Consider the following 144,179-nt stretch of genomic DNA (forward strand, 5'->3'; position numbering starts at 1 on the left):
ATTTCGGACTTATTCAGCCGGATTCGGATGATAATCGGATAGTTATTTTATTGAATAAATTATTCTAAATGGCATGATATGTTGAATACAGTTTTCCCGGTAACATCTTTCCCTTTATTTGTAGTGTTGGTTTCAAATTTAGATTTAAAACTTTGTGTTATTTTAATAAAAAATCTAGAAAATACTCACATATTTCAGTAAAAATTATAAAATAAGAAAACAAATCCAAATAGTAACTTATCGGATAATTTTATCGGCGGATTCCGGATAGGGGGTTCCTCGCATCCTATTGTAATGGGGGGGGGGGGGGCGCCTTCTCGGGGGGGGGGGGGGGTTTGGGGGCGGATTTGTTATCCATTTACACCCCTAATTGGGATGCTCTTGCTTAGAGAGATGAGTTAAAACTCTAGATGTTCTGGGTCTCCCTAATCCTTAGACGTTCCAACCGAGTGGCAAATGAAATATTGGAAATGCTTCTAGTTCCTTTCCTGACTGTGTTGTAGCAAAGATCGTAAGAACTTTTGACCCAAAAGAAAGATTCTTAGAGACTACGGTCATAAAATATGATTGCTTAATGAAGCATTAGACAATAGCCTTAGATAAGAAGAAATATATTAAGAGTGATGAGGTTTATGACTTCGAAGTAGAAGCGTAGAACCAATTGACCTCAAAACTGACAAGGTTGGGTCACGCCCAGTCAGGGTTGGGTTAGGGTTGGAAATTTTTAAATCCTAATAGGGTACGTAGGGCTTGGATTTCTCCTGTTGACACTCCTAGGCTGTGGTCACAAAATATGATTGCTTAACAAAGCATTAGACCATATAATAAGCCCATCTCCAATATATAGAAAATTTCCTGTTCCAAAAAAAAAATGTCTTTTCCCATGTAGATAAGAAGAAAGATATTAAAACTAACGAGGTTTATGACTTCGAAGTAGAACCAATCGACCTCAAAACTGCTGAGCCTGGTGCATCCACCACATCTACATTCCTGCAACATGACTGAACAAGGCAGAAATGTGTCCATCAAAAACAATATCAACTATCATGGCTGATAGCTGTTTTCAGAAGGTATAGAAAAGCATAGCTTGCGTTCTGATGGTTTCATTTTCAGAGGGGGGAGGGGGATGATGTTCCACAATCTTCTAATACAATATCATAGTATTCAGAAATATACAAAAGGTATGAACTATGTGAAAAGGACTGAGATAGGCTCCACCTTCAACTTCTGCGAGCAGCTGGTCCAAATGTTTCAATTGTCAGTTCATTTCGAGATTTCTTTATCTTTAGGTGTCCACCAAGAATAGTAACTTGGAAAGAAAATACATTCAAATGTTTCCTCCATGAAACTGGACTTATCTTCACAGCAGCCATCTCTATCTTGACAACAAATATTAATCTGTACTAAGAACTAGTAATGCACATTTAATGGAGTTAGATACTAGCAAATTGGTCTAGAAAACAGACTGGATAAGAAAATGATCTTAATCACTCCTTGTAGTTACATGCGCACTTGTCCAAATAGACAGCACTCGACTTACATTCTGATCCCTCTCAAAATGGTGAAGAGTAAATTCCAAGTCTGAGAGAGGGAGAGAGGGAGAGAGAGAGGTGCAAGGAAATTACATCTTAAAACAGAACAAGAAAGCATCCCAATTGGAAGTTGGCAATTACACCCTGTCCAGCTCAGTTATATGTTTGTCCAACTGGTCTTTCAACTCCTTCCTCCAACCTAGGATTAATTGTTCATGCTTCTTAATCAGCTCAGTTTTGGTCTTCAACTCTTCTTCCATCAGAGAGATCTCCTTTCTGAGCATTTCTTCCTTGCTTGGTTGATCTTCATGTTGTAAACCGATAAAATACAACTGAAGCTTTTTGGCAGCCTCCATAAAATCTCTAGCATGTCTTTCTACATCGATCTGGTGAGAAGGGTGGGGAGAACGATCTATTGCTTGCAGTTCTCTTGCAGGTAAGCATGGAAGGAGTGCAGCTTCCAATGCTGTTACACAGGCCATAATGTCTTCCTTCGCTGTCTGTGACTGAATCTGCTGCTGCTCCAGTTGATGCTGTTGGTCGAGTGGCTGTCTCTCTGCCATCTTCTTGTTTGCTGCCCAGTCAATTGTATCCAAACAACAGTTATACTCTTTATATGCCTGAAATATAGTAGACCTTAATTTTATTAACTGCTTGAGTTCTGCTCTTGTATTCAACTGTTATACAGAGTATCCAAGTCAATCAATACGAAGCTGGTGCATTTCCCTTCTTTCTAATTCTTCATTTGCAACTGAAACAAAAGAAGACATATAAACAGAAGCAAAACACACAAAAAAGCTAAAGGCAACTGCAGAATCTTAGGTGCACACAGTGTGGAATAGGCATGCAGCAAAACTCTTGAGAAACACAAACATATATGAGAAAATCTTGTTAACACAAAAAATTGTGAAAAAAAAAAATTGCTTACCTTTTTGCTATTCTTTCCTCTTTGGGGGTCCTTTGGTAATGAATTACTTATTCATCCAAAAAGAAGTACAGATAATGAGAATGACAATATGCTAAGTCAGTTTCAACATAGACTAGCAACTTCACGCTTCTCTCTGAAGACGGTATCGTGATTTCAGGCTCTTTTGTAATTTGAAGAATATGGAATTCTCCTTCTTCCCTTCCCCTGTTCTTGTAATTATTAGACACTTGCATCAAAATGTGCTTATTTTGATTCATGGTTCTTCCACAGGTGATACCCTTCTAGTTTTTGTTGGATTTAAATTGCATTAATAGAAATGACAATGCTGATCAAAGTGTACTTATGCCTTTGTAATTGTAATTACTGCAACTTAACTTTTGTGTTTTCTTCCCCATAGATGCTACTGAAACTTTCTGTAATTTGTTCTTTTGAGATAAGAGAAGTGTACATGAATCCTACTTGATCAGTAAAGTTTCAACTCCTAGAGTACTTCAGTTTATGCCTCTGTCACTCCGAAAAATATGAAAGCAAACACCATCTTCTAATGGCGAAAACTAAAATCCTCAAATAACTCAAAACGATCGAAAGGCTGAAAACCAAGTAGCAAAAATGCAAACTTAGTCTTCCTCTTCGATTGCCTAGATTGGAAGACACCTACGTTGAGTAATTTCTTGGTTTTCAATCACCAAACATGGCACATACCCATCACATCTCGGAACTACAGAAACCTAAAAAAAAAACAATACCCCCAAGATCGAGAAACCCGGTAAAATAAAAACCCTTCTTCTTATAAATTCATCAAACCATGTAAGGGTTAATTAGTCCCAAATTTACTCGAACATATGCGTTTTTCCGTTGAAGAAAGAACATACCTTTACTAAGATAGAAGTCGCAAAAGTTGCATTCCACAAAGAGAGGCAGCAAAATGATGCAGGTCGAGAAGGAGCAAGATGCTTGAGACAATTTCGGATCGAGAAAAACTTTGTTTCCAAGCGCAAGAGAGAGAGATCATGAGCGAGAGACAACGTGAGGGTTGAGAATCCTAACTCCCATGAGAAACGAAAGGGAGAAATGGGTATCGTATCGATAATGTATCGGAGATGTTTCGTTTCCAAAGAATTTGGTTAAAATAGGTAATTACACCACAAAAACCCTAATAGTTAGGGCTGCAACACGGTCGGGCTGGGCCAGGTTTTTGCAATTCCAAGCCCAACCCTATATATTTTAATCTAAGCTCGTTCTTGCCTTGGGCTAAGGGTTATTGTCCCTAACCCTAAACCCTACAGGGCCATGCCAAGCTCATTCTCGCTCTGATTGGCTGTATCTCTGACCCTAGTCTTGATTGGCCCTAATTGACCCTATACATGGCATTGGCCCTGATTGACCATATCCTTGTCCATGTTCCTAATTCATTGAGATCAATCATCAATGCCAGGATTATGGTAAAAATCAGGGTTAGAGTCTGTACAAAAAATTAGGGACGAGTCAGGACAAGCTCAGTAGGCCAAAGAGTAATCTCATGCCTCCCTTGGCCGTGGTCAAGACCAAAATATTTTAGCCCTAACCCTCTCTTAGAGCCAAAATCTTGAGCCCAAACCCTATTTGAGTTTATAGTGAATCAGGGCCAAACTTGCAACCCTACCTAATAGACTAACGAAAAAGCACAATAACCTAATTCTAGTCTTATATTAATCTATGAGACCCAATAGAAAATAGAATTGAAGATGAAAAAGAGACTAGGCTTTATTTATTTATTTTTGCACTTTTTAGCTTGCTGACCCCATTATAATCCCTGAACTTTTGTTTGAGAGGTTTAAAAATTAAATAAGACAAAATTATCATGATACTAATAATGAGTTAATGCTTGTCTTTTCTCTTTTAACAAAGAAAAATTAATTAACATCTATGCAAAACCTACACAAAGAATAATTCTCTACCGTGCATATCAAAGCTGCCTGAGGTGGTCTACAGATCCTCCACTCAAAATACTCCACCACTGTTTGTTTATATTCCTCAACGACTTCCCACTTCCACAAATAATGTGAAACCTGACTAACCGCACAAGTGTCCTCCCTTGGTCCCCTCAGCAGCATAGCCTCCCTTCAAAGCTTTCCTTTTCTCTTCCAGAATTGGGTCCTACATCTCCAATTTCCTTTGACTCACTTGACTTGTATTAATTCAACATTTGTCATTACAGTTCAGAAGCACCATTCTAATCTCCCTCTGTTCCAAACAAACAAAGAAAAAAAATCAATGGGAAAAAGTTTCTGAGATTTGCTGCATAAGGAGTACTCATCTATGCCATTTGCTCAGAAAAATAATTCTAGTTTTAGGGTGTAGATCCGCCCATTTGCGACTTGATGCATACATGGTTTTCTCTCTCTATACACGAGCCGTGAAGAAAGGGGCATGTAAGGTTAAATTTCTTTCTTGTAATTAAAATCTCCATTAAGAGGTGGCTGTGGGGGGTTGTGTGTCCCTTTCAGAGATCACTACAAGAATGTGGAGAAGACATAAACAATGACAACTTTCCCACTCTATAAGCTCTAATCACCCGATCAATCCGCCGAATGATGAGATCTTCAATTATATTAGAAAATTGAAATCTGACTAATGGGTCCAGATAAAATTTAGCTCTTCCTGTTTTTTTGGGTATGAGATAAAATGTAGTTCTAAGTGTTGTTAAAACTGAAAGTCCAGTTGGTTGAGCTACTCATATAACTTTCTTTTCTTTTCTCTGCAGGTAGAGAGACTTGATGATCCAGTAAGCCATGGTTTCTGATGATTTCAGCTTTCCAATCACAGAACCCATCCCTTGCTTCTTGGGCTCCCCACCTTTATGGAAGTTTTCTTATGAAGTATTCTCTGCTTCTCCTTCTTCTGGGTATACAGGAGAGAGCTCAGATGAAGAACATCAAAGGAGGAGGAGCTTTCCCATGGCAGAAAGAGACAAGAAGTTAGAAGATGAAGAGAGGATGGACATGTTGTGGGAGAACTTCAATGATGAATTGATGCCTTCATTAGATAAGAACAAAGAGCAGTGGAGGTTCCGAAAAGGCGACAAATTGGATTCGGGTTTGGCTGGAGATAAAGCAGAAGTTTATTGTGTGAAGGCCTGGAAGATGTCTAAACCAAGAAGTTCCACTGCTATTTTCTCTTCTAAGAAACCAAGTATGTTAACAATGATGAAGGTCATGAAGAAGTTGTTCTTGCTACACAATTCTCACTGTCAAAAGAAGAGCATCTGATGACTATATCCATCTGGGTTTCATGTTAGATTCTATATGCTCCATTTTTTAAAATTTGATGACAAGTTTGGAGCAACAAAATCAGTAGAGAAGTCTAATTTGTTGAGTAAACTTAGGAACTGTGACCATGAACATGTATATGATATGATAGCCAAAATGTTTGTATACTGTTTGAAATAGTGTATCAAGAAAAGCAAGGCTGGATTAGTGATTAACTTACAGAACCATCATCACAGAAGTATTAAATTCTGTTGTTTGCCTTACATTTACATCTATTTTCAGCTCTTTCTGTTCATAGTTTGAAGGATTTAGGGGGGAACGCATAGAGGAATTAACAAAATTAAGTTGTTGCCCTTTATGAAGTTATGAAATGATGGACTCACTTTTGGGTGCGTTGGATATATATCCATTAGTTCTTTCTTATATAGTTTGCATAAAGTTTTCTAACACTCATGACACACCTGTGCAGTTGTGAGCGTGAAGTAGAAAAAATAAAATTTCCAGTTTGGAAGTGGGATTTGATAGGAAAGAGTTAACCAACACTGCCTGCGGGTTTTAAGGAAGGTTTTGTTTGTGGGTAATGTAATTCCCAATGAGACCTTTTCAGTTTCCCAAGAAAATTCTTTAGTTTTGGACATTTTGGTAACTGAAAACTTGAAATGAGACTCATCACCAACCTGTAGGCTATGATTGGGTATCAGGAAAAGAGAAGAAAACTTTAAATAAGAGAAAAAAGAATGATTATCTAATATCTAAGCCTATCTTTTCTAAATTCAAAATTTTTTGAAAATTTTCTCTTCTTCGCTATAAACCAAGTCCTTACATAAGCATATGTCATACTTGCTGTCATTGTTGGTTGTGTATGAAAAGACATACATGTGTGGAAGTGAAAAAGGCAAGTGTTTCACCTAATTTAAGGTCACCAAATTTACACTATTTATGAAGAGTCACATGGTAATCTCCATGACTTTTCATTTGCTGATCAAAACCATATAAAACTAACTATGTTGAAATGATAACTCAAGAAGAAATACACTTCTTATGAAGATTACTTCTCCATTTGCCCGGAATTTACTCTCAACATGTTATTGTTGCTTAAACGTATGAATTTCAACCTTCCATGTGTTGCCAAATTTACACTGTTTATTATCATGGAGTCCAATCGATGCCATAAGGCCCAAAGCAAAAGTCGAAAAAAAAGAAGAAGAAGAAGGAATTAGGCACTCAAGGTCAAGACCAAGACAAGCGTGAGAGACAAACTAAGTTTCCTATTTTTCTTCTTTTTCTTAAAAGACTTTGAGCTTAAAAATAAAGTCTTCACATAGAAGGTGAGTTCCAGAATAAGAATAGCAAGAAGGGCACCGAGGTTGGAAGGCTAAGAAGGGAGAGCAAGTAATTTCTGGCTCTTTGGTATCCAAAACTGGGAATATTTTATTCTTTCTTCTAGCCTGTACATCAAACTATCAAAGTCATTACCCTTTCCATGATACAAGATTGTATTTGCATGAATGAATTAGTACAAAGTAGACTCAAAACACTTTTGTTATTCAAGGAAGCAATCACAAGACAACAGGAAAAATATTTGATCAGTTAGGTTAGGAAGGTACATCAAGATCATAAACTATTGAAGTTTTATTTGTCTCTCATAGTTCTCCTCCGAGCCCCCATCACCTTTCCTCATCATTGCAACAAACGCATCCTGTTTAATTACAAGCCAAATAATGCAAATTAGCTTCAAGCAATTCAAGAAAGAAGTGGTGCATATGAAACATTAGGTCATATCCTTTAATAATCTCATCTAGCTAAGCATCACTGAAGCCATACTCCTTGAATACTTGTTGAAGCTTGTCTTTGGTTATGTAACCATTATTATCTTTATAGAAAAACTTAAATGCAGCCATCAAATTTTTATCTGTGTCCAACTGGTTCCAGTGCATGGTTTGCAGCAATGAATTCACCATACTTCAGATTCGAGACGATATTTGTGTCTCTATATCTCAGGTGTATTATAAGAAGCAGTTCCAACTCTTTTAGAAAAAATCTCCCCTGTAGACAGATATGAGATACTGTCAGAAAAAGAAAAAATTTAAAACAAACTTGTTTGAAGAACTTCTTGGGAGTAACTGAACAAGTCTGCTCTATGACCATAATGGTTCTGTTCCAAAGAGAATTCATTCAAAATTCTGGGATTAGACCATTCATTCAAACCCATCAATAGTCATCCAAGAAAAAAAGGCAAATCCTTCTTTTTCCTCAAACAGAAAGCAACTGAGGAGACAACCTATTAGATTTTCCCGTGAAAAATATTTTCCTCAAATATAATTTAAGAGAATAGAAAACACAAACCCATCAACAGTCATCCAAGAAGATGGCAAACCCTTCTTTTTCCTCTAACATAATCTAAGGGGAACCCATGAAGCACGAGAGTCTTACAAAAAAATAAATTTAGAAGCAGGAGAGTCTTATACATAGGGAATGTGGGTAGTATTATATATGCTCGGTAAGTTTGAATCCATAACCACTTCACTAAATGGTACGAGTCCTCATCACTCTATGAACCTTACAAGTTGAAAAAAAAAAAAAAAAACTGCCAACACAGAGTTGTTCTAGTGGTTGAAACCAACATGTGGGTTCGACTCTCGCTGATGCAATATTAATATCCTATCCCCCGTTTTATAAAGCTCCTTTGTATAAAAAAAAAGAAAAACTTAGATTTATATTGAATGAATATTCATATTCATTTAAGAGAATCTTTCTATTAAAAAAAATGACTATTTGAGTATCATTTGGATTAGACTAGATTCATCCAAAAATGTTAAGATATTATACGAATTTGTCCAAATATAGTAAGATAGAAATATATGACGTTGTTCACTATCAAGAATGTAATTTTTTTTTAAAGGTATCCGAGTACATTTCCACATTAATCTTACCATCTTCCATGTCCAAAATTTACACGCGCGTGTTTAGGTTTATTCTTTTTTTTTTTAAACTCTGGGTGACTGTTAGGGTTGAGCAGCCTAACCTTCTTCGTCTGTCGATCGCAGGTTCTTGATACAAGTCCCTTGTTTTGGCATTTCTCTCTCCAAATTCAGGTAAGCTAACTGATTCTTTTTTTTGGTTTTGTTTTGCTTCTACAATGCCACAGAGTGTATTTTCTTATCATAGCTGCTGTTTAAATTCTTTGCGTTCTCCTTAGGCAGTCAATGAGGGGATAAAAGTTGTGTCCTTTTAGTTGCTGATTTTGATCTTTGAGTTTTTCGTTTAGTTGCAAAATTTAATCTGTACATTATAAAGTGCAGAGTTAATGGGTGTGGTTGATTTCTCCTGTGCTTCCTCTCGTTGTATGATTGAAACTCATAATAAGCTTCACGAATTAGTATTGCCTAGACCCATCTGTTCGTTTGGACGAAATCTCAAAGTGGTGGTCCGCAGTATGGCCTCAACGATTCCGGCCGACAATGTTAGTCGGAACCAGGAGCGTTTGACAGGGGATTCTTTCATCCGTACCCATCTCAAGAAATTGTCTCCTTATCAGCCTATTTTTCCCTTCGAGGTAATCAAGTTCAGTATATTTGTAGATTGTGCTTTTCTTCGTTCATGTTTTCTTTGGCTATGTGCTTGATCTCTATACTAAATGTCCTAATTGGCTAGCAAATTGTCATTTCTGAGCAGCCGTCTGCTGGCCAATTGAACCTTTTTATTGATGCGGGTTCCTATCTATAGGTTTTGTCTAGTCGTCTGGGGAGAAAGCCAGAGGAAATCATCAAACTGGATGCGAATGAAAACCCTTATGGTCCACCTCCAGAGGCAAGGTTCATTATTACTTCTTTTTACTTTTATGAAAAATAAGTCATTTTGTTGCTGATTCCGTAGCCATTCTGTAATTTGTTTGCACAATGTTACTATGTTTACAGTTGCAGCTGCTAACATGATTGTTTGAGGCAAACTTCAATTCTGAGTACAGATTTCAGATTTTTGTAGGTAGTTGAAGCTTTGGGAGCATTGAAGTTCCCATATGTTTACCCTGATCCTGAAAGCCGCCGTTTACGTGCTGCACTTGCTGAAGATTCAGGGCTTGAATCGCAATACATTCTTGCAGGATGTGGTGCTGATGAGCTTATTGATTTAATCATGCGGTTAGAAATAAAGATTCTATGGTTACTTGAAATACTTTCAGCATGTATTGTCTTACTAACTTCGGTAAATTCTCTGAACATTTCCCCCTTTCTTATATCATCTACTACTGCAGATGTGTGCTTGATCCTGGTGACAAGATTGTTGACTGTCCTCCAACATTTACAATGTACCAATTTGATGCAGCTGTTAATGGGGCACTTGTAATTAAAGGTAATGATAATTTACTTTCTCCTTTTTTCTTTTTTCCTTCTTTCTCTGTATTGAAGCAATAAGCATTTACAAACGACAATCCTAATCTCATATGGATGGGAAAAGAACCTAACCTTTTTAATTTAGGAAATTTTTGGTGCCAACCCCTGAGTTATCCCCTAAAATTAATGCCACCCCTAGTATTATCCAATTTATCAGTCAGACCTCCTATTACTAACATTCTTAGTCTTCAGTTAGTTTTTATTTCAATGTTACCCCCATAGTGAACCATGTAATGACTAAAATAACCCCCCACCCACACCATCCCCTCACACCCTCCTCACCCTAGGCCATCCACCTTTTTTGGAAAACACACCATTAAAAAAAAAAAAGGTGCTTCGTGAACTTAATTCGTTGATCTCCGTTATGCCAGCTTCTACCGACGATGCTTTTGATGAAGAGGTTACTGACATGGAGTGGTTCCTCATTGTTACGATGACTCAGTTGTATATGAATGGTGTTGGTCTACTAGGAAAGTCGTCTTTTGCTTTGTCGCCAATTTGGCTCGCTAGAAGTGAGAGGCTTGTGAACGAGCATGACAAAGTCAAGTTTTTGGGTTGCAGATGATGGTTTGTATTCCTGCTGCGAATGGAGTGGTTGAATTAGGCTTGATTAGGCTCGACGGTTTTCCAGAGCACGAATCTGATGAACAAAGTTAGGGTTTGTCAAGAGGAAGAGGATGCTTGTCTAATTTTGGTTTAGGGTGTGTCAAGAGGAAGAATATGGGTTTTCAGTATCAGTTTAGGTCTTGTGGAGGAAGATGATAATGTATTTCTCTTACCTATTTTGGTAGGTCGAAGGTGGGGGCGGTGGTGGTTTATTGTTTATTTTTCTTTGTGGTGGGTGGTTTCCTTGCAAGGTGGATGGGGAGGGGTTGGGGTGTGAGGGACTGGTGGGGGGGGGGGTTATTTTAGTCATTACATGGTTCATTGTGGGGGTAATATTGGAAATCTATAAATGAAAACTAACTATAGACTAACATTGTTAGTAATAGGGGCTCGGATTGATAATTTGGATAACTTAGGGGGTGGCATTAATTTTAGGGGATACCTCAGGGGGTGGTGCTGAAAATTTCCCTTATTTATGAGTAGGATAGGGCATCTACTAAACCCATCTTGTTTTATCTCTCACAGCTACTTCAGTAGCTTGTTCTACTGCTCAGTTGGAAATTTTGAGTCTTCTTCTCCTTCCATTGGTACAGCTATTTGCTAATATTACTCTGGTATTGGTTACCATGAGTTCTTGTCTTTTGTATAGCCTCATTTCTGTTCATCACAGATTGCACAACCCATACTGTTCCTCACATCTTTCTTGAATGCAGGATTAGAATTCATCATCATGTCCTAACTTTTTTGCTTCTGTCATCTGTGGTGTGGTTCTTCATCCTGATATTTAGTTGCTTCTTCCTAGATGTCAAATTTACTTGTTAATTCTAAGTTCTGCTTGCAGTTCCTAGAAAAGCAGATTTCAGCTTGGATGTGGACCACATAATAGATGTTGTTGGGAGAGAGAAACCGAAAATCATATTCTTAACTTCTCCAAACAATCCTGATGGAAGGTACAGTCCGAGTTGAACTTGTCTTGATGAATTATTTTTTTCTTTTTTCTTTGTTAATGTGTTATACTCTTGCATTCATAATGTAGCTCACCTTAAACGGGATTATCTTGTCAGTGTAGGGACTTCAGAGTGCTGCATGGCCCAAGGGACCATGGCAGGCCTTTTACTTTATGCTGATGATCTAGCAAAATATATGTAAATAATGAATCTATTGGGACTCTTGGATTCTCGATTCTATGCATTGAAGTGTCTGGGTGATGTATATTTGGTTGTCTCATGACTCTCATCACAAGAGTTATGCAACCAATTTGATCGTTGAAGATTTTATTGGCATCTTTACATGTTTCCTATTGGAGTTTCAGCATCACTTAGGATTCTGAATGATGCTGCTAAGCTCTGTCAAACTTGAATTTAAGATATTATGATTTTTTTGTATGAAGTATTCTTTTTGGGTTCTCTGTGACACAATGTTTTCGGAACTTGCTATCTTGCAGCATTATAAATGAAGTTGATCTGATGAGGATTCTTGATCTGCCAATATTGGTTGTGTTGGATGAAGCATACATTGAATTCTCTGGAGTGGAATCTAGAATGAAATGGGTGAAGAAGCATGAAAACTTAATTGTCCTTCGGACATTTAGCAAACGAGCTGGTAAGTTAAAATCTTTGATTCACTTTTTAAAACTACCAGCTTTTTTCTTTGATTCACTTTTTAAAAGATGAAAATGGATTTCTTTGAACTAATTAGACTATTTCGATTATGATACTCGTGGAGAATGAATTGCAGTAAGTGCCAAGAAGGGACATTTTGTACCCAGATGCAAAGGGCTTCCAGTAAGATTTCTGTATGGCTGGTGTGTGGTATAAGTATATACCTGATGCATTATTTATAAGGTGACAATTTGTCCTCTAAAAGTAAAAATATTACTTGTTCCTCTTCTTTTCAAGGAAGATATTGATCACAGTGAGAATGGAATTTCAACATTGATTTCCAATGTCATGTTGGACGCCAATTTTGGTAGTGCTCAAAAGCATGGTAGAAGATCGCGCTATCGAGCGAGATCTCGGCACCTTGAAAAACTGAGATCTCGGTTGAGATATGCGATTTTTTGGTGTCAACTCGGTGGGTTTTAGGGTCTCAATTGGGCTGAAACTTGGTATTTAGCCTATTTAAGGCCATTTGAACACATTGATAGCCTTGGATTTGTCAAAAAACAACCCTAAGTATGATTTTAAGTCTACCCATAGTGTGAAACTGAAATGTTGTAGGATTAGGAAATGTAAGGTTATACAACTCGTAATATAGAACCTTTGAGGCATATAAATGAAAAGTAAGTGTATCAAATGCATCAAATAATCTAAATGTCATTAAAATTCCATCCATATGAGTATCACAATCTCAATTTTCAAGAATAGAATGATAAAATTATGCAACCATTAGAAGTTCTATATAAGTCATTAAATCATAAGTTCATAAGACAAACAGAGAATGATTGATCTTCCTTTGATGTTATAGATGTGCTAAGAGTAGTTGCAAGTGAAATTCCAACCGGAATCTGCAAAAAAAGGGTGAAAATTGAGAGTTCTAGTGAGATATGACAAGATATGGTGAGATCTCGAGCGATATATCCCAACTATCTTCTCTCGATTTCCATCTCATCTCGCTTATTTGAAAAAGTGAGATATCTTGCGAGATCTCGGCAAGATCTCACGAGATCTCCCACCATGCTCAAAAGTCATAATAGTTATTTCTTGCTCTCATTATAGTTTAAGTGTCGAATCTTAATTTAAATTTAGTACCAGTTTGTATTTGTGAAGTCCGTGTTATTAACACCACGGACAAAATGCTTAGACACTAATATGTTAATCCTTTTATTTTACTTCCAGCGTTTATCCTCTCTCCAATATGCATTTTGTTAATTTTGCAATTTTAATGCCTAATTGTGTCAAGTTATATTTATCTTGAAATAAGTTAGCTGGACTCTTATATTCCTTTTTTGCCATAGGGTGGGAGTGGCTGGTATGGAGCACAATATATTCTTGATTTAGTAACTGTGGACAACTAGTATGTCTTCTGTAGCTTATGTTTGTCAGGTTTTGACTGGTGATAGGTAGTAGAATTTTGTGACAAGAATAATAGAGCTGATCTCAGTGCATGGGATAAGGCTTTCTAGTGAAAACTAAGAGATGTTTAGTTTATGTTGTTAGATTTTGACTGGTGACGTAGTGGAATGGTGTAATAAGAACCATAGACCTGACCCAGAGTTTTTGGGATAAGGCTTTCTAGTGAAAAGTACGACTTGCTTGGCAATTATGGGTTAATCTAGTTTTTGGAATATGGTAAGTTTTGAATCTGAATAGATAATGAAGTTGTTTGATTGGAACTATAGTGCTGGTTCCAAGCGCTAGGCTTTCTTGATTTTGATTTCTCAACCCTAACCAAGAAATTAGCGGCCCTATAAGTCCTAGCTAGGATACTGTTCTAGAGCTAGACTATTCAAACCTTAATGGTGGGCTGAAGTCAGGGGCTATCACCAACATGCATGCTGAATGGAGAGTGTAAAACATAGAAATAAAGTAACAATGTGCGATATAGTCCAACCCAAGGATCAGAACCTCGGTTCTAAGGCCAGTTTCGACCAGCCTCAAAATTGAGATATGGTGGTTTTGACTGAAATTTCGGTGGAAACCTGGAACTTTTCCTAACAAGTTTCGGCTCGCTTTTTTTTTTCTTCTTTCTTCTTCTTCTTACGTACTTCACATTTAAAGAATAATGAACACAATGGAACTGGTATTTTGCTAAAAAAATAATGAAAAATTATCATTCAAGTTTACTAACACAGGAGAGGTCCCGAGAACACTATAAACTTTGTAAAATTGAATAAATTGTATTGCATACATGGATTGTTTGATACAAAAGTACATATACAACAAAATATAATGACCAAAAACAAAGTCCTAGGCTTCAATTCCAAGTTGAGTGCTTGGGTGGAATCGCCATCACATGGTATGCCTAAAATGGGAAGTTTGGAACAAACCTTGCAAAAATCTTCCAAAATCCCCAAAAGAGGAGCAAATTGTGTGATGAAAGGCAAAGGAGTGAATGAAATTGTGTGAAAAATATGTTGAAAGCAAAAAAAAAAGCAAAAGAAGGGTTTGGGGATCATAAAAGCCTTGGCGAAACCAGTCGAAACCTGCAAACTCTGGCATGACTATGAGGGTGAACTTATAACGTGGGTCTCCTGGGGTGGCCTGAAACCAGTTTTCGACTCATCTTGCTTGAAATTTTGACTGAGACAAGTTGAAACCTGGTACTTCTTTTTTCACCATAGGTTTTGTTTCAGTTTTCTAAAGAACCGAGATTTCAAGCAGAAATTCGCGAAATTTAAATTTGTGAAATTTCGGTTGAAATTTGTACCATGGTCCAAGATGTATGTAATCAAAATAACAGGGCATCAATTAGAAACATGAGGTTAGAAAGTATGGGCAACAAAACATAAAATCGAATGCTGAACCTTCGATGTTCAAAAAATGATGTTTGCCTTGTTGATAATTTAACCATTTAACCAACATATGGGATCAGCAAACATTCAATATTAAGAATAAGAAGTCTGGAGTGAAGGCAGTGTACCAATAATTATGATGATTTATGGTAAATAGGCAGGGGAGCATGTGTTAACAGGATTGAAGTAGGAAGCTTAAAGGATAAGAGAGTTAGAGAATAATCGGGAGTTGGATACAGATTTACCTCTTACGCTAAACAAGGAGAAGTAAAGAAGAAAGAGATCTTACAAGTTTGAGACAGGAACAACAACAACCTTCTTTCCAATCAGTCATCCCATTCGTCAGCCTAGGCTTTGGAGAATGCAAGTACCAATCAGTTTTTGTACACAGTGTTTGTGAATTTTAAAAGTAACCGCAAGCGCACGGTATCGTGTAGCTAACGGGTTGATCTCAAGGAGATATACCACTTAGAATTCAACTTCTTAATAGTAATGCGAGAGTGGAATGATTCAATTTTTGTTAACTAATTAACTAAACTAAACGATCCTAATCTATACGTCTAATGCAATCGAATTGAAACGAAAAATAAATTAAACACAATCAATGCATAAATAAAAGACAGGAAAAAAAAATGCGAACAATAAAAATAAAAAGGAAAAAAAATAAAACCAATTAGTATGTTAAAGCAGTCAGTAAAATTTAGTTCATAGCTAAAATGCAGATGCAACACCACCCGTCACCAGAAGCAGAGGCACGACTGTAGGCTTGCTCCGGTTATGTGGTCCGAGATGATGAATGAATAGGAAGAAAGTAAATAACAGAAAGTAAATAACAAAGCAATAAACAAAGCAATAAAAGGAAAAGGAAGCCTTAACCAAAGAGAGGCACGACTGTAGGCATCTTTGATCAAGGATCCAGGGGAAGGGAGAACAATAAATAATGCTGAAAGTAAATCCTAAATTAAGAATATGGAGGGGTAGATAGAAGCGGGAATAGAGGGAGGAGAGAAGATTAATAAAGAAGGTTACTTACTTGCGAATTGAACAAACGATTTGAATCTCAACCAACCCTAACAACCAGATCTAGATCTAGAATGATCTAAATCTGCAATTGCTAGACCCATAGAAAAACGAATCTAAAAAAAATTGAAACTTGAACTTGAAGCTTGAACTTGAATTGCATTACATAAAAAGATTAAACCTAAACATTGAATCTAGAAATTTAAATCTCACTAATGCAAGCAAAGAAAACTAGAGAAAACCTAAATAAACTGAAGAGAGAAGAAAGAATGCTTCTACTAAGCTCTAGAACACGTTCTCCTTTGATGGAGTATGCTCTCCTTTTATAGAGTTTACATGAGATATGAAGCACAGCTGAATTTGAATAAAACTCAGGGTTTCTATCTGACTCAACTAATTAGGGTTTTGACGTAGTAATCGCGCCGACTTAGAGAGATCAGATGCATAATTCCACCGTTGGATTTGAGGTTTAAGTAGTCGTGAAGCTCTCCTCCAAAAATCAGCACGATCGGACATCGGATGATCGTTCGATGAAGGGTTTGATCGAAACTGGACAAAGGCATTCAAAAACGGGATTTTTCCTCTTTTTCTTTCTGAATATAATTCTTTTTCCTCTTTTTCTTTCTTTAATTAAATCCAGGATAGGAGATAAGATATTGAGGTATGCAAGGACTTTTTTCCATTTGGACTCTCTCATTAATATCTCTGTAGATTTGATTTAAAATCGCAGCCGTAGATCAAATTTTCCTTCTTTATCTCTTCAATATTTCGGAGTTGGCCCATAATCACACATCTCTAGCCCATCATGCTCCAGATCAGGCCCATTTTCGCATTTGAGAATTTGAATGGACTTCTTGACGTGTAAAATAGCATGATTCAAGCCCAAAACTCCAAATATTTGCTTAAATCTTGAAGTCCTAAAATCTGCAAAAACAACATAAAACCCAAGGTAGCTCCACTCTAAGTGTATAAAATGCATGCTTTATGCCCTAAGATTTCACACATAAATGTGCTCATCACACAGCAGAAATCGTCTGTGGTTATCGTGTAGCAGAGATAGAAGGCTGCACTGCTGTGGTGCACTATAGAGGGGGCAAGTAAAAGATGGAGGAGAATTCAAAAAGTAGCAAGGAGAAGTTGGTCAATTTGGTACTGGACCTGCTGAACAAAGGCCCAACACACATATCTATCAACCCTAAGTTATTTTCAAAGGGAAATTGGCCAATTTGGTAGTGGACCTGCATCAACTTCAGAGGTGTAAAACAATGACATAACATCATCTTTTATTTATGGGGCCCTTTTTTTGGTTACAGGTGACATGCGATGTTAGGGAAGGTGTTTGTTTGGGTGGAAATACATGGAGTTTTTATGCTGTCTGGGGAGTTGGATTGAGGGCCCTCCTGCTAGTGTTCAATTTGGGGGTGGAGAACGAAGAAGAATGGAACTCAGGAAAGAGAAGTTGATGCAGAATTCAAAAAGTAGCAAAGGGAAATTGGCCAATTTGGTAACGGAGCTGCATCAACATCAGAGGTGTAAACAATGGCATAACATCATTTTTTATTTATGGGGTCTTTGGTTTTTGGGTTTCGGGTGATGTGGGATATGGAAGGTCACTAAGGTGTTTGTCTGGGTGGGAAATACGTGGAGTTTTGAGTGCTCTCTGGGAAGTTGGATTGAGAGGCCTCCTGCAGTCCTGCTAGTCTTCAATTTTCTGGAACAGAAAGGATCTGAGGCAGAAATTAAACCCAGTGGTTTCTTCTTAATGATTGAACAATGAATAAAAAAATTTCAATCCTGACAGCTTCTAAAGGTGTGTTAATGGAGCTGTGTTAGGTGAAGAAGTAGAGGGAAAAGAAAATTTCAACTGTGTTAGTTGGAGAAGGAGGGGGGGGGGGTTGACACAAGGGTAAAATGATCTTTTCAGTTAAGAATTGACGGTTCTAACAGTTTCTGGGACAGTTGATATTTTGAATTCCTGTGGGTTGTCTGTGAATAAAAGCTAAGTTTTGGGGGTGTCTTGTGATTACCTATATTTTTTTTCATTTTAGTCAGAGAACTGTCAATTTCAAGATCTTAATCATCAGTGCAATTTTGTTTCTGTTTGTAATAATGGGATTTCACGGGCAAGTTATTCTTGAAACAGGGTTAGCTGGACTCCGAGTGGGATATGGAGCATTTCCTCTAAGCATTATTGAATACCTTTGGAGGGCAAAGCAACCATATAATGTGTCCGTTGCTGCTGAAGTTGCTGCCTGTGTTGCATTGCAGAATCCCATCTATTTGGAGGTATATTGAACCTGTGACATCAGGATTCTCAGTTGTTCTTTTATATTTTCAGGATCCAGTTATGAATACAAATATTAAGTAATTAGTGTTCATGCTTGATTATTTTATTTCTTATACTCTTAAGAAATTTCTACAGACGGTGAAGGAGGCTTTGGTAAAAGAAAGGGACAGACTTTATAAGCTTCTGTGTGAATTGCCATATCTGAAGCCATATCCAAGCTATGCCAATTTTATTCTTTGTGAGGTTACATCGGGAAAAGATGCTAAGAAGTTGAAGGTGCTTGATTTTTCTTCATGTTGGTGCAATTTTTTATGTTCTACTAAAAATATGGTCTTTTGTGTTAGGTTCATTTCCTTCCCCTGGGCACCCCCCCCCCCAAAAAAAATCCTCTTTTTTTTTTTTTTTTTTTTTTTCAAATTTCTTGTTCTGGTTGTTGTTTTACTGCTGTGCCTCATATTTTCACTCTTTTCATTTTCATTTATTATTGAGGACAAATATGTATAGGGGGCACTGGGGCATAGCTTTTTCAGCCAATTGGCAAATCTGTGCCCCTAATTGGCTGTGGTGCTATTGCACTAGACTAGGTTGATCAATATGATCTCTTATGTAAGCCTAAGGTGCTAGATAGGGAGAGGCCCACAAGGGGCATGCAGCAATCCTACAGAGAGAAAAAACAAATCACAGGTAGTTTATATTACAGGTCTGGGTTTACTTTATTTTGTTTTAGTTTTTACTTTATATTTTTCACTGTAGCGGACTTAATTTGTAAGTCAATGTTTTCATGGTTTTGGGTTTTCAATGGAGCTGGTAGCAGAGTTGAGTTAGAACTGGGTATTTAATAGCAATCTTATTAAATCAAGAAAGTGTGAGTGCATGCCTGTAGTTAGCAGAGTTTTGGGTTAGAATACGGTATTTAACAGCAAGTTTATTAAATCAAGTAAGTTGAGGGTGTAAATAGGAATCCTCGTATAGAAATCCCTATAAATTAAGCCTGATTTGGATTAGAGAATTTTGGGAGTTCAATAAAAAAATTTTGGTGCTGGGGAACTGTGATACAAGATTGATATCCCAGCTATAGTATTCTTCCTCCCAGTTCGCTCTTATCAAGTGTGTTATTGTGTTCTGGATACCATTTAATTATGTTATTGTATCTCTAGTACTTGTTGCCTGTTCTGTCAACCAGTTGAATTTTCCTCTCTAATTTTCATTTCTCCGTCTAGTTCGTCAATTTTGCTGGCTATTACTTTTAATCTGCAAATCCAAGTTTCTGTAATCTAGTAAAGTAACTCTAGATCTGACCTACATGGACATATGGCTCAAAATTTCTTCGACTTGGTTTCATCCATTGTTTGCATCATTTTTTTCTTTCTTTCTCCCCCCCCCCTCCCTCCAAGGTATAATTAATAGACCATCCTTTTGTAGCATGGTTGACCAGGAAAATTAGAGCATTCTGACACTTTTTTTTGGTTTTATTAGCAATCTCCTAATTGACCTGAATTATTGCTAGTCAGGTTTCGTCATACCCAATACTGATCTGATAGACTGGAACTCGGTACCATAATTTATTTCTAGATTCTTTCTAGACCTCCAAACTCTAAACCACATTAAGCCATCCACACCATCTAGTAGTCATGGGTTAATATTTGGTTTTATCTTGCATAGCCACATGTTAGATTGATACTCTGGAATTATTTAAAATACTCAACTCTGTTTGGATAAGATAGAAACCTTGAGACAAGGAGGTAAACCAGGGCCATAAGATTTGATGTAGTCCACTGGACTTCATATGTAGCTTGTCATGGGAATTCCCCTTCTATTCAATTGTTTTAAGGATGAAGTGGAAGTCCACACGGCATCAAATTGGACGCGGTTCGGTTTTGCCTTCTCATATCTGGCTGACATTACAAATTATAAACAGTTAAAATGAAGATGCTGTAATAGGGGCCTACATAGGGATATAGTTGGTCTGACGTTCCAATCTGCACCTGTGCCATTGATATTTTTTTACCAGATTATGGTTGAGAGTTGGAAGTCCAAAACTTCAAGTTCATTGGCATGTTTGTGCCCTATTTCATGAATTTGGCCCTTTTTTAATCATTATATTATTACATGCAATTTTTCTTGGGCGTCTATATCTTTTCTTGATGTTAAACCACTGCCATTTGGAAATTCCAAGTTCAATTGACCTTCTATTCCTTCCCTTTATGTGGGCTCTGTTCTTAGTGCATTGGGAAGCCATGCAGCTTTTGTTGTGTGTGTTTATTTACCCATCCATATTGTCACTGTTTCTGACTGAGGGAGGGCCAAAAAATACATCCAAGGTATTTTCAAACTTTTTTTTCTTTTTCCTGGGGATGGATAGAAGAGGGGGGGGGGGGTTTGGGGTTTGGGGTTTGGGGTTGGGTGTTGTGACAGCCTAGAGGTTAGAGACCTGGTGAGCATGGGCTTAGTGCAGTACAGCCCCACCCACTGCTCTTGGTAGCTGTTGTTACAAATGGGTCTTTCAGCCCTTATAATATGTTATTTTATTCCTTCCTAAGCCATGAAATCTAGTTTAAGCTACGAACATGTCAGTAACTCTTGTCAAAGTCATAAGAAGATCCTTAAAAGTTAGTGCTGCTGTGTCTCAATCTAGTTCTTGGGACTGTAAATCTTCTTGAGCAACTTTTGATAGCACAATAGAATTTCTTCAAATGTTTTCTCATGGTTGCAGTCAAAGCCTAAAATGCTTCTGCAGGTTTAGCTAGCTTATACTTCATGATTTAGAATTCATATTTTGCATGTTTACTTAAGTTTTAAATACCTAGGGCTCAAAATACTACTATCTGGAAGTTTGTATTGTGATCTTAAGTGACCCATAATGTGAAAGTGTACTGGTTTTGTGATTCAAAAACTATTTCAACTGTCAAACCCTTTTATTTTTTCATTCCAACTTTATAGCACTTGTATTTATGGTACAAGTCTGAGGCTAAATCCCTTTGCTTGAACAGTAGTTGATTGATCCTTCACTCTGAAAATTTTGGCTACTAAGTATCATAGTTGACAATATGAAATGATAAAATTCTTGCAGGATGATCTTGCACTAAGAGGTGTGATGATTCGGCACTACAACAACAAAGAACTTAAGGGCTATGTTAGGGTCTCTGTTGGGAAGCCTGAGCACACTGATGCCTTAATGGAGTGTCTCAAACATTTGGGGTAATTCATTTACCCCCCCCCCCATGTTATCAATTTTCAGCAGTCACCTTCAACCTGCTTCAGATCATCTTCAAATGGTTTATTTCTTAGTGCAACAGGATAATGTACTTCAAATTATATTTGAATTTTGTGAACTTTGTTTCTAGTCTTTTTCAGTCGAAAAAAAGTGATATTTTGTATTTGTCTTTCTTATGGTATCTAATTAAGCACACATACGTCATTTAAGAATATGGCACATCAATACTATTTACTTCTTTTTTTTTTTTTTTTTTTCGTTTTTTGAAATTTACATGTATTTCTCTTTTGCTTCTACAGTCAAAACTCGTGGTTTCTTTTTGTCAAATATTTTTACACTATGGATACTGCAATTACTACAACTTTCAAATCCTGTTCATATAACCATTGTGCGAACTTCTACTCGTTTAATTGACACAACATTCGAATTTGAGTCTTTCCCTAAGATCCTAGAAGCATCTGCGGAAAGCTAAACACAATTCGATCCCAGCAAGAAAAAGTTCAAAACAATTAAAAGATAGACGGAGTGTGTTGCACGCGAAAATTGCTTCAGTCATGCGCATGACAGTCAAGCGAAATTTTAGACTGTTGGATCCGAAATTTTGGTCGAGATTTGAATCTTGACTGTTGAATCTCAATGGTCGAGATCGGAATCTAGATAAAATCTCTATCCAAAGGATGGAGATGTGTAGCTTGACCGTCCTGTGCATTTAATGCGCAAGACTATAGCAAGGTCGGTGTCATAGGCTTGGGTATTTTATTCAATTGTATAAAAAGTTGAGAGCAAATGTTGGTGACAAATAGGATTATTTTATCATAAAAATATAAAGAGCAAATAACACGTTATAAAGGGGGCAAAACTCTTGACTACTCGTTATTATCTCTTAAATTACATGGCATCTACACTCAAAATTACAAGTCACCCGCAATTACATTTTCTATAAAGGGGGTAAGACTTTTGATGTGCTATTATCTCTTAAATTACATAGCATTTATACTCAAAATTACAAGTTACCCATAGTTACATTTTCAGTTAAATAGACGTGTAACATGACCAAAATACCCTTGCTTATATTTAAAACATTTAGAATGATCCATCCAACCCCTAGGTGGGTTCTCTCTCAGACTACCATATACGAGCTCAAACAAAACTTTATATGGGATTTCTTTTGAGGGACTCGGTCGAACGCCGGTAATAGCCAACAGTGATTCAGTTGGGTTTGCAACTTGAACTTGATTGTACTTGCAAAATCACAGATGCATCGTAAATAATCCAGATGGACTCTTTTTTTTTAAGGGAAAATTACGTGATTATTACTTTTACGTTTCCCTTTACAAAAGTAGTCATTCAATGTTTTACTTAACAAAACTAGCTAAAACTGAATTTACATTGACAAAACTAATCAAAGTAGTGAATTTTTATCTCTTTGGAAATTTTTACCCCTAAAATTGACCATACAAATATGGGAGTAAAAATGTTCAAAGGGTATGAAAAATTATTGAATTTTTCTTTTTGACAAAATAGTAAAATTTCCTCTTCAAAGTGGTTAGTTTTAGGGATTAAAAATGTCCAAAAAGGTGAAAAATCATAATTTTAGTTAGTTTTGTAACCCCAAACTCTTTTTTAGTTAGTTTTATTAAGTTAAACATCGAGTGATTATTTTGTAAAAGAAAACAGGGAAAAAAAAAAAAGTTCATAAAACATAAAAGAATGTTCAAAAATGGATTTAATTAGACAATGTCGCTGTTCTTCTAGCTGCGTGTGAGTTCATCTCATCACTCCCTCCAAAAATGCCGGAACGGTTAATTTAGGACCAGGGAGTGCCACGCTTCTCTTTTAGAGATGAAGCCGTGTGCTGACGGAGATACAATGCAGTTCGTGTTAGAAGAAAGATCTGAGCTCTTATACGGTAGGCACAGACTGATTGATAGAGGTAGAAGATGGGTGAAGAGAGTCTCCCTTCACCCACCTAAGGGGTTGAGTGACTCGTTCTAAATACTTTAAATATAAGTAAGAATATTTTGATCATTTTATACATTCATTTAAACTGTGGGTAACTTATAATTATAATTTTGAGTGTAAGTGTCATGTAATTTAAAAGGTAATAGCGGGTTGTCAAGAATTTTACCCCTTTCATAGCAAGTGCCGTGTAATTTGCACAAACATAAAATACAATCCATGGAACCTCCCATATCCACGGAACCAACTGCTAACACCACCACCATGCTAGAAAGAATTACAAAAGCCTGGTGGGGAAAAGAAAAAGCCCAAAAAAGAGGTGGAAGGCATAATACATACAAGCATGGTGTCTGAAATCAGGGAATTCAAATGTGACTACGGGTTCCCAATGGTGGTCACAAAAGGTACAAGCCTTTTATAGTCCTTCCTCTGCCCAAGAGCACATGAGTCGAGCACCCGCCCAAGAATCAAACGTGTATTCTGCAAAGCTACCTCCCGAGGAGATGGACCTGAATCAACTGCCCCTCCCTGTGTTGCTGCTGCTGCTGCTGAGCCAACCCCCATGGGGAACTGGAGTTGTCCACTCCTAGCCTTAAAGGAGCTTTGAGGAGCAAGCACCTTCTCCTCAGTGCTGCCAGACCCACTCTCAAATGAACCGGCCTCATGAGCATGCGGCCCTGTCAAGGAGCTACAGCTCTGCAGAAGTGCTTCCAACACACTCAGTGCTTCCCAACAGAGAGTGCTCTCCACCAGCTGTGATACGATTGCATATACATGAGGGCTCTGGGCAGCATCCATAGGCGTGTGCTGAAGCAATGCCTTGAGTATGAGCAATATCACGCGCTGATACTCTACTGGACCTTTCTCCAGTACCCTCAACAAGTGCCCAAATGCCAGAGCTGAGTGCTTTGGGAACCACTCAGCACACAATAGTGGCGAGACACAAGAAAGCAGGTTGTCAGTGGTTAATATTTTGCCTTCAGCATAAGCTATAAATACAGTGGCAAGTGCATCTAATGATTTTGCTCGACACCAAACTGCTAAGTTGGCAGCAACAGAACAAGTCTTCTGGTACTGCTGTTGTAGTGGTGAAGTAGGTGAGTCCTTGGTGAGCTGCAAACAGATCCAGGGAAGCAAACCTGTGATATGCATTAGGAGCCGTGTCTCAGCATCCCCAAATATGGAGTCACACGAATGCACTGTTATTCGAGAGAGCACCTCAATCGAGGACCCATGGCTCACAGTTGAAATAAGACCCTTGAGGACAAGAGGCTGCACCCCTTCAAAGGCTGGAACTTTCCCATTTGTGGGTGGCGGTTCACTGCCTACTCTTGATTCTATCGGTTGAAGATCTGATGTCTCACAGACAACTGTATCAAGCTCATCCCTGGGCATGCTTGAGAGAAGCACGTTCTCTGTTGTGCTGTCCCAGAAGGATAATCTATCAATCACACAAGAAAATAGCTCTAGCACTCGGCAATACACATGCACAAAATCAGTGTGCATCAAAGCCACACACGCCCAGAAGAGTTGGGGATAAAGAATTGCTTTCTCCGGTTCCATATTCTCTACCATCACTTGCAAAGTCAACAAAATCTCCATGATGAAGCCCAGAACTGATGGCACAGGGTTCCCAAGGCACCTGTGAAGGCACCGAAGTAAAGACACACAACTGTCACTTGTGACGCTGGGCCGCAACGCACGATATATTTGATGTGAACGGCATGCAATGTGCTTAGATGTGCACTCCATGGCCCACTTGAGTGCCTCTGCTCCCCAGGTCTCCTGGAGGTCTCCTTGGAAGAAAATAGCATAAACCATGCTTTGCACGAGGGCTGATAGGAGAGCTGCACTTGGGAGTTCAGTCCGAACAACTGAGGGGTCCTCATTCTCCCACATCATACTCCCACGCTTTGACTGCACATACTTTATCAGGCTTACTACCTGCTGTTTGTTCTCACCATCATTGTTCTCAACCTCATACAATTCCAAGTGCCGACCAGCAAGGGAGTATAGCAGATTAACAAGCAACTGCTGGCAGTGCTCCAGCACAATGTCGTCTGAGCTATCCATTGACACAAATATGACATGAAAGAGCAAAGGAAGGTGCTCACGGAAATCCTCATCATTCTCATAAGCTATCTCTGCAAGTAGAATCAATGCAATATCAGCATGGGTTAGTGAATGTTGCTGGTGCCCCTGTAATGCTGATCGAAGCTCTCCAGCACTGACCCCATTCACCACGTTACCAGAATGCAATGCATCGTCACCAGAGTTAGGTGTGTCAATCACATAGTCACCACTGTCACGAGACACATGGCGACTGCGCAAGCTCCCTGTTGAGGTCCGAACCCCCATCAGTGGTCCTGACTTGTTTACCATTGCTGGAAGGAGCTGCCCAGAACGCCCAGAAGCAGCAGGAACTATGTTCATTTCTGGAGGCATTGGACTCAATTGCCCTGAAAAGACTCGACTCGTTAAACCTACCGTGCGCCAGCTCAGGCTCCCACTTGTGTTCCTAAGAGGACCATCAAGTGAACCCCGAACAAGCAGTGGCGACATGTGTGGTTGAATATCCACAACAGAAGCAATTTGAGCTGACGTGGGTCCTTGAGAGAACTCCAGTACAATACTTCCACCTGCATCAGCCTTTGGTCTAACTGGTTCCACATTGTCCTCCAGCATTCTTTGAGCCAATTGGTAAACTAAATGGTCAATTGTGCACTGTGGACATATTCGTGCAAGGTATAAACTCACACGTTTGGCAACCGAGCAGTATGTTGCAAATGCTCCACTTATTTCAGCAGAAGCATTTGAATTCCCTTCTTCAATTCCTTTGGTGATCAAGAAATCAAGGACTGGACTAATGTTCCTGGGCTTGCTGGCGATTGTGCTCCAAAGCTTCTCAATTTCATCAGGGAACTGGTCTCCATGCCGCCATGTCACATAATAAAGACTTTTTAGTAATCTTTCATTCCAGCCTGAATCCTTGAGCTTCCAGAAGTTGAGGTTTTCAATCCATGGAGCCATGCATGTCAATACCTGATGCTGAGCGATTATGTCCACAGCATCAAGCTGCCGCTGCATGATCTCCTCACACAGAAGCTGGCTCAATTCAGGATGATCTTTGGCAAGTGTGCATGAAAGTTTATATTGAAATTGTTGGTAGGAGTCAGGGAGATTACCAACAGCAGCAGCTCGATAGCGTCCTGCACCCTCAGTGCCTTCCTCAGCCCACTCGCGGACAGAAAGTGTCTCAAGCATCTGAAGAGCATCATCACGTATGTGTTTTGAAGGGTCAACTACCTTGTAGAGTATCAGGCTCAAAAGCCTCTGGATTTCACATCTCGGAGTTTCTTCGCGCATGTAGACTTCAGCAAGCACACTGAAGTAACCATCAGCGATTGCAGCATCGGAATAGTAGCACTGATGAAATTGCAACAAATTAGCCCTTCCTAGATATTACATTTCCATTATCAGGGAAAGGAAAAAGACAGATCACGCATATATGAAGACAGTAAGGGAAATATGCAGGTCAAATACCAAGTACAATATGAAAGATGATGCTGGTGCTTCACATCTCATGTTAGTTAGATGAATAGTATGTTCAATAATATTTTGGGATCTTTCTAAGAAATTGCTCATTAGCCGAAAAATGCTAAATGCAAGCTGCAAACTGGCAGCCCACTGTTGAGCTGTGAAGCACCATTGCAGCTGAGGAGAAGAAATACCTGATCAATACAAGCAGGAAAAAGGTCCAAATTTGTCTGTAGAAGATTCTTCAGGGCCATTTTAGCAAGAGAAACACGGTGAGAGCTCCTATGCCGATCACGTCCACCATCACGTCCACCAGCAGTACGTCCTCCTTCTCCAGTATATTTTGCATAGGATGGAGTCCTCGGATCAGCAGGCGAATAGCCAAAAGGTGCCCTCGGTGCTGGCTCAATGAACAGACTGTTAATCCAAGAAATTATGCGGCCACTCATCTTTCGTGCATTATCATCAAAACAAGGCCCATACAACAAAGAAGCCATGGCATTCATGGAGGCCCACTGAATTGCCTCGACTTGCTCACTCATTTCCTTGTCAAATGAAATTTTATCGACAGAATCCTTTGAACGAATGTGCTGAGCTGACTTATAACGTTCAATTTCACGACGGTACTCACTGAAACCATCTTGACCCAACATACTTCCAGTGTCATCACACCAAGAGAGAAGAAGATCAAATAGTCTCTTTCGACTTCTTATATCAAATTTTTCTGATTTTGAGTCCACAAACTCAGGGGCTAGTGATCTTAAAACAGATGCCAATGCAAAGCGGAGAGGTTGCATTTCTTGAAAACTCTCAGTAGGTGCTGTAGCAATCTGCTTAGTTGTTTCCTCAATGAACTTTAAATAGTCATAACAGAAACGTCGTTTTCGACTCAGCATTCCAGGCCAAATATTCTCAGCAACAGTACGATATATATTTGCAATGGGAACACGGAGTTCTTCCCGACGGGCTTTCTGACTCTGCATTAATATAGATAGAAAATTTCATTAACTTGTGGATCTAAACATAAAAACCATGGAATAGAACACAAATACCCCACCTTCACCTGTAGGCACAAAAAGCTAAAACTATACACAGCCAGAAAAGACTTATCTGGGAAAAAATTTTGCACCTTAAATGTTAGGAAGAAAAACAAGTTTAAGATTATCACCCCCCCCCCCCCCCCCCAAAAAAAAAAAAAAAAAAAAAAAAAACTGAAGATTCACCAAGAAAACATGAAAGTTAGCATGTAGGTTGACAAAAAAATTAGCAAATTTATGTAGATAATATGCTTAAGACATGTAGGCCTTTTATTTGGGACATAATAAAAAAAAAATGCATAAGAAAGGGAAAATTTCCCACATGGACTGATTTTGAAAAAGATTTAACCCAATAAGACAGTTTTAAAAAAGTTTTACTCAAATAGATTCTATTTTTGAAAATAACTATCAAATCTCAAATTTTGTGATATTTTTTTGGCCAAACTAATGTTTTACTATGAACTACTCAAATTACCCTCAAAATTTATTCTTTTTAATATTGTACTGTATTATTAATATAGATGAATTTTCAAGAGTACATTATTATATATATATATATCTTGAATGCTAGTAACTAACCCTTAGGAGCAAGTTACTAAAAAATCTCAAACGTGAGATTGTCTAACTATTTTCAAGGAGTTGAATTAGGAAAAATAATATATAAGACTTTACTTTGAGGGTAATTTGGGTAGTTCATAGTATAATATTGGTTGGGCAGAAAAAGATTATAACAAAATTTGGGATTTGGCAATTCTTTTCAAAAATAGAAACCATTTGAATAAAATCTTTTAAAAAACATCTAAGTAGGAAAATCTTTTTCAAAATCATTTCATCTGGGAAATTTCCCCTTAATAAATTAGAAGCAATACTGATGGAATGGATATGCATAGCTTAGGCCTTGTATCTAGCATGGCCTCAAACATAACCGATTGGAAGGCAAGAATCCATGTAGCCGACCCCATTTAGTTGGGACAAGGCTTGTTGTTGCTGTTGTTGTTGTTGAACTAATTGAATTGATTAAAAAATTGTGCAAAGATTTCATCCGCACACTGAATGAAAGAAAATCAGACAAAATGTCCCTGGATTAGACAAGACATCAGATTATGAAAATGTACAGGTGCTGTATTCTGTGAATAAAAGAAATGGATAATGCAATGAAGCCATAAGTGAGGGGAAAAAATTGAAAAATAGAATCAGAACTTGGGGTGATGGTACTATTTTTTTAGAGACAGCAGACAACCCTAAATCACATCTTTCAGGCAAAACATAAAGCCATTTTGAGCATTCAACTCTTATTATACCTTCCACTTTGATTTTCCTTCTGCCTCCAGTGAAACTTCTTCAACAAAAGATGCAAACTCATGAAACATAATCTCACAAACTTCCAGATGAGAGTGTCCAAGAGCCATGGTTGCTGCATGCTACAACAAGAGCAGGAACAGGAAAAATTCAACCACATTTTAAGAGAAAATAAACTATTCAAGCATTCACTTTGACTCAATTCTTTCCAAGATTTTTTAGAAACATATCCTCCTAACTCTTACGATTTTCTATCCAGCTGCCATCATAGAACTGGTCAACCAATTGGTAAGAGATTTAATCCATAAAATTAAGAGAAATCCAACAAATACTGAATATGAGTGTATATGTATATACATATACATATACACATACACACACACATACACATACACATACACATACACATATATATAGAATCATAGAAGGTTCATTTTATATTTTCTTCCCATTTATATGAGCTAAATCATTGTTTTTATTTCATTTTCAGGTCCAAGGCCAGAATTGGAATTATAATGCAAAATCACCTATAGTCAATGGAGAGTTAATTGCGTGACAAGTTTTAACTTTCCTATTTCTTCTCTAACAGCCTAGATTTCTCCTACTTTCTCTAGTAATTTCCTTCTTCACTTCCCATTTTCAGATTTTATCTTCTAGTTTTAGGAAAGCAAGTTGTTAATTCTTTTCTCTTTCCTACTTTCTCCCTTCCCTATTTTCTCTCTTCCTTATTTCATCTCTTGCCTATATCTTTCTTTCCTATATTATTTTAGTTCCTTCTCTTATCAGTCCACCCAATCTCTTTTCTCTCCTTCCTTACTTGTTGGGAACCAATATAGAATTGGGTTGATTTTATTCCTTCTTTTCTATGAAAATACAAGAGAATATGAGTAGTAGTAGATTAGGAAACGTTGGGGAAAAAGGGAAAGCTTATAAAAGGAACCCTGAGGTTTTGGAGGGATATCTTGGTTTTCATATTACTCAAAATCAATCCCCTTCGCTCTCTTTCATAGCTGAAGAAGAAGAACCACGAACCAGTCCCCACCCCTATTCTGTCTTGCAGTGTATTTGGTCCGAAACTAAAGCCTATGCCAGGGTGCTGTCCACGAGCCGTAGCAGTCCCCGCAGAATTTTGTTTGCTCTTACTATTTACTTTATGAGTCTTGTTGTAATGAGCAGCTATTTTCTTTTTCTTTTCTTTGGAATGTAGATGAACCACTGCCTATTTTCATCAATTTGAATGGTTACATGCCTTCTAGTTGAAGCTTCTAATTATGTATGAGTTTGACCAATGATGCCCTATCTTTGCAAGACTATCGTCCTTCGTCGAAGCATGGCACACTTAGTTTGCTTAGTTATAGAGACTCATCAGTCAGATTATACACAATTAGAAGCATCAACTAGAAGGCATATTACCATTCAAATTGATGAAAATAGGCAATGGTTCATCTACATCCAAAAAAAAAAAAAACTAGCTACTCATTACAACAAGACTCATAAAACAAATAATAATAGCAAACGAAACTCTGCAGGGACTGCTACTGCTCGTGGACAAAACCCCATGATTCCATTCTATAAGCTCCTTGTCTCTCCCAACATTTCCTAATCTACCACTCCTCAAATTCTCTCGTATTTTCATAAAAAAAAAAAAGGAAGAAATAAAATAAAATCAACCCAATTCTATATTGGTTCCCAACAAGTAAGAAAAGAGAGAAAAGAGAAAGAGATTGGGTGGATTGATTAGAGAAGGGAATAGGGAAGGGAGAAAATAGGAAAGAGAGAACAAATTAACAACTTGCTTTCCTAAAACTAAAGGATAAAATCTGCAAATGGGAAAATAAAATAAAAAGGAAATTACTAGAGAAAGTAGGAGAAACCTAGGTTGTTAGAGAAGAAATAGGAAAGTCAAAACATGTATGCAATTCACTCTCTCTCCATCGACTCTATAGGTGATTTTGCATTAAATTCCAATTCTGCTAGACCTGAAAATTAAATAAAAACAATGATTTAGCTCATATACATGGGAAGAAAATATCAGATAAATCCTATATCTATATGATCTTATGCACCTGTCAATTACCCCCAAACTTGAGTTTTGCTAGTCCTCTTACAAAATGAAGCCAAAAAAGACAACAAAAGCAATATTGAAAAGAAAAAAAACCTCACTCACTTTCATAGGAATCACGGTTGCACTTAGCATGTGCCACAAGCCTTTAAACCTCTAGGTTACCCTAGTGGACAAGTTGTCTCATAAGTGTTTGTAGAGAATATAAACATAAAATTCTTAAGTGCTCATCTAATTATTTTGGAAAGCCGGATTTTTGTAATTTCATTTCCTAGTCAAATACAGAGAAGGGGCTATCAATAATAAAGCTAGCCATCAACCTAAGTGAAAAGGCTTGGGAAAGGAGTTCTTTCTTTCCTTCTTGCTTTTTCCCTTCTTCTCGGGGCAACAATCGCGACTATAAACAGACTCGCGACTATGGTAGGGCGGTATGCTTTGCTATCTCCCGACCCCTACTCTAATCAAAATACTAAAGGCCCTTATTGAAGATTCAAAAGGCGAGCCATGTTGTACTCGTTGGCAGTTTCTCACATACATTTCTCTAGAAAGAAAGAGCTAATCCAAGTGTAGGGCTCAACTAGCACATACTAAAAAAGTCAATTCTTACTACACGAACACAGATGGAGAAGGTCTTTACTCCACCGAGGAGCGGTAGCCGCTGCTATAGTTTTCTTGCTCATTGCAAGAGTTTGCTTGCTAGCCCTACCTTGCTCCAGCAAACGGAGTTTGCATCTTCACACCCTTGAATTCTTATTCACGAATGAGGGAAAGCCAACATAAAGATTTGATTTTGACTTCGTACAGCCATTGTTGCTGCTTGGTAAGAGTAAAAAGATAGATTCCAAGGCAAAGACACTCCATGAAAGATTGAAGGGAATATAGGTACCCCCACACTTAAGCTCTTTATACCCCCTCTTGAGTCTAGCTCCAGGCATACAATTCAATCAAGAAATCTCTTCTCTTCTCTTCAGACCACCAATTCACCCTCAAATAAAACTAATCTAGGTATCAACCAATACCAAGAACTTAGCATCTAAGCAATATCGACTTTCTTAGACATTCCACTGCTATAAACACATTAATTAAATTATTTCTTTAACGCAAACAATTCTAGTCCGTGCAATGTCCTGCCTCTTAAGCTTTCTAAACAGCCCATGTAGTGAGTGTTGGGTCAGTTGCTCTCAAGCCAGACGGCTTTATGGAACCAGGTGTAGAACATTCCTCGAATTTACTTACTTAGACCCAACTAGGCTATAGGCCAAGAACAGACTAGAGAGACCCCAACTATTTGACACGAGGCTTGATGTTGGTGACATCGATACCCGATTACTAAGGAGGTTTAAACTTCAAACTTTAGCACCAGTTTTTCACCCTTTACTTCAATCCAATTCGCATTTAAATATTCTAAAATCAGTCTCAACTTGTCACCAAGGTAGCTAAACGGTCAAACCATTCGGGCTACCTGGAGTTCTTATTTTTTTATATAACCTAAGTCTCAAAATGTAAAACCCATTACTATTCCCTCAAGAGGGTGCTCATCACATTAGATGGGATTTCTAAAACCCTTAAACTCTCATTTCGTATCCAAGTAAGGAATAAAAACATATATCTTACCAAAGCTAGAAAAAAAAATTAGACACTTTTTTATTTTGTGACAATGCTCTACCAACTATTAACAAGTCTCAGTTGAGTTGACACCCCCAACACTTAAATTATGTAGTGACCTCAATGCATGTACGAAGAAAAAACACAATATAAATAAATAGAGGAAAGAGTGTACCCGATGTCTAAAATTGGGTAACAATTAATGTGAAAACTTTAACTATGAATGGGTGAGGGTCGCTGGGATTTCGAATCCCCACCATGGAAAAAATTTCGGATATTTGCAAAATTTGAAAACGGAACAAAATTTCCAAATTTCCCTAAAGTCAAATGTTTTGGCTGAAATGTACCGAAATTTCGGTAACGATATTTTCGGGTGAAACGTTATTTTGGCAAGTTATAAAATCATAGGTTTTGTGCGAAAGGTCCAGAATTTCAACCTTTTGCAAGTTTCGCCTCTATCACCAATGGAGATTTCGACTAGTTTCGAATTTTTTTTCTTCTTACTTTCATCCCTCATTTCACCTAATTTCTGGAACTCCATTTCATTCAAACACTAGATTTGGTCCTCAATTGGTGAATTTTCTCAAATCTTGCAAGGTGAGTAACCAACTTCCCCATTTTTTTATTTTTGCTTTGTTTATACCTTTAATCTTCTCGGGTTGCTTCCAAATTTAAGTATATTTACTCTAGAGTGTTGATCTATGAATTTGTAGTGTCAAAATTTATTTTTGGTTCTTCGTAGTATTTTTATTTTTTATTTTTCTGTTATTAAATTTTTTTTTGTAAATTAGTATATTGCTAAAAACGTATATCTATCATAGATGTATGAGCTTTAAATTAATGTATGTGAGACACCATTTTGCTGTGATGGTGTTGAATCAAATTTTTGTTTAATTATCTATTTTTATTATTTGAAAGATATTTAAATTATTTAAAAAAATATAAATTAATTCCTGTTTTAAATTGAAAAATAGGAGAGTATTAGTGGAAGCATGTATGTAATTTTTGGAGCATGTTGTAGAACTTTTTAAGATACCTAGTGTGTATTTATTTTATTTAAAATTATTTAGATATTAAAAAATACTAATTAATTTTTGTTTTATAATTAAAAATAGAAGATTATTATAAGAAGCATGTATGTAATTTTTCGAGTACATTGTAGAGCTTTTAAGATACTTAGTTTATATTTCTTGTATCAGGCACTCTCTTTTAAAGATGTCAGACATAGATTGGTAACATGGGAGGCCACTGACAACTGATAGGAAGAAAAGTGAGTGTAATTACCGCAAGAAACAAATAGGAGGAGGTGGGGCCACTAAACTGAAGGTTCATATAGCTGGGAGAGATAAAAATGTCACAGGATGCGCCAAGGTCCCCTCAGATGTGAAGAAGGCAATGGCCTCATACTTGGCGAGGGGAAAGCAAAAAAGAAAAGAGAAGAGATTATATAGGGAGGAGTTCGAGGATGCATGCCTAAATGATCTTCTAGAGTCAGGAGCCAGGCTAATATGGATGTGACCTTGACCCAAAGTCCACATAGATGAGGAGAGTAACGATGATGAGTAGGGAGCAAGCCAGGATCGATGACATGAGGAGGTAATAGAGGGCTATGGGTTGTGGGTCCTCTAGAGAGCCAGCAGATATGGAGGCACACGTAGCTCCCAAGTCCCTATGAAGAGGAGTTAGAGTGTGAGGAAAGAGATTCCTATCCCACAGGCCCTAACAAGGGGTCAAGCTTTATCAGTACATCCTACAGATCCGGATCTTGAGATTCTTCATAATGATTTGGCCCTATTTGGGAGGCCTAAGCAAAAGCAAAGAAAGTTGAAGCACTTATGGGAGAGTGTAAAGGAGAAAGTAAGGCTGGCTTTCTCCAGGTGGGCTATATATCATAGTATTCCAGCACATACAGCTCAAGGGCCCTACTATAAGGATATGATTGATGAGATAGCTAGGGTTGGGAGTGGTGCATAGGGACCCACCCCACATAAGATATATAATGTCTATTTGTCTATGCATAAAGAGGACTTGAATGAGTACATTAATGGATTGAAGCCCATATGGGCTTATCATGGAATAACTATGATGGCTGATGATGGATTGTCTAGTGATGGTTGGACTGGTCCCACTAGACAGTCCATCATCAATTTCATGTTGAATTGTGATGAGAGGACAGTGATCCTCAAGTCAATAAATGCATCCAGTGAGAAGGATACAAAATACATCTACCAATTATTGAAGCAAGTGGAGGAGGAGGTTGGAGTGGAGAAAGTGATCCAAATTGTGACTAATAATGGCTTTAACTACAAGAAAGCTAGGTTGAAGATGATGTAGAACCCTAGGTATCAAAACATGCTTCTACTTCCAGTACTAATTTTCATTTATGAATTCATATTACATTATTACACTACATATACTAATATACATTTTATGACTTTATATTGATGTCTTGATGGACAAATATAGGCTCTTTTGGACTCCATGTGATGCTCATTGCATTGACCTAATGCTAAAGGACATAGGGAAGGTCAAGTTTGTGAAGAAGACCGTGGAGCAAGCCCGACAAGTTAGCACCTTCATTTATAATCACACCTATGCACTAAAGATGATGAGGTACAAGTGTCAAGGTGACTTAGTGAGGCAAGGCATAACTAGATTTGCTACCAATCGGATAGCATTGCAAAGCTTTGAGAGTAAGACTGGCCTTAAAAGCATGTTTGCATAAGAGCAGTGGTTTAGCTAGGAGAGTTCATCATTCATAGGAGGAAGGAGAGCACAATTGACCATACTCGATGATAGTTTCTGAAATAATGTGAGGATAACGATGAAGATGCTTGAGCCTATGGTGCCTGTGTTGAGGATAGTAGATTAGCAGAGAAGACCTAATCTACCACAAATATGGGCTACAGTAGATATGATGAAGCAGCAAGTTGCTCAGGTCTACCCACACGGCAACAAGAAAATCCAGGACATCATCCAAGTTAGATGGGAATCTAAGTTGCAGCATCCACTGCATAAGGCTGTTGAGTTGTCAAGTTTAGTAATCAATTTAATTTTCATTATATTATCAATTTATCACATTATTAAGTATTGACTATTCCCTCTTATTTTTGTTTTTTCTTAAACAACATACTATTTAAATCCTAAATACCATTACAAAGACATGCTTGGGATGAGGCAAGAATTAATAGATGCCGTCCAAACAGTAGTGGAGAGGTTGGAACCGGATCCATTTAAACAAGCAGTCATCCTTATGGAGGTGAGATTTTGATTTGCTATTCACAATTTATAGTTTTATACTAAGTTATTAAGTAATTTAAGTATTAACCTAATTTTTTTTTTCCTTTATATATTAAATGAAGGCATTTGGGGATGCCACTGGGAGTTTCGATTGTTCCATGGCCATATCGGGAAGGGAATCGGCCCTTGGGGGTAAGTTAATGCATTATATATTTAAGAGCAAATTGCACTGACACCCCAAAATAGAGACCTTAAAGCATTGACACCCCATTTTATGTTTGAAAAACACATAGGTCCTATTTTGTTAGAATGGTTAGTTATATTATTGTAAAGACTATTATACCCTTCTCTGTCAGATTTTCTCCAAGAAATCTTATTCTCATTTAAAAAAATAAAAATAAAAAATTCACGGGCGTATAAAATGGCCAAAATACCCTTACTTATATTTAAAGCATTTAAAATATTCACTCAACCCTAGGTAGGTGAAGGGATTCTACTAAAGAAGCTGCATTTCTTTTAACGCCTACGAATCAATCCCATCTTGGTTTTGATTGATTTTGTTTTGTTCCTGACTAAAGAAAATGTTTCGATCGATCAGGATTACATTTTAGGTTTCTTTTGTTTGTCATCTGGTTAGGGTTTTTAGCGATATAGGTTCGATGGTAGAGAAAGCAGAGGTGAGGGAACGATTGCAATGATGAAGGGCGTAAATGATGAACCAGGGTTTGAGATGAGGAGAGATGCAGTGGGAGGTGGAGACAAGAGAAGCTGCCAACAGATCCAGCAGTGTCAAGCGTGTGAGAAAACCATGGCCTCCAACACATCTCCAATTGGAGATGATGACGATGCTAATTCTTTTTCTTCTTGTTCTTGTGCCGTTGCAACTGCTTCTTTACCTTCTTTTCTTTCCATGTGATTATGGCCTACACTAGACCTAACACCAACAAGCAGAGAGGGGCAGAGGTAGAAGATGGGTGAAGGGATTCTCTCTTCACCCACTTAAGGGTTGGATGAATATTCTAATGTTTAAACTACAAGTAAGGATATTTTGGTCATTTTACACCGTTTATTTGGATTTTTTATTTTTTTTCCTCATATTTTAATAAGGGTATTTTTGAAATTAAAGAAAAATAAACAATGGGTTAGCAGTTTTACAAACAGAATGGACTAGTATGTTTAATGAATTGGGGTGTCAGTGTTTTTTAAACGTAAAGTGGGGGGTGTCAGTGCAATTTACTCTATATTTAATTACTTATATTCTATCTTTCAGTTAGTTATTTAAGTATTGATTAGAGTCTATATTTGTTGCAGTTAAATGGTGGTTGCAATTTGGCCGTGACTCCCCCCATTTGAGTAGGATTGCATGCAAAGTGCTCTCCCAGACATATTCTGCCATTGCTTGTGAGTGAAATTGGAGCACCTTAGCCTCATCCACTCAAAGAGGAGCAACCAATTGGTTGTGAAGTGTCTAGAGGATCTTGTCTGCCTACACTATAATATGAGACTGAGGGAGGATCATATTAGACAAGGAATGGACAGAAAGAGTCGCAATATCAAGTTGGCCGACATATTTGAGATGGACGATGATGACAACCCAATAGTTGACTAGATCAGGGACAATGGAGAGCCTTTGCTGGATGAGGATGGAGGTTGTCCCAATATACATATTGTAGAGGAGATGGGGGCTAATGTGGCGGACTTCATGGCCTAGGAGGGGAGTGCACATGCAAAGCTCGCACGTCCCTTCATGCCACACCCTAGTGCATCCACAGAGTGAGGATTTGATTGTCTGGTCCGACATCGAGGATGATGCATCTTAGGCATCCCCCGAAGACTACAATGATGATGATGAAGTCGATGATGATGTAGGGTATAAGGACAATGTTGGGCCTTATGATCAAGATTCAGCTGATCCATAGGACAAACGACCAGTACCAACGCTAGCACTATGTGAGAGTCAAAGAGGGGGAGGACGACCACCAAGATTCACATGTGACAGTCAGTTCACCCATACGACACATGATTAAGACTATGGTGGAGCTGCATCTCGAGGCAAAAATGTTTCGTTGCCATATTCGAGGAAGGGGAAGGGGAGACAACACGAATATGGCACGGAAGACACGACATCATATGGGTCTTATCATCCGACTAATGCAGAGAGCTTGGTTCTATAAGATCAATGAGCATAGATGATTCTAGAGAGTTCACCTCTAGAGGATCCAGATGGCATAGGCCCGCAGAGTCCTTATATGGTACTATTGTGGAGAGTGTTGGTTCTATTGGGTCGACTATGGAGCTTATGGTTGTGGACCTTATGGTGTGACCAGTGTCCCTCTTGGCTATCAGAGTCAAAGTCAACCACCAGCGGAGCCCTATGGTCAAGGTCATGGAGTTTATAGTGTCCCTACACTGTCACATATTGGAGTGTGCCACTGGAACCTTACTATGGTTATGGAGCTTGTAATGTCCTGCCCTTGCCACGACCAAAGTGGTTCCTCGTTTATTGAGCAGATCTTCCACTATATACCACAACCACCACCAACCCTTCTATTAGCTCATTATCTTGATATTTCCAACTTCCCACCATCAAGATATCTTAGCTATATGGATAAGGCACATACAGAGCTGCAGTTGTCGACTATGTCAACAATTATACGGACCAAACATCATGGGATATGTATTGTCATTTGTATGGGGTGTAGAGGGAAGAGGGAGACATGGAATACAGTAGACTTGTAATTGGTAATATTCTCGATTCTCATATATATGATATACTTGAATATTGCCTTTTTAATGGTTTTTTTTGGTAAACTAGTAGTTCCATTGTGTTTGTTATGCTTGAAATAGGTAGTATGCAAGAATCCAGATCATTTTGAGTCCATATGAGGCTCGAAATTAAAGTTCAAAATTTCAGTAAAAAATCACATGTTTTAACCGAAACTTGAAAATTTCGTCCTTTTCTTAGGTCTAAATTCAAGTTTTGACCGAATTTTTTTCCTTCATCTGCCCTACCTTTCACTAATTGATTTTAGTTCTACACCTCAAAATAAAATATTGTCTTTCCTAGATATGCCTTGTCTTCGCAAGACTATCGTCCTTTGCCGAAGCAAGGATTTATTATATATCATACTACTATAAAAAAGTAAAACCTCAATTTAGTTATGGCATGTTTTTTCATTGGACCAAAATACCCTTCCCTCAAAACATGTCCTCCTGTAAATGAACCCATCCTTTCAAAACAATGTTAACATAAAGAGTGATGAATGACCTACAATTCCATGAGAGACATAACTCTTACGCATCCCGTTGAGCTCTTTCATCTACCGACAAGGTCCATCTACTCATCTAGCACATTAAACTATGAGAATTGGAGAGTGATCCCGTTGTTCTAACTTACCCAAACACAAGGGACGTCCATATCGTTGTCCCGCTGTCTGTTCGTTTTATTTGCATCTATCTGAATAGATAACAACTGCTCAAGTCTCCGCTTGGAAACTCACAACTCTCAGAGAAAAGGTGGCAACAATATGTGTTCTCCGACTAACTCAATTACTATTTCTATTAATTTATCAATTTTAGCGATGAGGCCACAATTTTCTTCTTCCTTCACAACCGCCGCATCCTCCAACTTCTTTGTTCATTTCTTTTAGTTATACCTTTTGTTCATCTGAAGGAGAATTTACGTTAGTTGAACCATTCATCTCTTAGCTGTCGTTATATTAGGTTTCGTGGATCTTGGTAGCCATAACCAACATTGTTGTGGAGAATATATAACTCGAGAAGACCCCCTCGAGAGTAAACACACCCATGGTGGGAGATCTCGCTGGCGAGATCTCGCTAGATATCTCGCCTTTTGTGAGAGGCGAGATGAAATCTCTGGTGTGATCTCGCCCATCTTGCGAGATCTCGCCAATATCTCGCTAACGGGACAAAAATGAATGCTTTAGGGGCTTATTAAAGCCCCTGTCTCGCTCGAGAGAGGCATATCTCACCTCTCTTGAGCCTCTCTCTCTCCTCTATCTCGCTGGAAGCCCAAATTTGGCCGGAAAACTTGATTTTTGGCCGGAATTTGTTTGGGATTCAACATAGCAACATCATCAACAACAACAAACTCAAGCATATTTGTAGTGATTCAAGCCTATTTCAAGGGATCTTCAAGAAATGTAAGATTTTCCCCCAAATTTGATTTTTTTCAAATACAAGGTTCTACAATGATTGTATGAGTGTGATATAAATATATGTTGATGATAAAGCTTTGATCTACACTTTCATGGAAAAAAAATTTAATTTTCTGTTATTAAATTTTTTTTTGAATTTTCGTATTTAAAAAATATATTATTTAAAAATTAAAATTAAAGATTATAAATAAATACTTATGATATGAATGCGATTATTATTTATGTTAAACTACATTTAGAGGGCTACAATCTCATGTATTAATATTTTGATTATCATGCTTCCTGTATTTATTTTTATTTTTTATTTAAATAATTAAATAAAATAATTATGAAAAATAATATTTTATTAAATTTTTTTTTAAATGATGCTTATATTATGTAGTTTATTTTAAAAATACAAACATGTCTTATTGAGCATTGTATATATGTTATCTTAGAACAAAGTGTGTGTTTTGTTGTTTTATAAATTATTTTTACATAAAATAATTATAAAAAATAATATGTTATTAAAAATTTATCTGTTTTTTTATTTTTATTTTTAAATGATGCTCATATTATGTAGTTTATTTTAAAAATACTAACATGTTTGTTTGAGCAGTGTATATATGTTATTTTAGAACAAAGTGTGTGTTTTGTTGTTTTATAAATTGTTTTTACATGGTTTTATGTATCTAAAAATTATTCTAATGATTATTTGGGAATATTCATGATTCATGTATGTATTTTAGACTTTCAATGCTGTACATTTGAATCTTAAATGGCAACTAGTGGGAGTGGCGGCACTGGTAGTGGGACTCAGGACATTGCTTGGCAACATGGGGATCCATTGACTGCTGACAAGAAGAAATCCCGATGCAGTATTGCCTTAAGATTTTGAATTCTGGTGGTTCAACCAGATTAAAGCAACATTTGGTTGGTGGTTATAAAGATGTTGCCAAGTGTCCCAGAGTTCCTTATGAAGTGCAAAAAGCAATTGCAGCAACTTTAAGGATACAGTGCTATCTAGACCTTCTCTTGATGTTGATGGGGAGTCAAGCGACGATGAAGAGAGGAGGAGGATTATGGGTGTTGAGTCACGAGCCGAATGGAGGCAGATGAAGGCTGCAATGGAAGCTAGCAGACAATCCTTACATACTGAGAGTGTGAGGCAATATGAACAAACAAGGGGAGCAGGTGGTTCGGGGTCAGGGGCATCCATGCCACCGAGACATAGTTTTCAGGGAACTGAGATTGAGAGGACCGAAAGGAGGAGGAGGAAGACTAGATATTATGATTCCACATTTGACCAAGACCCCTCCCTTTTCAACCAACAAGACATCTATCAAAGAAGCATTCCCTATATGTTTGCTGGAGGTAGAGAAGGCAGTAGGGAGGAGGAAGCTAGGTTATCAATCAACAAATTCATGCTCTATAACAACATTGCAGCCAATGTAGCCAAAACACCATACTATCAGGGGATGATCAATGCAATTGCTAGGGTATGTGTAGCGGTTTAAGGCCCAATAGCTTGGGAAGTAATGAATAAATATTTACCCAAGGTAAAGCAGAAGGTGGATGAATACATTGGTTCATTAAAAGAAAAATGGAGTACATATGGTGTTACTGTAATGGCTGATGGATGGACTGGTCCTACTAGACAGTCCATCATTAATTTCATGGTGAGCTGCAATGGAAAGACATCCTTCCTTAAGTCAGTGGATGCCTCAGATAAGATCAAAGATGCTAACTACCTTTACAAGCTTCTTAGGGAGGTGGTCCTCGAGGTAGGGCCAAAGAATGTTGTCCAAATAGTCACAGATAGTGGTGCTAACTTCAAAAAATCTGGTGAAATGTTGATGAGGAAGAAGAGCAGCAGTATCCACCTCTTTTGGACACCATGTGCTGCTCATTCGATTGATCTTATGTTGAAGGACTTGGGGAAAAGAAAGTCAATCAATATTGTGGTTGAGAGGGCTAGAAGGGTAAGTAATTTTATTTATAACCATGGTTATGTGCTGAAGATGATGAGGAACCACAGTAAGGGTGATCTAGTCAGACCTGGATTGACTAGATTCGCCACCAACTATGTAGCTCTGAAAAGCTTCCAGAAGAAAGTGGTGGGTCTTCGGCACATGTTTGCAAGTGAGGAGTGGTTTGGTTGGCCTGGATCTAGCCATCCTGATGCAGTTTTAACCCAACAAACCATTGCTGGTGATTCCTTTTGGAGGCAGCTGAGTAGGACATTGGGCATTATAGAGGCTATTGTGTTTGTTTTAAGGATGGTGGATTCAGAGAAGAAGCCCACAATGCCCCACATATATGCTGCCCTCTAGCAAATGAAAGAAGTGGTTAGAGCTGCTGCCCCTAGCACCTTCAAATCCTACGAGAGGATCATCGATAATAGATGGGAGACGCACTTGATGCATCCTTTGCACTTGGTTGGTGAGTCACTTTTAAGTCTTTAAGTTTTTGTTGTATACTTTAATTTACATTCTTTATTTGTTATAACTTATAATTTATAAACAAGTAAACAACCAAATCACTAAGTCACTAACCAAATTTTTTATTTGCACAATGCAAGCTTACTACCTCAACCCAAAGTACCATTACAAGAATGATCTTGGGCTTGATGTAAAGTTGATGACTGCGGTGCAAGAGGTAGTGGAGAAGCTTGTGTCAAATCCCGTCATGCAAGGGACAATTAATGGAGAGGTGAGAACTTATTGAATTGTTTCTTCAACTTCTTGCATTAGTGCATTAAGCATATATATAATATAATAATTGAAGAATTGGTGTACAGATCAGGGAGTTCGGGATGCCTCTGGGAGTTTTGGAAAGCCTTCTGCAGTTGCAACTAGGAAAAAAAACTGATCCTGGTAAATAGTTCACTACTCTATAAGTCATTAAGTCTATAAGTCTATAGACTATAACTCTATAAATGATAACTGATAAGTTATATAAATATAAAAATTTACTTGCCTAATGCATTCTTATTTTTGGTTATGCAGCTGACTGGTGGTTTTTATATGGAACTAGTGCGCCAAATCTCAGGGATATAGCAATTAAAGTACCCTCACAGACTTGCTCATCCTCTGGTTGCGAGAGGTATTGGAGCACCTTCTCGCTCATCCATAGTAAGGTACGGAACAGATTGGGGAGTAAGAGGCTCGAGGACTTAGTGTATGTGCATTACAACATGAGATTGAGAGTAGGGCACATACAAGATGATATAGATGACGACAGTCGTGAACCGATTGAGTTGACTGATATATTCCATGAGCCCTCCGCAGAAGATGAGGAAGATGATGTCATATATCAGTGGGTTAGGGATCAAGGTGGCCCAGTGTTGGATGGGCCAGAAGGGCAGCCTAATCCTACCATTGCTGTTGCAATGGGCCCAGATGCTGTGGATGAGCACCTATCTTCTGATGAGGGTCAGGTTGCTTTAGTGGCATCAGAAGGATCAGCTGTACCATTTGTGGAGCCACCTAGTCGACTTGAAACAACTGAGGTGACAACTAGTAGTGGGGATTCAGATGATGCCGATGATACCAGACGGCCAAGTGGCCCAAGTAAGCCATCGAGTTTGAGTCATGGAGGCAGTCAGGCTGGTCGTGTTTCTGGTGGAAGTCAGCGTCAACAAAGGGAGTCACCTGACTCACCTCCACCAGGTCCGAGTCATTCGACACATGTGAGCCACAGTTCCCCTATCTCTTGGACTTATAGTTGGAGTAGGAAGAGCAGATTAAACCAGGGGCAGGGGCAACCGAATGATGATGCGAGCATGCATGATCTTGAATTGAACATGGGAAGCATGAGCCTAGATCAGAGTGATTCACAACAGCAGAGCCTGTCATCGGGGTACCAATACAGGGATCACAGCACCGGGTCAGATTACAATGGGTATTCTTCTTATGGAGGTCATACTATTCCTCAAGACCCTTCACCTGGAGAGTACACATATGGGAGTGAAGGTGGGTTGTTAAATGAGTGGTTTAGAATCCCGTACCCAAATACTCAATAACTATATGAACAACAACAACAATAGCTCTTTCACCCACCCACGATTGACGGTTATCCCAGAGTGCTATTCCTCTAGTATTCTGACATGCAGACATATACTAATCATATGAACTGATATGCGACATACTTCAGTGATCAATTGACTTGGGAGTAATAAGTGGCCACCGTTCAGAATCAATTGATGCGTAATGTTGAGTGATACTCTTAGTCTTGTAAGTTGTAAGTTGTAAGTTGTAATCTTCTTAATTCTTATGGTTGAAAATTTTGAAGACATTTAACAATTTATTACTTTGAATCTTTGATAGTTTGAAGTTTGAACTTTGATCTACAAAATAGTAGCAAAGGGAAGTGCAACAACAAATGTTGGAACTCCAAGGAGTTGTTCGAGGTTTAGTTCATCAAGTAGGGGTACCATCAGAACCCTCTCGAAATACACAAGAAGGACGGAGGCGTGAAGCTGCTCGACGTACTCGAGGTAGGCAACGCCCAGTGAACGATGTTCGAGAGAGGCGAAACCCAAGGGGACCCGAGCAAACAATTAAATGTGTTGGAACTAGATCTCAAGGAATCCATATTGAAGAACCGCCTCCCCAAGGAAATCAAACTCGGGGAAGTGTGTTCAATCGTTTGGCCGAGCTCAGGCAGACTCAGGATTTACCAAGAAGAGGACGTCGAGATGAAAGAGTTTGTGAACAAAAGGGCGAAAGCCAAGGAAGAAGGGAGATAAGGTCTGATAACCCGAGAGGATCAGTCAGCCAAACAAGATCTTCTCATGGGCCTACTTCCCAATATTAAGATCTTGGAAGTGTTCGGTCTCCACAAGGGCGTTAAGAGGCGCATGGTCTCGGGAGAAGATTAGAAGACTTTGAGAGAAAGCTTGATGATCGGGACCTAGATGACGACTATGATGTGGTTGATAGAGAGCCCTTCTCTGAGGAAGTCATGAGGGCACCTCTTCCACCCAACTTCATCATGCCAACATTCACTCTTTGTGAAGGTAAGTCTAATCCTCGTGAACATATTAGCTATTTCAAGTCTGTCATGGTTGTGATTGGCCGAGAGGATGAGTTACTATGTCGAACCTTCCCGGCTTCTCTCAAGGGCCCAACAATAAAGTGGTTTTCTAGCCTAAGGCCAAGATCTATCCGAAACTTTGGAGAACTTGGGAGAAAGTTCATTGCTCGGTTCCGAAGTTGTATTGGGAGTAAGAAGACGGCGGATAGCCTCTTCGCCATTAGACAAAAGCCGAATGAGTCTGTTCGAGAATATCTCTTAAGATTTGATAAAGTCGCTATTGAAGTGGAAGAGTTGGATGATACGGTGGCATACAATGCATTATGGAGTGGGATAACCCAATGACGCTTGCTAGAGGTGTTACTTCAAGACAAGCCCAAGACATATGGAGCCCTTCTCAAGAAATGCCAAAAGCAAGCGACAGTTGCAGAGGTTATTGAGGCCCGTGAAGAGTCCACAAAGGGAGTGAAGGAGAAGAAGAATTATGGAGAGCGAGCTCAGAGCTCAAAAACTCGTGGGAAGGATAACAAAAAAGGACGTTGGAAAGATAGACTTGCCAACGAGGACTTTACACCTCTCAATACTAAGAGGTCAGAAATCCTACTGCAAATTCGAGATAAAGACCTCTTGAAATGGCCGAGCAAGCTTCGTGCCCGACCAGAAGAGAGGAATATGACTAAGTATTGTCGTTTTCACAAGGACTATGGCCACCACATGGATGAGTGTAGAAATATCAAGATTGAGATTTAGAAACTCATCCAAGCAGGTCATCTTGAAAAATACCTTCAAAGGAAACGACAAGATCGAGAGAAGTCACCGCCAAGAGCTAGCAAAAGACTCCGATCCAAGAGTCCAGAACATGTGGAGAAGCATCCCAAGAAGAAGCCGATACACCGAGAGGACTCTCCTATCTATATTGTATTGGGAAATCCAACAGAGGAGTCCACCAAGAAGGCTAAACAAAAAGCGCGGTTCGTGGAATTGATGCAGTTGCCGAGAAAACAAAGAAATGACTTATTTCCAGATCCAATAACCTTCACAAGATGAAGATCTCCGGGCATAACTACACATGATGATGTTATAGTCATCAAAGTGAAATTGGCGAATCGTGAAGTTCACCGAGTCCTTGTAGACACGGGATCTTCAACCGACTTATTGTCTTACGAAGCATTAAAGAAGTTAAAACTTGAAGATGAGATGATGACTCCATGTGGGACTCATCTATATGGATTCGCCGGATCCTCAGCCATATCTGAAGGTACTATCCAGTTAGATTTAAGAATCGGGAAATCCCCTCGGGATGCCGTTATCCAGTCGACCTTCATGGTGGTTCGGGATCTCTCGACGTACGTCTTACTTGTGAGACCAACTCTTAGCGCCTTGGGGGCTGTGGTATCTCCAAGGCATATGGAGTTGAAGTTTCCAACAACAACAGGGGTCGGGGAGTGCTCTTTTGATCAGTGACTCTCAAAACAATGCTATGTTAACTATCTCAAGAAAAAGAAAAGGTCCGAGAGGTTGGGCAATACGATGAGTATATAAGTTCGAGATGAAGAGGCCATGCAAAGAGCCGAACCAGTCGAGAAGCTTGAGCGAATACAACTTTATTCGGATTTCCCCGAGAAAGGAACCATGATTGGTTCGGAGCAGCCTACAGACTTCAAGAAGAAGTTGATCAAGTTTCTTTTGAACAATCTTGATGTATTCGCATGGTCTGCCGAAGACATGCCCAGAATTGATCGAAGAATAACAGAACATAGTTTGTGGATTAGAGAAGATGCAATCCCAATCATCCAAAGAAGGTGAAATTTTTCGATCGAGAAATATGCGGTCATCAGGACAGAAGTGGAGAAGCTCGAGCAATCGGGTTTCATCAAGCCGATAGAAGGCCCAACTTGGTTGGCAAACGTAGTAATGGTGAAAAAGGCCAACAGGAAATGGAGAATGTGTATGGATTACACAGACTTGAATAAAGCATGCCCAAAGGATTGCTATCCACTTCCCCGGATCGACTTGTTGATCGACGCCACAACGGGACATGAAGTATTGAGCTTCATGGACGCTTACTTGAGATACAATCAGATTATGATGAATCCCAAAGACGAGAAGCACACAGCTTTCATGACGGATCGAGAAAGCTACTTCTACAAAGTAATGCCCTTCGGGTTGAAGAATGCCGGGGCAACCTATCAAAGAACGGTAAATAAGGTCTTCAAAGACCAGATTGGAAGGAATATGGAAGTATACGTTGATGGCATGCTCATTAAGAGTATAGTTCGAAGAAGTCATTTGGAAGATTTTGAAGAAGTCTTTGATACGTTGAGAACATATCAGATGAGATTGAATCCGGAGAAATGTGCATTTGGTGTCTCCTCTGGGAAATTCCTTGGATTCATGGTATCTCAAAGGGGAATTAAGGCAAAGCTTTGATCGAGATGGAATCACCAAAAACGGTTCGCGATATTCAATGTCTAACCGGAAGAGTAGCTGCTTTGAATAGATTCATTTCAAGATCAGGTGAAAAATGTTTGCCCTTCTTCAAGGCTCTCAAGGAACTCGGGAGGCTAAGGACACCACATGGACAGACGAGTGTCAGCAGGCGTTCGATCAGTTGAAGGAGAAGCACGGGTCACCGCCCCTCTTAGCCCAACCTTCACCTGGAGAACAACTATTCACGTACTTAGCCATTTCTTCAGCAGATGTAATTTCTATACTACTAAGGGAAGAATGTACTTCACGAAACCCCATTTATTTTATAAGTCATGTTATTGTGGATGCTGAAACACAATATCTGGATGTGGATAAACAAACCTTAGCTCTTGTAACCGCATCTCGCAAACTCAGGCCATATTTCCAAGCACATCCGATCTTAGTCTTGATTAACTTCCCGCAAAAAAAGATCCTACAGAAACCAGACTTAGCGGGGAGGATGGTAACATGGGCTATCGAGTTAAGTGAGTACCAAATTGAGTTCAAGACTCGTCTAGCTATCAAAGGGCAAGTATTAGCTGATTTCGTCCTCGAAAGTAACATATCCACTTCGGGAGAAGAAGACCAACTTGGTCACGAAATATGGATCTTGTATGTGGACGGCTCGAGCAACTCTTCGGGGAGTGGAGCAGAGCTAATGTTAATTAGCCCGGAAGGGTTCACCATCGATTACGCTCTTAGATTTAACTTCAGATCTTCCAACAATGAGGCTGAGTACGAAGCCCTTCTAGCAGGTCTAAGACTTGCCCAAGCCTTACGAGTTCGTGAATTGGAAGTCCGAAGTGACTCTCAATTGATCGTGAATCAAGTTCGTGGTGTGTACGAGGCGAAAGAAACAAGAATGGCTAATTACTTAGCCAAAATTGATGAATGTCGCCATTATTTCGATCAAGTTGAAATGAAGCAAATCCCAAGAAGGGAAAATGAAGTGGCAGATGAGTTATCCAAACTAGCCTTATCCAAATATTCAACCTTAGGCTCAGCAGTCTATATTAAGCAATTGGAGATTCCTAGTATTCAAGAGGTCGAGACAATGGATATTGAAGAAGAGCCTAGTTGGATGGATTCAATTATGGCATAATTAAAGAATGACATTCTTCCAGAAAACATTAAAGAAGTTGAGGCAATTAAGAATCAAGCAACGAAGTTCACCATGCAAGAAGAGTAACTCTATAAAAGTCAGTCACACAACCTCTTTTAAGATGTGTGGCCCTTCTCGAGCTCAATACGCATTAGCCGAAGTACATGAAGGGATTTGCGGAGCACATATGGGGGGTCGAGCATTAGCCCATAAAATAATACGTCAAGGGCTTTATTGGCCGACCATTCAAAAAGATGCGGTGGACTATGTCAAAAAATGCAAGCAATGTCAACTTCATGCATCTATTCCGAGAACTCCGGCTGTCCCACTTACATCTGTCTCCAGTCCAATTCCTTTTGCCATGTGGGGGATGGATATTGTAGGAAAGCTTCCAATGGCCACCAATAATAGGGAATATTTGGTTGTTGCAATCGATTGTCACTAAGTGGGTGGAAGCCGAGCCCCTCTCGAGAAGCAAATGCAAAAGTTCTTTGAAGGGAGGATCATCAACAAATTTGGAATTCCAAAGGTTCTTGTGACCGATAACGGCAAGCAATTTGTCGGAGCAGATTTCAAACGTTTTTGTGAAAGATACTATATTGAGCATAGAACCTCATCAGTGGCATATCCGCAAAGCAACGGCCAGGTTGAAATAACCAACAGAACACTTTTGGATGGGATAAAGAAACGTTTGGAATCAAGTCGATCCAGGTGGGTAGAAGAACTATCTAGCGTCCTTTGGTCATATCGAACCACAGCCCGAACTCCTACAAGAGAGACTCCATATAGATAGTTCTTCTACCCACCTGGCTCGACTTGATTCTAGACGTTTCTTTATCCCATCCAAAAGCGTTCGGTTGGTTATTTCAACCTGGCCGTTGCTTTGCGGATATGCCACAGATGAGGTTCTATGCTCAATATAGTATCTTTCACAAAAACGTTTGAAACCTGCTCCGAAAAATTGCTTTCCGTTATCGGTTAAAAACTTTTGCATTTGCTTCTCGGTAATGGTCGAGAGGGGCTCGACTTCCACCCACTTAGTGAAATAATCGATTGCAACAACCAAATATTCCCTATTATTGGTGGCCATTGGAAGCTTTCCTACAATATCCATCCCCCACATGGCGAAAGGAATTGGACTGGAGACAGATGTAAGTGGGACAGCTGGAGTTCTCGGAATAGATGCATGAAGTTGACATTGCTTGCATTTTTTGACATAGTCCACCGCGTCTTTTTGAATGGTCGGCCAATAAAGCCCTTGACGTATTATTTTATGGGCTAATGCTTGACCCCCATATGTGCTCCCGCAGATCCCTTCATGTACTTCGGCTAATGCGTATTGAGCTCAAGAAGGGCCACACATCTTAAAGAGGTTGTGTGACTGACCTTTTATAGAGTTGCTCTTCTTGTATGGTGAACTTCGTTGCTTGATTTTTAATTGCCTCAGCTCCTTTAATGTCTTCTGGAAGAATGTCATTCTTTAATTATGCCATAATTGAATCCATCCAACTAGGCTCTTCTTCAATATCCATTGCCTTAACCTCTTGAATACTAGGAATCTCCAATTGCTCAATATAGACAGCTGAGCCTAAGGTTGAATATTTGGATAAGGCTAGTTTGGATAACTCATCTGCCACTTCATTTTCCCTTCTTGGGATTTGCTCATTTTAAGTTGATCGAAATAACGTCGACATTCATCAATTTTGGCTAAGTACTTAGCCATTCTTGTTTCTTACGTCTCGTACACACCACGAACTTGATTCACGATCAATTGAGAGTCACTTCGGACTTCCAATTCACGAACGGTTAAGGCTTGGGCAAGTCTTAGACTTGCTAGAAGGGCTTCATACTCAGCCTCATTGTTGGAAGCTCTAAAGTTAAATCTGAGAGCGTAATGGATTGTGAACCCTTCCGGGCTAATTAACATTAGCCCTACTCCACTCCCCGAAGAGTTGCTCGAGCCGTCCACATACAAGATCCATATTTCGTGACCAAGTTGGTCTTCTTCTCCCGAAGTGGATATGTTACTTTCGAGGACAAAATCAGATAATACTTGCCCTTTGATAGTTGGACGAGTCTTGAACTCAATTTGGTACTCACTTAACTCGATAGCCCACGTTACCATCCTCCCCGCTAAGTTTGGTTTCTGTAGGATCTTCTTTAGCGGGAAGTTAGTCAAGACTACGATCAGATGTGCTTGGAAATATGGCCTGAGTTTGCAAGATGCGTTTACAAGAGCTAAGGCTTGTTTGTCCACATCCGGATATCGTGTTTCAGCATCCACAAGAACATGACTTATAAAATAAATGGGGTTTTGTGAAGTACCTTCTTCCCTTAGTAATACAGCACTTACTGCTGTTGAAGAAATGGCTAAGTACATGAATAGTTGTTTTCCAGGTGAAGGTCGGGCTAAGAGGGGTGGTGACCCGAGCTTCTCCTTCAACTTCTTGAAAGCCTGCTAACACTCGTCGGTCCATATTGTGTCCTTAGCCTTCCAAAGTTCCTAGAGAGCCTTGAAGAAGGGCAAACATTTTTCACCTGATCTTGAAATGAATCTATTCAAAGCAGCTACTCTTCTGGTTAGACATTGAATATCGTGAACCGTTTTTGGTGATTCCATCTCGATCAAAGCTTTGATTTTCTTTGGGTTTGCCTCAATTCCCCTTTGAGATACCATGAATCCAAGGAATTTCCCAAAGGAGACACCGAACACACATTTCTCCGGATTCAATCTCATTTGATATGTTCTCAACGTATCAAAGACTTCTTCAAGATCTTCCAAATGACTTCTTCGAACTATACTCTTAATGAGCATGCCATCAACGTATACTTCCATATTCCTTCCAATCTAGTTTTTGAAGACCTTATTTACCATTCTTTGATAGGTTGCCCCGGCATTCTTCAACCCGAAGGTCATTAGTTTGTAGAAGTAGCTTTCTCGATCCGTCATGAAGGCTGTGTGCTTCTCGTCTTTGGGATTCATCATAATCTAATTGTATCCCGAGTAAGCGTCCATGAAGCTCAATACTTCATGTCCCACTGTGGCATCGATCAACAAGTCGATCCGGGGAAGTGGATAGCAATCCTTTGGGCATGCTTTATTCAAGTCTGTGTAATCCATACACATTCTCCATTTCCCGTTGGCCTTTTTCACCATGACTACGTTTGCCAACCAAATTGGGCATTCTATCGGCTTAATGAAACCCGATTGCTAAAGCTTCTCCACTTCTGTCCTGATGGCCGCATGTTTCTCTAGCGAAAATTTTCACCTTCTTTGGATGATTGGGATTGCGTTTTCTCTAATCCACAAACTATGTTCTGCTATTTTTCGATCAATTCCGGGCATGTCTTCGGTAGACCATGCGAATACATCAAGATTGTTCTGGAGAAACTCAGTCAGCTCCTTCTTGAAGTCTGTAGGCTGCTCCGAACCGATCATGGTTCCTTTCTCGGGGAAATCCGGATGAAGTTGTTTCCACTCGAGCTTCTCGACTGGTTCGGCTCTTTGCATGGCCTCTTCATCTCGAACTTATATACTCATCGTATTGCCCGACCTCTCGGACCTTTTCTTTTTCTTGAGATAGTTAACATATAATTGTCTTGAGAGTCGCTGATCAGAAGAGCACTCCCCGACCCCTGCTGTTGTTGGAAACTTCAACTTCATATGCCTTGGAGAGACCACAGTCCCCAAGGCGCTAAGAGTTGGTCTCTTGAGTAAGACGTTGTACGCCGAGAGATCCCGAACCACCATGAAGGTCGACTGGATAACGACATCCTTAGGGGATTCCCTGATTCTTAAATCTAACTGGATAGTACCTTCAGATATGGCTGAGGATCCGGCGAATCCATATAGATGAGTCCCACATGGAGTAATCATCTCATCTTCAAGTTTTAACTTCTTGAATGCTTCGTAAGACAATAAGTCGGCTGAAGATCCCGTGTCTACAAGAACTCGGTGAACTTCATGATTCGCTAATTTCACTTTGATGACTATAGCATGATAAGCATGCATTTACCATTATTTATTTGATTTAATTCCCCATACTTATTTAATTGAAGAGAGCTAATTGAGTATTTTTGTGTATTTTTCAGGAATAAGGTGATTTTGGATATTAGAGATAATATGGAGTAAAGTTGGCAAATATATTAGATATTGGTGGATTTTAAATCATGGCATTCAATCTTGCTGCTCAAGAAATCATGAAAAGTTAGATCTTAGCCAAATTGGAAACAAGTGGACGTATAAGGAACAAAATTGATAATAAATCTGAAAATTGGGTAAACAGACCTACCTTCAGTATTTTAAACATATCTCTCTCGTATGAGCTTGGATTTCGGTGATTCAAGATGCTATGGAACAATATCGAAAATATCTACAACTTTCCAGTTTTGCGTTATTCCAAAATCCAAAAGAATAAAGGTCAAATCGACGGGTAAAGAGAAGGGATTCATTGTGTGCGGGAGACATAAAAGAGAAGCCAACCACAGAGAAGAGAAGAAGACGGCGAACGCGGCTCTCATCTCTCTCATTGCTGAAGAAGAAGAACACATCTCTCTCTCTCTCTCCCTCTCTCCCTATGTTTCATCTTTATTTTTCTTCTGAACTTTGTGATAATGAGTAGCTAGTTCATTTTCTTTAGGATGTAGATGAATCATGCTTATTTCATTAATCTGATTGTTCTATATCTTCTAGTTGATTGTGTTTGAGTTTGGCCAAAGATGTTCTATAGCTTAGCAAACTAAGCGTGCCAAGCTTCAGCGAAGGACGATAGTCTTGCGAAGATAGGGCATATCTAGGAAGACCATCCCTAATTTGCTTTGAAGTGTAGAGTTATATCGGTTAGGGAAAAGCATTGGGGATTCGAAATCCCAAAGATCTTCACATATTCATAGTTTAAGTTTTTGCATTAATTAATAGATTTAGTTTAAATTTAGTTTTGTTGAATTCAATCTTAGTGACTTAGCCTTTTAGTTCCCCATAGTTCGACCCCGTACTTTCTGCTTGCTAGATTAATATAGGATTTTATTTTTGATTGGTTAGCGACATGATCAAATTTTGGTGCCGTTGCCGGGGAACCAAAGCACGGTTGCTAGGATTGATTTTTGTCAATTAGGTATAATTTTTAGAGTAATTTTAGTGTTTTTACTTTTTAATTTTTCTTTCCTGATTGAACTAATCTCTTTTTCTTTTGTTTTGTAGGTAACTGTAAGAGTAGTGATTCGATAATTAGATTAGGTTGTTATCTTTTCTTTCTTAGATATAATTGTATTTAGGACTTTTCAATTGTAATATTTGCATTAGATTGGGTTGTTTATGTTAATTTTTAAAAATCCCCATCCCTCAGATCCCACATGTGTAACTTTTGTTTGAAAGATCACGTGGATTGCGCTTCAGGTACGTCCTAAAATCTCCCTTTTACTATAGTTATTTTCTTTTAATTTTACTTATTTAGCTTATTCTTTTTTTATTCTTCTGTGTGTATGCATGGTCGTTGGTCCCTAAACCTTGAGTTGACTCCACTTGACTTAAAGTTAGAAGAGACTTTGGCCAACCTTAGAAGGCAAAGAACCATGGCAAACTTTGAGCCTCCAATGAGGCCCTTGAGTGAGCATTTCATTCCTACGATATATACTCCGGTTTCTTGTATCAAGTTGCCTGACATAGAGGCGGCTCAATATGAGATCAAATCTAGTGTGATTCAAATGCTACCATCTTTTTATGGACTTGCCAATGAAGAGCCTTATAAGCACTTAGATGAGTTTTTAGAGGTGTCCTCCATAGTTAAAATTCAAAACCTCTCAGTTGATGCTTTAAGGTTACTTATTTTCCCATTCTCCCTTAAAGATAAAGCTAAGCATTGGCTTCATTTTTTGGACAATGTTAAAATTTCCACTTGGGTAGAAATGCAACAGGAGTTCCTTAAAAAGTTCTTCCCTATTGGCCGTACCAATAGCATTAGGAGACCGATAACAAGTTTCTTCACCCAACAAGAAGGAGAACAATTTCATGAGGCTTGGGAAAGACTAAAAGAATTACTTAGAAAGTGCCCCCACCATGCTATTCCTAAATGGCAATTGGTTCAATGCTTTTATGATGGCCTTAGAGACCGACATAGGCAAATGGTTGATTCTTCTTATGGTGGGACTTTCATGCACAAGAATGAGAATGAAGCATGTGAACTTTTTGAGACCCTTAGTGAAAACTCCCAACACCATGCTTCAGTAGCTAGGACTGAGATTCCATCCATTGGGCAACCAAAGAGGAGCGCTCTCTATGAGATCAATCCTACCGTTAAGATGAGTGCTAAGGTTGACTTGCTATCTAAGAAATTGGATTATCTCTTGTCATTAAGACAACAAACCCCATCTCCACTTCCTACAAGTTCCTCTCCACCTAATTAAATTGAAGCATGTGCTTTATGTTTTAGCCTATCCCATCATGTCACTGATTGTTATTTGGCTACACAATACCCTAAGTTTATTAAGGAGCATACACATTTGGCCCAAGGAGTCTCTAAATTAGGCAATGATCCATATTCCAATACCTACAACCCAGGATGGCGAAACCACCCCAATTTTTCATGGCGAAACTCAATGCTCAATCCGTCTAATCAAATACCTTATAGGCCACTTCCATTTAATATGCACCAAAATGCCTATAGAATGAGCAACCATCATCTCCACAACCCTCACATAATTAATCATTTGAGGCTAAGGTACTAAAAGCACTTAGTGGATTAGAGCAAAACACTCAATTGTTGCATTCCCATTCTTAGTCCATTAACAAATTGGAAACCCAACTTGGTCAACTAGCTGATGCCATCAGTAGGAGGGAGGTTGGTCAGTTACCTAGTCAACCAATAGGTAACCCTAATCATCAAATTGGGTCTAGCAAAGAACAAGTCCAAGCAGTCTCTATTGTGACACGTAGTGGGAAGGAATATTATGCACCTTTGCCTACTCCCAAGCCATTGCCAATTGATCTTGAGAATCGAGAGGAGGTTGATTTGACCCATGAGACTGGCGATGATGCACACAAGCCTAGTAAAGAAACACCACCTGTGAGTATTCCCCATCAATTTCCTCGTAAGGGGTTGCATATTCCGATTGTAGAGGGTCCTACTCCTAAATCTTACACTCCCAAAGCCCCCTTCCCTGAAGCTCTTGAGTCCTCAATTCCAGATTCTAGAAAGAATGCTAAGATGCAAGAGATGATTGATTTATTCCAACAAGTTCGTATAAATCTCCCATAATTAGATGCTATCAAGCAAGTCCCAGCTTATGCTAAGTTTCTAAAAGATTTGTGCACCCAAAAGCGTAAGTTGAAGATTCAAACACCTAAAACTGTGCACCTAACTGAACAAGTCAGCTCGGTAATTTCCAACCAACTGCCCCCTAAACTTAAAGATCCAGGTACACCTTTAATTTCATGTGTCATTGGAGATTTATCCATAAGTAAAGCATTGCTTGATTTGGGAGCTAGTGTGAATATTTTACCCGGTTAAGTTTATGATAGGTTTGGTCTAGGAGATTTGAAATCCACTGATGTGAGTCTACAATTGGCAGACCGCTCAATCAAACGACCCCGTGGGCTACTTGAAAACGTTTTGGTAAAGGTTGAGGATCTATATTTTCCTGTTGATTTTTTTATCCTAGATATGGACAATACAACTACCAATAAGTTACCGCCAGTCATTCTTGGACGACCCTTTTTAGCCACTGCGAATGCTTGGATCAATTGTAGATCGGGTGTCATGGACATATCATTTGGCAATGAGAAACTTATAGTCAACATCTTCAATGCATCCTTAAGCTCAAATAGGGATGAAGAGTGCTTTGTGATTAACTTTATTGATGAGCTAGTGGCTGATTATACTCCAAACATGTTTATTGATGATCCCCTGCAGTATTACTTGCCATTTGGGGAATCTAACCTAAATATTGAGGAAGTCAACACATTGTTGGACTCTTCCACTTCTTTGGAGCAGTCACCATTCACATTTAGATTTGAGCCTCCACCTCCATTGGCTGCATCTCGCTAAGTCTGGCTGAAGACTCTAAACTTAGCGCTTTATGGGAGGCAACCCATTTGTTTAGATGTTAGTTCTTGTTCTTTTTCTTCTATTTTCTTTGTTTGTTGTTAGGTTTTACTGTTGCGTGCTCTATTCATGATTTCAAACACTGGGTACACTCTTTCCTTTATTTGCTTCTATCATGTTTTTTTTATATATCTTGCATGCACTGAGGTCATTGCATAATTTAAGTGTGGGGGGGGGGGGTGTCAACTCGAGTAAAACTTGTTGATAGTTGGTAGAGCATTGTCACAAAGATAAAAAGTGCCCAATTTTTTCTGACTTTGGTAAGATAAATGTTTTAATTCCTTACTTAGATACAAAATGAGAGTTTAAGTGTTTTAGAAATCCCATCTGATGTAATGAACACCCTTTTGAGAGAATAGTAATGGGTTTTACATTTTGAGACTGAGGTTGAATCGGAAAATAGGAACTGCAGGTAGTCCAAAAGGTTTGACCATCTAGTTGTCTTGTATTACCTTGTGCTTATGGTGACAAGTTGAGACCGATTTTAGACTATTTAAATGTGAAGTGAATTGAAGTATAATGTGAAAAAAAAAAAAAAAAAAGTGAGAGAGAGAAAAAATATGCTGAAATTTAAAGTTTTGACCTCCTTCTTAGTAACCGGGTCTCGGTGTCACCAACATCGTGCCTCGCGTCAAACAGTTGGGGTGTCTTTGGTCTAGTCTAGGCCTGTAGCCTAGTTGGCTTGAGTAAGTAAGTTCGAGGGGTATTCTAAACCTAGTCCCTTAAGGCCATCTGGCTTAAGAGCGGCTGACCCAACACTCGTTACATAGGCCATCTAGAAAGCTTAGGAGGCAAGACATTGCACGGACTAGAACTGTGAGCATTAAAGAAATAAGTGAATTAATGTGCTTATAAAGGTGAAATGTCTAAGAAGGTCAATATTGCTTACATCTTGAGTTCTTGGTATTATTTGGTACCTAGTTTAGTCTTATCTGAGGGTGAACTGGTAGATCGAAGATAAGAGGAGACTTCTCGATTGAATTGTTTGCCTAAAGCTAGACTCAAGAGAGGGTGTGAAGAGCTTAAGTGTGGGGGTGCCTATATTCCCTTTAATCTTTAGTGGAGTGTCTTTGTCTTGGAATCTGTCTTTTTACTCTTACTATTGCCAGAATAATTAGAAGAGCGCTTAAGAATTTTGTGTGTATATTCTCTACAAACACTCACGAGACATAACTCGTCCACTAGGGTAACCTAGGGGTTTAAAGGCTTGTTGCACATGCTAAATGCAACCGTGATTCCTACGAAAGTGAGTTAGGTTTTTCTTTCTTTATTTTCCGTATTACTTTTATTGTTTTGTTTTGCTCGAGGACTAGCAAACACTCAAGTGTGGGGGTATTTGATAAGCATGCATTTACCATTATTTATTTGATTTAATTCCCCATACTTATTTAATTGAAGAGAGCTAATTGAGTATTTTTGTGTATTTTTCAGGAATAAGGTGATTTTGGATATTAGAGATAATATGGAGTAAAGTTGGCAAATATATTAGATATTGGTGGATTTTAAATCATGGCATTCAATCTTGCTGCTCAAGAAATCATGAAAAGTTAGATCTTAGCCAAATTGGAAACAAGTGGACGTATAAGGAACAAAATTGATAATAAATCTGAAAATCGGGTAAACAGACCTACCTTCAGTATTTTAAACATATCTCTCTCGTATGAGCTTGGATTTCGGTGATTCAAGATGCTATGGAACAATATCGAAAATATCTACAACTTTCCAGTTTTGCGTTTTTCCAAAATCCGAAAGAATAAAGGTCAAATCGACGGGTAAAGAGAAGGGATTCATTGTGTGCGGGAGACATAAAAGAGAAGCCAACCACAGAGAAGAGAAGAAGACGGCGAACGCGGCTCTCATCTCTCTCATTGCTGAAGAAGAAGAACACATCTCTATCTCTCTCTCTCTCTCTCCCCCTATGTTTCATCTTTATTTTTCTTCTAAACTTTGTGATAATGAGTAGCTAGTTCCTTTTCTTTAGGATGTAGATGAATCATGCTTATTTCATTAATTTGATTGTTCTATATCTTCTAGTTGATTGTGTTTGAGTTTGGCCAAAGATGTTCTATAGCTCAGCAAACTAAGCGTGCCAAGCTTCCGCGAAGGACGATAGTCTTGCGAAGATAGGGCATATCTAGGAAGACCATCCCTAATTTGCTTTGAAGTGTAGAGTTATATCGGTTAGGGAAAAGCATTGGGGATTCGAAATCCCAAAGATCTTCACGTATTCATAGTTTAAGTTTTTGCATTAATTAATAGATTTAGTTTAAATTTAGTTTTGTTGAATTCAATCTTAGTGACTTAGCCTTTTAGTTCCCCATAGTTCGACCCCATACTTTTTGCTTGCTAGATTAGTATAGGATTTTATTTTTGATTGGTTAGCGACACGATCATAGCATCATCATGTGGAGTAGTTATGCCCTGGAGATCTTCATCCGTGAAGGTTATTGGATCTGGACATAAGTCATTTCTTCGTTTTCTCGGCAACTGCATCGATCCCACGAACCGCGCTTTTTGTTTAGCCTTCTTGGTGGACTCCTCTGTTGGATTTCCCAATACAATATAGATAGGAGAGTCCTCTCGGTGTATCGGCTTCTTCTCGGGATGCTTCTCCACATGTTCTAGACTCTTGGATCGGAGTCTTCTGGTCGGCGAAGCTTGCCCGGCCATTTCAAGAGGTCTTTATCTCGAATTTGCAATAGGATTTCTGACCTCTTAGTTATTGAGAGGTGTAAAGTCCTCGTTGGCAAGTCTATCTTCCCAACGTCCTTTTTTGTCATCCTTCCCACGAGTGTTTGAGCTCTGACCTCGCTCTCCATAATTCTTCTTCTCTTTCACTCCCTTTGTGGACTCTTCACGAGCCTCAATAACCTCTGCAACCGTCGCTTGCTTTTGGCATTTATTGAGAAGGGCTCCATAAGTCTTGGGCTTGTCTTGAAGTAACACCTCTAGCAAGCGTCGTTGGGTTATCCCACTCCATAATGCATTGTATGCCACCGTATCATCCAACTCTTCCACTTCAATAGCCACTTTATCAATTCTTAAGAGATAGTCTCGAAAAGACTCATTCGGCTTTTATATAATGGCGAAGAGGCTATCCGCCGTCTTCTTACTCCCAATACAACTTCGGAAACGGGCAATGAACTTTTTCCCAAGTTCTCGGAAGTTTTGGATAGATCTTGGCCTTAGGCTAGAAAACCACTTTATTGCTGGGCCCTTGAGAGAAGCAGGGAAGGTTCGACATAGTAACTCATTCTCTCGGCCAATCACAACCATGATAGACTTGAAATAGCTAATATGTTCACGAGGATTAGACTTACCTTCACAAAGAGTAAACGTTGGCATGATGAAGTTGGGTGGAAGAGGTGCCCTCATGACTTCCTCAGAGAAGGGCTCTCTATCGACCACATCATAGTCGTCATCTAGGTCCCGATCATCAAGCTTTCTCTCCAAGTCTTCTAATCTTCTCCCGAGACCATGCGCCTCTTGACGCCCTTGTGGAGACCGAACACTTCCAAGATCTTAATATTGGGAAGTAGGCCCATGAGAAGATCTTGTTTGGCTGACTGATCCTCTCGGGTTATTAGACCTTGTATCCCTTCTTCCTTGGCTTTCGCCCTTTTGTTCACAAACTCTTTCATCTCGACGTCCTCTTCTTGGTAAATCCTGAGTTTGCCTGAGCCCGGCCAAACGGTTGAACACACTTCCCCGAGTTTGATTTCCTTGGGGAGGCGGTTCTTCAATATGGATTCCTTGAGATCTAGTTCCAACACATTCAATTGTTTGCCTGGGTCCCCTTGGGTTTCGCCTCTCTCGAACATCGTTCACTGGGCGTTGCCTACCTCGAGTACGTCCAGTAGCTTCACGCCTCCGTCCTTGTGTATTTCGAGAGGGTCCTAATGGTACCCCAACTTGATGAACTAAACCTCGAACAACTCCTTGGAGTTCCAACATTTGTTGTTGCACTTCCCTTTGCATATTTTGTAGATCGGCTACTATTTCCGGAATTGGGGGTTGATTTGAACCTCCTTCTCCAAATGGAGTTGGTGTGGTTCTTAGAGGAATCTCAAGAATTCTTTATTGACCTTCCTTTTGAATTGGAACTCGTTGATCTGGAGAAGGGAGAACCTATCCTTCAACACGCTTGTTCTCCATCTTTCTTTCTCTTCCTCGAGTAGTAACTTGATTGGAATTCGTTACCTGGTTAGTGGTACGTCTCGCCATGACTTTTTGTGAAGTTTCCCACAGACGGCGCCAATTTGTTGCGTCTAGACCTCCTTCGAGAGCCAGATAGTTGGATAACCTCTTGGAGACTTCTCCAACCGAATATAAGTAGCTAAGATGCCTGCACTCACAAAGAAAACAAGAACGGGCCGGCCTAGTTTTGGCCGGGGAACCGCCTCCGACGCCCAAGTTAGTCTAGGCAACAATAGAAGACCTTGAGAGGATTCTCAATGCGTAGAGAATAATGGTAAAGTGAATCTAGTACCTTTCTCCTTTTAGGATGGAGGTTTATATAGAGGATACCTGGAGGTGGCGTCTCCTTGAATTTTTCTTATTCAGTTGAAGAGTGGGCGAGTGACCTTAGGAAGCACGTTCCCTTCTTCGGCGGGCCTAATAGAGCCGTTATTCCCTTATCCACCTCCCCAAGTCTCAGAGTGGATATAATGGGTAGTTATCTTTAACTGACCTTCTTGACTTGGTCGTCTTTAACGTTACTATTGGACTTGGCCTTGAATGTCTTCTCACTTTACGAGCTCATCTCAAGTATGGATAAATCCCTTAGGGAGGATCTTATCCAGCTATCCAAGAGGGTGAGAGCTTCTTCCAAGTGTCTATTGAGGTCCTCTAGAGGGAGTGATACACACCTGCCCGAGTGGGTGTGTGTTTTCTCCCGAGGGGGTTCTTTGAGTATTCCCGAGAGGCTCTTCAAGACTTCCCGAGGGAGGGGAGCACATTTACCCGAGTGGGTGTGTGTGTCCCTCCTAAGGGGTTTTTTTGAGTATTCCCGAGGGGCTCTTCAAGTCTTCCCGAGGGGGTCTTCTCGGGTTATATATTCTCCACCACAAACATAAAGGCCAAAAAGGAATAATACCGCTAGATTTGCAGGTTCTAATACCCCCTAGTTTGTTTCAAGGAGGGTCGGTTTGATTTTTTTTCTTCTTTTTACCGTTTCTTTTTTAAAAAAATTCCTCTTCTACTTTTTGGCTCCTTGATCTTCAAAGTTCGAACCCTCCATTTGTCTTTAGTGACGACTCTCTTATCTGATCTGGTTTCACTCACTACTCAAATGAGAACAGCCAAACCAAGGGTGATTGAAGCCAAAAAAGGAAAATGGGTTAACACTTGGTGCCTCCATCACCTGCACTGCCACTATTGTTGTTGCATCGTATAGCAGCCACAAAGTGCGATGTGCAGCATGTTGTTTGATATTAGCAGTGGCACCAGGATTGACTGAGTTCAACTGCCCAAGTTGCCACATGGCTCTGATGTTTCCACCCAATTTGATGAGACATATTCCACCACCACATCCTCCTCCACCTCCTCATTACCAACCTGTGCAGGCTTACAGAATTTATCACACACAGGTCCAGCTCCCTTGTGCCCACTGCAAGGCCAACCTCAATGTCCCGCCACAGCTGCACCAGGTTTACTTGCCCTCAGTGCAGAATTGACCTTGTGTTAACGTTTCCAAGCTTAATCAGTTCCTCCCTCCTGAAGAACTCAACGAGGTTGGTTTTATTACTCTGTTTCCTCCTCTCTTTTTTCCTTTATTGTTTATTGATTATTGATTACTTCATATGTTTATCTTGGTACTCCACACCATCTCCCTTGATCAAATTGGCCTTCTGTAGTTTGTAACCATAAGTAATTTGATTTTACCAAGCATGATTGAGGAGAAAACCAAAAGCTTGGATTGAGTGTGAATTTCTTCTTATACTTCCTTGTTTTGAGTATTCCCGGGGGCTCTTCAAGGTCGAAACTCAAGGGGTAAAATAATTAGTTGCTTTTTTTTATCTAATTATTTTTGGGTGAAGCACCTAGAAACTGAATTTGCAATTTGCATCATGGAAGAAAATTCGATCCAAATGGTCGAAATTTCTATCGAAATGCCTGCAAAAATCCAAATCGAAATGAAATGTAGTAGTAGGCACGAAATGTATCCATATCGATTTCGTATCGACCGAAATTTAGGTCGATACGAGTCGATATTTCGGCCCAATACCATATCGGGCCAAAATGATACTTCCACAGCCTTTAAAGTATCCAACTCGAGCTCATTTTCGACCTTACCGTCATTTCGAGCAGTACCGAGCGATATCGCCCTGGAGATTTCGACCTCCTTTTGAAGATTTTGCTGATTTCTCTCGCTTTCATCCCCTTCTACACCTAATTTCTAGTATTCCATTTCCTTCAAACACTTGATTTGCTCCTCCATTTGTGCATTTTCTCAAAATCTTGCAAGGTGAGTAACCAACTTCCTCATTTTTTTATTTTTGTTTCATTTGTGCCTTAAATCATGTTAGATTGCTTCCAAATTTATATATGTTTACTTTAGAGTGTTGATCTATGAATTTGTAGTGTCAAAATGAATTTTTGATTCTTCCTACTATTTTTTTATTTTTCTGTTATTAAAAATTATTTACTAAATTATGTATATTGTTAAAAATGTTTATGTATAGTACATGTATAAGCTTCAAATGAATGTATGTGAGAGTTGAGACACCATATTGCTGTGATGGTGTTTAATTAATTTTTTTTTCTGTTAATTATGTAATTTTACTGTATTTAATATATATTTAAATAATTAAAAATATATATTTAAATATTAAAAAAATAATTAATTTCTGTTTTAAATTTAAAAATAGGAGAGTATTAGTGGAAGCATGTATGCAATTTTTTGAGCATGTTGTTGATATTTTTAAGATAGCTAGTGTGTATTTTATATATTTTAAAATTATTTATATATTAAAAAATACTTATATAGTTATACATATATTTTTTTTATATTTAAAAATAGGAGGTTATTATTAGAAGTATGTATGTCATTTTTGGAGCATATTGTGGAGCTTTTCAAGATACTTAGTGTGTGTTTCTTGTATTAGGCACTCTATTTTAAAAATGTCAGACATAGCTTGGGATCATGGGAGGCCATTGACAACTGATAAGAGGAAGAGCGAGTGTAATTACTGTAGAAACAAATAGGAGGTGGGGCCACTAGATTGAAGGTGCATCTAGCTGGTGACAACAGGGATGTAACAGGGTGCCCAAAGGTGCCTGTAGAGGTCAAGAAGGCAATGGCCTCATATATTAGTGGTACAAAGCAAAAGAGGAAAGAGAAGAGAACACAGAGGGATGAGTTCGAGGATGCCTGCTTAGATGACCTTCCAGATCCTGAGGGTTATGGTAGGGATGAGCCAGGAGACAGTGACCCTGATCCAGAGGCCGATCAGCTGAGGAGGGCGATGGTGATGAATAGGGAGCAACAGAGGATTGATGACATCAGGAGGCAACGAAGGGTCCGGTTGTGGGTCTTCAGAGAGCCGAGGGGTATGGGAGGCATAGGTGGCTCCCAAGTCCCTATGAGGAGGTCTCAGAGTGTGAGGTAGGAGGCTCCTATCCCACGGGCCCCTACAAGGGGTCGAGCTTCCTTAGCACATCCTACAGATCCGAATTTTGAGATTCTTCGCAATGATCCGGCCCTATTTGCAAGGCCTGAGCATAAATAGAGAAAGTTGAAGCACTTATGGGGGAGTGTGAAGGAGAAAGTGGGGATGGTTCTCCAAATGGGCGCATTACCATAGTGTTCCAGCACATACAGCCCAGGGGCCCTACTACAGAGATATGATTGAGCAAATAGGCAGGGTTGGGAGTGGTGTACAGGGCCCCACTCCATATGAGATATATAATGTGTATTTGCCTAAGCATAAAGAGGACATATATGAGTACATTAAGGGATTAAAGCCCATGTGGAATTATTATGGAGTGACTCTGATGGCTGATGGTTGGACTGGTCTCACTAGACAGTCCATCATCAATTTCATGTTGAATTGTGATGGGAGGACAGTGATCCTCAAGTCAGTAGATGCATCCGGTGAGAAGAAGGATGCAAAATACATTTACAAATTACTGAAGCAAGTGGTGAAGGAGGTTGGAGTGGAAAATGTAGTTCAAATTGTGACTGATAATGGCTCCAACTACAAGAAAGTTGGGTTGAAGATGCAGGAACTCCAGGTATCTAAAGTCTATTGATATAGTATTAATTTTCATTTGTAAATACATAAATTTACATTACACATAATCACATATACATGTACACTTTATAACTTTGTATTGATGGCTTGATGCCTTGATGGATGGACAGATATAGGCTCTTTTGGACTCCTTGTGCTGCTCACTGCATTGACTTAATGTTGAAGGAGATTGGAAAGGTCAAGCTTGTGAAGAATACCGTGGACCAAGCTCGACATGTTAGCACCTTCATATATAACCACACCTATGCATTAAGGATGATGAGGGACAAGTGTCAGGGTGAGTTAGTGAGGCCAGGCATAACCAAATTTGCTACTAATTGGATAGCACTGCAGAGCTTTGAGAGTAGGAAGACTGGCCTTAGGAGTATGTTTGCATCAGAGGAGTGGTTTAACTGGGAGGGTTGTTCATTAGTGGGAGGAAGGAGAGCTCAGTTGGCCATCCTTGATGAGACTTTCTGGCACAATGTGAGGATAGTGGTGAAGATGCTTGAGCTTGTGGTGAATGTGTTGAGGATGGTAGATCAGCAAAGAAAACCTACTCTAGCACACATATTTGCTGCAGCAGATAGGATGAAGCAGCAAGTTGCTCAGGTCCACCCACGCGGCAACAAGAAAGTCCTTCAAATCATCAACAGTAGATGGGAGTCTATGTTGCAGCATCCACTGCATAAGGCTGGTGAGTTGTTAAGTCTAGTATTTAATTTAATTTTCATTATGTTATCACACTATTAAGCATTAACTATTCCCTTTTATGACATACTTTTTCTTACACAGCATACTATTTACATCCCAAGTACCATTACAAGGACAATCTTGGGATGAGGCAAGATTTGATGGATGCTGTCCAAACTGTAGTGGAGAAGTTCGAACCGGAAATGACTAAACAAGCAATCATCCTTATGGAGGTGAGATAGTAATTTGAATCATTTGATATTCACAATTTGTAGTTTTATACTAAGTCATTAACTTAGTAACTAGTTATTGTTTTTTCTCTTTATATATTAGATAAAGGCTTTTAGGGATGCCACTGGGAGCTTCGGTCGTGCTGTGGCCGTATCGGGACGGGAAACCGCCCCTGCGAGTAAGTTCATTCATTTATTTCATTATACATTTAATTATTATATTCTATCTTTAATTTAGTTATTTAAGTATTAAAATGACTTGGAGTCTATGTTTGTTGCAGCTGAGTGGTGGTTGCAATTTGGACGTGATTCACACAACATGAGTAGGATTGCAAGCAAAGTGCTCTCCCAAACATGTTCTGCCACTGGTTGTGAGCGAAATTGGAGCACCTTCAGCCTCATTCACTCGAAGAGGCGCAACTGATTGGGTGTCAAGCTTCTAGAGGACCTTGTCTACCTACACTATAATACGAGACTGAGAGAGGATCATATTAGACAGGGGATGGATAGAGAGAGCACCAATATCGAGTTGGCCGACATATTTGAGATGGATGATGATGATAACCCAGTAGTTGACTGGATCAGGGATAAAGGAGATGGATTGTTGGATGAGGATGGAGGTCTTCCCAATAGTCAGATTGCAGAGGAGATGGGAGCTGATGTGGGGGACTTCATGGCCCAGGAGGGGAGGCCACATGCAGAGCCCGCCCGTCCCTTTGTGCCACACCCTAATGCATCCACCCAGAGTGAGGATTTGATTTTCTGGTCCGACACTGAGGATGAGGTGACTCAGGCCTCCGGTGATGACGACGATAGTGGTGATGATAACGGTGATGATGATGATGGAGGGGATGAGGAGGGTGTGGGACCTCGTGATCAGGATTCAGCTAATCCTAGGGACAGACCACCACCACCACCACCACCAGTACGTGAGAGTCAAGGGGGGGGAGGACGACCACCGAGATTCACAGGAGAGAGTCTGTTCACCCACATGACACAGTATTCAGACCATACTAGAGCTGCATCTCGAGGCAAAAATGTTTCCTTTACATATTCGAGGAAGGGGAAGGGGAGACAGCACAGCTGGAGCACAGAGGACACGCCATCATATAGGTCCTACCGTCCATCCGATGTCAAGAGCTTGGTGGGATCTATGAGATCGATGAGCATTGATGACGCTAGAGACTCCTCCACCTCCAAAGGATCCAGATGGCATAAGCCTCATATGATACTGCTGTGGAGAGTATTGGTTCTACCGAGTCGACTTATGGTTATGGTCCTTATGGACCATATGGTGTCCCTCCTGGCTATCAGATTCAAGGTTAGGCCAGTCAGCCACGACTGGAGCCTTATGGTTATGGAGCGGCCTATGGAGCTTATGGTGTCCCTCCCACTGTCGATTATCGAAGTCAGCCACTGCGACCTTATCAATATCCTTATCCTTCTCCTGAGAGTCAGGGGCAGGGTGCTCTTTCATTTGTTGAGCAGATCTTCCACACTATTCCACAGCCACAAGACCCACCACCACCAGTTCCTTTGGAGATTCACAACTTCCCACCGTTAGGGAATCTTATGCATGTGGATGAGGCCACATACAGAGGTGTAGTTCTTGACTATGTCCAAAACTATATGGGGCGGGGGCAAACATCATGGGAGTTATATTGTCATTTGTATGGGGTGCAGACGGAAGAGGGAGACCTTGAGGCTTGAATAGAATAGACTTGTAAGTAATAACATTCCAGCTTTTTCTCTGATTCATATACTAATGTAGTAATGTACTATATACTTGGAATGTTGGATGTTACATTTTCAGTAGTTTTTTAGTAAACTAGTAGTTTTATAGTGTTTATTATGCTTGAAATAGCTAGTATGCAAAAATCCAAATCAATTTGAGTGCATTTGAGGCTCGAAATTGAGTTTTCAAGAACCAGGAAAAAAGTATCCAGTTTCGGTCGAAATTTCGACCGAAACCTTGAAATTTCGACCTTTTCCAAGGTCGAAATGTTCATTTCGATTGAAATTTTTACCTTGATTTGCATACGGCATGGTAAGAACTAATTTTCATCCAAACTGGGGACAAAATTAAGAGATTGGGTTCTTCTTCTAAGTACCAGTACTACCGAATGTTGTCAAGTCTAAAATGTCCAACGGAATCCAAGTGTTTGTTCTGAAGAGAAGAAGAAAAGAAGAAGAAGATGAGAAAATATACCAATATACTAAATATTGGTAAGACATTATAATGTAGTACTGTATTTGAATGATCAAAACAGTAGCCAAATAGGACCTTTCACAGGGAATCAACTTTAGATTTGATAAGACTTAAGATAAATAAAATTCAGATATAAAGATAGGCTGAAAACCGGAGTGGTAGAACAAGGATATTGGTTTAAGAACAAGGACTAAATAGGTCTTCAAAACAGCAGTAGACTATAAAGAAGAAAAGGATGAAACAATATAAGAGAATTAAGAGAACATTAAGGACAACAAAGTAACACCCGGGCTTCACACCGCAAGGTGGATCGATTGGATCAAACACCAACCTACCTTGATCAAACACAAGGAGTCTCCATAGAGAAGGAATGCTAACAAAGCAATTTGATTTCAATAGATGAGTTGTTTCTTTACCACTTACATAAGTCTCTTTATATAGCATTCTAAAGAGACATAAACATTAATGGTAACATCCAGCCACTAGCTAACACCACCTACCTATTAATGACTCAACTACTACCTAACTCTTGACAAAGGAGAACTCCTTTGACAATTAGTTCTCTTATTCTCAAACTAAAGCCCCTTTTATTGACTTTCTAAAAACTAGACTTAGGCTTAGGTCTAGACTATGAAGTTCAACAAATATGGGCTAACTTTAACCCACTAAAACAGCCCTAGCCCATGAAAGCCATGGGCTGATTCAGGTGACAACTTTAGGCCTTTGATGGGCCTAACCCAATGGGCTTCTTCTTTCGTAAATATGTCTTCAATTCTGCATCACATTAGTTTTTGTAGCTCTGCTAATTAGCATGAGCCAGAGCTACTCCTAAAAAATGGCAGGCATTTGTAGAAACAGCACAGGAAATGCTGACAAAATTGGCATTTAAATATGTAGACACTTATCAACATAGATACTCAATAAGCGGGGGAAAAAAATAATTCTGCTGCTGTACTACTGAAATTGAAAGACTTGTAATGTAGCCTCAAGTGAATGAAGGCCAGAGATCCAAGATCTTACATGAATAGCAGTGATTCCAATTAGGGTTTTACGAGTGATATTCAGAAAGGTTGGTTTCTTAGTCGCAGTTATTGTTGTTATTAAGTCCACATGCATCTGCACATATATACCATTAATAAATCAAATTCATTGAGTAGCATAGAGTAGGCAGCCACACAATGCATACACAGTTTTCTTCCTAAGGTTACTTATTAGGCAGTGTTTATATGTGTGTGTATTTAAAGGAATATAAGTGATTATCTGCTGAAATCATGTAGTAAACCTACAAATTTTATAATTGAACATGAAGCAAATTCATCACCAAATTGGGCTTCTTTACTTGCGAATAGTAGAGTCGAGAATATGAAAAATATGTTGTATTGGTAGTGTGTTAGCTTGTTAGCGGCATGGTATTGAAACTACCGAAATTTCAGTTATTGAGAAAAGGAGAGGAAATCTGGGTGGAATCGGAAAAGTAACAGGTTCTGACCGAAATAGTTGAAATTTGACCAAAATGGTCAAAATTTCAACTGAGATGGGTCGAAACCTCAAAACTTGCGAGATTTTGCAGGTTTCGACAGCTTCCCTCATATTTTACCCCTTGAGTTTTGACCTCCAAATTATTTTTTTGCTTCTTCTTCTTCTTCTTCTTCTTCTTCTTCTTCTTCTTCTTCTTCTTCTTCTTCTTCTTCTTTTTTGGTGGTGATTTCAACCTCTCTTTTGTACCCTAAATCAGTAACTCATGTTCCTCCTTTGGGGGTTGGGGATCTCAGAAGATTCTTGAAAGGTTTTTCCAAACTTCCCATTTTTTATTTTGGTCTTATGACACATTTCTTAGGATGGGATATCTACATTATGTTGATGATCTCACCTATAGAATACAGTGAATCAGTTTCTGGATAACTATAGGCATAACATGTCATGGGAAACTTTCATCCAGTATTTATAGTACTACTATAAACAAAGGGACGGATCCACCGATTCTAGCCAAGCACTCAACTTTGATATGAAGCACGAGACTTTGTTTTTGGTCATCGTATTTTGTTGCATATGTAACTTTCGATCAAACAATTCATTTATGCATTACAATTTGTTCACTTTTACAAAATTCGTATTTCTCAGAACCTCTCATGTGTTAGCATATACTTGAATGGTAACTTTTAAGGGGGGTTTTTTTTTTATAATTATTTTTAAAGCAAAATACTAATTCCATTGTGTTCATTATGGTTTAAATGAAAAACACATCATACAAGGGTCAAAACTTGGTTCAAAATGTTCCTTCAAAATGTTCCATGTTTCGACCGATATTTCAGATTCTTGGTTAGCAGTAGCAAGAAGTTGCTAAAAGCAATCCAAAAAAGGGAGACTATCAAAGCCAGCGAGATGTGGACATTAGATTGGCCATTACAGCTAACTCAGGATCAACATTGGTTGACCAAATACCTACTCTGATTTATGCAATGGGAAAAAGATTTGTGGGAACCTGGGATAGACCCCAACTCAGCACTGTTGGTAGAGTCAACCAATCACACTGTGGGAATCAGCCTCGAAAAAAACTGGGGTCTTGGTTTCTCTACACATTATCAGCGTCATATGGAGTACGGTTTTCTCTCTCAACTCCGCTTCGGCAGATACTGTAATGATCTGGTCTTTTGTCTGGGGAAGCTTTTCCAAGCCCACTCGAGTGGATTTGAGGGGATTGAGAGAATTCGAACTGAACTCTCATTTTTTGCTTCAAATTTCTAAATCCACAGAAGATATCTCTTGGATTCATGAAGACTGAATGATGCTTTCACTCATCCAATGAAGCTACAAGAAATATTCATCCAAAAAAGAAAAAGAAAAATGAAGCTACAAGTAATGGTTTTGAAAAAAGATAAATTATCAGTGCCACCCCCTAAGTTACCTCCTAATATTAACGCTGACTGAAAGTAGGTTACTTTTTAAAAGACAAAAGTACCCCTCTAATGATGTTAAGTATCTATTATATCCTTTTAGTTAAAATGGAAGTCCTTAGCCCCACCCCCTGAATTTTGTGGAAAAATTTTAAGTCCAATCACACTTTTGGACCAAATGGGTTGTCACATAGACTGTAATGCTGATATCAGTCCAATGAGCTTCGGATTGGATGGGTATTCATGCTGGTCCTTGATCCTACAAATAACTTAATCACCAGCCATATGATGATTCTGCTATAAAATAACCCACGTCATCAAAAACCATTCAGACATCAGAACACTTCGTGGCACAACTTTCTCTACGAGCAGCCAACCTAGGTTTTCTGATGCTCAGCAAACACCAAGCACACTCACTTTTGAAGTAGGAGTCCCCATTCAAGGTTGCATATAGATTTGACCAAGCCAGGACATATCAGAGGTTCACTCATTTAAAAAATGCAATCTCATCATCATTCTACTCAAAATGAATGATAGATTAGACTGGTAACACAAAAAAGTCATTTTAGAACAACTTACCACATGTGCCTCAGATCCAGATTTTAAGGATGGGAAAATAAGATTTAAGAGAACTTTATCTGCTGCTAAATTGCCAACTTGTCTATTATCAGGCGGACAAGAGCATGCAAACATTGCATACATGAGCCATTGATCCAACTTATTCTCAGCATCCTGTGATTGACATGCCTTCCCACCTAACTCCACTGGTGTTATATGAGCTAGACGGTGAATAACTTCCAACCTGAGAATTTGAAAACATGTTAGCTTGCTGATTTCAGTCTGAGACTGAAACAGCAGGACATGGTGCTTGCAATATAAAAACCAAAAACACCCATTTTGTTACGACTTCCATTATAAATTCTCAATAGATCGAGTGAAATTATAACAGATTACAGTCGAGCCAACAAGGCAAATGCCAAAAGGAGCAAGGCAGTTACCTTACTCCTGTTCATGTATGGAAAATCAGTAGCTCATAGTTTCCCATTACACAATTACAATATGGACAAAATTCTTTGACCTGCTTATGGACACAATCCTATCGTGGTTCAGCCCTCTCATGTTTATTCTCTTCATAAATTCTGGTTTGCTTTCTATATTGTTTTGTCACAGCTGTCATATGTCATAATTTGGGACTTTGTCAGGAAAAGAATAGAATTGTTTTTGGGGCAATTCAAGATTCCCTAGAATATCTACTGAATTCAGCTGGCCACCTATTTGTGTGGACTTTATTTACAAAGATTCTGTTGAGGTAAATAGAATTTAATTTTCTTCTAGGTGGGTTAAAATGCACTTTACATCTCTTTATTTATCGCTGATAGAGTTTCTTTTTGCGAGACTCCTGATCCCTATATCAATTGTAAAAGGCGAGCCTTTATGAATAATAAATATAACTGCTGTTGTTCCTAATTAAAACAAGTAATGGGAAACAAAAATTTCTGACAAGACAGAAATGAACTTTCAGAAAACATGTATATAAGTAGGTGCTCTAAATGCATATTCAAGTTTCCTTACCTAGCATCCTGAACTGAACTTGGGCAAAGTTCTCCAGCATATTTGACGAGCTCACTAAGACAGCGGGTCCACCTGGTCTTATCATCAATAAGGGATTGAAGAGTCACATCAGGGGGGACTGCATCTGATTCTCGTCTCAAATCATAAAGGCGGCCAGAATCCCAATAGCAGTTCTGGACAATGTCATCCTATAAAATTCAAAGGAAGAATTTTGAGGTCCACACCTGGACAGCCACACTACTACTACAACATTCATCTGAAAAAGAAAAGAAAAGAAGAAAAAAAAATACAACTTTTTTCAGGGGAGGGGTATGGGAGCAGTTAGAGGACCATAAGGATAAACACCCACCCCATTTTCTTCAAGAATATCGATAATGAATATTGGTTGTGCTTCACTTTTAAATCTATAATCAGATGTATCATTCAGATAGAAGCCTCCTATATCGTTTATTAGAGCCCGAACACAGCGAAGTAACTCCAAAGCTGTATGTCTGATCTGAACATCCACAGAACTAAGAAATATCAGACCTACTGCATCTATCTCTGAAGCACGGAACTCAATCGCCTCCATGGAATGAGAAGTTAGTATCTTCTGAGCTTTATCGTTTCTGTTTCCCACTTTACTAGAATCCTGAGCATGATTTTGGAGCTTCTCATCAGACAAACAGGTCCTCCAAAAACGCATGAGTTCCACAAGGCGTCCCAATGATGTCTGAATGAGAAGAGGAAATTCATCAGGAAGCCGTAAGATGAAGTTGGCCATCCCTCTCATCACTGCAAAGCGACGATGGGGAAGGTCTTTTACAATCCGATTCAGCACCTGTACTGCTTCTTCGCGGACACCAGGGTCTATACTTATACCATATTGAGGGATAATTTCAGTGATCTTGTCGCTTCGACCTACTTCTTCAATCAGGTAGGGTATGCACTTTAGCACTGACCGGAACAGATATCCTTGAGATTTTTCCTTCGTGACAGCATCTGTGAAGTGCATATTTTGTTTGTAATAAATTGTAATCCAAGGGGCATGTCATAAACTACAAATGCTCCACCATATTTAGGGAACAGTAACAGAAAAATAAACAAATTTATGAACAGAAATAGCAAGTCCAGCGACAATAAAATAACAATACTAACAATGAAAATTTTCCTAGCAATTTTTTTTGCTAAAAAATGATCCATTAATATATTAAGAGGAAGAATGGGAGAGACTGACAGTAATACCAATAATTGAAAATCTAAGTACAAGTAAGTTCAGGAACGTAGAAGAATTGAAACAAAAATGAATCTACAATTATTCAAAATCTAAAACATCTCCCATTAGTGACTGAAGACATAATCAGTTTTTGTGACAAGTACAAGGGTTAATTATCCCTGATTTGCCAGAACTACCAAGTTTGGCCAACAGAAACTTCTAAGTTTATATATCAAAGCAACTTATTGAGGAGCAAATGGAAGACGCCTCGACTACTTGCGGGGAAACTCAAAAATTCCTATAGTTGATGTAGCTGCATTTATCATTAAATCCCATATGGAAACTTCCACACAAACTTGGAAGACTCATAAGGTGCTAGTGTTAGTGGCAGTCCAATGGGTTGAAATCAACCTTTGGGTAGCTATATTAAAGGCTGACCTATTTTTCAGGGTTCCATTATGATGTGCCTAATTTATAAACCTATAAAATGGGAACCAAGCTAGTACAAGGGACCAGCCATAGTTGTCACGGCGACGAGGCGATGTGAGGCGGTTTTAGCTAGTTGAGGCGATGAGTCGACGAGGCGCCCTCCAAGGTGCTTTTGAGGCAGTCGAGGCGTTTTAAGTGAAATTTTTACTTTTTAGTGTACATCTTATACACTAATTCATTATAAACCTATCTTATATAATAAAAAAAAAAACTGATATTAGCCATTTGGCCTACCTCAAGTTATCCGACATACTACAAACCACACATAGTAGGTCCTAAATAAATTCCAAGTATCATGTATCATACTATCATTAACAAGAATCAAGATACGATAAAATATAACTATATAATTGTCGATAGAACACAAGTTCACATCCAGAAATTGTAAAGGGACCATTTAAATCTAAGAGAAACCTACAAAAACCTCCCTGAAGCTTATGCAAGGAAAGAATTCATCGGCTGGACTTGAAGTACCAAGTTGCTGAACTATTAGAAAAAACCAAACAACAAAAGTAAAATAGAGACACATGTACACCAGATAAGAGAAGAATCATTACAATGATACAATTAGGTAGATGAAACAGAGATGGAACAAATTCAATGAAGAATAATCGTTACAAATAAAATAAATAAATAAATAAAAACGTAGATAAGCCCTTGTTCCAGCTTTGTAGCAATCCCTTACTGGTCTTACCTCACAAAATGCATGCAGATAAGCCCTTGTTCCAGCTTTCCTTTGACAAAAAACCTGTCGATTTCAATGTGTTTAGTTCGATCATGTTGCACAAGATTATTGGCAATACTAATAGCAGCCTTTGTTGTCACAATATAGCATCATAGGGTTTGGAACTTGGACTCCAATATCTTGTAGCAAGCCTTTCAACCATAGTAGCTCACGAACCCCACGAACTATAGCTCTATATTCAACTTCGATACTGGATAAAGCTACCACATTCTGTTTCTTACTTCTCCAAGTAACTAGATTACCTCCAACAAAGGTATAGTAACCTGAAATTGACTTCCTGTCTGGAGATCCAGCCCAATCTGCATCAGTGTATACTTCTACTTTTAAATTATTAATAGGTGACAAAAGTATTCCTTTTCCAGGAGTTCCCTTTAAATACTGCAGTATTCTGGTAACAACCTTTATATAAGCTAAATATGGATCATGCATGAATTGGATCACTATCCCCACAACATAAGAGATGTCTGGCCTGGTGTGGAACAAGTAAATAAGCTTCCCAACCAACCTTTGGTATCTTCTTTTGTCCACTAGTTCTCTCTCTGTTTCCTTAAGTTTAGCTCCAGCTTCAATAGTGGTATCAACTGCTTTACACCCTAACATTCCTACTTCTGATAATAAATCTAGGACATACTTTCTTTGGGATAGGAATATGCCCTTCTTTGATCAAGCCACCTCAATCCCTAAGAAGTATTGTAACTTCCCTAGATCTTTAATCTCAAACTCTCTGCCAAGAAAGTCCTTCAAACTTTGAATTTCTTCACCATCATTCCCTATAATGACAATATCGTCCACATAAACAATGAGAAGTGTGATTAGTACCAGACTTCTTGATAAATAGTGTATGATCAACATTGCTTTGCTTGTACCCAATAGAAGTCACTGCCTTCAGGAGTCGTCCAAACCAGCATCTAAGAGACTGTTTTAACCTATAAATTAACATCTTCAACCGACAAATTTTCCCTACAGTATTGTCATTGAAGAAACCATGTGGGGAGACTTCTTCCTCTAACAGCCCATGTAAGAAGGCATTCTTTATGTCTAGTTGGTGCAAGTTTCAGTCTTTGTTCATAGCCACAGACAACAGAACTCTAACAGGGTTCAGTTTTGCAATAGGGGCAACAGTCTCCTAATAATCAATCTTATAGCCTTCAACTTGTTGACTGATCCATCAATATTTTGTTTAACCACAAACACCCATTTGCAGCCCACGGGTTTTTTTCCTGAAGGAAGTGTAACCAGCTCCCAAGTATCATTTTTCTTTATTGCCTGCATTTCCTCTACCATAGCTGTCTTCCATCTCTTATTAGCATAGGCTTCCTGCCAACTTTTATAAACAGCTATAGATGATAGAGAGGATATAAAAGTACGGTAAGAGTTAGACAAAGAGTCATAAGAAACATATTTAGCTATGGGATGCTAAGTACAAGATCTGACTCCTTTTCTAACAGCAATAGGGAGATCAGAAGAAGATACCTTAAGGGGAATAATAGAATATGATTCTGGAGCAGGAGACTGAAGTGGTAACCTATCACCTTTCTCCACCTACTTTAGCCGGTTGTAATTCTTCCTCTAATGAGTCTGCACCTCCTTATTTTGGTCAATCTAGTTTTAAAACCTCAATAGTGTACCTCACAAGAGTGGTCTCCCCCTGACTAGGTTCTTCACATGGTTCAGAAAATTAAGGGGGAGAATTAGAGTCCTTAGGTATACTAGCTGTAAGTCTCCCCCTTGTCAGGAAACACTTCTTGAACTCCTAAGTTGTGTTGTGGTGGTGTGATAGAAAGGTCTAGAGTTGAAAAGAGCACCTCTCCTCTAGAACTCTCTCCCTGGAGAGGTGTATAGTAAGGGCAAGACTCAGTAAAAATTACATTCATGGAGACAATGGTTTTCCTGGAAGGAGGATGACAAAATTTGTACCCTTTCTGAGTAGTATAATACCCTAGAAAAATGCAGCCTAGGACGCAGGGAGCCAACTTACTTTGATGGGCTATGATTTTGGCATAACATACACATCCAAAAAAGCAAGTATCCTACTAGGCATCCTATTCATAAGGTAAGAGGCAATGAGTATAGCATCACTCCAGTATTCGTCAGGAACATTCATAGCAATCATAAGTGAACGGGCTATCTCTAAAAGATGTTGATTCTTCCTTTCGGCAACCCCATTTTGGGCGGCTGTATCAACACAACTAATCAGGTGTATTACGCCAGAGTCAGAGATATCTCTGAAATTCACCATTAATATTCTCTATGCCATTGTCATTGTGAAGGATCTTCATAGTGGCATTGAACTGAGTTTTAATCATATTATGAAAATCATGAAAACATTGAAAAACCTTATTCATTTTTTTGTTTTAAAATATAAATCCATGTACAATGAGAATGACAATCAATAAAAGTAATAAATTACCTATGGCCAGTAATAGACACACGTTGGAAAGGGTCCCCCACATCAGTATGAATTAGTCCAAAAGGAATATATTTTCTATTATGAAGAGAAGGTAAATAAGTAGAATGAGTTTACTTCACAAAAAATGCAGGCTTCACAAAAAAAATCATCATTTTTATAAGAAGAAACTAAATCGGGAAATATTTTCTTAAGAGTGCCTAGAGGGGGTGACTTAGCCTATTGTGCCATTGCTGAAGGTCTGATATTAATGGACGGACCTAATTAAGAGATGCAGTCAGAGCAGAAGTAAATCCTCCAATTGGCTCTAATAGATAAAGTTCATTGTCTAGTTTACCACGTCAAATCTCCTTCCCTGGTTACTAGATTCTGAAGACACAATAAGATGAGAAAAAAGTCACTTTATAATTCAAGTCATGTGTAAGACTACTGATAGAGACAAGTTAGTAAAGAAAGAGGGAACATGTAAAACTTTAGACAAACAAAATGAGGAGAATGTTGAATGGTACCTTTTCCAACAATGGAAGAATAGGAGCTATCAGCAATTCAAACTTTATCTTTTTCGGAAGTTGAAGCATAATGTAAGAAAAAAGAGGATGAACCTATCATATGATCTATGGCTCTTGTATCAATGATCCAGGGAGCAGAAACAGAAGAAATATGGTAGCCTATAAAAGTTGTACCTGACGTAGCAAGGTAAGAGTTGGTATGGGTAATGGAGGAAGCAGTAGTAGAGGTTGTACCTGCAGTTGAAGACTACAAAATACGTTGTAGAGTAGCTAACTCCTGTGAAAAACCAATGTCTGCAGAGGGTGTTATGGAAACTCTCAGAAAGATAAGCCTTCAGTTTTTCCCTTCTTTGTGCTCTTTTTTGCTCAAAATCAGCAGCTTTCCCATGGAATTTCCAACAATTGGCCTTGGTATGATATGGTTTGTGACAATGATCACACTTGACAGTCTTATTAGCCGAATCAGATTTAGATCTAACAGACTGTAAGATTGATTTCTCCACAATAAGAGCATAAAGCATGGCTAATCGACAGCGTTCCTCACATTGAACAAGAGCATAAGATTTTTCTAGTGTAAGAAAGGGAGAACGACTTAATACTTGCACTCTGATTTGATCGTACTCCACATTCAAACCTGCCTAGAAGTCATATACTTGAATCTTATCAATAGACTTCCTATAAGTAGTCACATCATCTGGATTAGTGGGGTGATAATCCCCATAATGATCCAACTCCTGCCAAAGAGATCGTAACTCAGCATAATATTGGGCCACAGTCAATTCCTTTTAGGTAGCCTCAGGAAGCTTTTTTCGTACCTCATAAATCAGTGCATCATTCCCTAACTGTCCATATGTTTTAGTAGTAGCCTACTAGATTTGGGCTGCAGTATCAAGTAATAAGTATCCACGGGAAATATTTGGATTCATGGAATTCAAAAGGAATGACATAATAAGAGAGTTATTCAAGATCCATTTATCCTATGAAACACCTATGGATGTACGTTTGATAGTGGTGCCTGTAATGTGTCCAACAAGTCCTCTTCCGACAATAGTAAAGTAAGCAGATCGAGACCAGATCAAATAATTTGTTCCATCAAATCTTACCGAAAGAGGATGAAGAGTGGGGTAATGTTCAGAGCCAATGGAAGCAGTAGTACCATCGATAATTGCCATGTTGAAAAAATTGTCTTCAAATCTTTAGTCTTCACCCTTTCAAAATAATTGAAACGTCGCAGAATGCAATAGCCAAACCACCCAAACAAATCTAGGGAATGATAGGATTCAAAAGATGCATATAAGGAACACCATGTTTTTTTTTTTTTTTTTTAAAAGGCCCTGGAACTATGGGAAATTACAAATAAGCCCCTGAAAAAGTGGAATTTGCAAATAGGTCCCTAAAAATATGCAAATTTACAATTAGATCCCTAAAATGCAAATTTACATACAGAAACCCTTGAAACATCACTATTTTTTTCTTTCTGTTTTTGGGCTAATAAAGCCGCAGGTTAGGAGGGGGAAAAAATCTAAATATGGTTCGATTAAAGTTGGGCTATTAATTCAAGGGTTGAATACGTTTTAAGGAGCTTCTTGTTTAGTCGAAGAAAGAAAAAAAAAAAAGGCGGTGGTTCAAAATAACTTTCCTTGGTTAAAAAATAACTCATTGTTTTAAGAGTTGAGAAGAATGAAGTAGACGATAGATGGCGGTAACAGGGTACTGCGATTAGGTTGCTGCGATAGAGGTAGAGCAACGGTGGTGGTGGTGGTGCAGGAGTTGGAAGCAATGGCGGTAGAGGAAGAGCAGCGGTGGTGGTGTTGCAAGAGCAATGACAATGGGCTTCTGCGATAGAGGAAGAGCCAGCGGTGGTAGAGGAAGTGCAGCAGCGGTGGTGGTGTAGTTGTGCAGAGGTGGATTTCTTCTTCTCTTCTTCTTTCTCTTTTTCTTTTTTTTTCCTTCTGTTCTTGTTCTTCCCTAATCGTCTCGAGGTTTTGATGCCATGTTGAGAAAGCCGATTGTGGTAGAACGGCTTAAATTGATCAGTGTGATCTCAAGCCCTCTATTTATAAAAAAGTGGAAAAAACACTATTACATAAATACCCTTACTTGGGTAACAAGAAATAGAAATTTACATGAACAAAAACTCTAATAGAGTTGAACTCCTAGTAGAACTCAACCAACAACTTCTTTTAATGAATATGCTTGTATCAAATTATATGATTTTCTTATTACATGTTGGTTTTCTCATATTAGGCCATTATTGCCAATACTTATATCATTTCCCATTGCTTTGACTGCTCTGACTTCCAAGTTGCATAGAAACATAATTATACAAACATCTCATTGCTATATTACTTATATTCATAGACTACATACCACAAGTTCCTACTGCCTAGGTGCCCTACAACATATTGGGTTGCCTAGTTGACAACTCCACTTTCTTGACAATCAAAGGCTATACAATATGCTTTGAATCAATTGAGTAACTTTCTGACTACTAAGGGACAAAGGTGACCTTTGATTGGAGGTGGTTAGATGAAAGAAAACACCCCTATCGGTCAAGTGGGTATTGGGTCTTTTGGGGTATGAAGGGTTCTTGTAATATATCTATAGGCCCAAATCAATAAAAACTAAAAAAAAAAGGTTGACATCTTTTGACCAAGGTATTTCATCCATTGCCAAACCCTTTCCTTCTTAGGCACGAATAGTTTCAGCATAGGACCACTATAGAGATAGTGACATTTCCAATATACAGCCCATCTATAGTCTCAATTCAACCTCCCCCCCCCCCCCCCCCAAAAAAAAAAAAAGAGTTTTTATAAAAATTAATGTGATTTTAAATCCACTGGAAAAAACCAGGTCTTTGTTACTTTATTAGGCCTTTAATATGTAGCAAACATCCTAAAAATCATATTATCAACTTTGGAAATTAACATTACCTATGGTAGTCTTTGAAGAAGTAAGAAGAGCGTGACTATAAATTCTGTGGCAAGACCTTAGAATTGACTCAATTGCAGCTTTCACCTTTGGAATGTAGTGTTCAATCTCATGACCTTCAGTATAAGAATTCAAGAAACAAGTCAAGTACCTTTACAAAAAGGAGATGAGAGCTTACATACACTGCAGTCCTTCATTACCTTGGAAAACTTTTAGACCAATATTCTGATTTGAAGGAGACACAATGGCAAGCAAAGCACGTAGGCCAATAACTTTGGCTTCACTCAGACTATCCGGCTTCAATAATTCAAGTATCATATGGTTCATGGAAAAATCTAGGTTACTTTCTGCTATTGTCACACAGAAATCAACAAGTTTATCATGCTGGACATCCTGAGTTAGCATTCCTTTCCTCAGAAGTGTCAAAAGTTGTGAGGTCACACTGTCTAGGTAATCCCATACACGATTTCTGGGTTGGTAATCTGCATAAACATTCAAATAAAATCTTACAACTCGATGAAGGCAATCCAAGGCCATGAAGCGATGGTTCTTGTCCTGCATAAAATAACAGCATTACATCAGATAGATAAATAAGGCATGAAGACAATGGAGTTCCTCAATCCTTAACTGACATAACAACATAGAGAAATAAAAGCTAATTAAAAGAACATTTTAAAGAATCATATCAGCCAATGCTGTTTCTACTGCTGCACTGTCACATAATATATCATGAGCTTACCCTAAGATGCTTGTAAAGGTGTTCCAAGTGAGGACCAAAGTTACTGTTGAATGTTTGGGGATCACCAAGACAGAGAAGAATGGTCACCAAAGGGTAGCCAACCTGCAAAAAAATAAATATATTTGCTCAGGCAGACATTACAGCAATAAACGGCTTCAGGAAATAACAAGATACAAGGATATATAACATAACAGAATGTGCCATATTTTTAATTTATGTTTCTCCATTGGAATGAATTTAGTAAGGTTTAAGAGAGCAAAGATAACAAGTTTCAGCAGCCCATCCACTTAAAATAAAACGAGTGAGGGCAGATTTCAGTATCCCAGGTAAGACCAATGAAAAGAAACCTAACTTGCTTCAGGTTTAACACAAAATGAGTTCAGGATGGAGGATAGGATGTGAATGCCACACGAAAAAATACAGCATGATCTTGCAAAGAGAATATCACGAAGACCAAATATGAGGATCTGTACAGATACCTTGGATAGATAGTAAATTACACTTTTCCAACTACACAAATATCAGTTATTTGGCCCAAAAAAAATATTATTTACAGACCTGAAAAAGAAAAAAGAGATTATTCTGTGGTCTAAGAAGAGGCCAATATCCTACATAATTTTGTAGAAGTAAGAAATATACATGATAAAAGCAATACATAGAGAGAAAGAACGTAAAATTAGCTTCTAACCACTGGTTTGAGAAACATTCAATTCAGGGAAGCTACAAAGCTTACCTTATTTTCGTTTTAAAAACTTTCGTTACTTCAAAAGTTAGTGTCAAAGGTGAGATAAAGTGAGACCGAATCAGATTTAGAAGGATTACTGGAGTGGATATAGCCTATCAAAGGAAGGTTTATAATTCCAAAAACAATAGGAATGGCCAGATGCAAACCTTTACAAACAAAAAAAGGTAAGAAGGCATAGAAGTTGTCTTCATTCAAAAGATCCAGGTAGTGGTCCATTTGTTTCTTAACACTTTAACTAGGACATTTCTCGCACCCCTGCTCCTCTCATCTTTTCTTTTTCCATTTTCTCCTGGTGGGAAGGGGGTGGGGGGGGGGTGCAAAGGAGTGGTACCATTTGTAGAGATAAGGAAGATTTTGTTCTCAAACTTGTCCCATGTGCCCAATGGAAAATATGCATACGAATAATTGAGAAGCAGATTAAAAGAGGATGTTAAAAGCAATGGTTTTGGAGTTGCGACTTTCGTCAAAGACTCAAAAGAGACATCAGTCCACATCTAGAGATGTGAAATACAAAGAGAGCAAAGCCCCTATGGCGACATTGTGTAAACTCTAAGGTCAATTTTACCCCATACAACAGCTCCCCCTCAAGTTGGTGTATGGATATCACACATGCCCTACTTGCATACAACAGAAGCAAAAAATTTAGTGCTCAAAACCCTTGGTAAGAAATCAGCTAACTGGTCTCTGGAATTGACAGATGAAATGCTAATCACTCGTTGTTCCAGTTCCTCTTTCATGAAATGGAGGACAATCCCACATGCTTGGTTTGGTCATACTAGGCCCTTGCCTCGTCCTATCCCCAGACAGGCAGGCAGCCTTTACCAGACTGGCATATCTTGACCCAGCTGGGCAGTACGTATCAGGATCTGGCACTCATATGATGCATGCAAAAAAGACCCTGGGCTGTATAAACAGACAAGTTGGGATAAACTGAGATGCTCAGCAGCAGCTACCACTGCCACTACCTCAGGTGGTAAGAGGAAGAAGAACCCAGGTACAGCAGTCACTGTGGCAACAAATGGATGTTGCAGCAATGCTATAGCGGCAGAGTTGGTATGAACAGTTGAGATTTGATCCACCTGCTTTACCTCCTTCCCTCTTTTATAGCTAGTAACTGTTTATAGTCTACCTGATGCAGTTCAGAAGAACAATAAGGCCAGCAGCAAAACCAGGCCATGAACCAAGAATTTAACAATATGTTTAAGTATGAGTTCAACAAGTTGAATGGGCTGTGGGCTTAATATTTTTGGCTATGTAATTGTAATGGACTAATTCTAAAAGCGAAAATATTAGTGGTTTAAGTCATAAATTGGATTATTATCTTTTATTAAAACTCTAGCATAGATTATATTTTGAAGACGACTTGTGTCATAAAGCATTCTGCCAGACATGCATATGACTTCCCTATTATTTCACTGAAGTGATAAACAAAGAGTACAAGACCATACCCATTACGAATGATTTAAGGAATAATTTCACCTTGAGCTGCAAGTTCTGTGAGTGATGGAGCACAGTTTTGTGGGGTTTCACCATTTCAAAACTCCTCTACTGTGGGAAACCTAGGATGGATGCCAAAGCTGAAGGTTGTTGGATTCCTTCTCCACAATCAGGTGAACGGCCTATAATATCCTTTTCTTATCTTTTCCTTCTACTTTTTTTCCCCCTCTCAAACAAGTGAGATTTGTTTTTCTTCATTCCTGCACCCTCTGCCTAGTAAGTTTTGAACCTTCTCAATTCTGCACCATCTCAATTCTTCAGTTTTGTATTCTGTTTTTTCATCGCTAATCCTAGCCCCCTTGTCAGTATTATTTCCCAACTGAGAACGCCATTGATTTTTTTGAATCCTAGTGACTATTCTAAACTTCAGTTTCCAGCTATTGTTTTACTATTGATTTCTGGTTCTGATTCCATTGGTTTCCATTTTTCATTGAGTACTAATTATGTCCATCTACAACTAGCTCTTTAAGCTAAGTTTCTAATTTTACCATTGATATCTAAATCTATTAGTATTACTGTTTCAGTTAAGTTTCTATTACTAAGTTTGTATGTGTTTAAGTTTCTATATCTGGTCTCATAAATATTTTTCCTATTTTTTAAGCTTCCTATATGTGAGAGTTGCTATTTCTAGTCTTTTCAATCCACATCCCATCACCACCACCCATGGAAGCTTCCATGCACTGCCACTTAATGTGCCACACTACCACATGGAAAGATTTGGAACTTCCAACCACAGAATAGGAAGGGCATGATCTAAATGGGTAACTCATCAATTTTCATAGCAAAACTAAATTGTTTTTACCCAATTATTGGCATCTTTTGCTTATGCTTAACCATCCATTTTTTTTTAATATGCTATAAATCTTCAAAATTTTCTACTACCAAATGGCCAACCGAATGGAATACAAAGTCAAGAGGTAACCATTGTATCATGAAGCATACTTGTATACACAATTTAGACACTCAATGACCTAGCACATGGCAGACATGTTCAGACCTAATTATTGATTATTTAATGTGTATTTTGCTTCAGAATAGTGTATGCACATATCCTAAGTATATCCATCTGTTTCTTAAATGTTTCCATGAGTGTCTTGCATTTTTGGCTTCTCTCCAAAATGTCTCCTAAACAAATTATCTATATGCTAATTGATACTAGTACTTGACACCTTGCATAGAGATTTTTAGTGTCTATACTCTATAATTTACTTTTTCTTTTAATTGGTTATGACATGGAATATGTTCTGAATGGTTTTGCCAAGACGGTAAGGAAAGTTTGTGAATAATACAATTAGCAAAAACATAAAGGAGATGGTAAGTATTTTTATTTAGAGTTTTTTACATGGCACCCACTATTATTGGGATGAAACTAGTGACAACCCACAATTATGTTGTAAATTACATGGCATCCACCTGAAAAATTACAAGTTACCCATAGTGAAGTTTTGTTGTTAAATGGCTGATAAAATTACCTTAATGCCCTTACCCTTATTTAAGCCATTTAAAATTTGAAATTCACATTATCCAAACGCCCTCTGGGTATCAAAAATGACATTATTATCAATCGACGTGCGAGTATCCAGTAGCTATAAATTACCTTTCAGAAGGAATTGCAAGGATTGGTCAGAATTGTCTTGAAGCAGAGAGTTGCAGAGTTAAGTGGGAATCCATCTGTCTAACCTTAGCGGCTGCCACCGGTAATAACATTGGCAAATACAGAAGAATGGAACTGTCATCCTTCTTCCACTCTCCCTTAAGTTCAAGGTTTCTCTTTTTCTCTTAATTCCATTTCCATTTCTTCCTTTGGATTGTTCATGAAAATCTGTTTCTCCATTTAATATTTCTTTGTTTCTGTTGCTGTTTCCTTGTTTTTCTTTTCTTGAAAATGGACTCTGTTTTGTCTTTCAAGTCTTGAATGATCATTTTGTTCAGAACCCTCAAAAGAGTTATTTGGTTCGTCTTACTTGTTTCTTGTTTCTCAGATCTCTTGATTCTTCTTGACCTCATAGATCTTCAAATTTTGTTACATCCATGGAAAATTGTATCTATCATTACCATTTTAACACCTTACCCAATTTCTTTTGCAGGTTTTCTCTCCGAATAGCTGCAAAGATGAATGACCTTATGACAAATCCCGCCTTGCGTGGAATTGAGTAAACAAGCCCTGAAGGATCTTGAAGCTGGGCCTGACATCGAGATGGGGAAGCTCACCCCATTGAAAGGAGGAAGGGCATGAGACCTTGATGAAATTGATACAGTAGAAGACTATCCTTTTTGGTGAGAATGCTTGCGATAGGCGACGGAAAGAAGAAAGAAGGAATAACTAAGAGATCGTCAGTAGAAGGCCAGAGAAATCATCAGAACTCAAGTGTAAATTTTTCCAGGGTTTAAACCCTTTGGCTTAACTGGTTTCCTCCATTTCTCCATGACTGGTCACTGGGTTCTTTGATTTTACATTTAGGTAATCAGCAGAATGATTGAAAAACTGAAACTTAATGATTGAAGAATTGAAATTTACAGGCCATCAGTGGTGGTGTTCTTACATGGGTTACCGGAGATTTGGTATTCTTGGTGGCACCAGATGATCACCGCTGCCAATGCCGGTTTCAGGGCACAAGCACTCGTGGAGAGGCTATGGCCTCTCCCAACAACCCCATGAACCTGGGTTCATTCAAAGATCTCATTGAAGCTATCCTTGCCATTCTTGATGGTGATTTCCAGCAGGGAACCTACGGTGGCAAGCAATGGGTAGGAAGAAGATGGGTGAAGGGGAATCCTTTCACTCAATGAGTTAAATGGGGAAAGGGCATTCAGGTCATGTAGTGACTCAAATTGAAGGCAATAACGTCATTTTACTGCCCAAAGGGCATTTGGATAATTTGAATTTCAAATCTTGAATGACTTAAATAAAGATAAGGGCATTTAAGTAATTTTACCCGTCAATTAACAGAAAACTTAACTGTGGATAACTTGTAATTCTTCAAGTGGGTGCCATGTAATTTACAACATAATAGAGGGTGGTCACTAGTTCCACCCCAAAAATAGTGGGTGTCCTGTAAAAAACTCTTTTATTTAATATAATAAAGTACCTGTACATATTATCAATTTCAAAAAGGTAAGATAAATATAATGCAATTAATCAAGATGCACTTATGTTTGTATAGTCTATACATGGGCATGCATGCCATAGTCGGAAAAGCCTCCAAAATGCTACAGGTACATACACACACAAAGTGACAACAAGTTTCTCAATTCCACAGCATAAGAACTTTAAGTTTTTTCCATTTACTCCAATGCAAAGAAACGCATGTAGATTGTAGCTTTCTCATATACCACAAAATAGCAAAGATATTCCAATTCCATAAATCAAGATAAGAAGTCAAGACCAACTTACAGCTACATGTTTACTTTGTTTTTCCATCCCATGCATAAGCTGCACTCTTATCCGAGCTACAGCTTCATACCATAGATTAAGGGCACGATCCACACCAGATGGGGGCCACTGGCCTTTTACCTCATCTGCAAGCGGTGCTAGAATGCTTGAGAGCATATTACATAGTGCATGGTGGAATTCACTTTTCCTTTTGTGCGGAGGACGATTTAGAGGATTCGCCTTTGCCACAAAGGAAGCTGACGCATTTAATCCACCCTCTGTCTTGACCTGCCAACTAACTGATGGTTACATACTGTATAATGCATACTAAAAATATAAATTCCGGTACACATACCCCCAGCTTAAGGTAGCGCATCCCATTTATGATACTAAGTGTTTCACTTTTGGCAACACTGGTGTCAATGCGACGACTATTCAGTTCCATAAAAAAGCGCTCGGTGACAGAACTAAACCTGATGGGAAAATATGAAAGAACAGTCAGATTAAGGGTGGAAAAAAGACAGGGATAAATGGCTTGGGTGCAGAGCTTGATAAGACCTGCGAAAGAAACATTACATGCTATAACTGCTATCAAAATCTACAGACGAATAAAAATGTAAGAGCTATTGTCTAAATCTACAGATGAAAAACCAATCATTTAGAGTGAAGATTAGCATATCGAAGGTTGCTACCTAATTCTTGATAAAGCACCCAAGAGTTGTCCAACTAGGTCTAGAAGTAGTCCCCGCAAATCAACCAATGAAGGATACTCAATCTGGCTAACAACCCTGCATTTAGTAAGCATTTGGTCAACGCTGAGCAATTATTATGAGAAAACGATAATCCAAAGCTTGTAGATATCAGTCTTGCAAGTTTCTTCCTACACAAAATTAATGAAAACCAACACAATTAGTGATTCACGTTGGATCTTAACACATAACCTAGAGGCCCTAGACAATTGGCCTTGCCATGCTTATGCAAATGAATGTTTCAAATGACAGAACATAAGAAAAACCAATTGGAACTCAACAGTGTGATACAAAAGCTGGTAACTCCAAATCACTTATTTTTTATCCAAAAATAATATGAAGTTCATACTCCAAACTCCAAAGCATTGTGGTGAAGACCAATTTTCACCATGTTAAATGTTCTAGGGCCCGTTAGGGGGCCTAAATGTGTAGAGAAAGATTGGGTTGACTTGGAGATTCCATGTATGGATGATGCACACAAGGAAGCTGTTGCAATATGCAGGATTGTATTAACTTAGAGATTCCATGTATGGATGGTATACACAAGTTGTTTCAACAAGCAAGATTGTGTTCACTTGGAAATTCTAGAAATTCCTATATTGTTTTTGGGAGTTTTTTTTTGGGTACTGGGGCATTTATGGCATTGTCCATGAAGTAGGGTCTTTAACCTATAACTATTTATAGTCTCTCAACAGGAGTTCAGACGGGTAGAAAGAAAAATGGCTAGGTTGTAATCTTCTTCTTCCTCCTCATAGTGAAACCAATGTCTGGAATTTTGCCCCATGCCCGGGTTTTAGGAGTTTCAAGGGTTAGCGAAACCACCGAAACCCCAACATGTCGGCAAAACTTCCCCAACATTTGGGGGATGTTTTGGTCAAATTTCGGATTGGAGGGCTAACTATTACCATATATGTTGAGAAACACGAAATTGGTAGAATGGCTTATTGATCAATGATCTCAAGCCCTCTATTTATAATTAAGTGGAAAGTACACTATCACAAGGAATAGAATTTTACATGAATACAAACTCTAATTTAACTCATATACAAACTCTAATTGAACTCCTAATAGAATCCAACACTCCCCCTCAAGCTGAGGCATAGATATTAGTCATTGCCCAGCTTGCCTACAATAGGGAGGAAATCTCTTTCTTTCAAACCCTTAGTGAAAACATCTGCTACTTGGTCTTCAGCTCACAAAAGGCATGCAGATAAGCCCTTGTTCAAACTTTCCTTTGACAAAAAATCTGTCAATTTTAATGTGCTTAGTTCAATCATGTTGCACCGGATTATTAGCAATACTAATAGCAGCCTTGTTGTCACAATATAACATCATAGGGTTTGGAACTTGGACTCCAATATCTTGCAGCAAGCCTTTCAACCATAGTAGCTCACAAACTCCACGAACCATAGCTCTATATTCAGCTTCGATACTAGATAAAGCTACCACATTCTGTTTCTTACTTCTCCAAGTAACTAGATTACCTCCAACAAAGGTGCAGTAACCTGAAATTGACTTCCTGTCTGGAGATCCAGCCCAGTCTGCATTAGTGTGTGCTTCTACTTTTAGATTATCAATGGGTGACAAAAGTATCCCTTTTCCAGGAGTTCCCTTCAAATACTGTAGTATTCTGATAACAGCCTTCATATGAGCTAAATATGGGTCATGCATGAATTGGCTCACTATACCTACAGTATAAACGATGTCTGGCCTAGTGTGGGACAAGGAAATAAGCTTCCCTACCAGCCTTTGGTATCTTCCTTTGTCCACTAGTTCTCCCTCTTTTCCTCTAAGTTTAGCTCCAGCTTCAATAGGGGTATCAATTGCTTTACACCCCAACATTCCCACTTCTGATAATAGATCTAGGACATACTTTCTTTGGGATAGGAATATACCTTTCTTTGATCGAGCCACCTCAATCCCTACAAAATACTGCAACTTCCCTAGATCTTTAATTTCCAACTCTCTGCCAAGAAAGTCCTTCAACTTTTGAATTTCTTCACCATCATTCCTTGTGATGACAATATCGTCTACATAGACAATGAGAAGTGTGATGTTAGTACCTGACTTCTTGACAAATTGTGTATGATCAGCATTCCTTTGCTTGTACCCAATAGAAGTCATTGCCTTCAGAAGGCGTCCAAACCAGCATCTAGGAGACTGTTTTAACCCATAAATTGACAACTCTTCAACGGACAAACTTTCCCTGCAGTATTGTCATCGGAGAAACCATGTGGAATTTCGATATAGACCTCTTCTGCTAACTCCCCATGTAAGAAGGCATTTTTTACGTCTAGTTAGTGCAAGTTCTAATCTTTGTTCATAGCTACAGACAACAGAACTCTGACAGTGTTTAGTTTCGCAACAAGGGCAAAGGTCTCCTGATAATCAATCCCATAGGTCTGGGTAAACCCCTTTGCAACTAGTCTAGATTTCAACTTGTTGACTGATCCATCCATATTTTGTTTAGCCACAAATACCCATTTGCAGCCCATTGTTTTTTTTCTGGAGGAAGTGTAACCAGCTCCCAAGTGTCATTTTTTTCATTGCCTGCATTTCCTCTACCATAGCTGCCTTCCATCTTTTATCAGTATAGGCTTCCTGCCAACTTTTAGGAATAGATACAGATGACAAAGAGGATATAAAAGCACGGTAGGAGTCAGACAAAGAGTTATAAGAAACATATTTAGCTATGCGATGTTGAGTACAAGATCTGACCCCTTTTCTAACAGCAATGGGAAGATCAGAAGAAGATACCTTAAGGGGAACAGTAGAATCTGATTCTGGAGCAGGAGACTGAAGTGGTAACGTATCACCTTTCTCCACCTGCTTTAGCCGGTTGTATTTCTTCCTCTGATAAGTCTATACCTCCTTATTCTGGTCAATCTGGTTTTAAAAGACCCTAATAGTGTGTCTCATAGGAGTGGTCTCCCCCGGGCTAGGTTCTTCACATGGTTCAGAAATCGAAGGGGGAGGATTAGAGTCCTTAGTTATACTGGCCGAAGTTTCCCCTCGGTCAGGAAACTCTTCTGGGACTCTTAAGTTGTGTTGGTGTGTGATAGGAAGATCTAGAGTCGGAAGGAACACCTCTCCTCTAGGACTCTCCCCTTGGAGAGGTGTATAGTAAGGGCAAAACTCATAAAAAATTACATCCATGGATATAATGGTTTTCCTAGAAGGAGGATGATAATATTTGTACCCTTTCTAAGTAGCAGAATACCCCAAAAATATGCAGTGTAGGCCGCGGGGAGCCAGCTTACTCTGGTGGGTTGTGATTCTGGCATAACACACGCATCCAAAAACCTTTGGGGGAATAACAAAAGAAGAGGCTCCCTGAAGAATCTCATTAGAACATTTAAAACCAAGTATTCTACTGGCATCCTATTCATAAGGTAAGGAGCAGTGAGTATAGCATCACTCCAGTATTGGTCAGGTACATTTATAGCAATCATAATGGAACGGGCTATCTCTAAGAGATGCTGATTCTTCCTTTCGGCAACCCCATTTTGGGGTTGAACTGAGTTTTAATCATATTATGAAAATCACGAAAATATCGAAAAAAACCTCTTTTTTTTGTTTTAAAAGATAAATCCATGTAGAACGAAAGTGACAATCAATACAACTAACAAAGTACCTATGGCCAGTAGACACACGTCAGCAGGGACCCCACACATCAGTATGAATTAGCATAAAAGGAATAGGTTTTCTATTATGAAGAGAAGTTAAATAAGTAGAATGAGTCTGCTTCGGCAAAATGCAGGCTTCACAAAAAAAATTATCCTCATTACAAGAAGAAACCAAATCAGGAAATATTTTCTTAAGAGTTCCTAGAGGGGGTGACCGAGCCTACGGTGCCACTGATGAAGGTCTGATATTACCGAATGGACCGGATTAGAAGATGTAGTCAAAGCAGACGCAGATTCTCCAATCGGCTCGAGCAAATAAAGTCCATTGTCTAGTTTACCACGTCCAATCTCCTTCCCCGTGACCAGATCCGGGAAGCATAGTTGTCACGGCGACGAGGCGATGCAAGGCGTTTTTAGCTAGTTGGGGCGATGAGTTGACGAGGCGCCCTCCGAGGCGCTTTTGAGGCGGTCGAGGCGTTTTAAGTAAAATTTTTACTTTTTAGTGTATATCTCATACACTAATTCATTATAAACCTATCTTATATATAATAAAAACACTAATATTAGCCATTTAGCCTACCTCAAGTCATCCAACATACTACAAACTACACATAGTAGGTCCTAAATAAATTTCAAGTATCATACTATCATTAACAAGAATCAAGGATTCAAGATACGATAAAAGATGTAACTAAATAGTAAACACACAGATGCATGAGCAAAACAAATAGACACTAGACAACATACCTTCATTAAATGTCACCAACACTAGCATCGATAGATCATAGAAGTGCAAGCACATAAATCAAATGCAAGGGATAAATAAATAAAAGCAAATAATATCAAAAGAATTGCAGTTCAAAGGAATCTCATGTACAAAGTGCATACACCAAGCAGTATATCTCAAGAATGCAAACCAAACCAGAAAGAAAGAAGAAAAAAAAGCAACTTATAACATTGTTGTAACGCAGAAAATAAAAATTCCGGCAACATACCGTCGCCTGAGATGGTGACCAAAGCCACTGCAACTTGGTCGTTGCAACTACGGTGGCTTTCGTATGAGCCTATGAGGGGGAAAAAAAAAGGGGAGCAGAAGTAAGAGAGTAGCAAGCTAGTAGCATAAGTCGATCAATTTTAGACCTTCGAAACTGAAAAAGACAGTACAGTGGTGTCGCCGGTGATGTTTCTGGCTGTCGCCGGAGTCGCTGAATGCCGCCGGAGTTGCTGGTTGCTGTTGTCGATCGAGTGGAACTCAAGAAGATAGTACCAGGCATGATAGAAGAAATGAAAAGCAAAAGGAGAGTTATAGCTGTCGCTGGTGATATTTTTGATTGTCGCCAGAGTCAATGACTATCGCCGGAGTTGATGATTTCGTCCACAATGAAGTGGAAGCTGAAGAGAGTAGCAAAGGGAGAGGGTCGAGACTCCAGAGCAGAGAGTTTAGGGCTCGCAGGATCAAGTGATTCTCGAGTTTTCTTCCTTTTGTTTGTTTGTTTGTTTTTTTTTTTTTTTTTTTTTTTTTTCTTTTCTTTTTGTTAATGATTTAATGTTAGAATGATCCCATGCATCTTATGTAAAACTTATATATGCACTCAACCATTAGATGATTCCTAATTGGAATCTAATTTCTAATTCATATTTTACATTTGATTTGGATTAAAAAATATCATGGTTTTTAAAATCCACAAAGGCGGTCGCCTATGGGTCTAATGCGTCCGAGGAGACGCGTAGGCGACGACTCAAAGCCTGAGGCGACCGCCTTATGGACTTCACATGAGGCGCTTGTCGCCTCAGCTCCTCAAAGGCTGCCAGGACGCCAAGGCGTTGCAACCTCGGCGACGCCTTGACAACTATGCCTGGAAGACACAGTAAGATGAGAAAAAAGTCACTATACAATTCATGTGAGACTACTAATAAAGAGCAAGTTAATAGAGAAAGAGGGAACATGTAAAACTTTAGACAAAGAAAGTGATGGAGAATGCTGAATGGTCCATTTTCCAACAATGGAAGAATAGGAGCCATCATCAATTCGAACTTTATCCTTTCCAGAAGCTGGAGAAATATTGTAAGAAAGAGCTGGATAAACCTGTCATATGATCTGTAGCTCCTGTATCAATGATCCAAGGAGTTGAAATTGAAGAAACTTGAAAGCCTGTAAAAGTTTTACCTGAAGTAGCAAGGTAGGAGTTGGTATGGATAGTAAAAGAAGCAGTGGTCGAGGTTGTACCGGCAGTAAAAGACTGCAGAATACGTCGTAAAGTAGCAAACTCCTCCTGTGAAAAACTAACGTCTGCAGAGGGTGAGGTGGAAACTGTCTCAGAAAGATTAGCCTTTGGTTTTCCCTTTCTTTGTGCTCGTTTTTGCTAAAAATCAGCAGGCTTCCCATGCAGTTTCCAACAATTTGCCTTGGTATGATATGGTTTATGACAGTGCTCACACTTGACAGTCTCCTTAGCCAGATCAGATTTAGTGCGAACAGATTGAAAAGCTGATATCTCCATAATAGGAGTATGAAGCATGGCTAATCAACGACTTTCCTCACACTGAACAAGAGCATAAGACTGTTCTAGTGTAGGAAAGGGAGAATGACTCAAGACTTGCACTCTGATCTGATCGTACTCCACATTTAAACCTGTTAATAAGTCATATACTCGAATCTTATTAATGTGCTTCCTTTAAGTAGCCACATCATCTGGGTTAGTGGGATGATAATTGATGTAGGAGAAACCCTAGAAACTAGGGGACCTACAAAGTGGGCTACTAGACTCTTAGAATTGAACACTTATTCTTGACAGATAGTAAAGAAAGGAATTTGCAGCACTTGAAATCAGATTAATCATGCATAGAAGACAGCTAAAGTAGAGAAATAAACACAATAAGTCTTACTGGTAAGCACAACTAAACAAGAATCAATAGGGAAACAAGGGGACGGGGATCTTGGCACCATAACACTAAATTGAATGCAAGGGAATTAAGAAACTTAAAGAAAAATAGAGCTGCCCTAATCAATATCAGATTTCTAACAATGAATTCAACAATTAACAATGTAAAGGGAGTCTTGAGAAGTTTTTGTTTTAAACAAAATTACTGCCAAAGAATAAATAAGAAATATTTTGGGAGAGATAATGTTACCTGCTGATTCTGGCTGCAAAACAGGGGTTAGAAAGCACCTATGAACAGAAATAAGAGAAAGAAATAATATTTTGAAGTAGTGGTGAATCCTAGGAAAGGAGAAAAATATATTTTGAAGTAAAGGCGTATCCTAGGAAAGAGAGTAGGAGATAAGAGAGAGGGAGAGAAAGAAAAGAAACAAAGAGAAGGGAAGGGAGACTAACAAAACACAACTAGACTACCATATAAGGGAAAGAGGGAAGAAAAAAAAAAGAGATGCAAAAAAAAACAGAACCGTGGGGTTTGGGGAAGAAGAAGAAGATTTCCAGGAAAGAAACTAGGTCTTTTTTGAGAAAAAAAAGAGTAGATCTTTGTAAAGGAGAGCAAGGGGAATTTTTCTAGTGGGCAACAAGGGTGAAAGGCGGAGAGAGAGATTACCTGGAGAGAGGGGGAAGTGCTGGTTCTGCCAGGAGAGAGAGAGAGAGAAAAAAAAAAAAAAGCAACATGAGCTCTTTTTTTTAAATTCTTTCATTCATTCATTTCTTTCCAAAAATGAATTCCATACAAGCTTTAAATAAAAAATTTGATTCCTCACAACCCTACATGTTTAATTCCCAAAATAACCCCAACTTAAGTTGTAAATATAACCCAAACTCAAAATAATTCAAAATTGGGCCAAAATAGACTATAGGCCCAGCCCATAGACTCAAACATGAAATTAAAATATTTCAATAGTAAACTACTACTCAACCCACTAAGACTAAGGAAAATAACATGACAAATTGCCTATGAGCAGTGTTTCTCATCGAATTATAGGATCCTAGCAATTTGATAACCTCTGAACTCATCATCAATCCACATACATGCTGTCGTGGGATGATCTCTACGTCGGCGTCGCCGGTAAACTCGAAACTACTCATTGATGTCCTCATCAATAATCCCCATAATGATCTAAGTCCTGCCAAAAAGATCGCAACTCAGCATAATATTGGGCCACAGTCAGTTCCTTTTGGGTAGTCTCATTAAGCTTCTTTCGTAGCTCATAAACCTGTGCATCATTCCCCAACTGTCCATAGGTTTCAGTAGTAGCATTCCAGATTTAAGTTGTAGTATCAAGTAATAGATATCCACGAGCAATATTTGGAATTATAGAATTCAAAAGAAATGACATAATAAGAGAGTCATTCGAAATCCATTTATCCTGTGGTTGTAGGTTTGATAGTGGTGCCCATAATGTGTCCAACAGGTCCTCTTCCAACAAAAGTCAGGTAAGCAAATGGGGACCAAATCAAATAATTTGTCCCATCAAAGCTTACCAAAAGAGGATGAAGAGTGGGGTAATATTTGGAGCCAGTGGGAGCAGGAGTACCATCAATAGTTGTCATGTTGACAAAATTATCTGCAGTTTCTTCGTCTTCAACCTTTCGAAGTAACAGAAATGTTGCAGAATGCACCAATCTTCCTACCTTTATTGGAGTGGTATCTTCCCAATCCCCAAGGCCATCTCATCTGCAATGGAATCTCTCTTCTGTGCTTTTCTTTGGAAAGGTCAGGAATCATCGCAATTCCTTCGCCCCATCAGTTGGTCCAACATTTGTCGGCCCAAATCCGAAGGGGGCCTTGGAATCCGCCGAATCCAAGAAGTCAATTCTGCTGCTTTACTTAAACTCATCTGGAAATTTGTCACCAATCATGACTCTATCTGGGTTTATTGGGTCCACTCCTACCTCCTCAAATCTGACTCCTTCTGGACTGCCCATATCCCTCCTAATCCTTCCTGGACCTGAAGGAAACTGCTTCTCCTGAGACCCCATGCTCTCCCTGCCATTACCACTCAAATCTCCTCTGGTTCCTCTACTTCCTTCTGGCTTGACCCGTGGCATCCGATGGGTATCCTTTTCAATCATTTCACTCCCCGCACTGTCTATGAGACCCGCATTCCCAAATCTACCCGCCTCTCTCATTTTATCTCCAATGGTTCCTGGGCTCCCTCGCCTCACAGTAGTCTCACGCAAGTCTGGAACTCTCTTCCCCCTATCCATTCCCTCCCTCACGACAGAGTCATCTGGCTTCCCTCCTCTACCAAAAATTTCACCACTGCTTCTGCTTGGAACCTATTCCGCTCCCCCTCCCCTCCCCCCCTATGGCCCCCCTTGGTTTGGTTCAAAGGTCATATCCCTAGACATTCCCTTACCCTTTGGAGAGCCCTAAACATAGCCCTCCCAACTCAGTCATTCCTTGCCTCCCGCCACATCCCTGTGAACCCAAATTGCATTCTTTGTTGGAATGGTATCGAGGATATCGAGCATTTGTTCTTCACTTGCCCTTTCTCTAGTGCTCTTTGGAGAAAAGCCATTAACTTCATTTGGCCCTGCTCTCGTCGATCCTTTGGGTTTGCTCGGGATTGGTCTTGGGTGTTGAGTAATTTTTCAGGTACCTCTATTTGTGACCGAATAGGCAGGCTCGTGTTTAGTGCTTCAGTCCATCATTTGTGGTGGGAGCGAAATCTCCGGCGCTGGACTTCTAAATCTCGCTCTATAGATACTATATGGAATGCTATTTACTTTGATGTTTCCTCTAAAATCTCTGCTTATCCCTCCCCCCTGGTTGTTGACTCCCCAAGGAACAGGCTTATTGTTGTTGCCTGGGGTCTCAACTCCCAATTCCATTCTCCTCTATGATCCTGGTCATTTGGATCCTCCTTTGTATTTGCTTTTGTCTTTATTTAATTAATTATTCATCCAAAAAAAAAAAAAAAAAACCCAAAACAATTCTAAGTAATGATAACACGTGAAAAGTATCCCCTCAGGTTACCTCCAATTAGTATATTGTTGAACCAAAGTACACCAAAAAAGTTTCCAGGAAAGACTGGAAGGACACAACCGATCCACTTAAATACCAGACTCCTTAGACAAAATTTTCCTAGACATGCACTTAATCACCCAATATACATTTACAAGATACCCGAAAAGAAAACAAACACGGTCCAAAGAGCAATTGGTCCGAATACTTTTTTTCTCTCTCTCTCTCTCTAACAGAATAGTAGATTAGAAGCAAAAAAAATAATAATATGGTTCGGCCAAATATGCAATGGAGAGAACCAAAAATATAATCTAAATTTGGTTTGGTAATTTGGAAAAAACCAAAATATGGTTCGGCCAAAGAGAACCAAAAAATGGACTAAATTTGGATTGGGAATTTGGAAAAAAACCAAAATTTGGTTCCGCCAAAGATGAATGGGTTTTAATGGGATTTTAGGAATACTGAAACATTACTGCATCGTCGAGTTTCAGAGGGTTAGGTTACCTGGCTTCGATGGATGATGGTGGGTGAAGTAACTTGGTCGATGACTGATGGCTGAAGACGATGATGGCAGCAATGGCGGAAGACGATGGCGGCGATGGCTGAAGGCAGCGATGGTGAAAGATGATGGCGGCAATGGCTGAAGGCAGTGATGGCGATGGTGTTTACGCTCTGATCGTCGTCCCTCTTTTACTCTCTTCAACAGTAGCTATTAGTTACCGTCAAAGCAGATGAAGGCAGGAGAAGGACTGGAAGCAGATTCTGAAGACGATGGCTTATGTATGGTTCAATGATGAAAAAAAAAAAGGCGATGGCTGCTTGGAGAGACGTCTCAGTAATGGAGGTAGGTTTTCCTCACCGAGAATTTTTTCCCCTTTTCTTCCCTAATCGATCTTAGGCTCTGATGCCATGTTGAGAAACACGAAATTGGTAGAATGGCTTACTGATCAATGATCTCAAGCCCTCTATTTATAATTAAGTGGACAGTACACTATTACAAGGAATATAATTTTACATGAATACAAACTCTAATTTAACTCCTGTACAAACTCTAATTGAACTCCTAATAGAATCCAACAATATGCATTTCTGTCATATCTTGTGATTCTGATTACAATAGTCAATCAATCTTCCAATATGCATTTCAATCATATCTTTGAATTCAATTGCAAGAGTCAATCAACCAGAGTTGTCAAAGCGGCAAAGCGATTAGGGCTCTGTCTAGACGACAAAGCGGCAATAAAGCGACCAAAGCAGTTGGGTCAAAATTTTTAATACAACTACTTTTTAATACAAATACTTTTTATAATAAGCTAAACAAACATTCAACAATCACATTCATTATAAAAATAAAAATAAATAAAAAAACAACAACATTCAAGAATCACAATTACATTTATTTGCCGCAATAAATTAATGGATTACATTTTTTATTATTCTGAACAATCCACCATTTAATCACTCGCAACTCCAAAATAAATAACAATATTGTTCATTTATAGTTTAGTGAAATTAGTTTTAACATGACTTCTTCTTAAATATACATGAATAATATTCAAATTGGAATCAAAATTGATATATCCATTTTTCCCTTTTTTTACCAAACAGTGCCGACATGATAAATTAATAAATCTCATTATTCCGATTTCCAAGTCATTGTTTATTTAATGATTTGTTGATTATTGATATTGAGTATGGCTTATGCTTCACATTATGTTGCCTACAGGCACTTTTGGGCCTCGAAGTTCATTTGCAAATTGGGCTTCAATTCCGAAATGACTCACCTATTCTCACCTATTTAAATTTATGTACGGCTTTGTAGAATAAATTATTATTAGAAAAATGTAAGAAAAATAATATACACAAATTACAAAATGTAAAAAAGCAGCTACTTTAGCGTCTAGGCGGCAATAAGGCATACAAGGGGGCAAAGCGGTAGCGCCTAGGCGAAAAAGAGGGGAAAAATCACCCTGTCAATTAAGCGGTCAAAAATTAAGTGGCTTAAAAACCGCTTTGCTGCCTAGGCAGACGCTTTGACAACTATGCAATCAACCTTACCTTATGCATTTCAATCACATCTTTGGTTTCCAATTATCTTGCCAAGGATGCTCCCATCCACGATTGATTGGCTCCCATAATTGGAAAGAAAAAATGGAAAACACTGAAAAATCAAATCAAAATTTGCCCAAAAATGGGAGAAATTTCATCGGAAAATCGATTATAAAGGGAAAGAAATTGCCAAATTAATCGCTATAATTTAAGAAATCAAGTCGTTTCGCCCTCTTTCATTTCGCCAACTAGCAACATGTCAAAATACTCGACGAAATTTTGTACCATGAGTGAAACACCATATCTGCTCGGCCGTGGACACAACCTTCGGGTGAACCATGTAAAATCTTGTCTTGTGTTCTTGATTTTGCTCCATTTTTCTTTAACACAATTGTTAATACTCAGCCGACCACCCCACTCAACCTCCCCCCCCCCCCCCCCACCCAAAAAAAAAATGAAATTCTTCATAACTAGCACCAACAAAGCAACTTGACAACTCTCTTGCTTTTACTATTTCTCTCTTTGGAAAAGCCACCCCAGTTTATGTACTTGGTGCGTGCATTAAACACTTATATAAGTATATGAATCAGATAATTTTGAATGTTTTGGTTACCTGCTAACTATTCTTGTTTCAAAAATAGGTAAATGTTCCACCTAAATGGGACGGAATCCTATTTGTCAAACCTAGTTGTTCATGTAGAAGGAAGAAGTCACAATTTCGAGTCTTTGATTGTAAGAGACATGAAATAGTCGAGATTGACCGTGAGTCAACTTCCAAGCCTCAGCAAACCATGATGTCATTTTCCCCTAGCACCTCCAATTCAATGTCATTTTCTCCACCCATGCCCAACATCTCTTTCACTTTCCAAGGGCACCATTGCTCTTTCATCTAGTTTTCTTTCCAAAAATTACCTTTTTCCTTGGGTATCTTCTTCAAGCATGGAATTTTTTATGTGAATATGCAAACATTCATTGCTTAGGTGTTTCCTAGCCACCTAGACTCCCTTGGTTCAAAGGGCATCTTGATTTCCTAGGCGGTGCCTAGTTGCCTAGCTAGTTGGACAAGTATGGTGTTCTGTAACTTTGAAGAGAAGTTTTGTATGAATATTGTAATCATGGGAGAGCTAAGGAGCCCAATTCAGAGTTGAGGGCATCCTCTCAGCTAGGTTGAGTGTCTTCCCCACCCCCCACCCCCGGCGTGGGTGCATCACCCAAGCTATCTATCTTGTATTCTAGCTAGCAGAACACTTAAATATTTCCTTTTCTTATTTTCTCTTTGCATGAAGAGCTTGGCCTACATCATTAACTCACATACTCTCCCCATGCATTGGCATCCATATTTCTTGTAGAACATACAGTAGCATGCAGCCTCTTGGTATTCCTGGATTTTCAGAGCCTTATCTTGCAACATGACCAACTCCATTTGGGCTGAGAAATTTGGCCTATAAGGTAGACTGGAGTCTATCTATCTGCAAAATTTGGGTCCCATCCAAGCTGCCAGACAGAAGATTATTTGGGCCATACAGCAAAGCCCTTCCATATGGTCTGCCCAGGAAATCAAATCATAGGTCTTGGAAATATTCAAGAAAAATTACAACAAAAGTCTGGCAATACAGAAAAATACTTTCAAGTCACACACGTATGGAAGCCATCACAGAAGCAAGCACCAGACGAGGACAGAAACTGGTCAGGAATGATGACGAGGCTTTATGCATTAAGATTTTAATGATTTGATTAATTTCCATTGACAAAAAGGGATCTGATTTTGATGTCATCAGACATGATCCTCAGCCTAAAAGCAGCTCATGCCAAACAGAATGAGCAACTAATGCTGACAGAAAATGGAAACCAAACAACTCTACAAAAATTTTCAACCTTCTGGTAGCAAGAGTTGTTTGACCCAACATTGTAAGATGCAATTCTGTCCACCTTAAGGTTTTGCAAATGTGGAAGATTATTAGGTGTAGTAACCAGTGTAACCTCTACTTCACAATTGAGTGACAAACATCCATCTATGCAGATATACATGATATCAAGATCGTCGTCACTTGAGGAGAGACCAACTATCTTTTTTTGCTTATGTTGTATATGCATTATTGGACGAATTTCATTTCTTGTTGAAAATTCTTCTGCACCATCATGACCAGTGGGCTGGGGAAGGAAGAAGGACGCTGAAATCTTACATAACAAGGAGCATGTAGTCGACATCAACAACACAGAAATCCAAGCTACACACTAAATATTGATATCAGAACAACCTTACCTGTCAGCATTGATTAGCCAATCAAACACAAAATCTTCAAGCCCTGACCATAGCTTCTCTGGAATCATGACAAGACAAGTCATCAACTAGAAAAAACAAAAATGGAAATAAAGAAACAAAATATAAAATAATAGATACCTGTAAGCCCCTCCTGTGGGCAGCACTCCACAAAGCGAATGCACGCTGAGCAAAATATGCACTCCACTGCAAGCTGAGCTCAACACAGGATCCTTGTTAACATTGGAGAAAAAATAAATTTATAAAATTCCTAGACAAGAAAAACAAAGGATGATATGATCATATGCAAAAAGGAGACTGATAAGAACCTACTAATTCCTCTGAAAATCAATACGAAAATACAAGAAATAACAAGGATAAACTGGTTTTGATGGTGCCAGTCATCCCCACACCCACGGTGCCCCTCAGCCTACGGCTGCCCAACATAACTCCCAAAATTCTCCCCCTTAGTCCTAACACCCTTCCCCTATTTATAACCCCTCATTAACCCTAATTTCCTATGTCTCTCCTCAATGTAGCTTAATACCGTGATCCTGGGGCCTTATCACTACCGGCCCCTTCGAAAATCACCTTGTCCTCAAGGTGTTGGAAATTTTGAAGTTTAGTCTTCACATGTTTGCCGCACAACCAGCCCATCTCAGCAACATCCGCGTCAAGCAATGCTGTGTGAAGCATCCCATTTATCCACAAAAATACATCTGATATAATACATGGACGAGTAACCCAGGGGAACTGCTGCACAAGATGTATCGGCAATTTTGCAGTGCTTGAGTTTTCCGCTGTTACATTGGCTCCATGATCGCTTCTCTCCATGAGGCGTTGAAAAACAAAAACGGTAGAGGGCAACGAGAGAGCACCACTAAGCACTAGAACCGCAGCAACACTTTCAATGTCAACCAGATTAGACTCGACATGAGAGAGAAATTCCAAAAATTCTGTTCCAAAAGTCCCTTTGGTGAAGCTCAGAGCAATTGTTAGAAAATTTGCGATGATTGTACTATCAAACACCGCGCTCCTGGCATCATGTCCCTTCTTTGGCAGAATCAACTTAGCAAGAAGCATCGGGTCTTTCATGAGTACCCTCTTTGGTGCTGCCATTCCAAACTTGCGTGCCGTTCTACGCACCAAAGGCCAAAACAAATGTGCGAAAAACTTGGGGAAAAGAGCATCAAGGCTTAGAGCGAAGCACTTGGTCTGGAAATTTCTGTCACCGACAACGAAACCAACCCCCATCGCACCGCTGCAACTCCATTCATGCCGCCTGCTTTCAGTCTCAATTCTGCGAGGTTGAAGACGATGATTTCCCATTTTGTGGCTCGATCAAGCCCTGGTTCGGTAAGTGCTTGGTTTGAATTAGTCTTAGGTGTGGATCGTGGTCCAACTGAGTTATTTGGGTCCAAATTATAAATAAGAGATACTGGATTTTGTTGTGATGAAATGGGCCAGCCCCATAGTGGGTCTTCTGAATTGGTAGGGTTCACACACTTAAACCCATGAGTAAAAAAGGATAGGTTGGGTATTGGGTGAACAGAATGGGTTGGGCTTAATAGAGTGGGCTAGGCCCAAGGTGGGTCTTTTAAATGATGGTGTCCAAACATAAACCATGGGTTAAGAGAAATGGGTTGGGCGTTGGTTTGATGGAATGGATTGGGCTTTGGGTCATGAAAAAGGAATGGACCCAAGATAATTCTTTTGAATGGTTAAGGTATAAGCACTTAAAATCGTGGGTTAAGAAATATGGGTTAATGAAATAAGATGGGCTTGGGGTTAACGGAATGGGCTTGGCCCAAGGGGGTTTCTTTGGGGGTCTAGCGGCCCAGTCTTTGTAATGGTCCATCTGGGTTTAAGAGGTCCTCGGTTTTTAGAGCTCGAACCGAATCTGTGAACCGGTTGAGAGGCGGTTCGAATGAAAGAGCCTCCTTCCCCTTCTCTTCTCCTTATTCGACGAGCTTCAGCCCTAACTGCTGCCTGCAACTTGCCGCCGATTGCACCTAGCCTCCTTCAGTCCTTCTATGCCTCTTCACTTCACCGCATCTTGATTTAACCGCAGAATATTGCTTCTCCACTCTGGTTCGGTAGGTATCCTCACTCAATCCTATCTTCGTCTTTCTTCTCCACGTTTGGTTAGGCGTGACTTCCGTAGCCAGCAGTACTCCATCCTCCATTTGATACTTTTTTCCAACCTTCTCTACAGCCCGATTTGGCGATTCATTCACGTTGATACTATACTCAGATTCAACCTGGTTGGTGTCTATCTCCAAATTTGATCTCGGTTGTCTCCCATCGCTAAACTCACACCTCAGGGCTTCTTTGAATCCCATCCAATTCTTGCGATAGATCCAGTCGAGTGCCTCTTCTTCCAAATGCTGGATCGCCACCCCCAAACACTGCTCTTCCTCGATCTGGTTCACCCAACAGGTTACCCAGCAGAAGAACCTCTAAAATCCATCTCTGAACTTCTCCTTCACCAGAAAACGAAGGCGCATCACCTTAATGGATCGTGAATGCTCTGATGCCAGTTGATAAGAACCTACTAATCCCCTCGAAAATCAATACGAAAATACAATAAATAACAAGGATAAACTGGTTTTAATGGTGCCAGTCACCCCCACACCCACAGTGCCCCTCAGCCTACGGCTGCCCAACATAACTCCCAAAATTCTCCCCCTTAGTCGTAACACCCTTCCCCTATTTATAACCCCTTATTATCCTTAATTCCTTATGTCTCTCCTCAACGTAGCTTAATACCGTGATCCCGAGGCCTCATCAGAGAAAGAATTCATGATTCAAATGGGTCCAAAATGGCAACAACAAACCAACCTGACCCAGTCAGAATGACTAATTCTAACTTAGGTAGAGCTTAGAGATCTCATTTGGGGTTTAACTTCTACTCTAAATTGGAGTTGCAGAAGAAATAAATTAAAGTCCTCTCCTACTATCAGCATGTACTGAATCATGAAGGTCCTATCATCGTATAAGGGGTCTACTTAGGGAGTAATGCCATCACTACCTCTAAAAATATGGTTCCTCTACAATGCCATCACCTAGCAATTCTGGATTCACGCAGGAGTTTTCCTGCAACTAGGAAAGCTAAGAGTGAAGTTATACAGTGGCCCCATTCCAGCTGCAAAGGGAGGCCTCTATATCTTCTTATCCTCTTATAGATCCCAATGCCACAATTTGCAACTGTACCTCTTTCCCATCAGGGTTTACCAAATTCCATTCACTCCAGCTGAGAAGAACATCCAAGATAGTATGAAAATGCACCCAATACAACAAGAGAAAAGTGTCCTCACACTAAAAAGTACATATTTTCACCATATATCCCACGACTGAGCCCAACACAACTTTGCACAAGACAACATGCATTCCCTATACATAAAATATAATATTAATAAATCTTATAACCAAAATCACTGTCAAGAGCATTACAAAAGTTGTATTGACACATGCCCTATTAAAATTAACAAAGCACATTTGGTAAAACCACATTAGACATTGATTCCATATGAAGGCCTCAGCACAAGCCCAGGAAGCTCATAAGGTGCTGGAGGTAAATCCAACAGGCTGAAAATTGACCTTCAGATAGTCATCTTTTTGGGTTTCATTTTAATGTGCCTAACTTATAAGTCCATAACATGGGGATGAAGTAAATGGAATTAGTAGTCAACTGAGTGTCTGAGTGAGACTAGAATACTTAGTAGCTAGAGATTTTAATTTTATTTATTTACTTTTAGTGTGTCAAAATGTGACCAGGTGCCCTTTTATTCTTTATATATGTAATGCACCACCATAAAGTAAAATGATTTGAGTAAAGTACATCAGTGTTCCTTAGGAATTCTAGTGCTATTGAGCAATTACATATGAGATCCGCATCCCAAACCTAATTTCTTCTCCTCTCTCTTTTTCCTCCCAAGAATATTAGGTTTCATCTAGAACGCCCCTTCCACCAATCTGATTTCTTCCATTGACAACAAAGGCTTTTCCATATCTCAGATATGATCATTGGGCCTCCTTGAATCTAAGATCCATAATCTGGAATACTAGATTCAATCAATTGATATCAGAACTGAACCAGGCCATAAGTTCCTTTTTTTTCAAAGACAAAATATTGTTGTCCTATAGGAAAACTGTAATATTATTCACAGGTGAAAGGGAAAGTGATAATTTTGTCTTGTGGTCTATGCTGGAGAAGTATCAAATACCAACAACAGCATCATTGAGTGTAAGAATGATTTCTTAGTTGAATCCTTAACTTCCCAATATTGTGATGGTGTTTATGTGATATAAAATCCTTCCAAGCACACGTGGTTTAGGGTAGTTGGAAGCACGGAAACAAATCTTGGTCAAAACTTGCAGTTTGGATCAAGCTATCTCAGTTCTCTAGGTAACTGAGAAAAAACCTTAGCAGAGTCAAAAAAATACTAAGCTCTCAACACTGTTGAGATTTGTGATATCTGTCAGTGGGTTACTATTTCTGAGTTTATGGTTGAGTTACGATTTAAGGGGTTGAGGATCTGGATTGAGTTACTGCTTTTGGGTTAGTGGATCTGGCTTGAGATCTGATTCTGATTGTGCAGGAGGACTTTCTAAAGTTTCTGTTTTTTGGCTTCCTATTTTAGTGACAGAGTATTCTATTCCTGTTTTCTTGTAACCTATTGTTATTGCAGCCTAAAAACAAAGGTCCTGTGATTCTGCGCAGTCTGTCTAGGATCACAGGGAGTTCTCTCTTTATGGTTTGTCTCTCCTGTTTCTTTCTTCTTCCTTTTCATCTCTTTTTCTGGTATGATTATTAGAGTAAGATTTCTCATAAAGAGCTTTCCACTGCTTTAACCAATATTGACTACTTCCAGTAATACTTCAGAAATTTTTATAGTTTTGACCAATTTCAGCCAATTTTGAGCCCATCGTATGTGGAGTTTTACCCAAAGGTTACCATGTTTCAACCATTTCAATCAAATTTAGGTTTTTGGCTGGTAAAAACTTCATTAGCACTGAAACTTTATCCTCTGTTGGAACATGGAGTGGCGTTACAGAGCACAACTGAAATTTATGCACCTTAAAGCATTCTCACATGCACTGGTCATTTGTTCTTCAAGGACTGATTGAAGAAGTATACTCAAAAGTTAAAAGATGTGGCACCAATAGTGCAGAGGCTGCAGCCACAGGAAGAGGCAAAATGATCAATAAAGGAGCAAAACAAGGCGGGACAAAAAAATAACAGTGCTGGTGGGGGTTGAATCAACAATAGACTTTATTACAGTCATGGATGTCTTACAAGTAGAATTTGTTATTCCCATGTATTTCAAGATGAGGACACACCGTGAACGTTTTCACCTTCCTAACTTGATACATCATACTAGAATGGAGAATGGATCATTCTTCCAAGCTCTTTTTGTCTTTGACCCTCTACAGAACTTGATGGTGAGTTAGCAGCATTAGAAATTAATCACTTATGTAGGCCTTTGCACAAGTTTGGGGGACTATTACACTAATATGTGCTAGTGGTAAAGGCTGAAATTGACCTTTGGGTAGTTACACAACTTGGGCCATTTACCCTTTCCTTTTTCTCTTTTGGTTTCGGGGGTTTTGGGGTGGCTTTCTTCTTTCTTTTTTTTTAGGTGGGGTGGCGGTGGAACAGATATTGGGTTGGTGGTGGTGGATATAGGATTGGTAACTCAAACTTAATTTCTACTCCTCTCGACTCATCTCTTCTTCAATATGTTTCCTTTATTCATTCTCTCAAGAAAACCAATCTGATCTCTTTTCCTCCCCTTCCATCAATCTGATTCCTCCCCCTAATAATGCAGTTGCTTCTTCCTCTATCTTCCTCTATCAGATCGGATCACAGATTTGATCATTGGGCTTGCTTCCATCTAATATCTATAATTTGAATTTTTCAAACTACAATAACTCATCTCCTATCAGTGTAGCACTTCTTTTGGCATTTTCAAAAACAGCACAAAAAGGTTATATAGCTAATAATGAATAAAAAAAATGACACTTATGGACTTCAGTTGATCAATTACAAGTTGAAAAAACTAAAAGAAAAAAATCCCATTCAATATTTTAACAATTTCAACTTGTGTAAGTCTCCAATAACACGTGTAATTGAAGTGAAAATTGTATAGAAATGCTATACAGCAGCAATGAAGACATTATGATCATTGACAATGATAGCAACAATGAGAAAACAGGGGTAGACATACATACAAACCTTTCGCTGAAAAGTAGAGGCATCGTTAGCGCCCTTTGGGGATTCACTGCACAGATTCAAACATCTTACTTCAGATCAGAAATAATCATAATCAAAAGCAAATCATAAAATTGCACTAATTATAATATTATGACACCTTCTCCATAATTATTACTATTACAATAAAGATTATCGCACATACAAAGCTGCACAGAAAACAGGAGAAAGAGCTGCAGAGTATTTGTAGCTCTAGTACTAGTAATACAGTAGGCTGGACCTTTTGGACCAGGTTTGTTTGGTTCAATAGGTTCAATTAATGGGTTATTTAAGTGATTATGTGACTAGTTAACTGAGCCAGATGGTGTGTACTATTTTATCTATCAGTTCCCTGTTAGTACTTTAAAGCATGGGAGAGTATGAGCTGTCCTGGGCTGAAGTCTGTTCTAATTCTAAGTCAAGCCCTATTAGCATTAGGACCTCGTTTTTAAGGCTGAGTAGCCTGTATATATATACCCCTGCCCCATGGATGAATAGAAGAGATCCAACTTATGTTATTTTGCTTGACCAATCTTATGTAATCTCCTTTTGTGCGGAGAAGCTGCTGCTTACATTTAAAATCCAGTACTCCTTGCTGATTCAATCTCTAAGATCAATCCCTTGGGTATTAGGTTATTAAGATCCTAATCCTTATTGCTGACTGTTGAATTGGTCCTCTAATTGATGCCTTGAAACCTGCTGCCTTGGTAGGGAAATCATCATCCCTATCCCCTTCCTTTCCCCGTAACTCTATCTTTACTAACCTGCTGTAAACCCCAAATCTAGGGTTTGTCTTCAGGATCAATTCAAGTGAACCAGCAGTAATTCTGGGGTTCTGTAACCCTGTGGACCTGTGGTTCGAGTAAAACGCTGTCTTGAGGGGTTTTAGGGTTTAGGAATAGGACCTACAGGGTTCGGGTAAGCTTAGGGTCTAGGGTTTATTGATTTCCAGATCTGAACCTTGCTGTGACTTACAAATCTACACTGAATCTTAGATTTTAGGTTTATGAAAATTAAGGTTTCTAGGGGGTGGCTAGGGCTAGGGCTAGGGCTAAGTTATCTTTCCTTCTATTGCAATGGAAGATGTTCCTACTGGCCAGCTGGTTCAGACTAGAGAAGTGGTTTCCACATTTTATTGGTGAGGTTAAATTTCTGATTGTTTGACTCTATATGAGTTATAGCCTCAGATTCCCCAGCACCCACGCAAACAAAGAAAAGGATCCCTGTAAGAAGTAAATGTCATATTTATTTATTTATTTTGGATGAATAAAAGATTATATTAAAGAGGGAGTACAAGGTAGTGTTCGTGCCTTAGTCCATCACCTTTTGGTTGGAGTGCAATCTTCGAAGATGGACCTCCAAATCTCGCTCTACAGACATGATTTAGAATGCCATCTATTTTGATGTTTCTTCTAGACTGGTAGCTATTCCTCACCCCCCCCCCCTATTGATGATACCCCAAGGAACAAGCTTATTGTTGTCTCCTGGGGTCTTAGTTCTTCTTTTCGGTCTTCTGCTTAATGTCATATATTTACTTAAGAAGAACACCTCCAATAAGAAAAAGTGATGGAAATCCATGAGGAAAAAAAGTTACAAGGATGAGGAGCAATTGAGCTGCCGTGTTCTACAGCTCCTAGATAAGGCTTACGACATTTTTTGGTAAGATAAGACTTGGGACATCAGGTACAGATTTTTGTTATGATGAAGGATAAACCAATGTATCAGAACAGACTATTGAGAAAGTTAATAATATCTAAATCCTAAAACACTACAGTATTATTGCAGTAAATCTTATGAGGGACTGACACAAATACATTTCAGCAATTTAGTTATTTTAAGGCTTTTCGTGGAGGTGTCATAGCTTAAGTCTTAACAGACAATGCTATGCCTTTTTTGCTCGACTCTTGATGGGATTTCATATATTCCAAGTTATTAGGATTGTGTACAAACTCAAGCAGGAATAGTATATTTTGAGTCTCAGATACAACTGGATCTATCCATCCTTGGATTTTCACAGATTTATCGAAATAATTCATTTCAACTGTTCTCATTATGATCACCTATCACAAAAATTCAAGCAGTTTCTGACCAATACTTTTCCAGCTCACAGCCCCCCAAAAAAAAAAACTCATCCCAAAGCATTATCTATCACATATTAAACAGTAAACCATTCATTAAATCCTTCAATCTCGTAGCCCATACCAACCCCAGAAAGTAGCAGATAGGTGTTTCCCTTTCAAAAGGTTGTCTTAAAAGCCTCAGTACTACCCATTAAACAACAGCATAATTTTTTTTTCCGATATGCACTTAACACAATTCAAAACAGTAAAACTTATTTAGTCGCCCAAGAGTTCCTTCTGTTTAAACGGTTGTCTTGTGGAATTCATTACCATATACAAGTTGGTTAGACTTTCTGGAATGAGACAAATAAGCAGTAACTGAATACAATTCTGGGATGTAGAGCTTTTTCATGGTTTGTGTTGACACTGCCAGGTATCGAATTAGATATGCTTGTCTTGTGAAAAATAGGTACATAGTACTAGCTTTTCTTTCCGCCAAAATTCCTTTCTTTATACTCGGTATTCCTATAATTTTGGTTAACAGCTGATAGTTGTGATGTTTATAATAGACTCTCAAGGGGTTTATAAATATTGACCCAGTTGTAATTTCAAACATTTTGATAAGTTATAAATTAAAGCTTATCTTTGTTGTTGCCAATAAAAAGGAAAAGAGAAAATTGTTTTTCTCCTTGGCACAGTCTAATTCTTGTCAACTTAACTTCTCGCTAGTTAGAGCTAGTCTTTCTGAATGTCCCCCAGAATAAGCTATTAAGATGCTACTTCTCAATTCAAGAAAACTTATTGTACCCTCTAGAAAAAGGATCGTGCATAGGGCGACATATGCTATATCTCCATAATGAATTCATAAAGCATCATAAACAAACAAAAGTGAAAAATTATTGGGAAATCAGGAATGAGCAGCTAACCTTTCTCTCCACTTAGAAAGAGCTTCCAGAAGGGGTACAGGTGTATGTCGAGCAACCATAGCCAATGAATCTAACACTTGCTCATAAGCAGGGTCAGATGGTCGAAGATACTGTCCATCCTGTTTAAGGGGCCATGTAAGAGAATTAAACAAATATCTTGCAAAATTGGAGTAAAATTACCCTATTTCAATCAAGTAATAAATAAGATCAGAAGTGATTATTCAAGATAGCTTTAATATCTATCGCAATATTACAAGGAAAGATACAAACAAGGTATTTACCATTTACAAACTTGGCCAAATTTATAGCTTGGCCCTTACGCTGGTCGCTAAGGCCTCACCTGGGTATTACCTAACTAGGTCACCTTGGCCAGAATTTTATTTATGGTGCCACCTTATTGCAGTTTTCTGTATCTTCGAAACAGATGTAACTAAAGCATATAATCATGATAATTCAAAAAAAAAAATTACTCTTCTTTGATCATTTGTTACTCTCTTTGATGTTGATATGATCATTGACTAATTGGCAAATGCTTCAAGCCTTGACTTTAGTTTTTAGTTGAATCTATGATTAAGTAATCTAATATTAGTAACATAACTTGGTTTGGATATTATTGTTGTTAGGTACCAACAAAATCTGAAAGATGTAAGATTCTGAATCTCTCCATGTTTATGCACACTGTAACCAACAACGCCAAACCTAGGCCACCATTTTCGTTCCAAGGGCGTTGGCCAGTACCCTTGGCACATTAACAACTCAAGTATATCACCAAGCATCATCTAGTAGTTCTATATTTTTGAATACACAATGTGTTTTGGAAGAGGAAAACCCTCATGGGCTCATACTTCTTTGTCATTTTCATCTTTCCTTTAATATTCATATCACACGTGCAACCTTAAAAATGAAATGACTTACCAAAAAGTTTATAGGAACTGTTAAGTCTTTTTTCAGTAGAGAGGAACAGTAAGTCTAACAGAAAGTACAGAGGTAAACATGCAGTCAAAAAACCTCCCATGTTTAGTGATACATACTATACAAATATTTGACAAGGAAAATTTAGTAGAAAAATTCCATAGAGAAGCATCATGTTTAACCTTTCAGGTTTTCTTCGCGTTTCACCTATGCAATTCCCCTTACTTTTCCTAGTGAAACTTATGCTTCTCAATGAATTTATCAATACCAAATTGTATATTTTGCATACAATAGTAAAATTATATGGTATTATAAAAATAATGAAGTTCATATTAACATTAAAAAATATGTTACGCACAGACAAAATGATGTGTGGGCAACATATCTTTGAATTTTAAGGGATAAGCTAAATTAGTGATACAAAAATGGATACATATCTTGTAAAAAATTCATGCCTTTCCATACTTTCCAAATTGCTCAGGCCCCAATCTATAAAATGTCTTCTGCTTCCCAAATTACATGGAGATCTCTAATGTTGAAATATCCAACCTAACAGCTTAAGTTATAAGGTGGAGAGACATGAAAGCTATAACCACTGGTATATGAAGTCATTCAGAGTCCTAGAGCGAGTCAACATGGAATTTTCGAAACATATAATGTATTGTGCGAACATTAGGGTCCCATTGGCTAAGAAAATCATAGTACTGAGTTGAAAATTCATGTCCAACCTGTGCTTGCGCAGTCTCAATGCGACGCCTAGCAAGAGGAAGAAATCGCTGCAGCAGTGCATCAACAATCAACTTTGCTGCACTTCCAGCTCCCATTTCTTCAAATCAAATATGCTATCTTCACCTCATCTGTGCAAACCAATACCCAAGTTGCATCATTAATTAATTAATTAAAAAAACTAATAATAATAATACTAAAAAGAAAAACTCATTCATAACTTCCCATTGGAATGGTGAATGTAGGAACCCAGCAAGTGAAACACTCCATGTCTTCCTTTGGGGGGGAAGGGGGGGGGGGGGTTTCCAGTTGAAATATCCTACAAGAATACTGTTTCTATATGCACAGCTCTGCCTCTCAAATGCCCTAACCTTCCGAATAAATATTTGATGGAAAGGTGAAGTGAAAAATCTGGAGGATCATAAAGGGTGGAATGTATTCTAAAGTGGTGAAGCCCAACAATGTACACCAAGCTAATGATCCATGAAGTTCTCTGACCCATTACAGGTTGAGATCCTTTCATGAGGTACTGTCACTTGCACATTATATGAGAAGAAATGGGAAGCACCACAGATGTGGCAAAGCTAGAAGTGAAATACAGGACCTACAGTGACACCATATATGGTGTTCACAGATTAAAAATAATACAGTGCCATAAAATAAAATCTGAAAGGGATAAACTTCAATTGTAATGGTACAGGAAGTGAAAAAAATCAATTCTACTAGCAGCACCAATACTGACAGTCGTGTGACAATCCTAAAATAAGGAATGGGTCTAAGACAGTCTAAGTTTTATCCCAGTTAAAAGTTTCGGAATTGAAATGTGAATGATAGTCTCTCATAGAAATTAGAATACACAAACAAGAAATCAATCTTGTCAGACAAAATCCCGCAAAAATATTGTTTTGGATATACAAGTCTTCAAAAGCCGAAGAAACTGATTCGGAGAAAAATCAATGAACAAACAAAAGGTCAACAAAATAAACTACCTGTAATCTCGAAAAGTCATGGAATCCAGGAATCCAGCTATGCAGTGAAGAACAAAAAGAAGGTGGCTTGTCATCTCATTCTATATAGAACTGAAACCTGGGAAACACGGAAAGACTGCTGAAGCAATAGGAATTTTCCTCCCGTTTCGGGTGGCAAGTTGCTGGGCCGGCCCATTTCCGTTTATCACGGTATTAGGGCCCGGCCCGCCCATATCCAGAACAAGATTCTCTATATTTAGGGTAAGATCTAGATACGCTGCGAGAATAAAGAAACGGAAATACGCGGCTAAGATATTATGAAAAAAAAATATATATTCTTCATTTTGTCCACTTAAATTAGTTGCCCTCTCAAGTAACCAATATTTCAGTTTGTCCAATCGGGTGAACTTAAAATATTTCAAAAAAACCTAATGTTAGTTTTCTGTTAACTTTGACTTTGAAATTATCATTTTGCCCATGGAATAAAGGGGTGAAAGAAAATATAATTTTTTTGTTTTACAAAACTTCATTTAATCTTTACAAATTTACAAAAAACCCCTATTCACTCAATTCACCTAAAAAGAACGGAGAGGGAGTACCTCAGACTTGAACCATGCCAAAGAACATGAGCAAAAAGAGGTTCCTATAGAACATGACAAACTAACTCGATCTAACCACTACAAACACAATGGGGAAAGCCAATGATGGGTTAGTCAAGCGGCTAAAGACCCACCCTCCCACGGGAAAGTTCTAGGTTTGCACCCACTCGGCGGATCAAGCTACCTTTCAAAAAAAAAAAAACAACCGTTTTTTCTTTTACCTACTCTTTTCGTTCTCGTTTCTTTCTAGTATGGACAATGACGTAGTTCAAATTGGCGCTTTCTTTTCTAAGTTACTCTTCTTCTATTTTTTTTATCTCTAAATTGATATTCTTCTTGGTTTTTTTGTTTGTTGAAGTTTGTGTTCGGAGATTCATTAACAAACACAGGAAGTATAAACAAACACAAGAAGTTGTTTGTCTCACTCCGTCATCATTGTGATCGTCTTCTTCTTACTCTCTTTTGGTTCAAGGAAAGGGTAGTCTACTGTCTCCACATGGCCACTATTCCCCGCTAGCTGAAAGAGGAGCCTATCTCCTTATTTCCTCTCCATTTCTCCTTCAAGTGAATCCAGTGGATAGGGAGTGCTTTTGTAAATTTAAAAAAAATTAAATGAAGTCTTGTAAAATAAAATAACTTATACATCCCTTCACCTCGTTCACCCCATAGGCAAAATAATAATTTCAAAGTTAAAGTTAACAGAAAACTAAACATTGAGTTTCTTGTAGTATCCAAGTTCACTAGATTGGACAAATTGAAATATTGGCCACTTAATGGGCAAAACTATAAAAAGTCTTTTGTTTTTCTTAATGTAATTTTCAAAGTCAAAAGTTGACTTCTAGACTTCAAATTGCAAGCTCCATGCTACAATATGATATGACACTAATGGATAAATATCCATTTTGATACACATGGCATAATATCTTAATATGTCTTTCTATTGAATTATACTAAAATATTTACTCAAAAAAAAAAAAAAACACTAAAGACTTTGACTAGTACAATACAGTACTTTTTATCAGTTTATACGATATCTTAAAATTATCTAATCGATACAATACTTGAGACCATTACATTTAACCTTGCCCACGATTCAAGAAGATATTTTGTTGACGAAAGTTCTACCAAAAAGAAAGAAATTGTTGATGACAGTTTATGGGGAAAAATGATTTGATTTTACTGTGTAAGGTTGTTCTTAATCCACATCTTGCTTCAAAACTTCTATTATTGTTAATCCACTGAATTTAAACCTTGCTTTGTAGTTCAATTTCCTCTGGGGAGAAGTTGTTTAACGTGTAATTGTGATTCATCCCTAGTACTGATGCTATCCTGATTAATTTTGAACTTCACGACAAGTACTGATCATGCTATCCTGATTGGGGGCTCACTAAGTCATGGATATTAGTGATATTTATTATCGTTATTGTGGATGTATTTCTGACACAATAATTACAATTTCCTATGTAGAGGCACTAACATCAATGAGATCTTAGCTTCAATTCTTCGTCACTTTGCACCCTCTGCCCATACTATATTTCATGACTCCTTCTAACTAAAGTGCATGTAGCATGCCCTTTTGAAAAATATAAGTCAAGAATATCATCACTTATTTAAATTATTATTTTGAATTAAAGAATTGTATCGAAAACTTATGAATATTTTATGAATTATACCTTTATATTTTAGTTTGAAAATTATATGTAATACAATTTACCAATTGATACGGGCAAAACAAGTCAAACAAATTTGGTCCGACCATAATCAGAATGGTCCAAACAAAGTTTGGGGTCCAACCATGAATGAAACCACAAGTAATTAATGACAACTAGTTTCAAAAGTTGGATCGTTCATAGTCTGGATTGAGCTACGCAGTCATAATATGAGTAAAATACTCTCTCTTTCCCAACGGATAAGGAACAAATTGTAGAATTCAGATCGAACTCACTCACTAGATTGCCAAGGTAACTTCAACTATAAAAATCCATACCGACACTAGGGTTGAGATACGTTTTTCCAAGAATCAATCCAGCTAGCTATTTGTTTGTTGCAACCTACTTTTCTCGTTCTCAGATTGGGTATTCGACTGGCTTGAGCATTGGAGGTGTTACTCAACTAACCCGAATAGGACTTTGCAACAACTCTAGTTAAAAGCATGCAAAAGAATCAAAGATAGCCCTTGAGAGTTGTGGAGGATATCTAGTTTCCATAGATCTTCATTTTCTAGAGAAGTAAATTTTGGTGTACTCTCTAGTGGGGAGGATCATGTTTGAGGCAAGCAGGATGGACTGGCCTTGTTCGGATCCTTGGCTCTTGTGATACTAATAAAAAAAAATTTAAGAAAAGTTACAACAAAGCTGATGTGTGTAGATTCATATTGACTAGATTACATTATCGGATGTTCCAGCTTTTCCACATGTTCTTAATCAATAAATTATCTATTTACATAAAAAGAAGAGAGAAAGAAGAAGCAAAAATCATGTTCAGTAAAGCCTCATCAATCACAGAGAAGGAGAAATGATCTTCAGAGTCCATGTTTCGATTCACCCGAACTCAGGCCTTTATCTTTCTGTTGCAGAGATAACCTGATTTACCCAAAAAAAGGAAAATCGTTTAAGTTCTTCGGTTTGAAAACCACTCTCTCAGAATTTTCACTGAATAGAAAAAAGATGTGAAAGAATTCCAAATAAAAACTTACTCATCTGAGAGAGACTCCAACGACTGTAACTCAGAGCACCAGTATGGAATTTCAAGCCAGGCAATGGATCCCTGGCTTCGATGGACAAAGAGCTTTACGAAACCCATTACTGATAATTTATGCTTTTCCACACGATATTCATGCATGAATCTTTCCATGAAGAGATCAAAATGTGAAGGGAAACAGAGGTATCTCCAACACTGAGGATTAAGAGAAGCTCTGTACCATGATTTGCACACGAATGGAACACCCAAGGTCAGTGATTCCAACCCAATTCTCTGAAGCACCATCACCAAGCAGTCTGTGTTCAGGTCTTCCCATTTTGGTTTGGATTCCAACATCCTTTCTCTGTCTGTGTCTGTGTCTCGCTCTTTTTCTCTCTGGATCTGTGTGTATTGGGATATTTATAACAACTATATCTTAATAGCTGGTTTGGTTTGGTTTCTCACCTACTTTTCCCAGTTGAAGAAGTATAAGACAAATAACGATAACGTCTGAGTCATTGCTTGCTAAGAAAATCTTAGCAGCCCCGCCTCCATGTAAGGTAACTTCCAAAGAAAATCTAGCGAAAGATAAGATTTCAATATAGTGAATGCAATTAGGTTTTACCAAAAAAAAAAAAAAAAAAAGAATGCAATTAGGCTGTGTTTGTTTATTAGAATAAAGATGGGGTGGGAAAAAAGGGGTGGGAAAATTCTTGAATCAAGGAAACTTGTTTGCTGCTGATGTGGCAGCCCAACTTTCCCACCCCATGCCATTTTAAACCCCACATATTTGGTGAAAATTTGTGAGAAATGGAAAAGTAAAAAGTGGGACCCACCCCTATCACTTTTCCACAAAACCATTTTCTTTCATTTCCTTTTCTCTCACCCCACTACACATGGGACCCACATATTTTTTTTTCCAACCCACCTTTACAAACAAACGCAGCCTCATAAGGAGGCCTTACTTTGGGTCCACGAGCTGCACATTGCAAGCCTGCATGTGCAATGAGATAGCCCAGTGGCGGACCCACATAGGGGTCGGGGGCCATGGTCCCGCCTTTTTTAAAATTTGATTAATTTTCTTTTTTTTTTTTTTTTTTTTTATTCCACATGCCAAATATTACTATTTCTTCTCCATATATTAAAAATAAATTTTTAACATAAAAAAATGACAGGTATAAATGTTATCATTAATCATTATTCAACGATTACCACTAAATACCTACTTTTAAGGAACAAAAAGTTAAAATTTAATTAGAAACTAATTCACACTAAGTCACTATCCATAACTTTCCCCCTATTTATTCCGTCATATTTTTATTTACTCTCATGATTTTCTTTTTTATTTTATTTTATTTTTCTTTTTTTCTTCAAGTGTGTCACAGACGACTTAGAGGGTGTTTAGTTACATGAATCCAGAGATTTCAAATATTTGAATTCACGAATCTGAGATTTTTACCCGTTTGGTTGTAAAAATCTTTGGATTCATGAAATCTAGATATTCACATTTTTACACTAACAACATAATTTTATAAATTTATGGATATGGGGTGAAATCTAGAGATTTCATTGTTACTATAAAAATGCTAAATATTTGCGCATTCACAAAAATCACATCAACCAAATAATTTTTTAGGATGAATCCATAGATTTTATTCCACAACCAAACAGTTAATTTTATGAAGTATGACTCCATAGATTTGAAATCTATAGATTTCAACATAATGTTAGAAAAAATAATTAGTTTAGTAATTAAATTGAAAAGGAAAAAAAAATCAATTGGTGCATGCCTTTGTGGCTTTCTAAGTTTTCTAAATAGAATACTATAAAAATTGAGAGAGAGAGGGAGAGGAGAGAGAGAATACCTGAAAATTGTGGAGATGAACCAATTGATTTTATTATTATTAATTATTGAACTAATTGAATTAATTATTTTTTCTAATATTGGATATTTCTTTAGTTGTATTGAACTAATTATTAAAGTAATTGAACTAAAATATGATAAAATAATCCAACAGTGGGTCTCACATGAGCCCACACAACATGTGGGGGAGCTTAATGCTCATTCGATGGGGGAACTGATTTGGAGGACTTATTATTTGCGCCCCCCCCCAAATTGTCCCCCCCCCCCAATATTTGATCCTAGCTCCACTCCTAATAGCCTAGGCCTCATTAATTTGATCAACGCAGTCAGGTCATCAAACCTAGAGTAGAGACCCTCTCCACCTAGGCAGGGCTGTCTTCCCATTCCCACACTTGAGTCAAGATCACCTTCTCGTCCGGTTTGGGCTTTCTTAATTTACCACAAATTCGAGTGAGGCCTACATCTGAAGAATACTAAAACCTTGTAGGTCCCATTCAAATTTTGGGGGTAAAAATAGCATTAAGGGAACACATACCACTCCTCCAACAAGGTGTGATTCGAATTCTTCCACACTCACATAAGACCCATATCACCAGACAAATAGTTAGGTGAAGAGGACCTATTTTTGACATTAAGGTGGTTTCGCTTTTAAGTCTGAAGGGGAGCTCCATAGCCCACTTGCTAGTCTGGAGATTGTTCTTATCCACGGATCCACCCAAGCAGAACAAGTTGGCCTTTATCTTCCTTTTGGATTCGGATGGACCCAAAGCGTTTTGTCTGCTTTGCTGAATGAATTTGTTTTTCTCAAAAAGAAAATAAAAAAAAAAGAAAAAAATTTATACAAAATTTAAACATTTTGTTAATTCGCAAGAAGATAAGATGGTGTCAAATGAGGCATGGAACAAGCCATGAGCTCTGAAGGAATTTTATGAATGAAAACAAAATAACTTCAAGTTGTCTTGAGAATCGAGATTTGAAATATATTAATACAATTAGGAAATTTATTGACTACCTCGCAAAAAATTCTCTTTCAAAGATTTTTTTTCTTTTTGGGTACATGTTTCAAAAGATTTAAATCACCCGAATCTTTGAGAGAGCATTTACAAAAATGAGTTTGAACATGATTAATTCCTTTCTAGTGCATCAAATGACCATGTCCCAGAGCTTTCAAGGGAATGACCATCAGACCATGTAGTACTGGTACACACCTTCCAGATGTGACATTTAATAATTAACATCGTTTACAGTAAAACCTTTGAAAACCCCTTCAGTTTTTTAACAACCCAGCATTTCGTGCAATATTAGTGATAGTGCTAGCAACAACAGTAGATGCTTAAGTCAATATGGCAACAGGTTTTCTAGCCTCGCGTTATAAGTCATTTATCGATACACTAGGCGTCAAAGTCAAACCTTGCAGGATAAGTTGTTTATCGATACGATAAGTGTTATGGTGAAAATATGCTTAGGGCTCCTTGGTTCATTCCTGGTCTGGACCTGATTCTTAAGATCAAAATAGATGTGAGAGTGGGTGGGCTGCTTCTAAGGATGGGAAGCCACTTTCAATGATTAAGTCAATTTAGGTAGCGCTACTTTTGTTAAGACGTCGCTTGCGGATGTGTCATTAAATGGCCTTTTCTGCAGCTTCTCAGCTGTATGTACTAGATCATGAACCATCTTAGACCAGATTTAAACTCTTGGCTTGGTCCAAATGATCCGCTCTGGGTCATTAGCCTGAATTAGGATGACCATAATAATAATTGTCAAAGGAAACATTCTAATGCCAATTAGAAACTCTTGCTATAAATTTCAATGAAAGTGTAAAAGAATAAATATTCGAACTTAAGACCTTCTTGATAGTATTATTTCTATATAAGAGTCTCCCACTATGGTATTAAATGAGAGAGTTGGTGTTTGATTGTATATCAATCATACTATCATACTATCATACTATCATACTATCATACTACTATTATAAAAGTACGAACTCATGAAAGATGACTACATTTTTTTCCCCGAAATACTCCTAAACTTTTACTAAAATGATATAATTAATTATGTCTAAGATTGTAATTAAACACCTATAAATATAATTAATATAATATTTATTATTAATAGAATCTTCAAAGGTTTTTATTGGGAATCCCAAACATTGAAACTTCTTAGTTGGCCCATTAAAAGAAAAAGAAAAAAAATTCATCAAAATCAATAATATTTATTTAATTAAAATCATTATATATAAAAAATATAATAATTTTTATTAATTGATATTTACTAATGGATCTTCAAAGGTTTGAAGCCTCTTCGCCCAATAAAAATAAAAAAAAAAAAAAAAAAAAATAAAAAAAGAAAAAGAAAAGAGGAAAAACCCATCAAAATCATTAATATTCATTTAATTAAAATCGTTATATATAGAATGATGAAAATAAACCTTTAACTTTTTCCCTTGACACACTTGAAAGTAATAAGATCGAATAAATTATTTGTTTTTTTTTTTGGGTAATTACTGTTGCCCTCCTGTAGTTTGATTTTATTACTAATAAAATCCTGTTCTTTACAAAATTACTGTTGCCCCCTTCCTTATAATGGTGTTAAATTGCCATTAAGTTTGAATATGTAATGTCTAATTTGCCCTTCATTAAAATTAAGAAATCAAAAGACGATGCTACCCCATTTATAAAATCAGATTAAATGCCAATTTTACCATAAACTTCGTTTATTTTGAATTAATGAAATGAGCAAAATTCAAATCCTATTTGGTTTCCCACCTTCCCTAAACTTCATTTATTTTGAATTAAAGAAATGAACAAAATCCAAATCCAATTTAGTTACCCACCCTCACTAAACTTCATTTATTTTAAAAAAAAATTTAGGTGATATTCAGTTTCCAATTTGAATTGAATTCGATTTTCCTTCCTCTTCCGTTTCTATTTGAGTTTTATTCAATCATATTTTCTTTCTTTCTTTCTTCTCTTTTTTTTTTTTTTTTTTTTTTTTTTTCAAATAAAACAGATTATAGTTTTTTTTTGTCCACACTTAATTAAGGGTACTACCGTAACTTGACAAAAGGGTAAATAAGTAAAGAGATAAGTATGAAGGTATTTTGGGGTTTTTGAGAAAATATAAAGATGCCACATCATCAGTTAACTAACAGAATTGAACGGTAGGGGGGCAATAGTAATTATAGACAAAGTTGAAGGTTGGATTAGTAATTTTGAAAAGTACAGGGGATACAGTAGTAATAAAATCAAAGTACAGGGGATCAATAGTAATTATCCTTTTTTTTTTGTAGGAAAATTATTTGCGTCATTGTTATGAAAACATATAGGTTTTAAACTTTAATTCAACTCAAAGAAAAAAACATAAAAATTTTAAATTATATTTTATGACACACCACATGTGCATATTCACGTGTATTATTACTAGTATAAGATAAAAGTGAAACTTAAACCTTTGAGAAGGTCTCCCCCAAGACTAGTGATACATTTTCGTATTGACAATTATGATACTCTGCAAAAGGATGATCCTTAATCTAACTAAGAACAACTTTCACTTACCAAAATTAACAGTAGATGAAATGGGTTTGTTGTTTTGGGATTTTTATTTGCTGCAGCAGTTACAGCTTGTAGTCAATGGCTGAGATTTTGCCACATGTACAAAAAGCAATCAGACAATGTGAGATCAGAAGGTAGGGTTTAGATGTAAATATGAGTTTTTATTTTTACATCAAAAGGTTTAAAAGTTTAAAGATTTACGAAACGAAATCCCTCAGTCTACCAACTCTAATCCCTTATTTCGTTTTGCCCTAAGTTGGGATTTGCATTTCTTGAGTTCAAATGTTCAATTATTCAGGAATTGATGATTCTTCCATACCCTAGGTCACGGTTAAACCTTGTTGACTAAACCTTGTTGACTCATCTTCTTCAAGAATTGTCAGATTCGGTCAATTTTAAGTAGTTGACTGTGGTGATTTATGATGAAAATGAAAACTCACAAACCTTTTAACAAAAGAAGACACTGAAGAATGACCATCACGGTAATCCGTCCAATTGGAGCACTCAAGTTAAATCATCCAATACAACATGTTACAATTAACCCACGGTTTAAATTTCAGTTTCTATCATTAAGATTAGAGGGAGAAAGGTGAGAAAACGACTTCTGTTTCAACCATTAACCCATTTGATATTTTCTTTTTCAGATAATTAAACAAAGTTCAGGCTTTGTTGATGCTTACATGTTTCCTGGCTCTTGGTAATTTAGGCTTGAAGGTTGAACTTGAAGAGGGAAGGAGGATGAGGAAGCAAATGAACAAGTGAAGGGAGAGGTGTGAGAAAAGTAACTTATAATATTTTGTTCCAGTCCAAATCAACAAGTCGTTGTAGTATAGTGGTAAGTATTCCCGCCTGTCACGCGGGTGACCCGGGTTCGATCCCCGGCAACGGCGATTTTTATTTTTTATTTGCTCTTATTAACGTCCGGAGCATTTGTTCTTCTCCAGAACCTACACACAGAAAGTCATGAGGCTTTACATAAAAACCTAAATATTATAAATCAGCCAATTATTTCAATTCTTATTCTTCAAAACTACTTGACCAAAAGAAAAATTCTGCAAAACTACTATAGCATAGTGACAGCCACCCATACATAAAGGGAACTTGAATTCTCTATAAAAGAGATTAAGGCTTAAATAGGATAATTAATTAAGGTAACTGCTGATGAGAACATTCAAGGGCATTTGAGCTTATGTCCATGGGTTTTGAGGTTAGCATAGCATGGGCAAACCCTTCTGTTTCCATAGGTGCCTGGTGGAACACAGTTACATCTCATGCAACAGGTACCACATGCTCGAGTACACACATTCTTCCTTGATGCTTTCTTGCATCTCCTTGAACATGCAAAATGGCAATCTGCAGTTTCATCAACATCACCAAACCTCATATCATTACAATTGTGTCTTTTATCACAATAAAATGACCATGAAACCAATAAACTTACTGATCTTGGGATGGGAATGTTTTCTGTAGAGAGCAGTTCCATCTTCTCCCTTATTCATCTGAGATTTAAGCAAAGCATGAGAAGGATCTTTCTAATACCCATGTTAGATTCCTCTTATCTTTTTGTGTGCGTGTGTGTGTGTGCATGAGAGTGAAAGAGAGAGAGAGAGAGAGTTACGTTAGTGAGAGAATCCATTCCATTATGGACTGAAGCTTCAGCAAAAGCCTGTAACAAAGTACATTGCAAGTACAAAGCAAAGTCTGTTAAAGAACTTCTGGTTTCCTGAAGATAAAGTAAAGTTTGAGTTGAAACATACCTGTAGGACTAGGAGGAAGACAACAACCAAAGACAAGAGAAGCCTCATTGTTGGGCTTATCATGACAACCGATTAGTGTTTGGGGTTTGGGAGGAGGAAATGGAGAATTTGAGATACAAATTTGCAAGAACTGTGAAGAGCTGAGATCACAGGCTCTAAGTATTTAAGGTGGGAGAATCACATGTTGTGTGGTAGCTTTACAGGTTTTGAGTAGAGTGCAACAAACATGCATGACTTGAGCAAAAGACTGGTAGGCTTTTTGGATGGTTCCTTGCTTTATTTTTATTGCCTTTGCTCTCTTTTCTGATGGTTGCATAGCTGTTGATTCTTGGGGTGGGGTATATGCTTGTATGGACATGGAAAGGGAAAGGGCAGAGCCACAGAGTCACTGAAGAAAGAGGACAAAGGTGGGTTGGTCCCCAGATAATTATCAGGCTTGACACATACCGTGGCCCTTTACTGCCCAATTGGTGATGGTAAGTAAAGAAACCGTGAAGAAAGAGGGGGAAGCTTACCTATAAAGCATATATGCTTCGCTATTGTGGAGTTGGCATTGTTTTATTAGTTTTGGACTCTTTCTATCCCGTCTCTGACAGCATGTGTGTGCTGTTTGGTTGGGAAGAATATCACCACTGGGATTTACTGTAAGCATTTTTTTACAGAGAAGATTAGCGGTAGGGATTGAATCTTAAAAACAAGCATGCAACAGAAGGAAAAAAAACACAGACATGGTAAGATTTTATGTGGAAAACCTAAAGGGGAAGAAAACTCATGGTTGCCAACAATTCAGTATTTTCAACTATCTCAAAAATCAGTTACATAAAGGAAAGTTACATGTTTATATCAAAACCCAAGACTGAGACATAGTCAACATTGTCCCAAAATAATCAAGATCGATGAATAAATAACCTGAATTGCAAATCAGGCTTCACCAAAATAATTTTTGGCTCAAAACTTGCTTCCACTTGTTCCCCCCGAGGGGCTACCATGCATCCCCTGCCACTCTCCACAGTCACTCAAAATCAAGTCCACACACAACATTATACCAAGCTTAAATCATGGTTGATATTAAAGGTGTTATGTTTTGACCTGAATTCTTGTACTCGATTTGAAAGATGAACCTGCACCGACATATTTTGATGGGCGATCCGAATGACCCGTTTGCGGAGATTTGTAGTGGAAGCCAAGGTACAACCCAACCCAATGGGTCAACCCATTTACCCAAGTGGAGACTATATATGTATCTTTTGTTCACTTACCACGTTATTGAGAGATTTTGAAATTTTCGATTACGATTTTGGGTGAGAGTTTTTGTAACGCCGTTTTTGGCGATTGGTTGTGACATCTCCTTCTATTCTTCTTCTACATAGTGAAAAAACTCTTATTCTTAGCCAGTGAACGTATCATACCACATCGGTGTGTAAATCACGTTAAAACTCTACGTGTTTTCGATTTATTATTTCGTGATGTTTGTTTTAACAAAATGTATTCATTATAATCTACAATTTTTTTTTAAACAGAAGATATTTTTATATCAAGCTCTTCAAAGTAAGTTGTTGGATTGAGATGCAAACTTTTGGTTTTAAAAAATTTCTCACAAAAATAGGGACAAATAATAAACACAGAAATCCATATATGAATGAGAAACATCATAGAATCAACAAGTCTAGAGAAGTACTGAAACGTACCTATACCTATTCTCACTAGACAGCAACTTAATTATATACATAATAAGATCCATGAAATATATACATATATATAACATGACCTCCCTAGTCACTCTCTTCAGCGTCTCCAGCAACAGAGAGACATCCTTTGATTTGGTGCTCTTCTTCCTCCTGTTGAACTACAGATGACACAACGTTTACAGGACTAGAAACAAACCCATGATCTGCTATTATCTTAGTTCTCTTAATTATTCCAACCTTAGCATATTTGTTCATGAACTTGTAGTCTCCCAGTACTGTTAAGTTCTCAAGTTCTAATGAACTAAGACCAGAGATATCAGCTGCGAAATTTTTTTCTTGAAAAGACACTGTTGCCAATGCTCGACTGGCCTCCTTACCACCAAACATGGCATAGGGTCCACCAGGTCCATAAAATTTCTTGTTTTGTGACACATCATAGATCTGTCCTTTCATTGCAATCAATATTGGCTTGTTTGGGTTCGACCCATCATAGGCCTTCAGGTCCTCTACAGTAATCTCTCCAACTTCAGTAGCAGGTGAGAGTGGCTGCTCCATCTGTTCCAGAAAAGAACAAGAGATATGAGTGAGGCATCAACAGGGATGGCAGATATGTACAGAGGCTTAAGGTCAGTTTCCGATTCTGCTGTGCGAACCAGTCGAATTAGATGATGAGTCCAAAATCTACGTGTAGTTCTACCCAAAAATAAATAAATAAAATCAATCAATCTATGGGAAGCATAGAAAATAATCAGGTGTAGATCCTCTTCACCCATTCGGGCTGTCTCACCATCTTTCTATCTTGTTGGTCTAACAAAAGCCTACTTGTGGTATACTGGCAGACCCATTTGGTATACTGGCAGACCCATTTGTGAGAGTCGAGAGATGGGAGGACGAACAGTTGGGAGAAGAGGATATGCATTCAAAATAATCTTAGCAAAAATTACCTGTAATAGATTACCTCAGTCACACTTAGATACTTTATCCAAAGATTTAAAGTAATGATGTTGAGTATCATATTGATCATGTGATTTTAAGAGATGTATCGTCTTGTATTGAGTATTGTATCATACCGTCTAATGTATTTTAGTGCAATTCAATAGAGAGAGTATCAAGATGTCTCGTATCGATTGTGTCCAATATTAATACATATTGACTAGTATCATATGGTATCGTGGAATATTTAAACATTTATCCTAATGAAAATAATTCTCTAATCGAAAACCCATCCCTCAATGCGGAGTTCTAAAAACCTTAAAAAGAGTTGCTCACTTAGCGAAAAACCAATAAGACATACTACAAGGTCAAGCATTTTTTGACACCTGCCCCCCAAAAAAAATAATAATAATAAGAGGTCAATAGTTCAAATCCTCTTGGTGTTTGGGGCGAAACTTCGTCTTACATTTAGATTATATGTAAATATTACCCTTTAAGGATGTAGTCAAGATACGTGAAACTTGGTCCAGACGAACCCTAGTTTCCCCAAAAAGAGGAAAAAAACAAAATTTAAACTGAAGAGATGACAGCCTACCTCTTGGACAAATCCGCTTCTCTGAGCTTAATCTTCAAGTTCACCAATCTGCAATCCTTCACAAGAATGGAAAAATCCTTTTCAAAGTTACCATCCTCTTCTTTCTTCCCCTTCTTTCAAAATAATGAAACCAAGATTGGGACTTAAGTCGAGTGTTACAGTTCTCCAGGTTAAAATTCCCTTTTTGCCCTTGATAACCTCCATCTAGGGTAGGCAAATACCTTGCCACGCAATTCGTTTGACAGAGGTACCTTCTATACTGTATTTACAGTCCCTTTTATTCCCATGCAACCAGTTACTAGAATTGATTAAAGTGAAATTTCCATGCTACCCTTTACCCTTGTAGTAATCTTTCATCCTAATTCAGCTTTTGTGTTTACGTTTCATTTAACAATGGTTACTGCCTTCGTATTCATGTTCATCTACTTACCCTGCTTAACCATCGATCCACTAGTGTTACAAACCCTAAACCCTGAATTTGTCAAAGATTTCATCCACTATGACTCTCCTCCATCCCTCACTAAACATTATTTCGAGTGAAGTTGAGAAGTCACATGAAGTTAATTAATGACAAATCAGTTATGGATGTATTAATGTGGAATTAATTTATAAGCTAGAAATTGCAGGTTTATACTTATTATCCTTGGCAGTCATCTTCACTTTCATTCAGCTTCCTTGTTTACATTTCTTCTGCCAAGGGAGACTGCCTTCTTATTCTATGAACACTTCATCTTCTTATCCTTCACCATATTCATCTCATTACCCTGCTCAGCTCTCGGAACCAAAGGATTTTCTGTAGATGTCATCCACCGTGACTCTCTTCTATCTCTACTGTATAATCCTCAAACCTCTTTCTGGGACAAAGCTGAGAAGTCATGCGAAATTTCACTTGCCCGCTATGACTATTTAATCTCCAAAAGAAGGGACAGACACCGAACTGATGTGATTCATAAAGATTTTTCTTTCCTTGCAAAACTCAATGTTTGTGTAGTTATACGTTCGGTTATGCTGATGGGAGTTTCAGTGAAGACATTCTTGGCTACGAGTACATATCGTTCATCAACTCCATTAATGGAATCAAAGCCACTGCTAGCAGGGATTTTGTCATTGGTTGTGGTGTAAACAACAGTCTTTCAGTTACTGGTCAAGCTGGTGGAGTACTAAGCCTTGCTACTAATGACTTGTCACTGGTTGCTCAGCTTACACCTTCCAATACAAAATCGCGATTCTCTTTTTGCCATGGCAATGCAAGTGATCCTTCATCCAAAGGTCATCTGATCACTGGGGAAGATGCACATATAGCTGGCTTCACCTATTCCCTTCACATTCAGTGGCGTTTATCAAGTCCAATTTGTTGACATTAAAGTGGGTTCACAAAGTCTTGATCTTCCTCCTTGGGCATTTGGTCCGCGTGATGGGAATGTGATCTTAGATACTGGTACGACATACTCGTTAATTCCAAAAATTGCACTTGACAAGCTCGCAGATGTTATACATCAGCTAGTAGAAAGATTCAATATCCAATCAATTCCAGGTGACGGAAAGTCATGGATCAGACGCTTCACAGGAAACATTGGCAAAGACTTGAATGACTTTCCAACTATGACTATTATTTTTAGAGGAACGGAGTATTTTCATTCAAGAAGCAGAATCAAGATTTTGCTTAGACTTCGCCTATGCTGGTGGTCCCGAGAAGCCAAACATTATTGGTAGCAACCGTAGCATGGCTCAACAGTATTACAATTTTAGGTTTGATTTTGTTGCAAAAGAATTGTCTATATCATCCATTCTGATTGCAACCACTGAGTCAAATATTTACCTCTTAGCTTTTCCTTCCCTGATTCTTGATCATGTTTGATGTATCTTTAGTTTGTGTGGGTGTCACACACCATCCAGCTGGATTATGTCATACCAGAATACCTATGGGGTTGATGCACTACAAGACCTTGGTTTAGTGGCAATTCCATACAAATATATGATATAACATAAATCCAAGGACAATTGTAAATCAACTTTAAATGTCAAATTAAAACCTGAAATATTAAACTTACAATCATCCAACAACTAAACTTTAAATTTAACTAATGTTGATCAAATAGACATTAGAGTTTGAAGAGAAAAGTAGTTTGTTTACAGCGGAATAACTCTAAGGAAAATCTCTAATGGAAGAGAACAATCCTGACACGAGCATGAAGCATCATGTGCGTCCACATTTTCTCCAATCATGCCCTCATGGTGATCTACCGAAAATGAATTCTCCATAGGAGTGGGGTCTTCATATCCTGTAGAAAAATCTACAGAAACATACACACACACAAAGGAATGAATTCCGCATGACTCAACGAGGTCAACTAAATATTCATGTCATGCATTCAATCACAATTTCCGCATCATATTCATAAGGTGATAATGTAAGTAATATAATAAGTCCATGATTATGATGTTATGCTACTAACTCTATCATGAAGTTTTTATAGTAGACATGCATTAAGTAAAACAATATCTCCTTTGGGTGGTTTCAATCACTCTCCCTCAACAAGAGACATCTTTTGGGTTCTCTGCGGTTGTTGAGTAAAGTCCGTCAAGCCATGGTTGGGGGTGTAAGTCACCACTCTCTCACATTACCGTTTGGAATGAGATTTAATGCGTATCAAGGATAACTCTAGGCCCAATACAAGGTCATACGGTCTCGTATTACATATGATCTGGATATCTTCTCTCATGCCTAGTGCCATTTTGGTTCGATACATTCCCACCTATGAATGATATCCTCAACGGAAGGCATCTGTTGGATTCCATTCTTAACCTAATGGTCATCCACATATAATGGATATGATGCTCTCCATGTCCTCTCACGGGTTGACTATGGATTTCTTCTCTTCAAATTATGATTTGTTGAAGACCTTCACAGAGTCCTTGCAGAAGGTCCGCGGATGTTAGGGAAGAAGTTGTACTTTCTTCGACGGTGGTCCTGGAATCTGCAACTCAAATAGAAAGACCTCTCCTTCCTTCCCCATTAGGTCACTCTCCCTAGTCTCCTCCCTTACACTTTTGGTGCATTGAGAGCCTAAGTATCATCACCTTCACCTTAGGTACTCCCTTTTTTGCAGTTGTAAGAATAATGTTGAAGGATAGGCTTGCTATTGCTCGTCTATGCAGCAATGTCTCTACTGGAGGACTTCTACCCTCTTCCATTTTCATCAAAGAGGAATTTGGGGCAAGTTTTTTAAGCAAGAAGTTAGCTTCAAGTAGAAATCCCCTCATTACTCTTCTTGCAAAGTCTTCGGGCATCACCTTTGCGCGAGTGTGATCTCCTCTATGACCTCTTCTGATGCTACAGTGATGCTCTAAGAGAAAGGGCTGACAAGTAGCCACCATTTTGTAAAACCCTACTCTATTTCTGCAAGAGGAAGATCTAGCCATAGCATGTAGGGGCCCTTTGACATCAACATGCCCCCAAGGCTATTTTGGCCACCTCTGGTAGATCCTCCCTCCGTTGCAGTCACTTTTTAAGTAAGGCTGAGATATATGTGATTGTAAGAGTGTATATAGTTAATAGCTAGCTTCATAGGCCAGAAAGAGATATATAAACCAGGAAAGTGGAAGCGTACTAAACTACAGATAATGCCCATGCCTCTTGGCCACCATTTATTTTCTCTAGCTATTCCCCATTGCACAATACGAACAGGACCTTATCATGCAAGCATTTATTCAATTTAGATTCTGGTGTACTGCAAGAGAGGCACAATGACTCTAATAGTATGTATATCAGTATATACGTTTTGATGTGAAACGAAACACAAGCATGTACGTATGCTTGCTTATATTATGGTGCATGTGGAATACCTAGTTACTGAATTGGATCGAGAGCAAACAAATGATAAGCATGAAATGAAATTAATTCCTGACACTTTTCCAGCTTTGCCTCTGATGAAGAAACCTAGCGAGGAGAAATTAATGAAGGTAAATACATGCACATAGGTTATGAAAAATTTCATAAAACTTGTATAGGATGTCAAAATAATTTTTAATGGTAAAGATAACATGTATAAATGTCATTCTCAATAATTTAAAATCTATTTTTAGAAACTAATCCTTCAATCCTTAAAATTCTACCCTAGTTATTTTGGAAAAACATCCTCAATTGTGCACAACAGTGAACAATGCACATGATATATGCCAAATAACTGGCTGAGAAAGCAAATAAATTACAAGACTATTTTGGAATTTTCAAATTTGAAATTAAACTTTAAATCTCAGCCTGTTATTTGATATAAAAAATACATTAATTGTTTTACTTAGCAGAAGAATTATTTTTCCATTTATTCTTTCCTCGGTTTCTATTTTTTTCTCTTCTTTTTCCTTCCCTATTTGTTATCTCCTCTTTCTTCATATGCTAAACTTATAAAAGCTCAATGTTAGGAGTTCATCCATAAATCTTTTCCACAATTAGGTATTCTTTCTTTCTCAACTTTTTTTTTTTTTTTTTGTCATTCTTTTTATTTGATTTATATTGTGAATGAAATATCTATAATTTTTAAGGTATATATATATATATATATATATATATATATATATATATATATATATATATATATATATATATATATATATATATATATATATATATATTTGTGAAGGATCCTCATGCTTTAATTTTCCCATATTTTGAAAAAGTAAAAAATATCATTATCAATAATTTACTTATACTTTTAACATATGTGGCCCCCACACAATATCTGTGGGCCCATGTATGAATATGATAAAATAATTCAAAGGCGGGACTCTAGTGTTCCCACACAATATATATGGTGAAAAAGTGTTAGTTCTTCTACAGTGATGTGATCTGGACTCTCATCCTCCCCTACTGACTCCTAGTTCCTCCTTGGATGGAGTGGAGCAACACAAGTTTACAACAGATCAATTTACAATGAAAGCAATTCCCATTTATCATACAAACATTGCAAAACACGCAACAAGAACCTAAATCGATATCCATGGGCCCACGTTTGAATATGACAAAACAATTCAGAAGTGGGACCCAATTGAGCCCACACAATATGTATGGCAAAAAAGCATTAGTGTTCCCCCAATGGGAAGGTGATCTGGACTCTCTTTAGCCCCCGGCCCGCCCCCAAAAATGTTTAATCCTAGTTCCGCCCTTGGATGGAGTAGATATGACACAAGTTTACAACTGGTTAACTTACAATGAAGCATTCCCATTTATCTTACAAACATTGCAAAAAAAGCAACGAGAACCTAAATTGAAAACACAAATGCATGCATCAGAATTTGAGGCTAGAGCACAGCCTTGAAACTTCTGGTTTTTTTTTTTTTTTTTTTTTTGTTAAGTTGTTAATTTCAGATGTTAACTGATTTGCCCAATCCCCAACTTTACCATTCCTAAAGAAAATATCATGACCAAGACCTAAAGGTGTCTTTCCAGCCTTGTTCACTTCAGAGCTGCATGATCTTAAGATCTCATCCACAACTCCTTCCTGCCTTGTTCACTTTAGAGCTGCATGATCTTAAGATCTCATCCACAACTCCTTCCTGCAAAATGACATGCAATTCACAAGAAGTGAAAACCAAAAATTTCAAAGCGTTGCAACTAAATTTTAGAAGCTGGATGTCTGCTATGTAGGCTTATGCCATTGGCTAATAACAAGAAGCAGTCCTCAGAGTAACACTTTTTTTTTTGGGGAGCACTATAGATTTGTTTTTAATATTAAAAAAAAAAAGAGAGGTACTAAGGCTATATTTGGTCCAGTGCTAATGCTTTGCAATGGTTTCTGACACTTGATTCATGAGAAGAACCCTTCTTAAGAAAACTGAACCATTAATTACCTCTCTGTTTATCTCATTCTTCTATGGAATATATTCGTATTAGTAACGTTATTGATGTATCTTGCAATAACAGTAACAACCTCAGACATTTCTCTAGAAAAATCAAATTTAATTAAAGTTGTAATTACACATACAGATAAAGAACTCAAATACGCAAATAGTATAATAATACAATTTGATGAGTGATGACAATACACCAATGATATTAAGAGAAAAAATCAAAAGGAACTCTGGTCCACGGTTCGATTACTTGGTAGTCTAGATGGTTGATGTTTATTACAACTGCTTAATTAGTTTGGAAGTCGACAAGCCGTGTGAATATTAATAAATAAGTTCATTAACATATGTGATCATTGTATGATGATCTTATGATCAACTAAGTATGATAGCATATATACCATATTAATATATAAAATGTAGAATTAGCATTCGATATTCGAAATCTTCTATTCCATAAAACCGGAGAAAAAGTAAAAAGAAAATTTTCTTTTTAATTCGTACTTTTTCTCTCAACCAAATCAGGACCCAGTGTGATCAGGTATTTCCACACAGAAGTACCACCGACGTTCACTTGTTTCTTTGTGTTCATAGCTGAACTGTTGAAGGCCTAAGGCTTGATATAATAATATACTTTTGCATTACAACACTTGTTAGATCTAATATTTCTTTAAAGATATGTGCTTTTTTGTTAGGGTAAAGTAAAAGGTAGGTACTTTGTCGCTAAAGAAAGCGTGTGAAAGAGAGAAATCTGATGAAGTATGCAAGGATGTCCACTTATTTGGAGATAATCAAAGGAGACTTTCATACTTGTGTAGGTGGAGCTAGCATAAGTTTACTAACTGATCAACTCATAAAGAAACATATACGTTTACCTCACAAACATTGCAAAACAAACATAAAAACTTAAATAAGAAACATGCATGCAAGAGATACAATCAAAATTTGAGGCCAGAGCCTTGGAACCTCTCTGCCGTGATCTTGTCAAGTCGTTCAATCATCTCAGATGTTAGATGATTTACCCAATCCCCAACTTTACCATTCCTGAAGAAAATATCATTATTGAGACCCAAAGTACTTATCTCTCCAGTCTTGTTCACTTCAAGATTACTCATGTTCTCAAAGCTGCATGATCTTAAGATCTCGTCCACGACTCCTTCCTCGATTTCTTGCGAGGTAAAAGGGTATCCCACGAAATGGGCTAGCCTTTTCAAGTGAAGAGTTGGATTTGCTTTGATCTCTTCATACTTGAGGAACAATAGATTTTCAGGCCTCTCTAAGCTTGCTTTCCAGTACCCCAACACATGATCCCAGAAAGGCCCAAAACCAGAAGTCCCTTCACAGAATCTCTCAAATGCATCTTTTAATGTTAATGGTGGGGTTGATAGTTTATTTCTGATCTTGTTGGCGAAATGCCAGTAAGACACGAAGACATCTTTAGGGTTTTGGCAAAGATAAACTATCCGGCAACCAGATTGGTTCACACTTGGCGGCAGCGAAGAATAAGGCATGTGAACTCCGAGGAGTCTTGGAGAGGGAAGGATTTCAAGGTTAGGATGAATTTGATTGTTGTAAATCCTGAGCTCCACAAATGGAACAAGGTCATGGGGGCAGTTACTGAGCAATGGATGGTTGTGTTGGGAGTACATACCTCGCGTAACAATGCAAAACAGAAGGGCTTTGACCCATGTAGCACCAGATTTTGGGGTGCTTGCAAAGAATATATCACTAGAGCGAGGTTTGAAATGGTCTTGAAATGCCATCACTGCTCTGCAATATGGATATTGAAACCAGAAGTTTTGGTATTGGCAAAGAGGATTGTCTAACGTCCAACTTTTCTCCTTTGCAAGGGTCGACATGAGACTCTCATATTTCTTCAATGCTCTCTCATCTTTCTCCTCCTCTTCTTTAGTTTTGGCAACAAAGCAACTTTTGTAAGAAATGTAGTCTGACATTATTGTGGGTATAAGGCTCGACCTTCAATTGCCCATGTAGCTTCTAAGTTCTACCATTTATAAATGAAGGAAATGCATCTGACTTTAATGTTTATGAGACCTGTCAGTACCCACGTGAATCACCCGTTGGCTCTGGGCCTCTGGCTTTAATGGAATGGTACGGATGAAGGAAATGAATATGACTTAATGTTTATGAGACCCGTCAGTACCCATTAATAACCTGTTGGCTTTGGACCTCTGCTTTAATGTAATGGTACGGTGAGTCACGTTCGTTTGTCTGTACCAATTTTTGGGTGAACTTCGGTTTATCCAGCGTCCTATTCCCAGGTTGATTTTAACCTTGCGGTCTCTACAAGGATTACAGACCCTCAAATGAGGGGTTTTAGAATTTAGGTTTTTAGCACGCCTTTAATAAATATTGATTGTATTCGCGCTTTGTCTCTTATTCTGTTTCTCTTTACTAATTGCTCCTTTCTGCTTTAGGTTTCAATACGTTTTTTTCATTTTTCCCTCCATCAACAACTTTCTTTATTCCTTGAACGGCGTGTTATCTTGTATTCTTTCTTTATTGTTTTTTAGTGTTCCATGGAGACCCCACCAACGGCCTCTCATCCCGGCTAGGAATGTGATTCAAACCACTAACGTGTTAATGGAAGAAGTCTTGGTGGTTAAATAAGTCTCATGATTGTAGGAACGGTCATTAGTAGTCCATATTAAGTGGGGATCCCATGTTATCACATTCTGATTTCTTAGAGTTTAGTTTGCTTATGTTTACCTATTTATTAGCTTGTATTCTATGAAGCTGTAGTTTTTGAGTTATCCAGTAGAAGAGGCGGATCACTTTGCATCTATTGTATTATTATTCATATTTCCTACTACTTTAAAGTTCTTTTATTCTATCATTTTAGTATCAATGCTAGGTTTTTCTTTCCGACTTGAAAAAACAATAGCCTCTGTAGGAACCAACTCAATGCAGTCTATGATTCCAATTTTCAAGGGTGAGAATTTCGATTTCTGAGGATCAAGATGAGAACACTTTTCAAGTCTCAGGAGCTTTGGGAAGTGGTTGACGATGGCTATAATGAGATTGATGATGAAGCAAAGTAGAGGGAGAATAGGAAAAAAAGATGCAAAGCACTCTTTCTCATTCAATAAGGACTTCATGAAAGTATTTTTGGATAATTACTGTTGCCCCCCTGTAGTTTGATTTTATTACTAATAAAATCCTGTTTTTTACGAAATTATTGTTGCCCCCCTTTCTTATAACAGTGTTAAGTAGCAGTTAAGTTTGAATATGTAATGTCTAATTTGCCTTTTATTAAAATTAAGAAATCAAAAGACGATCTTTGACTCGCCGCATTTATAAAAACCAGATTAAATGTCAATTTTACCATAAACTTCATTTATTTTGAATTAGTGAAATGAGAAAAATTCAAATCCAATTTGGTTTCCTACCTTCATTAAACTTCATTTATTTTGAATTAAAAAAATGGACAAAATCCAAATCCGATTTGGTTTCCCGCCTTCACTAGACTTCATTTATTTTGAATTAAAAAATGGGCAAAATCCAAATCCAATTTGGTTTCCCGCCTTCACTAGGCTTCATTTATTTTGAATTAAAGAAATGGGCAAAATCCAAATCCGATTTGGTTTCCCAACTTCACTAAACTTCATTTATTTTGAATTAAAAAAATGGGCAAAAATCACATCCGATTTGGTTTCTCACCTTCACTATACTTCATTTATTTTGAATTAAAGAAATGGCAAAAATCACATCCGATTTGGTTTCTCACTTTCATTTTTTTTTTTTTTTTTTTTTTTTTCTTTTTTTTTTATTTTAAGAATAAAAAAAAATCAAAATCATTTTTTTTTCCTTTTTTTTCTTTATTTTTTTTTTTTTTTTTTATTTTTTTGTGTTTTTTGTTTTTTTTTTTTTTTTTGTTTTTTTTTCCTTTCTTTTTTTTTTTTTTTTTTTTTTTTTTTTTTTTTTTTTTTTTCTTTATTTGGTGGTTATTTTGTTTTATAATAAAATGAAGGGATAATTACTGTTGCCCCTTATAGTTTGATTTTATTACTAATGAAACCCTGTTCTTTATGAAATTACTGTTGCCCCCCTTCCTTATAACGGTTTTAAGTTGCCGTTAAGTTTGAATATGTAATGTCTAATTTGCCCTTCATTAAAATTAAGAAATCAAAAGACAATGCTACCCCATTTATAAAACCAGATTAAATGTCAATTTTACCCTAAACTTCATTTATTTTGAATTAATGAAATGTGCAAAATCCAAATCCAAATCCGATTTGGTTTCCCACCTTCACAAAACTTCATCTATTTTGAATTAAAGAAATGAGCAAAATCCAAATCCGATTTGGTTTCCCACCTTCACTAAACTTCATTTATTTTGAATTAAAGAAATTAACAAAATCCAATTTGGTTTCCCACCCTCACTAAACTTCATTTATTTTGAAAATTTTTTTAGGTATATTTAGTTTCCAATTTGAGTTGAATTCAATTTTCCTTCCTCTTCGGTTTCTATTTGAGTTTTATTCAATCATTCTTTCTTTATTTGGTGGTTTTTTTTTTTTTTTTTGAGAATAAAACGGATTATAGTTATTTTTTTTGTCCACAGTTAATTAAGGGTACTACTGTAACTTGACAAAATGGTAAATAATTAAAGAGATAAGTATAAGGGTATTTTGGAATTTTTGAGAAAATATAAAGATGCCACATCATCAGTTAACTAACGGAACTTAACGGTAGGGGGCAATAGTAATTATAGACAAAGTTGAGTGGAAGAATTTGGCGAAACGCGGCGAACCTTGCCTGGCGACCAGAGAAGTATAGGGTATTTTGGGATTTTTGAGAAAATATAAAGATGCCACATCATCAGTTAACTAACGGAACTTAACGGTAGGGGGCAATAGTAATTATAGACAACGTTGAAGGTTGGATTAGTAATTTTGAAAAGTACAGGGGATACAGTAGTAATAAAATCAAAGTACAAGGGGCCAATAGTAATAATCCCTAAAATGAATTATAGTTACTTTTTTCTCCACAGTTAATTAAGGGTACTACTGTAACTTGACAAAAGGGTAAATAAGTAAAGAGATAAGTATAAGAGTATTTTGGGGTTTTTGAAAAAAATATAAAGATGCCACATCATCAGTAAACTAACGGTTAACGGTAGGAGGGCAATAGTAATTGTAGACAAAGTTAAAGGTTGGATTAATAATTTTGAAAAGTACATGGGATACAATAGTAATAAAATCAAAGTACAGGGGGCCATTAGTAATTATCCCTAGATATTATTATAACCTATTTATATGGCCCACTCGAGTGTGAAATTTATATGAAATTTCCTAAAGGATTCAAAATGCCTGAGGCACAAAAATTCCTAGGAAGTTTGTTCAATAAGGTTTCAGAGATGATCATGGCATATATGGTATAATCTCGTTAGTGGATATTTACTAAATGAAGGGTATACAAATGATTCAATTTATTATTGTACATTTATTAAAAGATAAGGATCCAATTTTGTTATAATAAGTATATATGTTGATGAATTAAATATCATTGAAACTCTAGAAAAGTTTCAAAAGCAATAGATTATTTGAAGAAAGTTGAAATGAAAGATGTTGGAAAGACAAAGTTTTGTCTAAGTTTGTAAATTAATCATTTGAAGAATAAAATATTCGTTCATGAATCAATTTTTAAAGAAAAAGTTTTAAAGCGATTTTACATTAATAAAACACATCCATTGAGTACTTCGATAGTTCTAAGATCTCTTGACATAAAGAAAATTTTATTGACCCCAAGAAAACAATGAAGAATTTATTGGCCCTGAAGTACCATATCTTAATGCAATTGAGACATTAATGTATCTTGCTAATAATATACAATTGAATATAGTATTTTCTATAAGTGTATTAGTAAAATTTATCTCTTCTCCAATAAGAAGACATTGGAATGTTATTAAACATGTATTTCAGTACCTTTGAGGAGTTATTGACATGACGCTATTTTATGAATGTGGACATAATATTACTTGTTATGCAGATGAAACTTCTGAAATGTAGGAAATGCTTCAGATATAAGGGCAATTGGATACATCCAAAAAAACTTACTTAAAAGCATTAAGAAACATAGCATAATAATGATGTCTTTATGTACAAGAGAAGGGCCTTATATATGAGCGTGATTGAATCGCTGGTGACAATCAAGGGCCTTATGACCCATTTGTTGCAGATCTGACAATATATGTCCTTCATTAGATGCAGGATAAGTACTAGAACCATGGTGAGAGTGGGAGGCAACATTGTTGGAAGAGTGGCTGGCTAAAATATCATGCGATTGAGAGCCACCATGATAATTGCTAAAATGTTTAAAAGTGAATGCTAGCTGTTTCATGGCATTCAACAAAAAAAACTATGGCTGACACTTCTTCAAATCATGCAGAGATAATAGTGATTCATGAAACAAGTTGACAATATATTTGATTAAGATTTATGATAGAATACATTCAAGAAGAAGCATGCATTGTCTTCTACTAGAAAAAGGGGTTTCAACAATATTATATAAATATAATGCTGAATAGATAGCTCAACTGAAGAGAGGATACATCAAAGGAAGTAAGAACGAAACATATTTCACCGAAATTTTTTTACTCATGATCTTCAATAAAATGGTGAAATCCATGTTCATTGAATTCGTTCAAGTGATAATTTGGCAAATTTATTTACTGAAGTATTGTTTGCTTCAAATTTTGAGAATCTGGTACATGAGATTGAGATGTGCTTATTTAAATATATTTAACGATGTTATCATCAGGGGGAGTAAAATACGTGCTACTTACACTCTTTTTCCTTCACCAAGGTTTTATCTCACTGGGTTTTTCTGATAAGGTTTTTGAATAAGGCAGCTACCACTACATATTATTTAGATATGTATACTCTTTTTTCTTCACTAAGATTTTATCCCACTTTTTTATTTATTTTTTTATAACGAGGTATGTTATCTATTGATGGACATCCAATGGGTAGTGTTATAAATAATACTGATTGTGAATATCCATTACCCCCAAAGAGATCATACCAAAAGATGTAATTTCCAAATGAAGATCTCAACCATTTTAGCGTGTGATCTTGGCGATCCGCATTCCCATGTTAACCGAAGATCTTAACAATCCATCATTCCATATCAAAATCATCTTATTGTGTGTGGGAATCATATATTGTATTTCTTTGTAAATTGTGATATTTCCATATCAAAGATGTTAGTTCCATTATAAATATGTAGTGAATAGCTCAATAGAAGAGTTGGACTCATCTTGTCCTAATTTTCTTTTCTTTCTTGTCTTGAATAGATTTCTCCATTTTATAACACATTCCCATTTATCTTACAAACATTGCAAAACAAGCAACGAGAACCTAAATTGAAAACATAAATGCATGCATCAGAATTTGAGGTTAGAGCCTTGAAACTTCTTTTATTTATTTATTTATTTATTTATTAATCTTGTTACGTTGTTCAATCATATCAGATGTTAACTGATTTGCCCAATCCCCAACTTTACCATTCCTGAAGAAAATATCATGACCAAGACCAAAAGGTGTCATTCCAGCCTTGTTCACTTCAAAGGTTACTCAAGTACTCAAAGCTGCATGATCTTAAGTTCTCATCCACAACTCCGTCCTCAAAATGACAATTCACAAGAAGTGAAAACCTAAAGTTTCAGAGCGTTGCAATGAATTTTAGAAGATGGATCTCTGCCGTGGTAGGCTTATGCCATTGGCTAATAACAAGAAGTAGTCCTCAAGTAACACTTTTTTTTGGGCACTACAGATTTGTTTTTAATATTAATAATAACAAAAAAAATTACTAAAGCTATATTTGGTCTAGTGCTAACGCTTTGCAATGATTTCTAATATTTGATTCATGAGTAGAACCCTTCTTAAGAAAATTGGACCATCAATTACCTTTCTGTTTATCTCATTTTTATATGGAATATATTCGTATTAGTGACGTTATTGATGTATCTTGCAATGACAGTAACAACCTCAAACATTTCTCTGGAAATATCAAATTTAATTAAAGTTGTAATTACACATACAGGTAAAAATACGTGATAGGTCATTTAATTGCATTAATATTATATTAAATCCTTTGTATTTTAATAAGACTAATTAGTTGTTTTATTTGGATTTATACTATATGGACAGATTAGAGCGTTTGGATATCAAGTCCAGAAAAAGAGTGGTTTAAAACTACATCGCCACATTTTTAAATCAAATCAAAGAACTAGACCCAAATTAAGATGGAGGATTTGATTATGTCCAAAGCTAGAGATTTGATTTTGTTCAAATCAGAAAGATTTTTGTGAAATGTCTTAATTCAACAAACAAATATTTCGTTCTCTCTTGTGATCTGACATCTAAGGAAGAATCTGAATTGTAAAGTGACTAAATTAGAAACTGCTGCATTGACAAGGAGGAGAATGAAAACAATCAAATAGGAAAAGAGAAATAAATGAAACACCTGAATTGCGAAGAATTTATTATTAAAGAGAACAATGAAAATGACAAAATGGAAAGGATGCAGAATTGGCAAGAAACCTCTATAAGAAGGAAGGCATTTTTGGAGATTGATCATCACAATATACAACAAGAGGAAGCTACAGTTTTGAAGAAGAAACGACAAGATGTTTCTATTTTAATTTCTTTATTCTTCTTTTTCATGTCTAGCCAGTTCCATCTTTCGATCAAGATTAATAGAAGTTTCAATTTCAACAATTGTGAGACTTTGGGTAATTAGTTTTCTTTAATTCTCATGTAATTATACATGTTCCATGTTTATTATATTATTTGATTAATCCTTAGACAAGAGGCCTATTGTTTGATGATTAATACAATACTTAGTCAATTAGAATAATTATTTATTATTCTCATATAAGTGACAAATAGCATCCTCGAATGCCCAATGCCCTAGAGAGTTTGCTATGAGAATGTATGTCTTAGTTTAAATAAACAAAAATTTTTCGGGTTTATTGATTAGGGATTGAGTCTTTCATATTTGATGCGATTAATAGACATAACTCAAAGGACAGGTTTGAAGGTTATGTGTACTAATTAGGGAATAACTCAAATGACAAATCCGAAGGTTATCAAGAAAGTAGGGAAAGATCAATTAAAATTTTTGTTTTTAAGTCAATGATCAATTGAGAGAATCAATATTGAAATTAAATTTTGATATAGAAAGTTTTTATTATTCTGATTTTCTTATTAACTACTGCATCCGTTTATTTTTTTTCTTCATTATTTAAGTTTTTTATTCAAAACCCCCCAATTTTATCAAGGAATAAATCTTCATCAATCCCTGCGGATTCGACCCTACCCACTGCTATTACAAATTCAATTGAGAGAATGATTATCTTTGGTGGATTCGATACCCATCAATATGCAAATAGTATAATAATACAATTTGATGACAATACAACAATGATATTAAGAGAAAATTTCAAAAGGAATTCTAGTCCTCGGTTTGATTACTTGGGAGTTTAGATGGTTGAAGTTTACTACAACTGCTGAATTAGTTTGGAAGTCAACAAGCCGTGTGAATATTAATAAATAAGTTCATTAACATATGTGATCATTGTATGATGATCTTATGATCAACTAAGTATGATAGCATATATACCATATTAATACATAAAATGTAAGAATTAGCATTCGATATTCGAAATCTTCTATTCCATAAAACCGGAGAAAAAATAAAAAGAAGATTTTCTTTTTAATTTGTACTTTTTCTCTCAACCAAATCAGGACCTAGTGTGATCAGGTATTTCCACACAGAAGTACCACCGACGTCGTTCACTTGTTTCTTTGTGTTCATAATTGAACTGTTGAAGGCCTGAGGCTTGATATCATAATATACTTTTGCATTACAACACTTGTTAGATCTAGTCTTTCTTTAAAGATGGGTGCTTTTTTTGAGGGTAAGGTAAAAGGTAGGTACTTTGTCGCCAAAGAAAACATACGAGAGAGAAACAAATCTGATGAAGTATGCAAGGATGTCCACTTATTTGGAGATAATCAAATGAGACTTTCATACTTATTGTAGGTGGAGCTAGCATAAGTTTACAATGGATCAACTCATAAAGAAACATACACGTTTACCTCACAAAACATTGCAAAATAAACATAAAACCTAAATAAGAAACATGCATGCAAGATATATAATCATAATTTGAGGCCAGAGCCTTGGAACCTCTCTGCCGTGATCTTGTCAAGTCGTTCAATCATCTCAGATGTTAGATGATTTACCCAGTCCCCGACTTTACCATTCCTGAAGAAAAAATCATTCGGGAGACCCGAAGTACTTATCTCTCCAGTCTTGTTCACTTCAAGATTACTCATGTTCTCAAAGCTGCATGATCTTAAGATCTCGTCCACGACTCCTTCCTCGATTTCTTGCGAGGTAAAAGGGTATCCCACGAAATGGGCTAGCCTTTTCAAGTGAAGAGTTGGATTTG

General features: G+C 38.0%; 3 protein-coding genes, 1 non-coding gene and 3 pseudogenes across 7 annotated transcripts; 2 read left to right on the top strand and 5 right to left on the bottom strand.

The window, feature by feature from the left end:
- Positions 1–8,627: 8,627 nt before the first annotated feature.
- On the top strand, positions 8,628–21,904 carry LOC149016825 (histidinol-phosphate aminotransferase, chloroplastic-like). 3 transcript variants are annotated; one of them, XM_089154878.1, is made up of 11 exons: positions 8,628–8,678; positions 8,756–8,803; positions 9,011–9,264; positions 9,435–9,518; positions 9,693–9,847; positions 9,961–10,058; positions 11,547–11,655; positions 12,150–12,307; positions 18,322–18,464; positions 18,601–18,741; positions 21,536–21,904. In XM_089154878.1, the coding sequence occupies exons 3-11, from the start codon at positions 9,016–9,018 to the stop codon at positions 21,665–21,667; spliced, it is 1,269 nt and encodes a 422-aa protein (XP_089011004.1). In that variant the 5' UTR covers positions 8,628–8,678; positions 8,756–8,803; positions 9,011–9,015; the 3' UTR covers positions 21,668–21,904. The 3 variants fall into 3 exon arrangements, with proteins under 3 accessions (XP_089011004.1, XP_089011006.1, XP_089011005.1); XM_089154880.1 differs by having other exon boundaries at positions 8,661–8,678; positions 9,089–9,264; XM_089154879.1 differs by lacking the exon at positions 8,628–8,678 and having other exon boundaries at positions 8,687–8,803; positions 9,089–9,264.
- A 1,550-nt stretch (positions 21,905–23,454) lies between these two features.
- Positions 23,455–114,320, bottom strand: LOC149016826 (uncharacterized). Of its 2 annotated transcripts, XM_089154882.1 has the most exons (19): positions 114,208–114,320; positions 113,221–113,349; positions 111,581–111,699; positions 108,580–108,625; positions 102,483–102,555; positions 102,345–102,402; positions 88,437–88,532; positions 88,100–88,217; positions 87,766–88,032; positions 82,130–82,231; positions 81,591–81,945; positions 81,393–81,506; positions 73,464–74,095; positions 73,115–73,302; positions 72,122–72,344; positions 69,669–69,764; positions 29,514–29,633; positions 27,370–28,152; positions 23,455–27,064 (listed from the first exon to the last, which is right to left on the bottom strand). In XM_089154882.1, exons 2-19 carry the CDS (start codon positions 113,314–113,316, stop codon positions 24,014–24,016), a joined length of 6,537 nt encoding a protein of 2,178 aa, XP_089011008.1. In that variant the 5' UTR covers positions 113,317–113,349; positions 114,208–114,320; the 3' UTR covers positions 23,455–24,013. The 2 variants fall into 2 exon arrangements, with proteins under 2 accessions (XP_089011008.1, XP_089011009.1); XM_089154883.1 differs by lacking the exon at positions 69,669–69,764 and having other exon boundaries at positions 23,456–27,064; positions 114,208–114,319.
- A 9,370-nt stretch (positions 114,321–123,690) lies between these two features.
- On the bottom strand, positions 123,691–124,848 carry LOC149016827 (Gibberellin-regulated family protein). The gene is made up of 4 exons (XM_089156120.1): positions 124,637–124,848; positions 124,498–124,545; positions 124,321–124,378; positions 123,691–124,232 (listed from the first exon to the last, which is right to left on the bottom strand). The coding sequence occupies exons 1-4, from the start codon at positions 124,697–124,699 to the stop codon at positions 124,051–124,053; spliced, it is 351 nt and encodes a 116-aa protein (XP_089012246.1). The 5' UTR covers positions 124,700–124,848; the 3' UTR covers positions 123,691–124,050.
- TRNAD-GUC (transfer RNA aspartic acid (anticodon GUC)) lies at positions 123,698–123,769 on the top strand. Its single transcript has one exon. It is a non-coding gene; the product is annotated as a tRNA-Asp (tRNA).
- A 1,560-nt stretch (positions 124,849–126,408) lies between the features above and the next one.
- LOC149016829 (membrane steroid-binding protein 1 pseudogene) lies at positions 126,409–126,879 on the bottom strand (annotated as a pseudogene).
- Positions 126,880–134,184: 7,305 nt separating this feature from the next.
- Positions 134,185–135,686, bottom strand: LOC149016830 (cytosolic sulfotransferase 5 pseudogene; annotated as a pseudogene).
- An 8,059-nt stretch (positions 135,687–143,745) lies between these two features.
- The window catches only part of LOC149016831 (cytosolic sulfotransferase 5 pseudogene), a 1,198-nt pseudogene continuing 764 nt past the window's right edge, over positions 143,746–144,179 (bottom strand).

This window comes from Hakea prostrata, chromosome 5 (assembly GCF_041222555.1).
Source record: "Hakea prostrata isolate BN-2017 chromosome 5, UWA_Hpros_2, whole genome shotgun sequence".
Lineage (NCBI taxonomy): Eukaryota > Viridiplantae > Streptophyta > Magnoliopsida > Proteales > Proteaceae > Hakea > Hakea prostrata.

Excerpts from the sequence above, each read along its gene's own strand:
- LOC149016825 (XM_089154878.1), top strand. The coding sequence starts at position 9,016 with ATGGGTGTGGTTGATTTCTCCTGTGCTTCCTCTCGTTGTATGATTGAA. Across the intron at positions 12,308-18,321 it reads GACATTTAGCAAACGAGCTG|GGTTAGCTGGACTCCGAGTG; the intron begins GTAAGTTAAAAT and ends TTCTTGAAACAG. Across the intron at positions 18,465-18,600 it reads AGAATCCCATCTATTTGGAG|ACGGTGAAGGAGGCTTTGGT; the intron begins GTATATTGAACC and ends AAATTTCTACAG.
- LOC149016826 (XM_089154882.1), bottom strand. The coding sequence starts at position 113,316 with ATGGGAGCTGGAAGTGCAGCAAAGTTGATTGTTGATGCACTGCTGCAG. Across the intron at positions 111,700-113,220 it reads TTGAGACTGCGCAAGCACAG|GATGGACAGTATCTTCGACC; the intron begins GTTGGACATGAA and ends CCCCTTAAACAG. Across the intron at positions 102,403-102,482 it reads CCCACAGGAGGGGCTTACAG|AGAAGCTATGGTCAGGGCTT; the intron begins GTATCTATTATT and ends TCATGATTCCAG.
- LOC149016827 (XM_089156120.1), bottom strand. The coding sequence starts at position 124,699 with ATGATAAGCCCAACAATGAGGCTTCTCTTGTCTTTGGTTGTTGTCTTC. Across the intron at positions 124,546-124,636 it reads TCTTCCTCCTAGTCCTACAG|GCTTTTGCTGAAGCTTCAGT; the intron begins GTATGTTTCAAC and ends ACTTTGTTACAG. Across the intron at positions 124,233-124,320 it reads ACATTCCCATCCCAAGATCA|ATTGCCATTTTGCATGTTCA; the intron begins GTAAGTTTATTG and ends ATGAAACTGCAG.